The sequence below is a fragment of the Heterodontus francisci genome, chromosome 8 (genome assembly GCF_036365525.1).
Source record: "Heterodontus francisci isolate sHetFra1 chromosome 8, sHetFra1.hap1, whole genome shotgun sequence".
In the NCBI taxonomy this organism is placed as follows: Eukaryota; Metazoa; Chordata; class Chondrichthyes; order Heterodontiformes; family Heterodontidae; genus Heterodontus; species Heterodontus francisci.
The window spans coordinates 71,320,622-71,464,800 of record NC_090378.1 but is presented as its reverse complement, the minus strand read 5'-3'; the positions used below and the strand labels follow the sequence as shown (position 1 = coordinate 71,464,800).

At 45.7% G+C, this 144,179-nt stretch overlaps 2 protein-coding genes across 8 annotated transcripts; both read left to right on the top strand.

Moving 5' to 3' along the window:
- The first annotated feature begins 32,045 nt into the window (after positions 1–32,045).
- On the top strand, positions 32,046–124,608 carry LOC137372548 (ubiquitin-conjugating enzyme E2 U-like). Of its 7 annotated transcripts, none has more exons than XM_068036457.1 (11): positions 32,046–32,131; positions 35,556–35,639; positions 36,788–36,869; positions 60,421–60,513; positions 61,017–61,114; positions 85,699–85,828; positions 93,686–93,770; positions 106,549–106,634; positions 108,986–109,073; positions 117,069–117,187; positions 124,245–124,608. In XM_068036457.1, exons 2-11 carry the CDS (start codon positions 35,574–35,576, stop codon positions 124,397–124,399), a joined length of 1,002 nt encoding a protein of 333 aa, XP_067892558.1. In that variant the 5' UTR covers positions 32,046–32,131; positions 35,556–35,573; the 3' UTR covers positions 124,400–124,608. The 7 variants fall into 7 exon arrangements, with proteins under 7 accessions (XP_067892558.1, XP_067892554.1, XP_067892553.1 ...); XM_068036453.1 differs by having other exon boundaries at positions 35,533–35,639; XM_068036452.1 differs by having other exon boundaries at positions 35,488–35,639.
- Positions 41,115–41,951, top strand: LOC137372547 (uncharacterized; the record flags this gene model as incomplete). The annotated part of the gene is made up of 1 exon (XM_068036451.1): positions 41,115–41,951. A coding segment is annotated over one exon (837 nt), but the record flags the coding sequence as incomplete, so codon positions are not given.
- Positions 124,609–144,179: the final 19,571 nt, after the last annotated feature.

Genomic DNA, 144,179 nt, shown 5'->3' with positions numbered 1-144,179 from the left:
AGGCCATCCTAGACTGGGTATTGTGTAATGAGAGAGCAATAATTGACAATCTAGTTGTGCGAGACCCCTTGGGGATGAGCGACCATAATATGATAGAATTGTTCATCAAGATAGAGAGTGACATAGTTGATTCTGAGACTAGGGTCTTGAATCTTAGTAAAGGAAACTATGAAGGTATGAGGCACGAGTTGGGAAACGTTATTTAAAGGGATGACGGTGGAAAGGCAATGGCAAACATTCAAAGAGCACATGGATGAACTGCAACAATTGTTTATTCCTGTCTGGTGCAAAGGTAAATTGGGAAAGGTAGCCAAACCATGGCTTACAAGGGAAATGAGAGATAGCAATAGATCCAAGGAAGAAACATATAAATTCGCAAGAAAAAACAACAGACCTGAGGATCGGGAGCAGTTTAGAATTCAGCAAAGGAAGGCCAAGGGATTGATTAAGAAGGGGAAAATAGAGTATGAGAGCAAGATTGTGGAGAACATAAAAACTGACTATAAAAGTTTCTAAAGGTATGTGAAGAGAAAAAGATTCGTGAAGATAAGTGTAAGTCCCTTACAGTCAGAAACAGGGGAATTTATTCTGGGGAACAAAGAAATGGCTGACCAACTAAATGCATACTTTGGTTCTGTCTTCACAAAGGAGGACACAAATATCATACTAGAAATGTTGGGGTACACAAGTGAGAGAGACGAACTGAAGGAAATCAGTATTAGTAGAGAAATGGTGTTGGGGAAATTGATGGGATTGAAGGCCGATAAATCCCCAGGGCCTGATGGTCTGCATCCCAGGGTGCTTAAGGAAGTGGCCCTGGAAATAGTGGATGCATTGGTGGTCATCTTCCAAGATTCTGTAGACTCTGGAACAGTTCCTACAGATTGGAGGATAGCTAATGTAATCCCACTATTTAAAAAGGGAGGTAGAGAGAATGCAGGGAATTATAGACCAGTCAGCCTGACGTCAGTAGTGAGGAAAATTCTAGAGTCCATTATCAAAGATCTTATAGCAGAGCACTTGGAGAACAGTAGGAGAATGAGGCAGAGTCAGCATGGATTTACGAAAGGGAAATCATACTTGACAAATCTACTAGAATTCTTCGAGGATGTAACTAGTAGAGTTGTCGAGGGGGAGCCAGTGGATGCAGTTTATTTGGACTTTCAGAAGGCTTTCGACAAAGTCCCACATAGAGATTAGCGTGTTAAATTATAGGGCATGGGATTGGGGGCAGTGTATTGCAATGGATAGAAAATTGGTTGGCGGACAGGAAACGAAGGGTAGGGATAAGTGAATCTTTTTCCAAATGGCAGGCAGTGACTAGTGGGGTACCGCAGGGATCGGTGCTAAGACCCCAGCTATTCACAATATATATTAATGATTTAGATGAGGGAACTAAATGTAATATGTCCAAATTTGCAGATGACACAAAACTGGGTGGGAGGGTGAGTTGTGAGGGGGATGCAGAGAGGCTTCAGGGTGATTTGGACAATTTAAGTGAGTGGGCTAATGCATGGCTGGTGCAGTATAATGTGGATAAATGTGAGGTTATCCACTTTGGTAGCAAAAACAGGAAGGCAGATTATTATCTGAATGGCTATAAACTGAGAGAGGGGAATATGCAGCGAGACCTGGGTGTTCTCGTACACCAGTTGCTGAAGGTAAGCATGCAGTTGCAACAGGCGGTAAAAAAGGCAAATGGTATGTTGGCCTTCATAGCGAGAGGATTCGAGTATAGGAGCAGGGATGTCTTGCTGCAATTATACAGGGCATTGGTGAGGCCACATCTGGAACATTGTGTGCAGTTTTGGCCTCCTTATCTGAGGAAGGATGTTCTTGCTGTAGAGAGAGTGCAGCGAAAGTTTACCAGACTGATTCCTGGGATGGCGGCACTGACATATGAGGAGAGATTGAATCGATTAGGATTATATTCACTGGAGTTCAGAAGAATGAGGGGGAATCTCATAGAAACCTATAAAATTCTAACAGGACTTGACAGGGTAGATGCAGGAAGGACGTTCCCGATGGCGGGGTGTCCAGAACCAGGGGTCATAGTCTAAGGATACGGGGTAAACCTTTCAGGACTGAGATGAGGAGAAATTTCTTCACCCAGAGAGTGGTGAACCTGTGGAATTCGCTACCATAGAAAGCAGTTGAGGCCAAAACATTGTATGTCTTCAAGAAGGAGTTAGATATAGCTCTTGGGTTTAAAGGGATCAAAGGATATGGGGTGAAAGCGGGAACACGTTACTGAATTGGATAATCAGCCATGATCATAGTGAATGGCGGAGCAGGCTCGAAGGGCCGAATGGTCTATTCCTGCTCCTATTTTCTATGTTATAATTGCAGTTCCCTGTTATATGTTAATAATTTCACTTTGGAGTTCATGCAACTTTTAAGTGACATTTCTTTCTGTTAGTATTTGCATGTTATTTTTAATGGTCATGCCACTCTTAAAATTTTTCCCTTGTCTTAACCTTCTGCAAATACAACACTCTTGCATAGTTATGTGTGCCAGCTTTGACATACCTTTCAATCTCATAAAAATGTTTTGATCATCATGTTTACATGGCATGTTTGGTCTAGTATCTTGTAATGATCAGGCCATTTCTGCAATCATTGCCTTCAATGTGGAAAGAGTGAAGGCTGAAGCAACAATTGATTCCTGCACAAGACTCTCGCAATGGAACGTTTGTACGTCAGTCAACAGTAGCTGCTTAAAGGGCTGCAGGTGGATGTAAGTGAGAGGGCTCTTTGTCCCTGGATTACAAGATCAGGGTTGTTCGTTGATCCATTTCAGAAAGTAACTTCAGAAGACTCATTTATCTGCAACTTATCTTTCCTCACTCAGTCTCACTCAATTTTTCATACCCATTGACCTTGACCTCAACATCTCTCCAATCTCTATTCCAACATTTTGATCACCAAGACTTTCGGCAGCTATTTCCTTGACTCCCTTGCCACCCATGTCTCCCTACCTTCCCCCAACCCCCTAAGCTAACTATCCATCCCCAGAAATTTCTTTTCCCTCAGCTCTCTTATTAATTATCTCTGAAACTGCCTGGTCCTCTGTCTCTGGCCCTCCAGCTCTGTCACTGTTGACCTGCTTAAACTTTTCCCTCACCTCTGAATTCAACACTCTCATTTGCATCCCTAATGTCGTCTCCACTTTCACTCCAGTAAGTCTGAGTGTTGCAAACTTAAATACACCTAATGCATGACTGGCAGGTAATTATTGTCAGATCTGGTTCTACCAGGTTACGCATTACCATGTTGCCTCTCTTCAGCCAAATGCTTCTACACTGTAGTACCATGGATTCAACCATTATATTCTCATTCAGAAAATCTCTGAAAGTACAACTCCTAGTATACATAGGATCCAACAATGATTACAGATACCTGCATGATATTCAGTGTTCCTCGAACCCCGGCTCTTGCTGTTTCCTGAGATCCATGCTGAAGACATATGCCACCACATATACACCCTTGACCTGTCTCTTCAGCAGCATTGATTCACTTTATCTCAGAGTCGTCCTGGTCCACAGTTCCATTTCATCCTTCACCTCAACTGATGTTTTAATTTAAAAAAATTTTTGTCCTCCTTTCAGATGTTGAGGATCACAAGCTTCAACAACTCCTGGATACTAATAATTCCCGGATCATTTTTCCTCTTCACTTTCCTCTGTCCGTATGGGTTCTAGATAATCCCTGTCTTTTTGTGGGATATGTCAAACATTCTTTGTTCCAGTGCTATTCGGGTCCCCTCCCTCACCTCTTTAATTCACTGCCACTTATCTTCCAGGAATGCCCACCATGAAGACATTCTGCACTGCTTCCTGACAGGATTTTGTCAATTTTACCTTGTTCACCTTCACTGTTTTCTGTTTCCTTTCTTGTGTTTGACCAGGTATCTACCAAAACACGTTCCACATCTCTTTCTTCAACTTCAACTTATTCCACATGGATTCCAACTGAAATTCCATCCTTTATGTTTCAAATCCACCTATGATTGCAGATACCTGCATGGTATTCAGCATTCATCAAACCACTGCTCTCGTTGTTTCCTGAGATCCATGCAAAAGGCCATATGCTGCCACATGCACGCTGTTGACCTCTTTTTCTTCAGAAGCACCAGCCCACTCTATCTCAGAGTTGCGTGGTCCGCAGTTCCATTTCATCCTTCATCTCATCTGACACATTAACAAAATTTATTTTCTTCCTTTCAGGTGTTGAGTATCGCAACCTTTAACAACTCCTGGATCCCTGGATCATTCTTCCCCTTCACTTTCCTCTGACCCCTTCCCTTCTTCCAATCTCACCTCTTGCCGTGTATTCACAATGCTGTCCAACCTTTCCAACTCTGGCCCTGAACAATCAATCCTCAGCAAAAGCATTGGCACCATGGCCTTGCACTATTAACTCAATGAATTTCCAGCTCGCCATGATGCGAAAATCTTCCCCCGTCACCTTCACCTCCATGCCCACCTCTTGGGCCAGGAATTTTTCCCCTGCACAGCAGACCCATTCTTCCTGTCTTCAAAATTCTTGTTTCAACTGGACGCCTCCCTCTGGCCTCTTCTCCTCTTTGGATCTTTTCATTGGGAACTGTCAGCATGACTTTGGCCGTCTCAATTTCTCTGCTGCCCTCACTCGCTCTAACCAATCTCCCTCTGAACTTGCAGTATCTGTCCTCTCAGGTCCAAACCGAACGTTGTCAACAAACCTGCTGAAAAGGGCAGCAGCATTGTTGTTTGGCAAACTGACCTTTACCTTGCAGAAGCAGATCGCTAACACTCTGATACCTCTTCCTACCTCCCCATAGACCATGACCCACCACTGAACATCAAGTCATTGTCTCCAGTTCTGTCACTGACCTCATCTTCTCTGGAGATCTTCCCTCCCTGGCCTTCAACTTCATAGCTCCCCAACCCTGAACAGCCTGCTTTTACCTCCTTCTCAAGATCCACAAACAGGACTGCCCTGGTAGACATCATTTCAGCCTGTTCCTGCCCCACTGAACAGATTTCTTCCTGTCTCAAATCTATTTTTCTCCCCTTGTCCAGTCTCTTCCCACCTACATCTCCAACTCTTCTGACATCCTCTGCCACTTTAACATTTTCCAGTTACCTGACCCTAATCATTTTCTTTTCTTTCTGGACGTCCAGTCCCTCTACACCTCCATTCCCACCAGTACTGCCAAGGGCCTTCCACTTCTTCCTTGAATGGAGACCCAATCACTCTCCATCCACTACCTCTCTTCTCTACCTGGTTGAACATCTTGCCACGTTAAACAACTTCTCCTTCGAATCCACTCACTTTCTTTAAATAAAAGGTGTTGCAATGGGTCCCAGCTATGCCTGTCTTTTCGTGGGATATGTGGAACATTCTTTGTTCCAGTCCTACTTGGGTCCCCTCCCTCACCTCTTTTTCTGGGATATTGATGACTGCATTGGTTCCGTTTTCTGCTCTCGTCCCAAACTAGAAAATTTCATCAACCTTGCTTCCAATTTCCACCCCTCCCTTGCCTTCATATCCATTTCCCTTCCCTTCTCTTCCTCGACTTCTCCGTTTCCAAGTCTGAGTATAGGCTGTTGACCAATATCAACTATAAGTCCATTGACACTCACAGGATTACATTTCTTCCCACCCTGCTTCAGGTAAGGACTCTATTCCATTCTTCCCATTTCTCTGTCTCTGTTGTATTTGTTCTGACAATGCCACATTCCATACCTGTACTTCTGATCTGTCTTCCTTTTTTCTCAATGGAGGATTCCTCTCCACCATGGTTGACAGGGCCCTTGAATGTGCCTGTCCCATTTCCCACACTTCTGCTCTCACCCCTTTCTATCCCTCCCAGAACCACAATAGGGTGCTTCTTGTCCTCACCTTCCACCTCACCAGCCTCCACATTGAATAGTGCCATTGTCACCACCTCCAAATATATATTTTCCTCCCCTCCCCTTTCAGAATTCTGAAGAGACCGTTCCTCAACACCCTGGTCCACCCTCAAAACCCCCACCTCATCCCACGGCATCTTCCCATGCAAGTGCAGGAGATGCAACACCTGCCCTTTTACCTCTTTCCTTCCCACATGCAAACAATCATTCCAGGTGAAACAGTGATTTATTTGTACTGCTTTCAATTTTGGTATGCTGTGTGTACTGCTCATGATGCAGTCTGCTCTACACTGGGGAGACCAAATGCAGATTGGCTGATTGCTTTGCAGAACACCTCTGTTCAGTTCCATGAGCTTCTGGTTGTGTGTCATTTTAATTCTCTGCTCCAGAGAAGAACATAAGAAATAAGAGCTGGAGTAGGTCATTTGGCCCTTGAAGCCTGCTCCACCATTCAACAAGATCATGGTTGATCTTCTTCCTAAACTTCACTTCTACACACTATCCCATAACCCTACGTATCCAAAAACCTATCGACCTCTGTCTTGAATCTATCAACGATTGAGCAGCCACAGCTGAATTGGGTAGAGAATTCCAAAGATTCACAACCCTTTGGATGAAGAAATTTCTCCTCTTCTCAGTCCTAAATGGCCGATCCCTTATTCTGAGACTGTGACCCCGTGTTCTAGATTCTCCAGTCAGGGGAAACATTTAGATTAGATTAGAGATACAGCACTGAAACAGGCCCTTCGGCCCACCGAGTCTGTGCCGAACATCAACCACCCATTTATACTAATCCTACACTAATCCCATATTCCTACCAAACATCCCCACCTGTCCCTATATTTCCCTACCACCTACCTATACTAGTGACAATTTATAATGGCCAATTTACCTATCAACCTGCAAGTCTTTTGGCTTGTGGGAGGAAACCGGAGCACCCGGAGAAAACCCACGCAGACACAGGGAGAACTTGCAAACTCCACACAGGCAGTACCCGGAATCGAACCCGGGTCCCTGGAGCTGTGAGGCTGCGGTGCTAACCACTGCGCCACTGTGCCTCTTCAGCCTCTACCCTGTCAAGCCCCTTAAGAATTTTATATGTTTCAATTAGATCACCTCTCATTCTTCTAAACTCCAGGGAATATAGGTTTAGTCTACTCAATCTCCCCTCATAGGACAATCCCCTCATCCCAGGAACAAGTCTAGTGAACCTTCATTGCATTCGCTCTAGGACAAGTGGTCCTTCCTTAGGTAAGTACACAGTACTCCAGGTGTGGCCCCATCAATGCCCTGTATAATTGTAGTAAGACTTCTTTACTCTTATACTCCAATCTCTTTGTAACAAAACCTAATGTACCATTTGCCTTCCTAATTGTTTACTGTACCTGCATGTTAACTTTCTGTGATTCATGTACAAGGACACCCAGCTCCCTCTGAATACAAGATTTCTCAGTCTCTCACCATTCAAAAAATATTCTGTTTTTTTATTTCTCCGACCAAAGTGAACAGCTTCACACTTTACCACATTGTATTCCATCTGCCATGTTCTTTCCCACTCACCCAACCTGTCTATATCCTTCTGCAGCCTCTTTGTATCCTCCTCACCACTGAGTTTCCCACCTTGTATCATCAGCAAACTTGGATACATTATACTTAGTCCTCTCATCTGAGTCATTAATATAGATTGTTAACAGCTGAGGATCAAGTACTGATCCTTGTGGCAGCTTGTTAGTTGCAGCCTGCCAACCCGAAAATGTCCCGTTTATTCCTACACTCTATTTTCTGTCCATTAACCAATCCTCAAATCATATTACCCACAATGCCATGAGTCCTAATTTTGTGTAATAACCTCTTGTGCGGCACCTTACTGAATGCTTTTTGAAAATAGAAATACACTATATCCACTTGTTTCCCCTTATCTGCCTTATTAGTTACATCCTCAAAAAATTCTAACAGATTTATCAAACACAACTTCCTATTCATAAATCCATGTTGACTCTGCTTAATCATATGATGATTTTCTAAATGACCTGTTACCATCTCCCTAATAATAGATTCTTGCATTTTGCCTATTACTGGTGTTAGGCTAACTGGCCTATAGATCTCCATTTTCTTTCTCTCACCTTTCTTAAATAGTGGGCTTATGTTTGCTACATTCCAATTCTTGGGATTTAAGGAATTCTGGAAGATCAAAACTAATGCATCACTATCTCTGTAGCTATATGTTTTAAAACCCTATAATGCAGGTTGTCAAGTTAAGGGATTTTTTGACACTCAGTCCCATTAATTTCCCCAGGACTATTTGCTTCTACTGATTTCTTTAAGTTCCTCGTTGTTGCTAGAACGTTGGTTCTCCATTATTTGCAGATTTTTTAAAATGTCTTCTCCCATGAATTATTTGTTCAATGTCTCTGCCATTTCCTTATTCCCCATTATAATTTCATCTGTCTCTGCCTCTAATGGTCCCATGTTCACTTACACTAATCTCTTCCTATTTACATACCTATAAAAATGTTTACAATCTACTTTTATGTCTCTTGCTAGTCTACTCTCATATTCTCTTTCCTTATCAATTTCTTTGTCCTCCTTTGCTGAATTCTAAAATACTCCCAATCCTCAGACTTATTCTTCTTTTTGGCAACATTATAAGCCTCTTCCTTTAATCTAATACTATTTTTAACTCCTCTTGTTAGCCACAGTTGGACCACTCTTTGTGTGATTTATGTGCCTGAAAGGAATATATATTTGTTGCAGATTATGTATTAATTCTTTAAATGCTAGCCCACTACCACTCTGACCTCTCTTTCTTCAGCCTCCTGCACTGTTCTAATGAAGCTCAACAGAAGCTCAAGGAACAGTACCTCATCTTTCAGTTAAGCACTTTATAACCTTCCGGAGTCAACACTGAGTTCAACAATTTCAGATCATAACCACTGCTCCCATTATTTCAGATAGCAGGTGCTGGTAATGACTCAGGTTTTGTCATTTTCAGCTCCTCTAGACCCATCTTTTGTCTCTTTACTTGTCCCATTACCACTCCCTTTTGCCTTGCACCATCATCCACCTTTCACCCTATCACAGACATTCCCTGCTGTTCTTTCCTCCCCTCCTACTTTCCCTGCCTCTACACTTGCTTAAAACCTGTTACATTACTAATTGTTTCTTGTGGTTCTGGATGAAATGTCAATGACCTGAAACATTGGGCTGGATTTAGTTGTGCCAGCAAAGCTCTCGGCGCTGGGCCGAAGAGGCGGGGGCAACACTGCCTCACCCTTTCAGAGCCCCCCCACTCCCCCGGCACAATTCAATGGCACTCAGGCACTTACGTGTCCAGTGCTGGGTTCCCCATCCCTTTAAAAACAGGGATCCGGCCTCCAAGAACTGCCAGCCAATCAGTGGGCCAGCAGCTCAGTAGTATCGGTAGCGCCACTGGGAGCGATGGCCACTGCCAGTACTACAGGAGTAATAAAAGCAAAATACTGCAGATGCTGGAAATATGAAATAAAAACAGAAATGCTGGAAATACTCATCAGGTCTGGCAGCATCTGTGGAGAGAGAAGCAGAGTTGATATTTCAGGTCTGTAGTACTATAGGAGGCCTGGGAGTAGATCCATCGCTGGAGATCTGGACCCAAGGTAAGTGAGGCAGTGTCGCTGGGGCCAATCTGGCAGACCCCGGCGATGGGGGGAGGGGTGGGGGGTGCGATGTGTTTGGGGGGTATTACGAGAGGTGGGATGTTTGCCAGTGGGGCCCTCCATGGGCCACAGATTGCCCACGGAGGAGGCCCTCCACAAGGCCGCATGGATGTTGCTTCATTTTGCTGGGTGATCTCCCTTTGTGGGGAAGGCTCCCCTCTCCCCGCCGCTGGCTTAATTTCAGTGGTGGCAGAAGGAGGCCCTTAAGTGGCTAATAATTGACTTGGCCTCTGGGCGGGAGAGGCTGTCTTCGGCTTTTCCCATCCCCTATTTATCATGGTGCGACGGGAATGCAACAGGCCCTCTGCAACCACCCCGCCGCCCCCCCCCCCCCCCGTTTCCTGTTACAATTGTATGGGCCCCCTGCCTCATAGCCTGTCTCCGGGGAGCCCATTAAATTCAGCCTGTTAACGCTGTTTCTCTCTCCACAGATGCTGCCTGACCAGCACTTTTTGTTTTTATTTCAGATTTCCAGCATCTGCAGTATTTTTGTTTTTGTGTTTCCATGGTCTATCAGCCCAATAAATGTTTTACACATGTACATACTTTTATAACCTACAATGCTGTTCCTCGCCAGATACCTATCTATTTTTAAATAAGAATTGCCATAATATTAACTACTTTAGCTGACAGTCTATTTCATATACTCTCCAATCCATGCAGGGAGAAACACCCTTCTCCTCCCAGTCTTACCTGTGTCCTATTAGTTTGAATGATGATTGCAGTAACCAAATTTAATTTCACGTTAATTGTTCAAGTATAGTATGCATCATCACACGAAGTGATGTCAACCAACATGTATGTTGGAGTAGTTAATCCATAGTCAGCATGTGTATTACAAAGCTCTCTTGTAAACCTGTTACTTTGCAATAAAGAACCCTTTAGCCAATTTACCATTCAGCCTAAGATTGTTTGGTACTTTATTGCTGAGAAAGCAATAACACAATATGGTGGCAGCGGTTTGTTTTTGAAGACCACAATATACTGGCAGCAGAACACATCAGAGTAACAAGAATGCAGACAGGCTCAGAGTGCCAATAACAGTGTTCATGCAGGACAGCGATCTCGAGCAAGACATCTGGAATGGCGATTTCTCCCCTGGTAACCATTAAGGTTCAGCTACCAATGCACATCATCAAAGGAAGTGGCAGCAGCACGACACTGTCAGATCTGACAACTGTCTGCAGAAATTGATGCTCAAGGAGGGGATTTTTTGTTTAGAGGGTGGCCAGCAGAAAAGGCAGTAATCAGGCAGGATTGGGCTTGTGAAACGTGAATAGAATTGGTTCAATTCAGGGCTGCGCTACAGCATTGACATTGTGCATCAAGGTTTTCCCGCCGGAAGAGCTTTGTGGGCGGAGTCTCTCCATCGCCAGCTGAAAGCCCACGCTGCAGGCACAGCAGACCTGCAATTTTTTTTCCTTTCAGGGAAAGTTTTAAAAATAAAAGGAGGTCATTAAAGGGGAGAGCTCCTGCAAAGATTCCTGGCAGACAAATCTGACACCATGACCACCAAATACCCATCAATGAACTGGAAAGGTCAAGATCTACTCTGTGAGTTCCAACTCTTCAAGCAGCGTATGGAGTTGTGCCTTTTGGACCTTGCTGTCACAAAGCTTGACAGGTTAAAAATTGTGATTGATAATGAATGGCTCTTTTGCATCAACACCTCTGGACTGTCTGAAGTGGACCGGAATGATCCAGCGAAACTTTGGACTACATTAGAAGACCAGCTGAAGGTCACAGTTAATTTTAGGATCCATCGTTTGGAAGTGATGACATTCAGACAGCAGTCCAAAGAGACCATCGATCAATTTGTTAGCAGATGCTGTGAGAAAGGAAACATCTGTGATTTTTTGGGGTGAAGAATTATCCGAAAGGATAATGGAGTTAGAAATTGCATCTATCCTGATAGAAGCATTTCAAAAAGACCTGCTGGACAAAGAAAAAGGAGACAACACCAAAAGTCTCCTGAGGGAAGACAGGAAGTACAAAGCCATTGCTGCAAGCAGGCAATGCATAGGATTGCTTGGAGCAACAACAATAGACAAGGTAACTAAGAACTTAACAGGGCAAGGTGTATGGCAAGTGCGGTCTGATGCACCAGCCAAGAAATTGTCCTGCGGGGCATGTGGTAAAAAAGGACACTGGGCAAGACTGTGCAGAAGGTCTGACAATGGAGAAGTAGCCAGAGGCCACAGCAACCACAGCTTGAGAAAAAACAGACACTGCCTAGTGGAGAAAAACAGGAATGAATTCCCTAAATGCCAGTTCAAACTTGAGCATGTTCAAGAGATAGACAAGGACTCTTACGAGAAAGAAGGCGTTGAAGGTGAACAAGCCTTCCACATGGTAACAATTGCGCACCAGATGGATGCAGTTACACAGCAGGAAGCATTCACTACAATCAACATCATATGTCCAGAAAAGACTGGCAAGCACAAGCTGCAATTAAAGGTCAATACGGGGCAAGTGCAAACATTCTGCCAATGAGAACACTGTTATGAAAGTGATTCTTTTTTTATTAAAATATTTTTTAGGAATTCATAGTCAAACAGAATAAATGTTGGACCAGTTTTTTTTTCAAGAGGGTTATCAAGAGGGCACTGCAAGAACTAGTTTGGCAACAACATATACTGGTTGTCACATGACTCAAGTTAAAAATAGAACAGAAATCCTAGTAACAGGGGAAGATGTGGGCAGAGAGGTCAGTCACACGCTTTGATAGGACAAGCCCGAGGGCAGCAGCGTGTACCTGGGAGGCAGCAAACTCACCAAGCCTTTGGTTGTAGAGTCAGTGTGTGTTTTACTTTCTGGAGTGAGCGGCTGATAAAGTTAGCCTGCTGCTGAATTCGTCAAGGAAGGAGAGAAGATCACAACCCTGTCTTTGAAGAAAGTCTGCTAAATTAGATCTCAACGCCGCCTGAAAAGAACTGCTCTAAAAGATACCTGTGACCTGTCTACGAGTACTCAGAGGCTAGACTATATGCCAGTTTTGGAACAACATATCTCATCTGCTCTTCTCTTCAAAAATGAACAAGTAATCAGCCCAAGTGTTTTCTTGTCTGTGACAGAGCTCTGAATTTTTTTTTAATCCCTTTTATTTTTCCAGTTGACCAGAGTACGTATGTATGTGTGTGAGTGTGAGGAGCTAAGGTAAAAAGGGGACTTTAAATTTTAAAATCTGTGTGTTTATGCTTTACTTAAGACTTAGGTAAGACTTGTTTTATAATAAACTGATAATTTTGTTGTTCACTAAAGAAACCTGATTTGTGTGTTCTATTCTGGGAAAAATAGAGTATATGATCAACTGTATCAGTAAGTGGGAAAATTTAAAAATATATGTTGTGACCTGTGAAGAAGTGGGACTAGATTAAACAGATTAAACGGGGAGGCGGTGGCGTAGTGGTATTGTCACTAGACTAGTAACCCAGAGACCCAGGGTATTGCTCTGGGGACATGGGTTCAAATCCCACCACAGCAGAAGGTGGAATTTGAATTCAATTAATAAATCTGGAATTCAGAAAAAGCTAGTCTAAGGATGTTCATGAAACCATTGTCGATTGCTGTAAAAATCCATCTGGTTCACTAATGTCCTTTAGGGAAGGAAATCTGCTGTCCCTACCTGGTCTGGCTAACATGTGACTCCAGACCCACAGCAATGTGGTTGACTCTTACATGCCCTCTGAAATGGCCTAGCAAGCCACTCAGTTGTACCTAACTGCTACGAAGTCAATAAAAAGGAATGAAACCGGACGGACCACCCGGCATCGACCTAGACACCGGAAACGACAACGGCAAACCCAGCCCTGTCACCCTGCAAAGTCCTCCTTACTAACATCTGGGGGCTTGTGCCAAAGTTGGGTGAGCTGTCCCACAGACTAGTCAAGCAACAGCCTGACATAGTCATACTCACGAAATCATACCTGACAGACAATGTCCCAGACACTGCCATCGCCATCCCCGGGTATGTCCTGTCCCACCGGCAGGACAGACCCAGCAGAGGTGGTGGCACAGTGGTATACAGTAGGGAGGGAGTTGCTATGGGAGTCATCAACATCGACTCTGGACCCCAAGAAGTCTCATGGCATCAGATCAAACATGAACAAGGAAACCTCCTGCTGATTACCACCTACCGCCCTCCCTCAGCTGATGTGTAGAACAGCACTTGGAGGAAGCACTGAGGGTGGCAAGGGCACAGTATGTACTCTGGCTGGGGGACTTCAATGTCCATCACCAAGAGTGGCTCGGTAGCACCACTACTCACCAAGCTGGCCGAGTCCTAAAGGACATATCTGCTGGACTGGGTATGCGGCAGGTGGTGAGTAAACCAACAAGAGGGGAAAACATACTTGACATCATCCTCACCAATCTGTCTGCCGCAGATGCATCTGTCCATGACAGTATTGGTAGGAGTGACCACCACACAGTCATTGTGGAGACGAAGTCCCGCCTTCACATTGAGTTCATCGTGTTGTGTGGCACTACCACCGTGCTAAATGGGATAGATTTTGAACAGATCTAGCAATGCAAAACTGGGCATCCATGAGGCGCTGTGGGCCATCAGCAGCAGCAGAACTGTACTCAACCACAATCTGTAACCTCATGGCCCGGCATATCCCCGACTCAACCATTACCATCAAGCCAGGAGAGCAACCCTGGTTCAATGAAGGGTGCAGGAGCGCATGCCAGGAGCAGCACCAGGCATACATCAAAATGAGGTGTCAACCTGGTGAAGCAGGACTATCTGTGTGCCAAACTGCGTAAGCAGCATGCGATAGACAGAGCTAAGCGATCCCATAACCAACGGATCAGATCTAAGCTCTGCAGTCCTGCCACATCCAGCCGTGAATGGTGGTGGACAATTAAACAACTAACTGGAGGAGCTGGCTCCACAGATATCCCCATCCTCAATGATGGGGGAGCCCAGCGCATCAGTGCGAAAGATAAGGCTGAAGTATTTGCAGCAATCTTCAGCCAGAAGTGCCAAGTTGATGATCCATCTTGGCCTCCTCCTGAAGTCCCCAGCATCACAGATGCCAGACTTCAGCCAATTTGATTCACTCTGCGTGATATCAAGAAACGACTGAAGGCACTGGATACTGCAAAGGCTATGGGCCCTGACAATATTCGAGTAATAGTACTGAAGACCTGTGCTCCAGAACTTGCCACGCCCCTAGCCAAGCTGTTCCAGTACAGCGACAACACTGGCGTCTACCCTGCGATGTGGAAAAAATCCTGGAACTCCCTTCCTAACAGCACTGTAGGTGTACCTACCCCACATGGACTGCAGCAGTTCAAGAAGGCAGCTCATCACCACCTTCTCAGGGGCAATTAGGGATGGGCAATAAATGCTGGCCTGGCCTGCAACACCCACATCCCATGAATGAATAAAAAAAAGTGCACTCCTCCTGCCTCAGTTGTAACAGATATAATTGGGGGCTCTCTTCCGGAATAAACCCAACGCTGAAGAAATACAATTGTAAGAGGGGTAAAAATAATTGAAAAAGGAAAAATTAAAAAAAACTGTTTCTTGTGTAATAGAATAAAGTTTACACCAACCAGGATGTTTTTAACACTTGCTGCAACTTTTTTGGGGAAGGAGGATGTCTCCTTGAGTGATTTGAAGAATTTAACCAAGGTTAAATTAAAGGATTTGGCAGAACTGTTGGTGTTAGAGTTAAAACCAGAAGTTCAGAAAGCAGACATAATTGAAGTAATAGCACACCATTTGAAATTGGAAGAGGAAGAAAGCAAACCAGAGGGTAGTGCAGTTGAATTAGCTAAAATTCGGTTACAGATGAGTTAGCTTGAAGGTGACAAAGAAAAATAAAAATAAGTAGAATTGAAAAAAACTTGAGCAGGAAAATGAATTGAAAAAAACCAGCTTGAAAAAGAATTGACAATGAAAAGACTTGAACTTGAGGAAAAGGAAAGGGAAAGAGAAAGGGAATACCAGATTAGAAAGCTGGAACTAAGTCAAAAGATTAGACTTGACTCCAGTGAAAACCCTGGTGGGAAAAGACCTGTCTCCAGCTCAGGACCCAGTGGACAGCTGTTTAAATTTGTACAAGCCTTCCCAAAATTTAAAGAAAGAGATGTAGAGGCATTTTTCATTTCTTTTGAAAACATAGCCCAACAGACGAAGTGGCCAAAGTAAAGCTGCACACTGCTTATGTAAAGCAGATTGATGGGCAGAGCTCATGAAGTTTATGCCATGCTTTCTGATAAGGCTTCTGCAGATTATGAGATGGCAAAAAAGGCTATTCTCGCTGCATATGAGTTAGCCCCTGAAGCTTACCGACAGAAATTTTGGAACCTCCGGAGATTGTCTGGGCAGACTTATATAGAACTTGAGAGGGAAAAGCAAACTAATTTTGTTCATTGGATGCAGGCACTAAAGATGGAAGCCACGTATGAGAACCTTAGGGAACTAATTCTCCTGGAAGAATTTAAAAATTCACTCCCTCCATTAGTATGAACCATATAGAGGACCAGAAAGTTTCAACAGCCAGACAGGCAACAGAAATTGTTGATGATTATGAGCTTCTGTATCAGCCCAAACCCTTTGTCTGTCACCCCCACAACCCGAGAAGGATAGAAGGTGGGTGGGTGAATGGAAGGCAAGTAGCCAGGGACAAGAAGGGATAGGTAGGAATGCCCTGGGATCTCCTCCTCAGGCCAGAAAGAAAGGTGGAGGTGAGGTCCGCAAGCCTAAATGTTACCATTGTCACAAGTTGGGACATCTTCATGCACAATGCTGGAAGTTGTGGGGTAAACCCATGGAACTTATTGGGGTACACAAGGCTAATGCAGTGAAAGGGGCCCTGACTGAGAGTACAACAGATCAGGCTGTTGCTCTGACTGCAGCTGTAAGGCCAAGTACAGAAACCACTGTGAGTGTAAGGGTTGTAAATAAGATACCTGAGGGTTATAGGGAATTCTTGTTGAAAGGAAAATTAACTCCTTATCTCTCAAGTGAGACAGGCAAACTATAATTACACTTAGGGATACAGGGGCCAGTCAAACTCTTTTCCTGGGGAAAGGCATAACATTTCACTGGCACAGTGGCGCAGTGGTTAGCACGCAGCCTCGCAGCTCCAGGGACCCGGGTTCAATTCTGGGTACTGCCTGTGCGGAGTTTGCAAGTTCTCCCTGTGAATGCGTGGGTTTTCGCTGTGTGCTCCGGTTTCCTCCCACCGCCAAAGACTTGCAGGTGATAGGTAAATTGGCCATTGTAAATTGCCCCTAGTGTAGGTAGGTAGTAGGGAATATGGGATTACTGTAGGGTTAGTATAAATGGGTGGTTGTTGGTCGGCACAGACTCGGTGGGCCGAAGGGCCTGTTTCAGTGCTGTATCTCTAAATGAAAAAATGAAATGAAAAATGAGAGTGCACAGAATGCTAAAGTTTACACCAACCAGAATAGTGAATGGTGTTGGTGGGCGTATATACCCATACCTTTATATCGGGTGCACCTAGAGTGTGACCTAATGTCTGGAACGGTAACTGTAGAAGTTGCCCATAGTTTGCCAGTAAATGGAGTTGACCTACTCCTGGGTAATGATTTGGCTGGAACGAAAGTAGTAGCTTCTCCAGTAGTCACAGAAAAAACAAATGAAGTTAAAGAGACAGAACAGTTACAGGAAAAGGGACCAGGAATTTTTCCTTCATGTGTAGTGTTACGACCACGGAGGGAGCAACACACTGTTAATTCAGTCCCTTCACTCCACAGGTCGCAGCATATTATTAAGCTTTCACCAAATAGAAAAAACAGCCAAATTAAAACACTTCAGTATCCCCAGAATGAAGCAGGCCAAACCAAGTATCTTTAGACAACACAAATTAACTATTTATTTAAAAAAATCTTAAACACTATTAAGATAAACCTATGTCTAAAAACCTTATAACTCCTTAATTTAATCTAACTCCCGCATTCACACTCATACATTCAAAAATAGCAGTGGTCCGGTTTTAGAAGTAGAGTTTTTAAAAATTAGCTGTCTCTTAAGAATAAAATAAATAAGTAAGTTTTTGCGTTTTATGTTCCTGGTGAATGAGGTCTTCTGATGTGAAGATAATCAAAGTTCACTCGAAATCTTCATCTGGATTTGATGAAAATATTCTGTTCTTGATAGGCATTCAAACAGTTCAGCTGCAGTAGCGTTCAACAGTTCTTTCAAAAATGAGCACAGCAGTACAAGTAATAATTTGAAAAAGAACATCTTTTCTTCCTTATTCAGGGAATTAACTTGGCTTGTACCTTTGTAGAATTTTTCTTGAGAGAGAATAAAACAGCACCCTTCTTCAGATCACCTTGCTGGAAAAGTCTCTCAGAATTCATTGGTTCAGACCAGTTTCTGCCAGCTCCACACACAGTCAAATGGACACATCATACGATGTGACCTCTGTACTGCTGTTGCTCAGAATAACTAAAAATGCAGCTGTGGTACACTGTGTCTCCAGATTTCTGGAATCTTCTCTCCCTTAAAGGTGCACTGTTTTTAACAGTCTTAAAGGCACAGAAGGTTTTTAATCCAAGGAGAAAAAAATAATCCAAGTCTGTGACAATGGTAACCCGGGCAATGGCTAAAGAAGTTCCATTGTTGGAGGTAAAATTGACACCACCATCACATAGTCGAATGTTTGAAATTTTCTTTGGGGATTTGGATAATCCAAAGGAAATATTTAATAAGTCTTCTCTGACCATGGCTCAGCAAGCTGATTTAGAGTTAAATAAAGTGGCACAATCAGCTCTAATAGAAGCTGAGGCAAAAGGAATTCTAGAAGGCTATTATAATAAAAGTGGGATCCTGATGAGGAAGTGGAGACCTCCTCACAGACCTCCGGACGAAGAATGGATGGTAGTTCATCAGATAGTGGTACAGTCAAAGGATTGCCGGGAACTATTAAAGATAGTGCATAAAATTCCTATGATGGGACATGTGGGGATCCAAAAGACCAAATCACATATAGGTCAACATTTTTTACTGGTCAGGTCTTTCCAAGAATGTGGTGCAGTTTTGTAATATGTGCCAGATTGTGAGAAAACCGCAACCTGCTATAAAACCAGCATCTCTAGTTCCCATAGCAGTTTTTGGGGAACCATTTAGTAGGGTTTTTTAAAATTCATTCAAGGGATGTAGGTGTCACTGGCTAGGACAGCAATTATTGCCCATCCCTAATTGCTCTTGAGAAGGCGGTGGTGAGCTGCCTTCTTGAACCGCCCATCTATATCGTCCTGTAATCTAAGGCTTTCCTGCTCACTATTTAAGGCACCACCAATTTTCGTGTCATCTGCGAACTTACTGATCATACCTCCTATATTCACGTCTAAATCATTAATGTACACTGCAAACAGCAAGGGTCCCAGCACCAATCCCTGTGGTACACACTGGTCACAGGTTCCACTTGTAAAAACAACCCTCGACCATCACCCTCTGCCTCCGGCCACTAAGCCAATTTTGGATCCAATTTGCCAAATTGTCCTGGATCCCATGGGCTCTTACCTTCTTAACCAATCTCCCAAGTGGGACCTTATAAAAAGCCTTACTGAAGTCCATGTAGACTACATCAACTGCTTTACCCTCATCTACACAGCTACTCACCACCTTGAAAAATTCAATCAAGTTAGTTTTTAAAAATTCATTCATGGGATGTGGGCGTCGCTGGCCAGGCCAGCATTTATTGCCCATCCCTAATTGCCCTTGAGAAGGGGGTGGTGAGCTGCCTTCTTGAACCGCCGCAGTCCATGTGGGGTAGGTACACCCACAGTGCTGTTAGGAAGGGAGTTCCAGGATTTTGACCCAGCGACAGTGAAGGAACGGTGATATAGTTCCAAGTCAGGATGGTGTGTGACTTGGAGGGGAACTTGCAGGTGGTGGTGTTCCCATGTATGTGCTGCCCTTGTCCTTCTAGTTGGTAGAGGTCGCGGGTTTGGAAGGTGCTGTCTAAGGAGACACGATCTCCCCCTGACAAAGCCATGCTGACTTTCCCTGATTAATCTCTGCCTCGCCAAGTGGAGATTAATCCTGTCCCTCAGAATTTTTTCCAATAGTTTCCCTACCACTGATGTTAGACTCACCGGCCTGTAATTACCTGGTTTATCCCTGCTACCCTTCTTAAACAATATGGTCAAATGCTGCCTTGATGTCAAGGGCAGTCACTCTCACCTCGCCTCTTGAATTCAGCTCTTTTGTCCATGTTTGAACCAATACTGTATTGAGGTAAGGAGCTGAGTGTCCCTGGTGGAACCCAAACTGAGTGTCAGTGAGCAGGTTATTGATAAGCAAGTGCCGCTTGATAGCACTGTCAACGACATCTTCCATCACTTTACTGATGATCGAGAGTAGACTGAGGGGGTGGTAATTGGCCGAGTTAGATTTGTCCTGCTTTTTATGTACAGGACACACCTGGGCAATTTTCCACATTGCCGGATAAATGCCAGCGTTGTAACTGTACTGGAACAGTAGACTGTTGGTAGACAGTGTAGGACCCTTACCGAAAACAAAACCGGGACACTAATATATACTCACTGTTATGGATATGGCTACTAGGTGTTCAGAGGCCATTCCCTTGAGAACAATTTCTGCTAAGGTGGTGGTAAAGAAGTTAATCCAGTTCTTCACTCAATATGGATTAGCGATTGAGGTTCAGTCGGATCAAGGTTCCAATTTTATGTCTGAAACCTCTCAGGCTGTTATGGATAACTTAGGTATACCCACAGCTAAAGTCTTCAACATTTCACCCATGGACACAAGGAGCTTTAGAAAGGTACCATCAGACCCTCAAAACAATGATCAGGGCATACTGTCATGAATATCCCCATGATTGGGATAAAGGGCTGGAATTTCTTTTGTTTGCCACGAGGGATTCACCTAATAATTCTACCGGTTTTAGTCCTTTTGAATTAGTTTATGGACATGAGATAAGATGTCCTCTAAAACTAATTAAAGAAAGGTTTTTGGAATAGAGAGATGAATTTTTTGTGCTAGATTATGTATCTGTGTCCTGGGAACGGTTCATGTGAGCCTGCAAAGTGGTTCAGGAACACCTTAAAGCTTCCCAAATAACTATTAAAAAATGGGCAGACAAGCATGCTAAGACCCGAATATTTCAACCAGGGGATGAAGTGTTAGTATTACTGCAGTTACAGGGTGAATCACTGAAAGCATGGTTTAATGGTCCATATAAAGTGGTCAAGAGAATTGGTGAAGTAAATTATTTGATTGACAACCCAGATTGCCGGAAAAAGAATCAGCTGTGTCATATCAATATGTTAAAACAATATCATTGCCAGGAGGAGGATAAGCAAGCATAGGTATGTCAGGTGGTAGGGACAGTGAAGGATGAAAGGGATAGTGAGGGTGAGGCAGAAGGAGGCCTAGACAATTATCAAATCGAACCTCCTACTATCCGGTTAGCTAATACTGAATTGCTAGGGAGATTGGACACTAGACTTTCATATTTAGATGCAGAACAACAGGAATACCTAACGAGGCTACTCACAGCATTTAAAAGAGTCTGTAGGGATAAGCCAGGATGTACAACCATAGCCACAAATGATGGGCTGAATCTTCTCTGCCTGCCACTGCAATCTTCACTGTGGTGACCCATTTAAATACCGGGGCGTGGCCCCCCCCCCACCCACCGACCTCCGATCACATGAAGAGGGCTGGCTATCCATCCCCAGCAATGGGTCAGCTGCCTGTGCGCAGGCGCTGATGTCATTTTTAAAGGGCTTTGAGCTCTACCGGTAAATTTAAATATTTAAAGCTCAAGACAATAAAAATAAAGACATTTCTTCTGCCCCTCTCCCACCCCACAAAAAACAATTTAATTAATTATTTGCCCTTCCCACCCCAAAACACTTACATTGTCCCTCTGACCTTCCTCCACCACCTCCCAAACTGCATAAACTTTAACCTCGAACCCTCCCCACCATCCCCTACACTAATGATGTTACTTTGACCCTGTTCCCCCCAACCCCCACATTGATAAACCTACCTCCTCCCTCCTCCCCGCCAGTGTGGCGCATCGTTACCCCGGACAGGGATCCGAAGGCACAGGAGTGCCAACCACTGGGCCGAAGATCGCAGCCGGACATCTGGCGGCGGCGTAAGTATCATTAATTCATTAAATTTAATTAATTTAAATATTAAATTGGGGTCCCCTCACTGAGCAGCCGGGAGTTGGTGGGGGAGGGTTGGGAGAGTCACTGCAATGAGGCCTCGCCGCCACCGGTAATATCGGGCCGGGCCCTCCCGGCATCAGGGTGTGTGGCGGTCCTGTCCCGGAGACATCTTCAGACCCCCCTGCCACGGACCCTGACGTCTGGGAGAGAACAAATCCAGTCTTATGTGGAAGTAGGGGAATCCGTTCCTATAAAACAGCATCCTTACTTCTTAAGTCCAGAGAAACAGGCCCAGGTAAAAGCAGAAATCCAATACATGCTGGAGAACAACCTAATAGAACCCAGTCAAAGCAGCTGGAGTTCACCAGTGGTATTAGTGCCTAAACCTGACAATGTCAACTAGACTCTGTATAGACTACAGAAAAGTTAATGCAATAACAAAGAAAGACTCCTACCCAATTCCTCGCTTGGAAAAACTAAGGGTCTCAGTTTGGAAAATTGCAGTTGGTTGATTTGGTGATAAACTTTGTGGAAAATTTTAAAACCAGAATGACAGACTATTCCGATGAAGTTTACTGTTACAACTTTATCACTGAAAGATTATCCACATTGCAGGCAAAAATAATGTTATTGCAGATGCTTTATTAAGAATCTAACTTTGTTCGAGTTCTCTGAATGCAAGAGGGTACAGAGCAGAATTGAATTAACTACAAGATAAGAGTGAATGAGTATGAGTGTGAAAATGTTTATTCACATTTTTTATCTTCTTTTTTTCCCACAATTTGTAATGAAATGCATTTAAACATGGCATTCCATTCCTCCGAGGGTGGAGGCGTTATGAAAGTGATTCTGTTTTTTTTGTTAAAATATTTTTTAGGAATTCGTAGTCAAACTGAATAAATATTGATCCAGTTTTTTTTCTAGAGGGCAATCAAGAGGGCACTGAAAAAATTAGTTTGACACTAATGTATACTGGTTATCACATGACTCAAGTTAAAAATAGAACAGAAACCCTAGTAACAGGGGAAGATGTGGGCAGAGAAGTCAGTCACGTGCCCTGGTAGGACAAGCCCAGGGGCAGCAGCGCGTACCGGGGAAGGAACAAACTCACAAGCTTTTGGTTGTAGAGTCAGTGTGTGTTTTACATTCTGGAGTGAGAGGCTGATAAAGTTAGCCTGGAAATCAAGGAAGGAGAGAAGACCACAACACAGCCCGTTTTCCAGCATCTCTAAAAGATCCTGAGACGTCCGTTGTGTCAATTCATCTCATCTCCTGTCTTTGAAGAAAGCCTGTTAAATTAGTTAAATTAGAGTCAAGTTTTTAAATTGTTAAATTAGAGTCAAAAGTTGGCAGGAAAACCACTAGATGAACAATGGGCTACTTTCAAAGAAGAGATAGTTTGGGTACAGTCAAGGTATGTTCCCTCTAAGGGGAAAAGTAAGGGAAACAAATCCAGAACTCCCTGGATGACAAAAGAGGTGGAGATTAAGATAAAGAAGAAAAAGTGTGCTTATAACAGATGCCAGGTAGACAATACTATTGAGAACAAGGCTGAATATAGAAGGTCCAGAGGGGAAGTGAAAAAGCAAATAAGAGAAGAAAGAGAGAGCATGAAAAGAGACTGGTAGCTAGCATTAAAGGAATAATCCCCAAGTTTTCTATAGGCATATAAATAGTAAAATGGTGGTAAAAGGAGGAGTGGGGCCGATTAGGGATCAGAAAGGGAATTTACACATGGAGGCAGAGGGCATAGCTGAGGTATTAAATGAATACTTTGCATCTGTCTTTACCAAGAAAGAAGATGCAACCCAGGCAATGTTAAAATTGATAAAGAAGAAGTATTAGACAGGCTGTCTGTACTTAAAGTGAATAAAGCACCAGGGCTTGCTGAGATGTATCCAAGGATACTGAGGGAGATGAGGGTGGAAATCGCAGAGGCACTGGCCATAATTTTTCAGTCTTCCTTCGACTCGGAGATGGTGTCAGAGTACTGGAGAATTGCAACCATTACACCCTTGTTCAAAAAAGGGTGTAAAGATAAGCCCAACAACTACAGAACATCTCATTTAACTTCGGTGGTGGGAAAACGTCTAGAAAAAATAATTCGGGACAAAATCAATAGTCACACGGACAAATGCATGTTAATTAAGGAAAGCCAACATGGATTTCTTAAGGGAAAATCATGTTTAACTAACTTGCTGGACTTTTTTCAGGAGGTAACAGAGAGGATTGATGAGGGCAATGCTGATGATGTGGTGTACGTGGACTTTCAAAAGGTGTTTGATACAGTGCCACACAACAGACTTCTGAGTAATGTTATAGCTGGTGGAATAAAAGGGACGGTAGCAACATGGATATGAAATTGGCTGAGTGACAGGAAAAAAATAGTGGTTAATGGATATTTTTCGGGTTGGAGGAAGGTTTGTAGTGGAGTTCCCCAGGGATCAGTATTGGGACCCTTGCTTTTCCTGATATATATTAATGACCTAGACCTTGGTGTACAGGGCACAATTTCAAAGTTTGCAGATGATATGAAGCTTGGAAGCATTGTGAACTGTGAGGAAGATAGTGTAGAACTTCAAAAGGGCATAGACAAGTTGGTGGAATGGGCAGGCAGGTGGCAGATGAAGTTCAATGCAGAGAAACGTGAAGTGATTCATTTTGGTAGGAAGAACATGGAGAGACTATATAGAATGAAGTGTACAATTCTAAAGGGGGTGCCGGAGCAGAGGGACCTAGGTGTATATGTGCATAAGTCATTGAAGGTGCCAGGACAGGTTGAGAGAGCAGTTAATAAAGCATACAGTATCCTAGGCTTTATTAATAGGGGCATAGAGTACAAGAGAAAAGAAGTTATGTTGAACTTGTATAAGATACTAGTTCGGCCTCTGCTGGAGTATTGCGTCCAATTCTGGGCGCTGCACTTGAGGAAAGACGTGAGGGCATTGGAGAGAGTACAGAAAAGATTCACAAGAATGGTTCCAGGGATGAGGAATTTCAGTTATGAAGATAGACAGGAGAAGTTAGGACTATTTTCCTTGGAGAAGAGAAGGCTGAGAGGTGATTTGATAGAGGTATTCAAAATCATGATGGTCTGGACAGAGCAGATAGAGAGAAACTGTTCCCACTCGTGGAAGGATCAAGAACAAGAGGGCACAGAATTAGATAAGAGAAGCAAAAGTGACATGAAGAAAAACTTTTTCACACAGTGAGTGGTTAAGGTCTGGAATGCGCTGCCTGAGAACTTGGTGAAGACAGGTACAATTGAAGCATTCGAAAGGGAATTAGACAGTTGTATGAAAAGGAAAAATGTGCAGGGATATGGGGAGAAGGCAGGGGGTTGGAATTTAGGAAGTTGCTCTTTCAGAGAGCCAGTGCAGACACTATGGGCCGAATGGCCTCCTTCTGCGCTGTAACGATTCTGTGATTCTAGTTCTCAACGCTGGCTGAAAAGAACGGTCCTAAAAGATCCCAGTGATCTGTCTACGTGTACTCGGAGCCTAGAATGTATACCAGTTTTGGAACAACATATCTCATCTGCGGTTTTCTTCAAAAATGAGCAAGTAATCAGCCCAAGTGTTTTTTGTCTGCAACAGAGCTCTGAATTTTTTTAAAATCCCTTTTATTTTTCCTTTTAACCAGTGTATGTATGTGTGTGTGTGAGTGTGAGGGGATAAGGTAACAACGGGACTTTAAAATTTAAAATCTGTGCGTTTATGCTTTACTTCATTACTAGTTAAGACTTGTTTTGTAATAAACTGAGAATTTTGTTGTTCATTAAAGAAACCTGATATAGAGCTCTATTCTGGGAAAAATAGAGCATATGATTGACTGTAACTTCAGTGGGAACATTTAAAAATGTATGTTGTGACTTGTGGAGAAGTGGGACTAGATTAAACAGTACACTTTTCCCGCCTTGGTCATAACAATACTAAAGAATATGTACCCGACAAGATGGGAAGCCATGGTACAACATACAAGAGCCAGACTCACTGCATACAATGGTTTAACAATCAACTGGGTGGGAGTACTAACGTTGGATTGCAGTTATGGAAATTCTGCATGGTCACCACAAGTCTTCTACGTTGCTAACACCAATGACCCAGCCCTAGCAAGACTACCAGCATGTAATGTACTCCGGATTGTGGCAATGCACAAGGATACACAGTCAAGTTAGGTGTTGACCCCATTGAGTCCATTCAGGATTTGCAACAAAGGTACCCAGACAGATTTGATACCGTGGGCAGTTTCAAAGGAGATGCTGTTCTTCATTTAAGAAACGATGTAGTTCCTTCCATAAATCCACCAAGGAAATGCATTGTCCACGTCAAGGACAAGCTGAAAACTGAGCTGGATACAATGGAACGGCAAGGAATTATTCAGTGTGTTCAGCAACACGCGGATTGGTGCAACTGCATAACAGCAGTGACCAAAACAGACAACACAATCAGAGTATGTCTAGACTCTAGAACGTTAAACAGAGCATTAAAAAGATTTCTTCATAAAATCCCTACTTTGGAAGAGTTAAATGTTAAGTTTGCGAGAGCCAAATTTTTCTCGAAGCTGGATGCAAAACATGGATACTGGTCGGTCCATCTTTCTGAAGGTTCAGAAGGGCTAACAACTTTCAAAACTCCATATGAAAGATATCGTTTTTTGCGATTACCATTTGGCTTCTCAGTAAGCCAAGATCTATTTCAATAGCACATGGATCATATCATTGAAAATGTTCCTGGGTGTGTCTGCATTACAAATGACATAGCAGTCATGGGCAGCACTAAAGAGGAGCACATCAGGAATATTCATATCTGATTGAAAACAGCCAGAAAAGAAGACTTTGTATTCAACAGCAAGAGTGTGCCATTGATGTGAGTCACACAACTTTTTCGGCTCAATCTATTCTCATAACTGCATTAGAGCAGATCCCAGCAAAATAGAGGATATTCAGTCCATGTCTAGTCCATAAGACAAGGGAGATTTACATAGATGTTTAGGTTCATTCAACTTTTTGGCTCCATACCTCTGAATTTTTTCTGAGAAGGCATCATTTCCACATGAGCTCCTTAAGAAGGATACACCATTCTGTGGCATGTGGATTATCAGCATACATTCGATTTGCTGAAGCAGTCACTGTTGACAGAAGCATGTTTGCAGTCTTATGATCCAAAGAAAGACACCACACTTGAGATAGATGCTTTGCAAAAAGGTCTTGGAACATGCCTACTGCAAGATGGTAAACCAATAGTTTTTGGTTCCAAAAATGTGTCGCCCACACAGGCCAACTATTAGAATATAGAACGGGAGCCACTAGCGCAGTATTTGGTATTACAAGGTTTCACACATCTTTTTGGTAAACGTTTTCTAGTCAAGACAGATAACAAACCATTGGCGATGATTTGGCAAAAACCACTCACATGTTGCCACCTTGACTACAAAGGCTATTAATCAAGGTGCAAGGGTATGACTGTGAGGTTAGATATAAAGCTGGAAGCCTAATGGTTACATCTGACACACTAAGCAGATTACCCAACCCCAGGAAATGAGAAGATATACCACGAGACATCCAAGTAGATGAAATTGACGTAGAGTTGGAAGATGTATACCAGATAGACCTGGTGTGTTTGGGCAGACGAAACATGAAGAGCTGCAACAAGAGACTTTCAAAGATCCTGTTCTCACAGCATTATGGCAGCTTAACATCAAGGAATGCCTGACACAATGCACGAGCTTCCCACAGACCTCAGAGCCTTTTGGCCATATCGGTTAGGAATATCCAGTGGCGTTAGTTTTTAAAGGAAGACAAATGTTAATTCCACAAACACTTCATCTTGACATTCTTCCACAGTTGCATCAAGGTCACATGGGCATTGAGAAGTCCAGAAGACTTGTACATGAGACAGTCTATTGGCCAGGAATCAGCAGTGACATCGAGCGAGCAGTGAGGATATGTAATGCATGCAAGAGCATCAACCAAGCCAACACCAAGAACCACTACATCCTCACGATGTTCTGTCACATTCTTGATCAAGGATAGCCACTGACCTGTTCTCTGTTAGCTAACAACATCATGCCTCACAACCCTATTGTGTCGACAACATGTTCACATTTGAGTCCTAAGAATGTAACTAAGAAAAGTGACACGCACAACGCTCAAGGACCGGATGATTATCCGCTCATACATACAAGTCAAGAGAAAGATGTTGATAATTTTGGTTCCCAACAAAGCTGCACAGTTACAAGATCAGGTTGAGTCAGTAGACTGCCTGTACATTTCAGAGACACTTGATTAATGGGCGTGAGTCAATGCATATTGTTGACAACTATCCTGTTTTATAATGTACATCGTTTAAAGTTTGCAGCATTTCCATTAGAGGAAAGGAGGATTTTGTGATATCACTTTAACTGTTTGAGTATAATATGCATCATCAGAGTAGGTGATGCCAACCAACATGTGATTATAGCAGTTAGAGTAGTGTTAGTCTACAGTCAGCATGTGTATTATAGAGCTGTCTTGTAAATCTGTTACTTTGCAATAAAAGAACCCTTCATTCAATTTACCATTCAGCCTAAGATTGTTTGGTTCCATAACACAACGTAGGTGACAAAATTAAATGATTTGTGTTTAGAAACATAGAACTTAGAAAATAGGAGCAGGAGTAGGCCATTTGGCCCTTCGAGCCTGCTCCGCCATTCATTATGATCATGGCTGATCATCCAACTCAGTAACCTGTTCCTGCTTTCACCCCATACCCTTTGATCCCTTTAGACCCAAGAGCTATATCTAACTCTTTCTTGAAAACATACAATGTTTTGGCCTCAACTGCTTTCTATGGTAGCGAATTCCACAGGTTCATCACTCTCTGGGCGAAGAAATTTCTCCTCATCTCAGTCCTGAAAGGTTTACCCCTTATCCTTAGACTATGACCCCCGGTTTTGGACTCCCCCACCATCGGGAACATCCTTCCTGCATCTACCCTGTCAAGTCCTGTTAGAATTTTAAAGGTTTTTGTGAGATCCCCCCTCACTCTTCTGAACTCCAGCGAATATAATCCTAACCAACTCTATCTCTCCTCATACGTCAGTCCCGCCATCCCAGGAATCAATCTGGTAAACCTTCGCTGCACTCCCTCGACAGCAAGAATATCCTTCCTCAGATAAGGAGACCAAAACTGCACACAATATTCTAGGTGTGGCCTCGCCAAGGCCCTGTATAATTGCAGCAAGACATCCCTGCTCCTGTACTCGAATCCTCTCACTATGAAGGCCAACATACCATTTGCCTTTTTTACCGCCTGTTGCACCTGCATGCTTACCTTCAGCAAATGGTGTACGAGAACACCCCGGTCTCGCATATTCCATTCTCTCAGTTTATAGCCGTTCAGATAATAATCTGCCTTCCTGTTTTTGCTACCAAAGTGGATAGCCTCACATTTATCCACATTAAACTGCATCTGTCATGCGTTAGCCCATTCACTCAACTTGTCTAAATCACCCTGAAGCCTCTCTGCATCCTCCTCACAACTCACCCTCCCACCCACTTTTGTGTCATCTGCAAATCTGGAGATATTACATTTCGTTCCCTCATCTAAATCATTAATGTATATTGTGAATAGCTGGGGCCCTGGCACCAATCCCTGTGGTACCCCCCTAGTCACTGCCTGCCATTCGGAAAAAGACCCATTTATCGCTACTCTTTTTTTCCGGTCTGCCAACCAATTTTCTATCCATCGCAATACACTACCCCCAATCCCATGCGCTTTAATTTTACACGCTAATCTCTTATGTGGGACTTTGTCAAAAGCCTTCTGAAAGTCCAAATAAACCACATCCACTGGCTCCCCCTCATCAACTCTACTAGTTACATACTCGAAGAATTCTAGTAGATTTGTCATGCATGATTTCCCTTTCGTAAATCCATGCTGACTCTGCCCGATCCTACCACTGTTCTCTAAGTGCTCTGCTATAAAATCTTTGATAATGGACTCTAGAATTTTCCCCACTACCGACATCAGGCTGACTGGTCTATAATTCCCTGCTTTCTCTCTGCCTCCCTTTTTAAATAGTGAGGTTACATTAGCTACCCTCCAACCTGTAGGAACTGTTCCAGAGTCAATAGAATCTTGGAAGATGACCACCAATGCATCCACTATTTCTAGGGCCACTTCCTTAAGTACTCTGGGATGCATAACATCAGGCCTTGGGGATTTATCGACCTTCAATCTCATCAATTTCCCCAATACCATTTCTCGACGAATACTGATTTCCTTCAGTTCCTCTCTCTCACTAAGCCCTGTGTTCCCCAACATTTCTGATATGATATTTGTGTTCTCCTTTGTGAAGACAGAACCAAAGTATGCATTTAGTTGGTCAGTCATTTCTTTGTTCCCCATAATAAATTCCCCTGTTTCTGACTGTAAGGGACCTACATTTGTCTTCACCAATCTTTTTCTCTTCACATACCTATAGAAACTTTTACAGTCAGTTTTTATGTTCCCCGCAAGCTTGCTCTCATACTCTATTTTCCCCTTCTTAATCAATCCCTTGGTCCTCCTTTGCTGAATTCTAAACTGCTCCCAATCCTCAGGTCTGTTGTTTTTCCTGGCAAATTTATATGCCTCTTCCTTGGATCTAATGCAGTCTCTAATTTCCCTTTTAAGCCATGGTTTGGCTACCTTTCCCGTTTTACTTTTGCGCCAGACAGGGATAAACAATTGTTGCAGTTCATCCATGTGCTCTTCAAATGTTTACCATTGCCTATCCACCGTCATCCCTTTAAGTAACGTTTCCCAATCCATCATAGCCAACTTGCACCTCATACCTTTGTAGTTTCCTTTACTAAGATTCAGGACCCTAGTCTCAGAATCAACTATGTCACTCTCCATCTTGATGAACAATTCTATCATATTATGGTCGCTCATCCCCAAGGGGTCTCGCACCACTAGATTGTCAATTATTCCTCTCTCATTTCACAATACCCAGTCTAGGATAGCCTGTTCTCTAGTTGGTTCCTCAATGTATTGGTCCAGAAAACCATCCCGTATACTCTCCAAGAATTCCTCCTCTATGGTATTGTGATTAATTTGATTTGCCCAATCTATATGCAGATGAAAGTCACCATAATTACAGATGTTCCTTTATCGCATTCATCTCTAATTTCCTGTTTCATGCCATTCCCAACATCACCACTACAGTTTGGGGGTCTATATACAACCCCCACTAACATTTTTTGCCCCTTAGTGTTTCTCAGCTCTACCCATACAGATTCCACATCGTCAGAGCTAATACCTTTCCTCATTATTGCGTTAATTTCCTCTTTAACCAGCAATGCAACACCACCACCTTTTGCTTTTCGTCTGTCCTTCCTAAATACTGAATACCCCTGGATGTTCATTTCCCATCCCTGGTCATCTTGCAGCCATGTCTCCATAATCCCGACTATATCATACCCGTTTACATCTATTTGCGCGATTAATTCATGCACTTTATTGCGAATGCTCCGCGCGTTAATGCATAACGCCTTAAGGCTTATCTTTTTAACATTACTTGTCCCCTTGCCACTATTTTTCACTGTGGCCCTGTTTGATTCTGGCCCTTGATTTCAATGCCTATCACTTTTCTTATTCCCCTTACTGTCTTTTGTTCTTGTCTTTGATCCCCCCTCCTCTGACTCCTTGCAAAGGTTCCCATTCCCCTGCCATTTTAGTTTAAACTCCCGCCAACCACTCTAGCAAATACGGCCTAGGACATCAGGTGTAACCCATCCAGTTTGTACTGGTCCCACCTCCCCTGAACCGGTCCCAATGTTCCACGAATCTAAAGCCCTCCCCCTCACACCATCTCTTTAGCCACATATTCATCTGATATATTCTGCTATTTCTACTCTGACTAGCACGTGGCACTGGTTGTAATCCTGAGATCAAAACCTTTGAGGTCCTACTTTTCAACTTACTTCCTAGCTCCCTATATTCTGCTTTTAGGACCTCTTTTTTTTATCTATGCCGTTTGTACCAATGTGTACCGCGACCACTGGCCAGTTTACCACTGGAACCCTCAGGCTATAATAGTTCTGTTGGAGATGGGTTGGTGGGAGATTTTGCGTGGTGTTAATAATTGTTGTAGAGGAATTCAGAGCAAGGTTTAAGTGCAGTTCCAGACGAGATCAGAGGCAATTTCAGTTGTGGAGAGACTGCCCTTGATTTGCTATAAGCTCAGGTTCTCTGGGCCGCATTGAGCGCGTGTGACCAGCAGGGGGCAGCATCGCCTCCTCCCGCCGGAAACACCTGCTGGTCGTTACCCGGCAACCAACATAACACTTCCGGTTTCCAAACTTTGCTGCTTCAGACACGGAATTTCGGGCAGAAGGTACTTGGGAAACGAGTATCAGCGGATTGAGCGCCCGGCCTGAGGGTGAGCGGTCTGTGGGCCAGGCGAGGACTACTGTCGGTTTCCCAATATATTTAATGTGCTTCACCTTTAACGTATCATTTTTTTGTAAAATAAATGTGGATCCGCTCTAAAGAATCGTCTAGCACATTGTCGCTCTTGAAGGAAGCCGATCTCCTTAAATGTTGTTCTTTTATCAAGTGTTGATAAATGTATGAACACACTGGATTGGGACTGGAAATAGAAACTGCTCACCTGTCAGTCAGAAACTGGAAGTACCAGCGGCCCAGGACTGAATTACCCTCAATAGCCCCCTACACCCACCCTCAATAGCCCCCTACACCCATCCTCACTCCCCCCCCCCCCCCATTAACCCCTTACAACCACCCTCCATAACCCCTACACCCACTTGATAACTAACCCCTTACAACCACCCTCAATAACCACCCTCAATAACCCCTACAATCACTTAATAACTAACCCCTTACAACCACCCTCCATAACCCCGACAACCACTTAATAACTAACCCCTTACAACCACCCTCAATAACCCCTACAACCACTTAATACTCCCCTCCACCCCCCTCACTAACCCCCTACTCCCACCCTCACTAACCCCATACACCCACCCTCAAACTCCACTACCCCCAACTTCACTAACCACCCTTAATACACCCTATGCCCACCCTCTATATCAAACAACAACAAAGAACAGTACAAAACAGGAACAGGTCATTCGGCCCTCCAAGCCTGCGCCGATCTTGATGCCTGCCTAAACTAAAATCTTCTGCACTTCCGGGGACCGTATCCCTCTATTCCCATCCTATTCATATCCTCTATACCTGCCCTCTATACCCCCTACACCTGCCCTCTATACCCCCTACACCCACCCTCTATACTTCCTACACCTGTAATAATACTTGTTCCTTTGATATGTGAACTATTGTAAGACTCACGGGACTAAAAGTAATATCCAAGAAAATTTTTTTTTTTTATTATAACATAACTAGTATGTAGATATACACACAAACTGTTACTGCACGAGCCACATCTAAACACATCTCACTCTGTTAGGCTACACCCACAACCTTCTGGTCATGTGTAACGCTACATCGCTTCCTCCAGTGACCTTCACTTACAGCTCTTAAGGTCGTCCCACAACATTCCCCTTTTTTCCAAACATAAGAACATATGTATGATGTACAATGATGTTGTGGTTCAGACTGACTATACATGATCAAAACAAAATGTTATTACCAAGTGAGTAAGTTTAACACTCTCTAAAACATAGAGGAGGTTTTCTTATTTGTCCCGATCTTATTATCATAAACCTATAGCCAGAGCTCGTCTTGATGACTCCTCTGAGAGTCTGGTGCCTCAGAACTCTGGTTAGCATGTTCTTCCTCTGAGCTCGTAGCCTCTGTATATGCATCTTTATACTTTTGTCTTTGATTGTGTCCGCAATGCCACAGCATTGTCACGTATAGTGTTGTCGTACAGCTCTCTGAGTTGGCTTTGGTTCCATCTGAGAATCGCACCATTGGGTGTCTGGACCTCGTATGATCGGAGCTGGTCGCATATCCTCGCAACCTCTGCAGGATACCAAGTTCCTGAGGCATGATTGAGGACTATGACCTTCTATCCTACTCACAATCAAGCTAATTCTGGTCCTGCTCGCATGTTATATGATGCTTTCAGCTTCCCTTGTTTAGAAAGCTTAGAAAGTGATGACTGGCAAAAATCACCAATCACCAGCAATCCCTCTGGCCTCTGAGTAGTTGCTGCAACAAACTGAAGCCCAAGGAGAGACTCCCAGTCATATCGCCTCTTTGTGTCACGACTCCCAGCCTTTGTGTCATCCTTTTATATGGACCGACCTGATACACTTGACCTGGGTATTTCCTACCACCTTTGGTGTTACTGAATTCATGTATTGTGACAATTTGTAAATCTCGGCATCCTGTGACAGCTGGTCCAGTTGTGTCTACAATATAAAACATTTGTGGTAGCCATTCAGAGTTCCCAGAGCTGCACTGGAAGACTATTGTTCCAATCCACTTGATTGGAGAACCATTGTAGGCAGTCAGTTTAGCTGTGATAGGTTGTACCATAGATCCCATTTCTTTAAATAAATGTCTTTCAGTATACAGATGGGCAGAATATTTGCACTTCCTTCGGTGTCGATTTTCACTTTGAGCTTATGCTCGCCACTCTTCTGTGGACATATAATCCCGATCATGGCGAATATCTCAGATTGCATAATAGCATTGACATATTGATCCAAATTCACTATGTGAACTGCTTGCTCACTGTTCGCACAAGTGCATTCTTCATCCATGTCCTCCTGGCAATCTTTGTGTGTTGGCATACCTTTTGTAGGATTTGCTACCCTGTCTTGCAGGCATTCTCTCTACCTGTAATCTGCGACCATTCCTGTGTGCAGCATCTGAGCTTGGCCTTTTGCACTGCCTTGTCCAATGTTCCTGCATGTTACAAGCTTTGCACTGGTCCTGATACACCGGACAACTGCGAGTTGGGTGAGTCCAGCCGCATTTGCCACAAGACTTAGCAGACTTCTGAGCCTCGGTTGCCATCCCAGTTGTTGTAGTCGCCCCCAAGGCTTGTAACTGTTGACGCCCAGCCACGATGGCTTCATATTTCCTTCCATAATTGAGTACTGCCTCTATGGTGTGTCCTTTCATTTTTTCCAGCAGGTCTTTTTGAAAGGCTTCTAGTGGGGTGGACATGATTACTAGCTCTATAATCCAATCTAACAGTTCAATATCTGTGAAGTCGCATTCTTGAGCTTTGCAACAAATTGGTCAATAGACCCATCTTGTCTTTGCTGGTAGGTCATAAACTCAAGCCTATGTACTTGGAAAATTACCTTTACCTTTTTTTTATTTAAACAGAGTAGTTTTTTTCTCTCTGCAGCCAGCTGCAGCTTGCAGTACCAGCAGCTGCCACAACCAGCCTTTCTCTGTGCTAGGGAACACCAGTGGTGCCGTTGAGTTCTTCCCTCTCTTTTCGGCTTAGGCCCCTCCCCCCACATGAAACAAAACAAACAGGAAAACTAAAACAGTAATAGCTTCAGCTGCTGCTTTTCAAATGTTTCGACCCACTGCCAGATTAGTTGAAAGCTCTGATCTCCTGGCACATTGCCTACTATAGCTCTCAGTGCAAAGATATAAAACTGGGTAACTTCCTGTTGTTAGGTAAACAGATTTGTACAAAAGTCCAAATAGCATCTCTCTCTGTTCCACTCATTATAACCTACTAGCAATATTGTTTGGTTTTAGATATGACTTACATTTAGTTAATTTGATGATGTAACTATTGTAAAATATTAAACAATGCTTTATTTGTTTGACACTACAAAGGTGGAAAATGGATAAAATGTCTTATTTTACATTTATGTGATTAAGAAGATTTTTCATTTAATGAGTAGCCATCATCCTGCAAGGCCATGCAATCCAGAGCTTACTTATTACTGGAAAGGGAACATATTCAACTTCAAGAAGCTGGACTCTTTGTAAGTACTTCTTAATAATTTACTATATTGGTTGACTTTCTAGGTCAGGGAAATACTGCACTTTCAAACCGTCTGCTTTGCCTCATTTTTCTCCCTCAAAGTTGTCGCAAAATCTGGGGGTCAGAACAAAGTGATTTGACCCCATTTTGATTGATCTCATCTGTCACCTTACTACAATTTGGGTTCCCATATTTTGTCAACTTGATCTCCTGAAGCATTGTACATGGACAAAAAGCTTTATTTTCTCTTCCAGTAACTGTTTCTATTTGTCTTCCAGCCTTGAATTATTTTTGTTACCCACTCCATCTTTCAGTTTCTCTCCCTTTACCTCTTTCATAGTTTCTTTCATTGTTGTCTTTGTATTTCTGTTTATCTGTAATCTTGTTCCTATTCTTTACCTTATTCCCTCGGTCTTTCTTCCCTCTGCCACCCGATCATTAAGCCTTATACACTTTCTCTTTGTCTTTGTATCTCCCAACCTGTCTTCTACACACAATCTTTCATAGTTAGAATAAGGTAAATGAGTTGTTTGGTTTTGTTCTGGTTGATATTTTTTGAATTGGTTGCATTTTAGTGAATAATAATGTTTGAGCCAATTGTTGCAATATGGAAATAATTGTTTGACTGGCTCAGTGAAATTTAGGTCAGTGAGCATTATAGGTGTGAAATTTGAGCAATCAGATGCCTTCTGCCATAAAGACACAGAACTAATTTTCCCATGTTTTATAGATATGGACTGGACACAATGTTTAAAATATAGATGTACTAGTGCATAAATGTAACTGATAAACAGCAATGTAGATTTAACTGATGAACAGGAATTTCAAGTTTAAAAATGCTACTTTTTCCTCCCTTTAACATTGCATTCCTGAAGGCAGTGATTCATGCTGAGGTACAGTTGTGTGGGTGACAGCTCCCCTCGATCAACTTGTCTAAGTGCTGCTCAGGTGAGCCAGGACAGTAAATATTAGCAGCTTATTTTACACGGAGTGCATCACAACTGAGCCCGAATGTCCTCACTCACCATCCATGGAGATCATTGGATGTTGAGTGGAAATTGGAGTTGGGAGAGGGAATCCAAATAAATGCAGTATCTTTGAAGACACACAGGCATTTCAATAATACAGTATATTTTTATACAACTGTAGGGCATTACCGTGTCCCCAGTCAGAGAGGATCTGTTAGAGTGGGTGGCTACAGTGCAGGGATTGAAAGATTCCCTCTGGGAAGGTAAGTGATGAACTAAATAGCAATAATTTTTTATTTCTGAAAATTCATGTATGGTAGAGAGCAAAAATCATAATGTTTTCCGCATCAGCTGTTGTCAATTATTAATTTAAATGAAAAGTCCACAATGAAAAGCCTGGACGTCTGTTTCAGATTTTTGGCTGTTTCATAATTATTCAGCATTTCTTCCTGTCTGTGCAGAGTTTTCATTTCTAATAAATCTGAGCTTTTTCACATCCTCTGTTTTCTTTCATTTTTTGTAATTGATAAATGAGATGGTAAATTCACAAAGCAACATTTTGGAGCTAAATGGGTGGCAGATGGGTTTGAAATTAAGAAGGAAATTCCATTCTGAAGGAAACAATTTTAATAATTAATTTTAGGGTTTTTTTTTTTGTTTTCTGCACAAACCATCATTATCTGCCATTTTTTTCTTATTTTTCGACCAATTTTCTATCTTGCCGTTCTCCTGTTCTGAAGCCATTGGCTTCTTGCTGGAGTACAGTTTCGTAGGCAATGCTAATTACTTGCATCATCTTTCTAGACAGCGTTACCAAGCTATTCATCCAACGTGGCATCATTCCTGAGCCTGATCCTCCCCTATCATGATGTATCTCTCCCCCCCCTTCCCCTCCCTCTCTGTCTCTCTCTCCCCCCCTCCCTCTCTGTCTCTCTCTCCCCCCCCCCTCTCTGTCTCTCTCCCCCCTCCCTCTCTGTCTCTCTCTCTCCCCCCTCCCTCTCTGTCTCTCTCACCCCCTCCCTCTCTGTCTCTCTCTCCCCCCCCTCTCTGTCTCTCTCTCCCCCCCTCCCTCTCTGCCTCTCTCTTCCCCCCCTCCCTCTCTGCCTCTCTCTCCCCCCCTCCCTCTCTGCCTCTCTCTCCCCCCTCCCTCTCTGTCTCTCTCTCCCCCCCTCCCTCTCTGTCTCCCCCTCCCCCCCTCCCTCTCTGTCTCCCCCTCCCCCTCTCCCCCTCTCCCTCTCCATCTCCCCCTCCCCCTCTCCCTCTCTGTCTCTCCCTCTCTGTCTCCCGCCACTCCCTCTCTCTCCCCCCCCTCCCTCTCTGTCTCCCCCCCCTCTCTGTCTCCCCCCCCTCTCTGTCTCCCCCCCCTCTCTGTCTCCCCCCCCTCTCTGTCTCCCCCCCCCCTCTGTCTCCCCCCCCCTCTCTGTCTCCCCCCCCCTCTCTGTCTCCCCCCCCTCTCTGTCTCCCCCCCCTCTCTGTCTCCCCCCCCCTCTCTGTCTCCCCCCCCCTCTCTGTCTCCCCCCCCCTCTCTGTCTCCCCCCCCCTCTCTGTCTCCCCCCCCCCCTCTCTGTCTCCCCCCCCCCTCTCTGTCTCCCCCCCTCTCTCTGTCTCCCCCCCTCTCTCTGTCTCCCCCCCTCTCTCTGTCTCCCCCCCTCTCTCTGTCTCCCCCCCCCTCTCTGTCTCCCCCCCCCCTCTCTGTCTCCCCCCCCTCTCTGTCTCCCCCCCCCTCTCTGTCTCCCCCCCCTCTCTGTCTCTCTCCCTCCCCCTCCCTCCCTCTCTGTCTCTCTCCTCTCCCTCTCTATCTCTCTCCCCTCCCTCTCTGTCTCTCTCCCCTCCCTCTCTGTCTCTCTCCCCTCCCTCTCTGACTCTCTCTCCCCTCCCTCTCTGACTCTCTCTCCCCTCCCTCTCTGACTCTCTCTCCCTTAACTCTCTGTTTCCCTCTCCCTTAACTCTCTGTTTCCCTCTCCCTTCACTCTCTGTTTCCCTCTCCCTTCACTCTCTATTTCCCTCTCCCTTCACTATCACTTCTCTCCCCTCACTCTCTCTCTCTTCACTCTCTCTCTCCCCTCACACTCACTCTCTTCCTTCACACTGTCTTGCCCCCACTCTTTTCCCTCATACTGCCTTGCCCCCACTCTTTTCCCTCATACTGTCTTGCCCCAAGTTTTTTCCTTCTCTCTTGCCCCCACTCTTTTCCCTCTCTCTTGCCCCCACTCTTTTCCCTCTCTCTTACCCCCACTCTTTTCCCTCTCTCTTGCCCCATCTCTCTCATCCCTCATTCTCTCTTCCCCCACACTCTTTTTTCCCCCACAGTCACTGTCTCTCCCCCTCACTCTCTGTCTCTCTCCCCTCACTCTCTGTCTCTCTCCCCTCACTCTCTGTCTCTCTCCCCTCACTCTCTGTCTCTCTCCCCTCACTCTCTGTCTCTCTTCCCACACTCTCTGTCTCTCTCCCCTTACTCTCTGTCTCCCTCCCCTTACTCTGTCTCCCTCCCCTTACTCTCTGTCTCCCTCCCCTTACTCTCTGTCTCCCTCCCCTTACTCTCTGTCTCCCTCCCCTTACTCTCTGTCTCCCTCCCCCTACTCTCTGTCTCCCTCCCCCTACTCTCTGTCTCCCTCCCCCTACTCTCTGTCTCCCTCCCCCTACTCTCTCTCTCCCTCCCCCTCACTCTCTCTCTCCCTCCCCCTCACTCTCTCTCTCCCTCCCCCTCACTCTCTCTCTCCCTCCCCCTCACTCTCTCTCTCCCTCCCCCTCACTCTCTCTCTCCCTCCCCCTCACTCTCTCTCTCCCTCCCCCTCACTCTCTCTCTCCCTCCCCCTCACTTTCTCTCTCCCTCCCCCTCGCTCTCTCTCCCTCCCCCTCGCTGTCTCTCTCTCCTCGCGCGCTGTCTCTCTCTCCTCGCGCGCTGCCTCTCTCTCCTCGCGCGCTGTCTCTCTCTCCTCGCGCGCTGTCTCTCTCTCCTCGCGCGCTGTCTCTCTCTCCTCGCGCGCTGTCTCTCTCCTCGCGCGCCGTCTCCCTCTCCTCGCGCGCCGTCTCCCTCTCCTCGCGCGCCGTCTCCCTCTCCTCGCGCGCCGTCTCCCTCTCCTCGCGCGCCGTCTCCCTCTCCTCGCGCGCCGTCTCCCTCTCCTCGCGCGCCGTCTCCCTCTCCTCACGCGCCGTCTCCCTCTCCTCACGCGCCGTCTCCCTCTCCTCACGCGCCGTCTCCCTCTCCTCACGCGCCGTCTCCCTCTCCTCACGCGCCGTCTCCCTCTCCTCACGCGCCGTCTCCCTCTCCTCACGCGCCGTCTCCCTCTCCTCACGCGCCGTCTCCCTCTCCTCACGCGCCGTCTCCCTCTCCTCACGCGCCGTCTCCCTCTCCTCACGCGCCGTCTCCCTCTCCTCACGCGCCGTCTCCCTCTCCTCACGCGCCGTCTCCCTCTCCTCACGCGCCGTCTCCCTCTCCTCACGCACCGTCTCCCTCTCCTCACGCACCGTCTCCCTCTCCTCACGCACCGTCTCCCTCTCCTCACGCACCGTCTCCCTCTCCTCACGCACCGTCTCCCTCTCCTCACGCACCGTCTCCCTCTCCTCACGCACCGTCTCCCTCTCCTCACGCACCGTCTCCCTCTCCTCACGCACCGTCTCCCTCTCCTCACGCACCGTCTCCCTCTCCTCACGCACCGTCTCCCTCTCCTCACGCACCGTCTCCCTCTCCTCACGCACCGTCTCCCTCTCCTCACGCACCGTCTCCCTCTCCTCACGCACCGTCTCCCTCTCCTCACGCACCGTCTCCCTCTCCTCACGCACCGTCTCCCTCTCCTCACGCACCGTCTCCCTCTCCTCACGCACCGTCTCCCTCTCCTCACGCACCGTCTCCCTCTCCTCACGCACCGTCTCCCTCTCCTCACGCACCGTCTCCCTCTCCTCACGCACCGTCTCCCTCTCCTCACGCACCGTCTCCCTCTCCTCACGCACCGTCTCCCTCTCCTCACGCACCGTCTCCCTCTCCTCACGCACCGTCTCCCTCTCCTCACGCACCGTCTCCCTCTCCTCACGCACCGTCTCCCTCTCCTCACGCACCGTCTCCCTCTCCTCACGCACCGTCTCCCTCTCCTCACGCACCGTCTCCCTCTCCTCACGCACCGTCTCCCTCTCCTCACGCACCGTCTCCCTCTCCTCACGCACCGTCTCCCTCTCCTCACGCACCGTCTCCCTCTCCTCACGCACCGTCTCCCTCTCCTCACGCACCGTCTCCCTCTCCTCACGCACCGTCTCCCTCTCCTCACGCACCGTCTCCCTCTCCTCACGCACCGTCTCCCTCTCCTCACGCACCGTCTCCCTCTCCTCACGCACCGTCTCCCTCTCCTCACGCACCGTCTCCCTCTCCTCACGCACCGTCTCCCTCTCCTCACGCACCGTCTCCCTCTCCTCACGCACCGTCTCCCTCTCCTCACGCACCGTCTCCCTCTCCTCACGCACCGTCTCCCTCTCCTCACGCACCGTCTCCCTCTCCTCACGCACCGTCTCCCTCTCCTCACGCACCGTCTCCCTCTCCTCACGCACCGTCTCCCTCTCCTCACGCACCGTCTCCCTCTCCTCACGCACCGTCTCCCTCTCCTCACGCACCGTCTCCCTCTCCTCACGCACCGTCTCCCTCTCCTCACGCACCGTCTCCCTCTCCTCACGCACCGTCTCCCTCTCCTCACGCACCGTCTCCCTCTCCTCACGCACCGTCTCCCTCTCCTCACGCACCGTCTCCCTCTCCTCACGCACCGTCTCCCTCTCCTCACGCACCGTCTCCCTCTCCTCACGCACCGTCTCCCTCTCCTCACGCACCGTCTCCCTCTCCTCACGCACCGTCTCCCTCTCCTCACGCACCGTCTCCCTCTCCTCACGCACCGTCTCCCTCTCCTCACGCACCGTCTCCCTCTCCTCACGCACCGTCTCCCTCTCCTCACGCACCGTCTCCCTCTCCTCACGCACCGTCTCCCTCTCCTCACGCACCGTCTCCCTCTCCTCACGCACCGTCTCCCTCTCCTCACGCACCGTCTCCCTCTCCTCACGCACCGTCTCCCTCTCCTCACGCACCGTCTCCCTCTCCTCACGCACCGTCTCCCTCTCCTCACGCACCGTCTCCCTCTCCTCACGCACCGTCTCCCTCTCCTCACGCACCGTCTCCCTCTCCTCACGCACCGTCTCCCTCTCCTCACGCACCGTCTCCCTCTCCTCACGCACCGTCTCCCTCTCCTCACGCACCGTCTCCCTCTCCTCACGCACCGTCTCCCTCTCCTCACGCACCGTCTCCCTCTCCTCACGCACCGTCTCCCTCTCCTCACGCACCGTCTCCCTCTCCTCACGCACCGTCTCCCTCTCCTCACGCACCGTCTCCCTCTCCTCACGCACCGTCTCCCTCTCCTCACGCACCGTCTCCCTCTCCTCACGCACCGTCTCCCTCTCCTCACGCACCGTCTCCCTCTCCTCACGCACCGTCTCCCTCTCCTCACGCACCGTCTCCCTCTCCTCACGCACCGTCTCCCTCTCCTCACGCACCGTCTCCCTCTCCTCACGCACCGTCTCCCTCTCCTCACGCACCGTCTCCCTCTCCTCACGCACCGTCTCCCTCTCCTCACGCACCGTCTCCCTCTCCTCACGCACCGTCTCCCTCTCCTCACGCACCGTCTCCCTCTCCTCACGCACCGTCTCCCTCTCCTCACGCACCGTCTCCCTCTCCTCAAGCTCTGTCTCTCTCTCTCCTCAAGCTCTGTCTCTCTCTCTCCTCACGCACTGTCTCTCTCTCTCCTCACGCACTGTCTCTCTCTCTCCTCACGCACTGTCTCTCTCTCTCCTCACGCACTGTCTCTCTCTCCTCACGCACTGTCTCTCTCTCCTCACTCACTGTCTCTCTCTCCTCACTTTCTCTCTCTCCTGTTATGGTCAGGTGAGGAGGGGTCAATGGACTTCCTGCCTTCTTTTCCCTCTCCTTGTTTGACCACAACAGGTTTAATTTTTTAAAAGTGGATTCTGTGGGTCTCTTGGAGACAGCATTGCGGTGATTATCTCCAGAGGAGTCTCTGGTTGTATCCGGAGTATGCACAGGTGGTCAGTCAACAGGCAGGGTTTGTAGCTTGCAAGATGGAATATAGAGAGAGAGTGGGGGGAATCCCCCCTTGGATCTGCACAAGTCAGAATCCAGATGCTTCTCCTTGTTGCTGAAGAGAATCACCAGCTTAAAACCACAGTGGGGAGAGGGGGCCGGGGGGGGGGGATGTGGGGGGGACTTGTCACATGACAGTCACCCACTAATTCAAGCATGGTAGTTAATAGTGTATTGTTGCTCAAATGATCAGGCAGTTCCTTAAATTTCTTGGGCCTTTGTTCTTGCTGGGATGTGCAGGCATTTCGTCTCCAGCTCACAGGCCTTGCAGTGTAGGATCTTCTTCTTTGGCCTCCTTGTCTCCAGAGACAATAGGTAAGCGCCTAGAGTTGGTCAGTGGTTTGTGGAGCAGGATACAGTGTTGCAAATTAGCTGGCCATCCTAAGCTGCTAGCAAAGTCGTCTTTGATCCATTACTTTTTTAAATTTCTTGAAAAAAATATAAATTCAGATCTCCAGTCAGTGGATTAAAGAAAATTATCATTCAACAAAGCACGTTGGTGTGACAGCTCTTTAACACGCAAAATGAATTGTGATGACAGGAGCATTTCAATATGAGGTCAAAAATTACAAAGAAACTACACACACACACACACACCGTCACACCCTCACTCATCAGTCTCACATTGTCATAGCCAGGCTCTGGTTCAGTTTTTTTTTATCCGGCATGATTCTGTGCTGAGCTAGACTCTAGTAAAGTGTCAGCTATTACATTGTTCTGCTCTGCATTGTGATAATCTTTAGATTGGTATAAGCTACGGGTTCTCTATATTCATTTTGGACATATAACTCAATGTGTTTGAGAGCCAGTAAAAGTCCCAGGGCTCCCTTCTCCACAGTAGAGTATCTCCTTTGATTGTTTCATTTTTTGGAGAAGTACCCAACTGTTCTCTAAATGCCTAACTCATCATCTTGGAGCAGGAGGCATCTTCCCCGAGGTCATTAGAATCAACTGCCACTTTAAATGGTTTGTTAAAGTTTGGAGCTGCCAGTACTGGTTAAGATGGCTTTCAGCCTCTCGAAAGCTGTTTGGCACCTCCCTGACCACACCAGCTTTGCCTTTTTTCTGTAACAGATCTGTCAGTGGGGCGGCTACAATGCTGAAGTTTGGAACGAACTTGCGGTAAAGCCCACACATCCCCAAAACCCACATTATTTCCCGTTTAGTCGTGGGGATGGGAAAATCTATCAGCACCTGTACCTTTGCTTCTCTGGGCAGCATTTGCCCTTGACCCACAATATGCCCTAGGTAGGTTACCTGAATTTGAGCAAACTTGCTCTTTGCAAGGTTTACCACCAAGTCAGCCGACTGTAACCCTCAGAGGAGGGCTTCTTACTAGTCTAAGTGGTCCCCCCGGTGTCACTGTACACTAACAGATCATCTAGGTACACTACATGGTTGGGCAGACCAGCCACTACCTAGTTCATCAGCCTTTGGAAGGTGGCTCGGGCTTTTCTTAATCCAAAAGTCATCACCCGGCACTAGAATAAGCTGTCTGGGGTGACAAAAGCTGAAATCTCTTTAGCTCGGGTGGTTAAGGGAACCTGCCAGTACCCTTTCAACGAGTCTATTTTGAGTATTACTGAAAATAGAGACATTTTGTCAAAGCTTTTTGACTTGCACTCATCAGGACATGTCGCAAGAATACCAATGTAAGGGAAACGGCAAATTTATACTGTCTGATAAGAGAGTGCTGATTGATTGGCAAGTGGACTCTGATTGGTAGAGGCATTGCCATGGAAAATGCACCAGTTTATGGTGACTGATTGTTAACAGTTAGATTTCAAACAAAGCTTGGAAGTTAACAGTCAGTCACCATAAACTGGTGCATTTTCCATGGCAACGCCTCTACCAATCAGAGTCCACTTGCCAACCAATCAGCACTCTCTTCTCATACAGTATAAATTTGTTGTTTCCCTCATATTGGTATTCTTGCAAATTGTCCTGATGGGTGCAAGACGAAAAGCTTCGACAAAATGTCTCTATTTTCAGCAGTACTCAAGTTCTGTCATACCAAATGACTATAAGTCTATTTTGGTTACATAGGTGGCGTTTCCTACTCTATACAGTCTTCCATGCGGGGAATTGGGTAGGAATCAGCTCTAGTCACTGAATTAATCTGCCTGTAATCAATGTAGAGCCTTGTTGAGCCATCGGGTTTGAGCATCAGCACAACTGGGAACTCCAACTGCTCTGACTGGGCTCAATCAGCTTGTGCTCCAACATATACTGAATTTCCTCCTGAACTTTGGTCAGTTTCCTGGGACCTAGGTGATATAAATTTTGTTCTTTGGCAGGGGTCTCTCCTACATCCACATTGTGTTGGGTTAGAATTATGCACCCTGGTTTGTCCCTGGAGATCCCTTTAAATGCTGTGAGCAGCCTTGTTAGATCTCCTCTCTGTTCTGCGTTTAAGTAGAGTATGGTGCCTAATTTCCTTAACACATTTCAGTGTTAGCTAACTGTACGGTAGGGGATTCGATTTGGGAATCCTTCAGGCCTCCCTCTAACTCATCCTCATTATCACTTTCGCCCTCCTCTTTCCTGACTGCCAGACAGACCAGTGCTTGTTTGTCCCCTTCCTGGCTGTGACACCGTTTCAGCATATTGATGTGGCACAGCCTTTGCTTTTTCCTACGATCTGGAGTGTTAGTTATATAATTCACCTCGCTGATTCTCTTTACTACTGTGTACAGGCCACTGAACCGGGCTTTCAGTGGTTCACTCTGTATTGGTAGTAGCACTAATGCATGGTCTCTGCGCTGAAATGTTCTGGTCTTGGCATGTTTATCCACCTGCCTTTTCATAGTTGTCTGGGAGGTTTTTAAGTGTTCCTAAGCCACTGCACAGGCTTTCGTGAGCCGTTCTCAGAACATGGAGATGCAGTCTAACAGGGAAGATTTGTCCCTGTGTCCCAAGAACTTCTCCTTGATTAGTTTTAGAGGACTTTTCACCTCGTGTCCATAAACTAATCCAAAGGGACTAAAGCCAGTGGACTCATTGGGTGAGTCCCTGGGAGCAAACAGAAGAACTCCGAGCACTTTGTCCCACTCATGGGGGTACTCATAGCAGTATGTCCAGATCATTGTCTTTCAGGTTTGGTGGGACCGTTCCAAAGTCCCTGTGACTGTGGGTGGTAGGCTGAGGACTTTAGCTGGGTTATGCCCAGATTACTCATGACCTTTAGAAAAATACTGGACATAAAATTTGTGCCCCTGATCCAACTTGATCTCAGCAGGCAGCCCATATCGGGTGAAGAATTGGGTTAGCCCCTCTGCCACTACCTTTGCAGAAATAGTTCTTAGCGGGCTGGCCTCTGGAAATTGGGCAGCCATATCCATAATGGTGAGAAGATACTGGTAGCCCCCTTTTGTTTTCAGCAGGGGCCCCACACAATCCACCAGCACTCTGCTAAATGGTTCCCCAAAAGCCGGTATGGGAATTAGAGGCGCAGGTTTATTGCAGGTTGAGGCTTCCCCACAACCTAGCACATGTGGCAAGTCTTACAGAACTCCACCACATCCTTGTGGAGTTGTGGCCAGTGAAAATGCTGTCTTATGCGGGTTTGGGTTTTCGGATATCAACATGTCCAGCCATTGGAATCTCGTGGGCTATTCTCAATATTTCCTGACAGTACCTCGGCAGCGGTGCCACTACCTGGTGAACCACTGTCCACTCATCGTCTGCAGGTCTGTGAGGAGGTCTCCACTTCCTTATCAGCACCTCATTCTTTAAATAGTTGTACTCTGGAACTCCCTCTGCTTCAGCTTCAGTTTGGGCAGTCTGTGCTAACTTTTTTAAAACTGGGTCGGCTTGCTGAGCCTTCTCCAAGGAAGACCTGCTGAACACTTCCTTTGGTCTCTCTAAATTTTCGAAAAAGGTTTTGGATAACCATACAGCAGGGTCATCCATGTGCAGTGCCAGTTTAGCCTCCTCTGACGGAGCATGTTTGGCCATGGACCAGGTCACCACGCAGTCAGGGAAAATGCCAGGCACCTTTTCCTGTGTCTGCTCTGGCTCACTGACCTTGTTCGGTCTCTCTAAGATCACTGGGGAAGCTACCACCTTCGCCCCCGTCTGGTCATTACTAAGGAGCAGGTCGACCCCATCCACAGGTAAACTAGGGGCAATCCCCATGGTTATCTGTCCTGAAAAAAGGTCGCACTCCAGCTGCACCCAGTATAAAGGTATGGGCATGTACCTTCCCCTGATACCATTCACTAATACTTTGGCATTCAATGCACCCTCTGGGGGAAAGGTCATGCCTTTTCCCAGTAAAAGGGATTGGCGAGCCCGTCTCCCTAAGTATGACAATGGGTTAACTCGCTTCACTCGAGGAATATGAGGTCACTTTTCCTCTGGTCGCAAAATTCTGATAACTCTCAGGGATTTTGTGAAGTTCGCCTGCACTCTCAGTGGTATGTTTACTGGGTTTTACTGCTGCAGTTAAAGCCACAGCCTGGTCTGCTGAGCTTTCCATCCGGGCCCCTTTTCCTGCACTGGTCTGCTGTACCCTGACTAAACCTATGGGGTTTCCTCATAATTTCCAACAGTGAGCTCGAAGGTGATCTGCCTTGTTACAATGGAAACATACAGGCTTTTGGGCATCACTCCTATTCTCAGCACCTTCCTTTTTGGCCTGAGGAGGGCCCCCTGTGTTTCCAGCTCTCCCTTCTCGCCCATGGCTGTTCATCCTCCCATCACCCTCCCACCTTCTATCCTTGTCAGGTTTTTGGAGGTGACGAGGAATGGGTTTCCCTTGGGGCAAGGGCTTATGAACAAGTGTATAATCTTCAGCCAGGATTGCTGCCAGCCTGGCTCTTGGAACCTTTTGTTCCTCCACGTGGTTTCATATGAAAAGGGGAAGCGAGTTTTTGAACTCCTCGAGGAGGATCACTGCTATGATATTTTCATAGGTGGACTCTATCTTAAGTGCCCAAATCCATCGGTCGAAGGCGAGTTGCTTAACCCTTTCGAACTCTGTGCAAGTTTGTTCCGGCTGTTTTTGGAGAGTTTGGAACTTTTGGCTGTACGCCTCCGGTACTAGCTCTTATGCACTTCAGATTGCATTTTTAGTTTTCTCATAATCTGATGAACTCCCATCAGGCGTCAGTGAATAAATCTCATGGGCATTTCCTGTTAGTTTGTTCTGCAATAACAGTATCCAGCTGTCTACTGGCCACTTCAACTGTTTTGCACGCTTAAGAGATGAAAAATGCTTCTATATCCCCTTCATTGAACTTTGGTATTAACTGGGAGAACTTTAATAGCTCAGAACTTGGTCCTAAGCTCGGGGTCATTTCCTCACTGGTGTTGCCATCCCTGGTGCATTTAGATTTTCTCTCGTTAGTTCGAGCTGCCTTAACTCCCTTTGGAAAACTCTTTTTCCCTTTCCTGAGACTCTTTCTCCTCTTTCTCTCTCTGGAAAGCTCTTTCTTTCTCCCTTTCCTGGAATTCTCTCTTCTCCTTCTGGAATTCTAATTCTAGTCTCCTCTGTTCTAGCTGTATCTTAGCTAATGTTACTCTGTCTGCTTCCGACTCTAAGCCTGTCTCTGGCTCTTCAATGTCAATTTTTAAATGGTTGGCCACAAGTTTTAGGATTGCGGGTTTCCTAGTTTTTGTTTGTATATTTATCTGTAAGTGCCTAGCTGTACTCCTTAACTCTTCAACGGATAGGGCTTTTAAACGGGCCCAAGTTACTTCCCTCCCTCACTCTCTCTTCCCTCCCTCACTCTCTCTTCCCTCCCTCACTCTCTCTTCCCTCCCTCACTCTCTCTTCCCTCCCTCACTCTCTCTTCCCTCCCTCCCTCACTCTCTTCCCTCCCTCCCTCACTCTCTTCCCTCCCTCCCTCACTCTCTCTTCCCTCCCTCCCTCACCCCTCCCTCCCTCCCTCTTCCCTCCCTCCCTCCCTCTTCCCTCCCTCCCTCCCTCCTCCCTCCCTCCTCCCTCCTCCCTCCCTCCCTCTCTCTCTTCCCTCCCTCCCTCACTCTCTCTTCCCTCCCTCCCTCCCTCACTCTCTCTTCCCTCCCTCCCTCACTCTCTCTTCCCTCCCTCCCTCACTCTCTCTTCCCTCCCTCCCTCACTCTCTCTTCCCTCCCTCCCTCACTCTCTCTTCCCTCCCTCCCTCATTCTCTCTTCCCTCCCTCCCTCATTCTCTCTTCCCTCCCTCCCTCCCTCTCTCTCTTCCCTCCCTCCCTCACTCTCTTCCCTCCCTCCCTCACTCTCTCTTGCCTCCCTCCCTCACTCTCTCTTCCCTCCTTCCCTCACTCTCTCTTCCCTCCCTCCCTCCCACTCTCTTCCCTCCCTCCCACTCTCTTCCCTCCCTCCCACTCTCTTCCCTCCCTCCCACTCTCTTCCCTCCCTCCCACTCTCTTCCCTCCCTCCCACTCTCTTCCCTCCCTCCCACTCTCTTCCCTCCCTCCCACTCTCTTCCCTCCCTCCCTCTCTCTCTCTCTCTCTTCCCTCCCTCCCTCCCGCTCTCTCTCTCTTCCCTCCCTCCCGCTCTCTCTCTTCCCTCCCTCCCGCTCTCTCTCTTCCCTCCCTCCCGCTCTCTCTCTTCCCTCCCTCCCGCTCTCTCTCTTCCCTCCCTCCCGCTCTCTCTCTTCCCTCCCTCCCGCTCTCTCTCTTCCCTCCCTCCCGCTCTCTCTCTTCCCTCCCTCCTGCTCTCTCTCTGTACCCTCCCGCCCTCTCTCTCTCTCTTCCCTCCCGCACTCTCTCTCTCTCTTCCCTCCCGCACTCTCTCTCTCTCTTCCCTCCCGCACTCTCTCTCTCTCTTCCCTCCCGCACTCTTCCCTCCCTTCCCCCACTCTCTCTTCCCTCCCTTCCCCCACTCTCTCTTCCCTCCCTTCCCCCACTCTCTCTTCCCTCCCTTCCCCCACTCTCTCTTCCCTCCCTTCCCCCACTCTCTCTTCCCTCCCTTCCCCCACTCTCTCTTCCCTCCCTTCCCCCACTCTCTCTTCCCTCCCTTCCCCCACTCTCTCTTCCCTCCCTTCCCCCACTCTCTCTTCCCTCCCTTCCCCCACTCTCTCTTCCCTCCCTTCCCCCACTCTCTCTTCCCTCCCTTCCCTCCCTTCCCCCACTCTCTCTTCCCTCCCATCCCCCACTCTCTCTTCCCTCCCATCCCCCACTCTCTCTTCCCTCCCTTCCCCCACTCTCTCTTCCCTCCCTTCCCCCACTCTCTCTTCCCTCCCTTCCCCCACTCTCTCTTCCCTCCCTTCCCCCACTCTCTCTTCCCTCCCTTCCCCCACTCTCTCTTCCCTCCCTTCCCCCACTCTCTCTTCCCTCCCTTCCCCCACTCTCTCTTCCCTCCCTTCCCCCACTCTCTCTTCCCTCCCTTCCCCCACTCTCTCTTCCCTCCCTTCCCCCACTCTCTCTTCCCTCCCTTCCCCCACTCTCTCTTCCCTCCCTTCCCCCACTCTCTCTTCCCTCCCTTCCCCCACTCTCTCTTCCCTCCCTTCCCCCACTCTCTCTTCCCTCCCTTCCCCCACTCTCTCTCCGGATTGCATTTTTAGTTTTCTCATAATCTGATGAACTCCCATCAGGCGTCAGTGAATAAATCTCATGGGCATTTCCTGTTAGTTTGTTCTGCAATAACAGTATCCAGCTGTCTACTGGCCACTTCAACTGTTTTGCACGCTTAAGAGATGAAAAATGCTTCTATATCCCCTTCATTGAACTTTGGTATTAACTGGGAGAACTTTAATAGCTCAGAACTTGGTCCTAAGCTCGGGGTCATTTCCTCACTGGTGTTGCCATCCCTGGTGCATTTAGATTTTCTCTCGTTAGCTCGAACTGCCTTAACTCCCTTTGGAAAACTCTTTTTCCCTTTCCTGAGACTCTTTCTCCTCTTTCTCTCTCTGGAAAGCTCTTTATTTCTCCCTTTCCTGGAATTCTCTCTTCTCCTTCTAGAATTCTAATTCTAGTCTCCTCTGTTCTAGCTGTATCTTAGCTAATGTTACTCTGTCTGCTTCCGACTCTAAGCCTGTCTCTGGCTCTTCAATGTCAATTTTTAAATGGTTGGCCACAAGTTTTAGGATTTCGGGTTTCCTAGTTTTTGTTTGTATATTTATCTCTAAGTACCTAGCTGTACTCCTTAACTCTTAAACAGATAGGGCTTTTAAACGGGCCCAAGTTACTTCCCTCCCTCACTCTCTCTTCCCTCCCTCACTCTCTCTTCCCTCCCTCCCTCACTCTCTCTTCCCTCCCTCCCTCACTCTCTCTTCCCTCCCTCCCTCACTCTCTCTTCCCTCCCTCACTCTCTCTTCCCTCCCTCCCTCCCTCTCTCTTCCCTCCCTCCCTCCCTCACTCTTCCCTCCCTCCCTCACTCTTCCCTCCCTCCCTCCCTCCCTCACTCACTCTTCCCTCCCTCACTCTCTCTTCCCTCCCTCACTCTCTCTTCCCTCCCTCACTCTCTCTTCCCTCCCTCACTCTCTCTTCCCTCCCTCACTCTCTCTCCTCCTCTCTCCCTCACTCTCTCTTCCCTCCCTCACTCTCTCTTCCCTCCCTCACTCTCTCTTCCCTCCCTCACTCTCTTCCCTCCCTCACTCTCTTCCCTCCCTCACTCTCTTCCCTCCCTCACTCTCTTCCCTCCCTCACTCTCTTCCCTCCCTCACTCTCTCTTCTCTCCCTCACTCTCTCTTCTCTCCATCACTCTCTTCCCTCCCTCACTCACTCCCTCTTCCCTCCCTGACTCACTCCCTCTTCCCTCCCTCACTCACTCCCTCTTCCCTCCCTCCCTCCCTCTTCCCTCCCTCCCTCACTCTTCCCTCCCTCCCTCACTCTTCCCTCCCTCTTCCCTCCCTCCCTCACTCTTCCCTCCCTCCCTCACTCTTCCCTCCCTCCCTCACTCTTCCCTCCCTCCCTCACTCTTCCCTCCCTCACTCTTCCCTCACTCTTCCCTCCCTCCCTCACTCTTCCCTCCCTCCCTCACTCTTCCCTCCCTCCCTCACTCTTCCCTCCCACCCTCACTCTTCCCTCCCACCCTCACTCTTCCCACCCTCCCTCACTCACACCCCTCCCTCCCTCACTCCCTCCCTCCCTCCCTCACTCTTCCCTCCCTCCCTCACTCTTCCCACCCTCCCTCACTCTTCCCTCCCACCCTCACTCTCCCTTCCCTCCCTCACTCTCCCTTCCCTCCCTCCCTCACTCTCCCTTCCCTCCCTCCCTCACTCTCCCTTCCCTCCCTCCCTCACTCTCCCTTCCCTCCCAACCCTCCCTCACTCTCCTTCCCTCCCTCCCTCACTCTCCCTTCCCTCCCTCCCTCACTCTCCCTTCCCTCCCTCCTCACTCTCCCTTCCCTCCCTCCCTCACTCTCCCTTCCCTCCCTCCCTCACTCTCCCTTCCCTCCCTCCCTCACTCTCCCTTCCCTCCCTCCCTCACTCTCCCTTCCCTCCCCTCCCCACCCTCCCTCACTCTCCCTTCCCTCCTCCCTCACTCTCCTTCCCTCCCTCCCTCACCTCCCTTCCACCCTCCCTCACTCTCCCTTCCCTCCCTCCCTCACTCTCCCTTCCCTCCCTCCCTCACTCTCCCTTCCCTCCCTCCCTCACTCTCCCATCCCTCCCTCCTCTCCCTTCCCTCCCTCACTCACACCCCTTCCCTCCCTCCCTCCCTCACTCTCCCTTCCCTCCCTCACTCTCCCTTCCCTCCCTCCCTCACTCTCCCTTCCCTCCCTCCCTCCCTCACTCTCCCTTCCCTCCCTCACTCTCCCTTCCCTCCCTCCCTCCCTCCCTCCTCCCTTCCCTCCCTCCCTCTCCCTCCCTCCCTCCCTCCCTCCCTCTCCCTTCCCTCCCTCCCTCCCTCCCTCTCCCTTCCCTCCCTCCCTCTCCCTTCCCTCCCTCCCTCTCCCTTCCCTCCCTCCCTCACTCTCCCTTCCCTCCCTCACTCTCCCTTCCCTCCCTCCCTCACTCTCCCTTCCCTCCCTCCCTCCCTCCCTCACTCTCCCTTCCCTCCCTCCTCACTCTCCCTTCCCTCCCTCCCTCCTCACTCTCCCTTCCCTCCCTCCCTCTCCCTTCCCTCCCTCCCTCACTCTCTCTTCCCTCCCTCCCTCACTCTCTCTTCCCTCCCTCCCTCACTCTCTCTCTACCCGCCCTCCCTCACTCTCTTCCCTCCCTCCCACACTCACTCTCTTCCCTCCCTCCCACACTCTCTCTCTTCCCTCCCTCCCTCACTCTCTCTTCCCTCCCTCCCTCACTCTCTCTTCCCTCCCTCTCTCTCTCTCTTCTCTCCCCTCCCACTCTCTCTCTCTCTCCCCTCCCTCCCGCTCTCTCTCTCTCTCCCCTCCCTCCCGCTCTCTCTCTCTCTCCCCTCCCTCCCGCTCTCTCTCTCCTCCCTCCCGCTCTCTCTCTCTCTTCCCTCTCGCACTCTCTCTTCCCTCCCTCCCTCACTCTCCCTTCCTCCCTCCCTCACTCTCCCTTCCCTCCCTCCCTCACTCTCCCTTCCCTCCCTCACTCTCCCTTCCCTCCCTCACTCTCCCTTCCCTCCCTCACTTTCTCTTCCCTCCCTCCCTCACTCTCTCTTCCCTCCCTCCCTCCCTCCCTCCCTCACCCCTCCCTCCCTCCCTCCCTCACCCCTCCCTCCCACACTCTCTCTCTTCCCTCCCTCCCACACTCTCTCTCTTCCCTCCCTCCCACACTCTCTCTCTTCCCTCCCTCCCACACTCTCTCTCTTCCCTCCCTCCCTCACTCTCTCTTCCTTCCCTCCATCACTCTCTCTTCCCTCCCTCTCTCTCTCTCTTCCCTCCCTCCCTCCCACTTTCTCTCTCTCCCCTCCCTCCCGCTCTCTCTCTCTCTTCCCTCCCGCACTCTCTCTTCCTCCCTCCCTCCCTCCCACTTTCTCTCTCTCTCCCCTCCCTCCCGCTCTCTCTCTCTCTTCCCTCCCGCACTCTCTCCTCCCTCCCGCACTCTCTCCTCCCTCCCGCACTCTCTCCTCCCTCCCGCACTCTCTCCTCCCTCCCGCACTCTCTCCTCCCTCCCGCACTCTCTCCTCCCTCCCGCACTCTCTCCTCCCTCCCGCACTCTCTCCTCCCTCCCGCACTCTCTCCTCCCTCCCGCACTCTCTCCTCCCTCCCGCACTCTCTCCTCCCTCCCGCACTCTCTCCTCCCTCCCGCACTCTCTCCTCCCTCCCGCACTCTCTCCTCCCTCCCGCACTCTCTCCTCCCTCCCGCACTCTCTCCTCCCTCCGCACTCTCTCCTCCCTCCCGCATTCTCTCCTCCCTTCCCCCACTCTCCCTCTCTCTCTTCCCCCCCACTCTCTCTTCCCTCCCCCCACTCTCTCGTCCCTCCCTTCCCCCACTCTCTCGTCCCTCCCTTCCCCCACTCTCTCGTCCCTCCCTTCCCCCACTCTCTCGTCCCTCCCTTCCCCCACTCTCTCTTCCCTCCCTTCCCCCACTCTCTCCTCCCTCCCTCCCTCACTCTCCCTTCCCTCCCTCCCTCACTCTCCCTTCCCTCCCTCCCTCACTCTCCCTTCCCTCCCTCCCTCACTCTCCCTTCCCTCCCTCCCTCACTCTCCCTTCCCTCCCTCCCTCACTCTCCCTTCCCTCCCTCCCTCTCCCTTCCCTCCCTCCCTCCCTCCCTCACCCTTCCCTCCCTCCCTCCCTCCCTCCCTCCCTCACTCTCCCTTCCCTCCCTCCCTCACTCTCCCTTCCCTCCCTCCCTCACTCTCTCCTCCCTCCCTCCCTCACTCTCTCTCTCTCTTCCCGCCCTCCCTCACTCTCTTCCCTCCCTCCCACACTCACTCTCTTCCCTCCCTCCCACACTCTCTCTCTTCCCTCCCTCCCTCACTCTCTCTTCCCTCCCTCCCTCACTCTCTCTTCCCTCCCTCTCTCTCTCTCTTCTCTCCCTCCACTCTCTCTCTCTCTCTCCCCTCCCTCCCGCTCTCTCTCTCTCTCCCCTCCCTCCCGCTCTCTCTCTCTTCCCTCTCGCTCTCTCTCTCTCTTCCCTCTCGCACTCTCTCTTCCCTCCCTCCCTCACTCTCCCTTCCCTCCCTCACTCTCCCTTCCCTCCCTCACTCTCCCTTCCCTCCCTCACTTTCTCTTCCCTCCCTCCCTCACTCTCTCTTCCCTCCCTCACTCTCTCTTCCCTCCCTCCCTCACCCCTCCCTCCCTCCCTCACCCCTCCCCCCTCCCTCCCACACTCTCTCTCTTCCCTCCCTCCCACACTCTCTCTCTCTTCCCTCCCTCCCTCCCACACTCTCTCTCTTCCCTCCCTCCCTCACTCTCTCTCTTCCTCCCTCCCTCACTCTCTCTTCCTTCCCTCACTCTCTCTTCCTTCCCTCCATCACTCTCTCTTCCCTCCCTCTCTCTCTCTCTTCCCTCCCTCCCTCCCACTTTCTCTCTCTCTCCCCTCCCTCCCGCTCTCTCTCTCTCTTCCCTCCGCACTCTCTCTTCCCTCCCTCCCTCCCTCCCTCCCACTTTCTCTCTCTCTCCCCTCCCTCCCGCTCTCTCTCTCTCTTCCCTCCCGCACTCTCTCCTCCCTCCCGCACTCTCTCCTCCCTCCCGCACTCTCTCCTCCCTCCCGCACTCTCTCCTCCCTCCCGCACTCTCTCCTCCCTCCCGCACTCTCTCTTCCCTCCCCCCACTCTCTCTTCCCTCCCCCCACTCTCTCTTCCCTCCCCCCACTCTCTCTTCCCTCCCCCCACTCTCTCTTCCCTCCCCCCACTCTCTCTTCCCTCCCTTCCCCCACTCTCTCTCCCTCCCTTCCCCCACTCTCTCCTCCCTCCCTTCCCCCACTCTCTCCCCCTCCCTACCCCCACTCTCACCCCCCTCCCTCCCCCACTCACTCCCCCCTCCCTCCCCCACTCTCCCCCCTCCCTTCCCCCACTCTCTCCCCCCTCCCTTCCCCCACTCTCTCCCCCCTCCCTTCCCCCACTCTCTCCCCCCCTCCCTTCCCCACCTCTCCCCCCACCCTTCCCCCACTCTCTCCCCCCTCCCTTCCCCCACTCTCTCCCCCTCCCTTCCCCCACTCTCTCCCCCCACTCTCTCCCCCCACCCTTCCCCCACTCTCTCCCCCTCCCTTCCCCCACTCTCTCCCCCTCCCTTCCCCCACTCTCTCCCCCCTCCCTTCCCCCACTCTCTCCCCCCTCCCTTCCCCCACTCTCTCTCCCCTCCCTTCCCCCACTCTCTCTCCCCTCCCTTCCCCCACTCTCTCTCCCCTCCCTCCCCCACTCTCTCTCCCCTCCCTTCCCCCACCTCTCTCCCCTCCCTTCCCCCACTCTCTCACCCCTCCCTTCCCCCACTCACTCTCCCCTCCCTTCCCCACTCTCTCTCCCTCCCTTCCCCCACTCTCTCTCCCCTCCCTCCCCCCCACTCTCTCTCTCCCCTCCCTTCCCCACTCTCTCTCACCCTCCCTTCCCCCACTCTCTCTCTCCCCTCCCTTCCCCCACTCACTCTCTCCCCTCCCTTCCCCCACTCTCTCTCTCCCTCCCTTCCCCCACTCTCTCTCTCCCCCTCCCTTCCCCCCACTCTCTCTCTCCCCTCCCTTCCCCCACTCTCTCTCTCCCCTCCCTTCCCCCACTCTCTCTCTCCCCTCCCTTCCCCCACTCTCTCTCTCCCCTCCCTTCCCCCACTCTCTCTCTCCCCTCCCTTCCCCCACTCTCTCTCTCCCCTCCCTTCCCCCACTCTCTCTCTCCCCTCCCTTCCCCCACTCTCTCTCTCCCCTCCCTTCCCCCACTCTCTCTCTCCCCTCCCTTCCCCCACTCTCTCTCTCCCCTCCCTTCCCCCACTCTCTCTCTCCCCTCCCTTCCCCACTCTCTCTCTCCCCTCCCTTCCCCCACTCTCTCTCTCCCCCTCCCTTCCCCCCACTCTCTCTCTCCCCTCCCTTCCCCCACTCTCTCTCTCCCCTCCCTTCCCCCACTCTCTCTCTCCCCTCCCTTCCCCCACTCTCTCTCTCCCCTCCCTTCCCCCACTCTCTCTCTCCCCCCTCCTCCCCCACTCTCTCTCTCCCCTCCCTTCCCCCACTCTCTCTCTCCCCTCCCTTCCCCCACTCTCTCTCTCCCCTCCCTTCCCCCACTCTCTCTCTCCCCTCCCTTCCCCACTCTCTCTCTCCCCTCCCTTCCCCCACTCTCTCTCTCCCTCCCTTCCCCACTCTCTCTCTCCCCTCCCTTCCCCCACTCTCTCTCTCCCCTCCCTTCCCCCACTCTCTCTCTCCCCTCCCTTCCCCACTCTCTCTCTCCCCTCCCTTCCCCCACTCTCTCTCTCCCTCCCTTCCCCCACTCTCTCTCTCCCCTCCCTTCCCCACTCTCTCTCTCCCCTCCCTTCCCCCACTCTCTCTCTCCCCTCCCTTCCCCCACTCTCTCTCTCCCCTCCCTTCCCCCACTCTCTCTCTCCCCTCCCTTCCCCCACTCTCTCTCTCCCCTCCCTTCCCCCACTCTCTCTCTCCCCTCCCTTCCCCCACTCTCTCTCTCCCCTCCCTTCCCCCACTCTCTCTCTCCCCTCCCTTCCCCCACTCTCTCTCTCCCCTCCCTTCCCCCACTCTCTCTCTCCCCTCCCTTCCCCCACTCTCTCTCTCCCCTCCCTTCCCCCACTCTCTCTCTCCCCTCCCTTCCCCCACTCTCTCTCTCCCCTCCCTTCCCCCACTCTCTCTCTCCCCTCCCTTCCCCCACTCTCTCTCTCCCCCTCCCTTCCCCCACTCTCTCTCTCCCCTCCCTTCCCCCACTCTCTCTCTCCCCTCCCTTCCCCCACTCTCTCTCTCCCCTCCCTTCCCCACTCTCTCTCTCCCCTCCCTTCCCCCACTCTCTCTCTCCCCTCCCTTCCCCCACTCTCTCTCCCCTCCCTTCCCCCCACTCTCTCTCTCCCCTCCCTTCCCCCACTCTCTCTCTCCCCTCCCTTCCCCCACTCTCTCTCTCCCCTCCCTTCCCCACTCTCTCTCTCCCCTCCCTTCCCCCACTCTCTCTCTCCCCTCCCTTCCCCCACTCTCTCTCTCCCCTCCCTTCCCCACTCTCTCTCTCCCCTCCCTTCCCCCACTCTCTCTCTCCCCTCCCTTCCCCCACTCTCTCTCTCCCCTCCCTTCCCCCACTCTCTCTCTCCCCTCCCTTCCCCCACTCTCTCTCTCCCCTCCCTTCCCCCACTCTCTCTCTCCCCTCCCTTCCCCCACTCTCTCTCTCCCTCCCTTCCCCCACTCTCTCTCTCCCCTCCCTTCCCCCACTCTCTCTCTCCCCTCCCTTCCCCCACTCTCTCTCTCCCCTCCCTTCCCCCACTCTCTCTCTCCCCTCCCTTCCCCCACTCTCTCTCTCCCCTCCCTTCCCCCACTCTCTCTCTCCCCTCCCTTCCCCCACTCTCTCTCTCCCCTCCCTTCCCCCACTCTCTCTCTCCCCTCCCTTCCCCCACTCTCTCTCTCCCCTCCCTTCCCCCACTCTCTCTCTCCCCTCCCTTCCCCCACTCTCTCTCTCCCCTCCCTTCCCCCACTCTCTCTCTCCCCTCCCTTCCCCCACTCTCTCTCTCCCCTCCCTTCCCCCACACTCTCTCTCCCCTCCCTTCCCCCACTCTCTCTCTCCCCTCCCTTCCCCCACTCTCTCTCTCCCCTCCCTTCCCCCACTCTCTCTCTCCCCTCCCTTCCCCCACTCTCTCTCTCCCCTCCCTTCCCCCACTCTCTCTCTCCCCTCCCTTCCCCCACTCTCTCTCTCCCCTCCCTTCCCCCACTCTCTCTCTCCCCTCCCTTCCCCCACTCTCTCTCCCCTCCCTTCCCCCACTCACTCTTCTCTCTCTTCTATTTCTTCCCAACTCTCTTTCTTTCTTCTCCCACACTGCAACTCTTCCTCATCCATACCCCACCCAGTCACACTCTTTCTTGTTTTGTTCTCCCCCTCTTCTCTCAAGTAGTTATTGCCAGATATCTAATCTCGGACTGGTGAAATCAATTGTAGCTCTGCTTACAGCCATTCCAACTGCAATTAGCTAATTCAGCATAGATTGAACCTTAGACCTTAGTAGTTTCTATTGCTCAGCAATTTACTGCCTGAAACAGCTGGACCAACGCGAGAGCCTATCATTTGTTTATTAAATTATTTTTTTGAACTTTGTCAAAATTAAGTATAAAATTTAAATGTAGAAGTATGTTTGATTTACAAAATGTAGGCCTACTGAAGGCTCACTCATTGAAGTCCCTGTCCAGTGTGGAGGTAATCACTACAAACAAGAAGGTCTCAGGTAATCACAATTCGGGTGTCATTGAGGGCACTGCATTTGTCCTTGCTGCCTCCAAGCTAAGGAAAATCATCCCCAAGTTTCAGCTCCTGAACACTATCCACTGACCACTACTGGAAAATACATGTGGATGTCAGGTGAGAAGGATTGAATCATTACAGATTTTGCTTTGAAGTCATGCTAAAGTCAGATGGTCTGTCAACACTCGCAGTCCAGGCACACACATGAAAATTGGCCGAACTGTTTCCTGCAGGAGAAGAAAATGAATTGCAAAAAAGGGGTTAGGCTGCCATGGAGGCACGTGACATTACACACTCCACCTTCGAGTGGGTTAGGCTGCCATGGAGGCACGTGACATTACACACTCCACCTTCGAGTGGTCGGATATATAATTATACCTATGACCTACTGCACCAATAAATTGTTAATTTCTGCTTTCTGAGCTAGCAAGTCCTGGTGCTTCTGTGTATCAGGGAAGGGTAAAATCTGATGAAGTTGTATCTCTACCTCTTGTGTACCTCCTAAAGGCAGCATCAGAATTGTATTGTGGAGGACTGGAAGCAGGTCTGATTTTGCAGTTTTCATCAGTGAATGGCCCAAGTAATACCAACAAGCTAGGAGCAAATTTGTAATTTGTGTAAGAAGTGTAATTTGTAAAAGAGTGGCTCATGCCTTACAACAAAAATAAAATTACTGAAAGATTTTGGACCTGATTCATTTTGGACTGAACAGTTAAGCGCTGTCAGATATAATATGAAGTTAAATGAATTAAAACCATGATGTTGTGCTCTCTGCAGGTGTTTTGAATTAATGCTGACAGGAATAAATTTAATAAAAATTAGGTTCTTCAAGTACTTCTCAGAATGAAGTCACTCAGGCAGTGCTATTTGCAACATTGATTTACATTCTGTATTTTGTAACCCCGATTGAAAGATTTCTGAAATGTTGACTCTGTACAAGTGCAATGAAAAGGAACTTTGTTTTTTTAATGTGTACTGAATAAAAAAAAGTATTCAAAAATCTAATAATTCACCTTATGTAATTTAATTGAATTTAAACCTTTCCCAATGACTTCGCTGACAAAGAGTTCGACCTGTTTGGAAAATTCTAAAATGTGCTAATAGCTGATCTCAGCTGGTATGGCCTTATGGTTCCGACTCCTGATCACTGCCCAGTGAGCCCTGCCAGAAAGTGTGCATGATGGGCGATGACAGGACTGGGTTCAACTGTGATGCCTCCGCAGCTAAATAGCTAACTTGGGAAATTCTGATAGGGTGCCCTATCCATCACTTTATCTGTAAAAAGGAGGCATTAGTTGGACAGGTTTCCCTCAAGAACATGACAGTGAAGATGGCATCTAGGTTCCTTTATGTTAGCCCCATGGGCCTACATGAATGGAAAAGATTAGCACTCAAGTAATTTAGGTCACATCTAACCACAGAAACACAGCCCCACAATGCTTCAATCCTGTCCTTCAAACCTCTGCTCCCTTCCTCAGCACCAGAATTTCTTTATTAACTAAAATGTTTTTTTTTTACTTTATTGAGGTGCTGCCCTTCAGCTTTCACTGAAGTATACAGAAGATTACAACTCAGTCCCTCCAACTGTCACTTTCAATACCATTCCATTTCATCCCAATGGTAAGTAACAGTAAACATTCCCTTAAAGGATGGGTTTATCTGGGAACAACATAATCTCAGCAAGAACAATTCAGGCTATGTTCATTAATTCTTTCAAAAACAAAACTGGATAGATAATCTGTTTTAGGAATAGGATTAGAAGTTAAAGAGGTGGATGAAGAATGAGGTGATTAACTACTCCATAGGACACCATGGATCCCATGTTGTTGTGAAGAGGAGGGATGTTATTCATGCAGATGCAATGATAGATGACCAGTCTGGAGTTTTTGCCTCCATTGGAGATCAGGGAGTATTTATACAGCACATACTTATAGACTAAATGGATGTGGTAGAGTTTATATGAATGGGTAAATTGTACATGGGTCTGTGGAAAAGATGAGCTTGACTGCCAGATGGCCTGTTCTTGTGCCATGCTGTTTTTATGTCCTCCTTATGGTAAAAATGTCACCAGCTACTTGATAATTAAATCTACTTATTGTTTCGTACTTATCCTTTGCTCACAGTGGACACAATCACAGGCAAGCCATGTATAGACTTTCTTGATAATCCCAGGAAATGGGAAGAAGGCTTTTCCTTGACAACTATCCTGCTTACCGTTCAGGTAGGAAGACATTTATACAAAAGGGATTTATTAGCTCCCTGACCACTCAGTTAACAAATGCTTAGCATGAAATTGAACCATACAGGGCAGAAAGGTCTCAGTTTCCATTCCTGCTCTGTATTGATTATCTGATTCCAGCCAGGCTAAAATTAGTCTCAGTTTCTTGTGTTAGGGAGGGGAAAATTGGTGGGGTTTCTGCTCCTGATCAATAAGTAACATCTGGAGGTGCATGTATGCGGGTGTCCTGTGAGGACAGGATTGGGTTGCTTGCATGTGATCAGTGTCCACTTGGATGAAGTATTAGAGGCCAACTGTTTTCTTCCTCCTTTTGCTAATTCTCACCCTTACATAAGAGGAGGCATTGACTTCTTGCTGGACTATGGTCTTTGGTGTTGGTTGCCTCCATGGTACCTTTGTGTATGAGCCTAAATAATGAGAGTCGGTTGGGTATTTGACTGTAGAGACATCACCACTGAGCCCAACCATTTCCTCATCCAATGCCCATACAAGCACATTTATAGTAGGGCTTGCTGGATTGCTTTCAGAAGCAGCAAACCTGCGTTTCAACAAGGAAGACATGACAACTGAGCCCATCCTAGTCTCATTTGAAGCCTGCAACACATGAATTTCAGAGCTGTGGAATTACTGGATAGTGATCAGAAGCAGGAGCTGAATTTCCTATCCCCCAAGTTATGGGGAACTGAGGTCAATTATAACAGCCAGATGCTGGTTCAGCTCAGATCAGCTAACATAAACTAGAGATCAAAGTATAATGTGACTGGTTCCAGGCTTACCCATTAACAAATTACGTCCTTCCTAGTCAGGCAAACTCAGTTATTTAACTATCAGTTACACACACCATTATAGATTGTTCTTCTGATCGGAACTGATGGCTAGGTACCTTTACATTAATAGCATGCTAGTGTCCAAAGCTGTCAGTGCACAATAATTTAAATGAGTTGAACTCTGAGCATTCAGTAGCATGTGTTTTTGGAAGTCCTGAGGGCAGAGGCTTGCAGTACAGATTTGTGGTGATTTTTTGTGGTCCTGTAGTAGGAACCAGTGACACTTTGGCCTGGATTTTATCTCCGTTCTGTGCAGGGGCTGTTTTGAGGTCAGGAAACCAAGAAATATGGGTTTCCTGAACAAAACTACGAAATATCTTTAATTGTTTTTCCTGCACATTTCGCCCCCACAGCCAGTCTGATTGAAAGGCTGGAGGCCTGCTCAGCGAGAACTCCTACAGCACAGCACAACACTGCAGCCAAGCTGGGCTGACAGCAAGTAGGTCTAGTGGGGGAGGTGAGGGAGATTGTTGGGGGTGGGGGCATTGGATAGTGTGGGGGGTTTCCGATCACTGGGATAGATTCCGATTGCGGGAGCGAGGCAGATGATGGTTGGGGTGAATAAATTGATTTCAGGGGGTGGCAGGGGTTTACTGGGTAGTTGGTTGGGCCCAGAGGGAACACTCCTGCTCTTCCTGGCCCAGAAGCAGTGCTGTAAAGTCACTTAACTCATGGAGTCAGTTGTTCTGTGCCTAGGAAACCCAGCCAGTCCCCTGTGATTAAAAATAGATTCACTGCTGAAATAAAGATATGCAGCCTCATTAAAATATTTAAATGATCAACCTGCTTCCTGCGAGCAAATTGGTCACCCACCCCTCAGCCTGTCTCTGTTAAAACCAGAAGTGGGCGGGTTGAGTTCCTGTTAAAGATTTTTTGAGTTTTAACCTCCAACCCTACTCCAACCCACTCGTTATTAGGAGTTTCAATTCAGCTGATAGTTTTGACATGCTCTGCTATTGCTTTCATGACTGGTAGTCTAGCCAAGGATCTCCATGGACTGAGGCAAGGTTCACACAAGCCAGTATTGAGGAAAGCACTTTCTAAAGCTGTGTCGGTGGATTGACAGCTTAGGCCATCCTTGGCCAGACCCTAAAATAGCACACCTGAGCTAAGTGATGCCAGTATGTCCTGGTTATCTTTGCTATCAGAGGCACCAAGTGTAAACCCTATTCCTGGAAGCTTTTTGCTGTAGTCAGTGGCAATTGCATTTGATCTTTTATTCAACTGGGCTGTCAGAGGCTACCGTGTCACATTAAGAAGGCATATGAGGGGCTGTTTACTGAGCTAGTTAGGTAGAGTCATAGTGTCGTACAGCATAGAAACAGGCCCTTTGGCCCACCGTGTCCATGCCAACCATAGTGCCTATCTATACTAATCCCACCTGCCTGCATTAATTCCATATCCCTCTATGCCTTGCTCATTCAAGTACCTGTCCAGATGCCTCTTAAATGTTGCTACTGTTCCTGCCTCCACCACCTCCTCTGGCAGCTCATTCCAGAAACCCACTATTCTTTGTGTGAAAAATGTACCCCTTTGATCCCCTTTAAACCTCCTCCCTCTCACATTAAATCTATGCCCTCTAGTTTTCGTCACCCCTTCCATGGGAAACAGACTCTGGCGATCTACCCTATCCATGCCTCTCATAATTTTATATACCTCTATCATGTCTCCTCTCAGCCTCCTTTGCTCCAGGGAAAACAGACCCAGCCTATCCAGTCTCTCTTTATAACTCAAGCCCTCCATACCAGGCAACATCCTTGTGAATCTTTTCTGCACCCTCTCTAGCTTAATCACATCTTTCCTGTAGTGCGGCGACCAGAACTGCACACAGTACTCCAAATGGGGCCTAACAAACGTTATGTACAACTGTAACATGACGTCCCAACTCTTGTACTCAATGCCTCGGCCGATGAAGGCAAGCATGCTATACGTCTTCTTCACCGCCTGTCTACCTGTGTTGCCACTTTCAGGGAACTATGTACTTGCACCCCCAGGTCTCTCGACTCAACAACACTCCCCGGGGCCCTGCCATTCACTGTATATGTCCTGCCCTGGTTTAACTTCCCAAAATGCATCACTTCACACTTGTCTGCGTTAAATTCCATTTGCCAATCCCTTGCCCACTTTCCCAGTTTATCTATATCCTGTTATACCACCAATTTTGCTGTCATCTGCAGACTTACTAATCATGCCCCCTACATTCACATCCAAGTCATTAATATATATGACAAACAACAGAGGGCCCAGCACCGATCCCTGCGGCACACCACCGGTCACCGGCCTCCAATCTGAAAAACAACCCTCCACTACCACCCTCTGCCTCCTATCACCAAGCCAATTTTGTATCCAATTGGCTAGCTCACCCTGGATCCCATGTGTTCAAACCTTCTGGACCAGCCTACCATGCGGGACCTTGTCAAAGGCCTTGCTAAAGTCCATGTAGACAACGTCCATCGCCCTGCCCTCGTCAATCCTCTTGGTCACCTCCTCGAAAAACTCAATCAGATTCGTGAGACATGATTTCCCACGCACAAAGCCATGCTGACTATCCCTAATCAGACCATGCCTTTCCAAATGCATATAAATCCTGTCTCTCAGAATCCCTTCCAATAACTTTCCCACCACTGATGTAAGGCTCACCGGCCTGTAGTTCCCTGGCTTATCCCTGCTGCCCTTCTTAAATAGAGGCACAACATTAGCTATCCTCCAGTCTTTTGGTACCTCACCTGTGGCTAACGATGATACAAAAATCTCTGCCAGGGCCCCAACAATCTCCTCCCTCGCTTTCCATAGCATCCTAGGATTCACCTGGTCAAGCCCTGGGGATTTATCCACCTTAATGTGCTTCAAAACCTCCAACACCTCCTCCTTTGTAACGTTGGTCCATGATTCTGCCACTAAGATAAGAGAGCTGAATGTAGCAGCATATATGCTGGGAGCCACTCATGGATGCCGGTTTTATAGAATCCAAACTCAAACAGCACCAGTATAAAAGCCATTCTGAACAGCAGATGGCCAGAAGGAAACAGGCTAATGAGAATAGCCAGAAGGAAAAATGTCAGTGAGAAAATCGGACAAGATGGCTCATGAAAATATTTCTCATTTTTTCTGTTTAAATCAATGCTCCTCCTTCCTGTCAGTCTCAAACAGCATGATCATCTATGTGCGTTATGCTTTCTATAAATACAACTAACTCATTAAAAAATCAAAAATAAAAGCAAAATACTGCGGATGCTGGAAATCTGAAATAAAAACAAGAAATGCTGGAAATACTCAGCAGGTCTGGCAGCATCTGTGGAGAGAGAAGCAGAGTTAATGTTTCAGGTCAGTGACCCTTCTTCAGAACTAGCAAATATTAGAAATGTAAAAGGTTATAAGCAAGTAAAGCGGGAGTGGGGCAAGAGATAACAAAGGAGAAGGTGTAAATCGGGCAAGGTCACAGAATAGCTGACCAGAAGGTCATGGAGCAAAGGCAAACAATATGTTAATGGAGTGTTGAAAGACAAAGCATTAGTACAGATAGGGTGTTCATGGACTGAAAGTTGAACAGCCGCAAGTACAAACATGAAAAAAAGAACAGTGGGTAAGCAAACTGAACAAACTGAGATGAAATAAAATAAAATAAACACACAAAAAAAATTTTTTTAAAGGAAAAAGAAAAAAATAACAAAATAGAAGTCAAATGGGGGGCCCATCATGCTCTGAAATTATTGAACTCAATGTTCAGTCCGGCAGGCTGTAGCATGCCTAATCGGTAAATGAGATGCTGTTCCTCGAGCTTGTGTTGATGTTCACTGGAACACTGCAGCAATCCCAGGACAGAGATGTGAGCATGAGAGCAGGGGGGAGTGTTGAAATGGCAAGCAACCGGAAGCTCTGGGTCCTGCTTGCGGACTGAGCGGAGGTATTCCGCAAAGCGGTCACCCAGTCTGCGTTTGGTCTCCCCAATATAGAGGAGACCACATTGTGAGCAGCGAATACAATATACTACATTGAAAGAAGTACAAGTAAATCGCTGCTTCACCTGAAAGGAGTGTTTGGAGCCTGGGATAGTGAGGAGAGAGGAGGTAAATGGGCAGGTATTACACCTCCTGCGATTGCAGGGGAAGGTGACGAGGTGGTGGGGGTAATGGAGGAGTGGAGCAGGGTGTCACGGAGGGAATGATCCCTTTGGAATGCTGACAGGGGAAGGGAGGGGAAGATGAGTTTGGTAGTGGCATCACGCTGGAGGCGGCGGAAATGGCGGAGGATGATCCTTTGGATATGGAGGCTCACGGGGTGTAAAGTGAGGCCAAGGGGAACCCTGTCACGGTTCTGGGAGGGAGGGGAAGGGGGGGGGAATCCTCGGTTGAGGAAAAAGGAAGACATATCAGAAGCGCTGTCATGGAAGACATCATCAGAGCAGATGCGTCGGAGACGGAGAAACTGTGATAATGGAATGTTCATTAAAAAATCAAACTGTGTATTTAGTATGTCACACTAATCAATAATTTACAAATCTTCCATTTCACATAAGATGTGTGAAATCCAGTTTTCACAGAATTGTTTAATGCGTTCTCAACCTCTGGACTTCAACTTTGTTTTTCTTGGAGGGGGTTTTTGTTCCTGAACTATTTCAGAAAAGCCCAACCCCAGGGTAGTGTCCTGGGCCCGACCATCCTCAGCTGCTTCATCAATGACTTCGTTCAATCATAAGGTCAGATGTGGGGATGTTCGCTGATGATTGCACAATGTTCAGCACCATTCATAACTCCTCAGATACTGACACAGTCAGTGTAGCAATGCAGCAAGACTTGGACAATATCCAGGCTTGGGCTGATAAGTGGCAAGTAACATTCGCGCCACACAAGTGCCAGGCAATGACCATCTCCAACAAGTGAGAAACTAGCCATCTCCCCTTGATATTCAATGGCATTGTCATCACTGAATCCCCCACTATCAACATCCTAGGGGCTACCATTGACCAGAAACTGAACTGGAGTAGCCATATAAATACTGTGGCTACAAGAGCAGGTCAGAGGCTAGGAATCCTGCGATGAGTAACTTACCTCCTGACTCCCCAAAGCCTGTCCGCCATCGACAAGGCACAAATCAGGAGTGTGATGGAATACTGTCCACTTGCCTGGATGGGTGCAGCTCCAACAACACTCAAGAAGCTCAACACCATCTAGGACAAAGCAGCCCGCTTGATTGGCACCCCATCTACAAACATTCACTCCCTCCACCACCGACGCACAGTGGCAGCAGTGTGTACCATCTACAGGATGCACTGCAGCAAGCACCAAGACTCCTTGGACAGCACCTTCCAAACCCGCGACCTCTACCAACTAGAAGGACAAGGGCAGCAAATGCATGGGAACACCACCACCTGCAAGTTCCCCTCCAAGTCACGCACCATACTGACCTGGAACTATATCGCCGTTCCTTCACTATCGCTAGGTTAAATCCTGGAACTCCCTTCCTAACAGCACTGTGGGTGTACCTACCCCACATGAACTGCAGCGGTTCAAGAAGGCAGCTCACCACCACCTTCTCAAGGGCAATTAGGGATGGGCAATAAAGGCTGGCCTGGCCAGCAACACCCACGTCCCATGAATGAATTAAAAAAAAGTTGGGAGAGCTGTCCCACAGTCTAGTCAAGCAACAGCCTGACATAGTCATACTCACGGAATCATACCTTACAGACAATGTCCCAGACAACACGATCACTATCGCCGGGTATGTCCTGTCCCACCGTCAGGACAGATCGAGCAGAGGTGGCGGTACAGTGGTATACACTAGGGAGGAAGTTGCCCCGGGTGCCCTCAACATTGACTCCGGACCCCATGAAGTCTCATGGTATCAGGTCAAACATGGCCAAGGAAACCTCCTGCTGATTATCACCTACCGCCCTCCCTCAGCTGATGAGTCAGTACTCCTCCATGTTGAACATGCCTTAGAGGAAGCACTGAGGGTGGAAAGGGCGCAGAATGTACTCTGGGTGGGGGACTTCAATGTCCATCACCAAGAGTGCCTCGGTAGCACCACTACTCACCAAGCTGGCCGAGTCCTAAAGGACATAGCTACTAGACTGGGTCTGCGGCAGGTGGTGAGGGAACCAACAAGAGGGAAAAACATACTTGACATCGTCCTCACCAATCTGCGTGCCACAGATGCATCTGTCCATGACAGTATTGGTAGGAGTGATCACCGCACAGTCCTTGTGGAGGCGAAGTCCTGCCTTCACATTGAGGATACCGTCCATCGTGTTGTGTGGCACTACCACCGTGCTAAATGGGATAGATTTTGAACAGATCTAGCAATGCAAAACTGGGCATCCATGAGGCGCTGTGGGCCAGCAGCAGCAGCAGAATTGTACTCAACCACAATCTTTGACCTCATGGCCCAGCATGTCCCCCACTCTACCATTGCCATCAAGCCAGGAGGCCAACCCTGGTTCAATGAAGAGTGCAGGAGGGCATGCCAGGAGCAGCACCAGGCATGCCTCAAAATGAGATGTCAACCTGGTGAAGCTACTACACAGGACTATCTGTGTGCCAAACTGCGTAAGCAGCATGCGATAGACAGAGCTAAGCGATCCCATGACCAACGGATCAGATCTAAGCTCTGTAGTCCTGCCACATCCAGCCGTGAATGGTGGTGGAGAATTAAACAACTAACTGGAGGAGGTGGCTCCACAAATATCCCTATCCTCAATGATGGGGGAACCCAGCACATCATTGCGAAAGATAAGGCAGAAGCATTTGCAACAATCTTCAGCCAGAAGTGCCGAGTTGATGATCCATCTCTGTCTCCTCCTGATGTCCCCAGCATCGCAGGTGCCAGACTTCAGCCAATTTGATTCACTCCGCGTGATATCAAGAAACGACTGAAGGCACTTGGATACTGCAAAGGCTATGGGCCCTCACTCTTTTCCGGCAATAGTCCTGAAGGCCTGTGCTCCAGAAATTTCCCCGCCCCTAGCCAAGCTGTTCCAGTACAACTACAACTCTGGCATCTACCCGGCAATGTGGAAAATTGCCCAGGTATGTCCTCTACATAAAAAGCAGGACAAGTCCGACCCGGCCAATTACCGCCCCATCAGTCTACTCTCAATCATCAGTAAAGTGATGGAAGGTGTCATCAACAGTGCCATCAAGCAGCACTTGCTTATCAATAACCTGCTCAGTGATGCTCAGTTTGGGTTCCGCCAGGACCACTCAGCTCCTGACCTCATTACAGCCTTGGTTCAAACATGGACAAAAGAGCTGAACTCGAGAGATGAGGTGCGAGTGACTGCCCTTGACATCAAGGCAGCATTTGACCGAGTATGGCATCAAGGAGCCCTAGCAAAACTGAAGTCAATGGGAATCAGGAGGAAAACCCTCCGCTGGTTGGAGTCATACCTAGCACAAAGGAAGATGGTTGTGGTTGTTGGAGATCAACCTTCTGAGCTCCAGGACATCGCTGCAGTAGTTCCTCAGGGTAGTGTCCTAGGCCCAACCATCTTCAGCTGTTTCATCAATTACCTTCCTTCAATCATTAGGTCAGAAGTGGGGATGTTCGCTGATGATTGTACAATGTTCAGCACCATTCGCGACTCCTCAAATACTGAAGCAGTCTGTGTAGAAATGCAGCAAACCTGGACAATATCCAGGCTTGGGCTGATAAGTGGCAAGTAACATTCGCGCCACACAAGTGCCAGGCAATGACCATCTCCAACAAGAGAGAATCTAGCCATCTACTCTTGACATTCCGTGATATTACCATCGCTGAATCCCCCACTATCAACATCCTTGGGGCTACCATTGACCAGAAACTGAAATGGAGTAACCATATAAATACCGTGGCTACAAGAGCAGGTCAGAGGCTAGGAATCCTGTGGCGAGTAACTCATCTCCTGACTCCCCAAAGCCTGTCCACCATCTACAAGGCACAAGTCAGGAGTGTGATGGAGTACTCTCCACTTGCCTGGATGGGTGCAGCTCCAACAACACTCAAGAAGCTCAGCACCATCCAGGACAAAGCAGCCCATCCACCACCTTCAGCATTCACTCCCTCCACCACCGACGCACTGTGGCAGCAGTGTATACCATCTACATGATGCACTGCAGCAACTTACCAAGGCTCCTTAGACAGCACCTTCCAAACCCGCGACCTCTACGAACTGGAAGGAAAGGGCAGCAAATGCATGGGAACACCACCACCTGCAAGTTCCCCTCCAAGTCTCACACCATCCTGACTTGGAACTATATCGCCGTCCCTTCACTGTCACTGGGTCAAAATCCTGGAACTCCCTTCCTAACAGCACTGTGGGTGTTACTGCCCCACATGGACTGCAGCGGTTCAAGAAGGCAGCTCACCACCACCTTCTCGAGGGCAATTAGGGATGGGCAATAAATGCTGGCCTCGTCACCAACGTCCACATCCCATGAATGAGTAAAAAAAAATACGGTTCACAGTATTCTGGATGTGGTCTCATGTGGCATAGAGTACAAAAGCAAGGAAGTTACATTAAACTTGTGTAAAACACTGGTTCGGCCTCAACAGGAGTATTGCGTCCAGTTCTGGGCACCGCACTATAGCAAAGATGTGAAGGCATTTGAGAGAGTACAGAAAAGATTCACGAGAATGATTCCAGGGATGAGGAACTTCAGTTACGTAGATATATTGGAGAAGTTGTTTTCCTTGGAGAAGAGAATGTTTAGAGGAGATTTGATAGAGGTATTCAAAATTCAAAATAGAGGGGTCTGAACAGATGGGGAAAATCTGCTCCCACTGATGGAAGGATCAAGAACAAAGGGTGCAGATTTAGGGTAATTGGCAAAAAAAAGCAATGGAGCCATGAGGAAAAACCTTTTCATGCATCGAGTGGTTGGGATCTGGAATGCACTGCCTGAGAGGATGGTGGAGGCAGGTTCATGAGGGAATTGGATTATTATCTGAAAAGGAAGAATGTGTAGGGCTACAGTGAGAAGGCGGGGGAATGGCATTAGGTGCATTGCTCCTTTGGAGAGCAAGTGCAGACAGGACAGGCCAAATGGTGCTTCCTGCGCTGTAACAATTCTGTGATTCTGTGATTTGGGTTTTCAAAAGACCAACCAGGCAATTGCTTCTCCCGAGGTGCTCCACCTCCTCCAGTCTCTGTTCACAAAAGACATTTGCCTCCTTCAATTCTTCACCCAATTAATAGGTGCACTTTTCTCTTCCAAACTGCTCAGTTAATGCTGCTATTTTTCTCCATCTTCCTCTCAGTTGAAGCTCGTAGTCCTCCTGTTGCAACCCAGTTCATGCTGCACTCCTGGCCTTCATTCTCATCCCCCTCCTACAGCACTAAGATGGTGATAGCCAAAGTCACAAATGACAGCCTGTGTAACTGTGTCTACAGTGTGTTATCCCTCCTAGTCTACCTCAACCTCTCTGCAGCATTTGATATGGTTGACTACATGATCCTTCTACATCATCTTTCCATGGGATTGCTCTTGCATGGTTCTTTCTTTCTTTCTTTTGGGCCTCCTTATCTCGAGAGACAATGGATACGCGCCTGGAGGTGGTCAGTGGTTTGTGAAGCAGCGCCTGGAGTGGCTATAAAGGCCAATTCTGGAGTGACAGGCTCTTCCACAGGTGCTGCAGAGAAATTTGTTTGTTGGGGCTGTTGCACAGTTGGCTCTCCCCTTGCGCCTCTGTCTTTTTTCCTGCCAACTACTAAGTCTCTTCGACTCGCCACAATTTAGCCCTGTCTTTATGGCTGCCCGCCAGCTCTGGCGAATGCTGGCAACTGACTCCCACGACTTGTGATCAATGTCACACGATTTCATGTCGCGTTTGCAGACGTCTTTATAACGGAGACATGGACGGCCGGTGGGTCTGATACCAGTGGCGAGCTCGCTGTACAATGTGTCTTTGGGGATCCTGCCATCTTCCATGCGGCTCACATGGCCAAGCCTGGTTACACATGGTTGCATGGTTACACACTTAAAAACCCATACGCAGCCGGTGCATCTCTGCCAATGGCTTAGTTTCCCACCCCTATACCATGCACAGTAAATATCAAAGTCCCCCTAAGATCAATCCTTGGTGCTCTCATCTTGTTCATCTATATGCTGCCTCTTGACATCATCCAAATGTATGAGATTAGTTTCATACACTGGTGACACTCAACTCTACCTCTCCACCATGCTGCTCATCCAACATAAGTTGTACAAGAGTCAAAATTGCCTGCAGCATAGAAAAAAACTGAAGCTGTCCCCTGTCCACTCTAATTCCTGCTCTGACTTCACCCCCATTTGCACTGACCTACATTGGTTCCCTTCCTCCAAACCTCCTGTCTTCATCTTCAGATTCCTCTATATCTCACCCCATCCTATCCCTTTTATCCTCCTCCATCCTTATATTCCCTCCAATGCCCATTTGTCCTTTAAGTCTGGCCTTTCATGCATCCCCTCCTTTCCATTCCTACAGCATGGGCAACAAAATTCTTCAGTCTACTCCATTCTACTCTCTGGAGCTCCCTTCCTAAAGCTTTCTGCCTCCCCACTTCTCTCTCCTCCATTAAAACCTTTCAAATCCCATTATTTCAAGTGAACTTTCTCCCAACTCCCACGCGCTTGCCATTCATTCCATTCATCGTTTTATTTCTCTCTTCCCCCTCACCTTCCCCCGACCACCACCAACCCCCGGAGAAGATTTTTGAAGCAGTCACCAGGTTAGTGTATGAAAATATCCCAGGGGGCCCCAAAGTGCTTTACAGCTATGGAAGAACCTTTAAAGTGCAGACACTGTTGTAATGTAGGAAACATGGCAGCTGATTTGCACACAGCAAGCTCTCACAAACAACAATGTGATAATGACCAGATAACCTGTTTTTAATGATATCAATTGAGGGATAAATATTGGCCAGTATAGTGGGGAGAAATCCACTGCTGTTCTTTAAATAGAGCCATGGGATTGTCTATGTCCACTTGAGAGGGCAGTAGGGGCTTCGGTTTAACGTCTCATCCTAAAAATAACTTTCAATCGGTTGCTAAATTTGAAACTTATGTGAAGTCTTCATGCCTCACATGAAATTGTAAATTGTTGCCAGATTTGGAGATTTTTTAAAGCTATTTGGCCCTGAGGGGATTTTTGATTAATTTAGATTATCGAGAGGAAATAGGGTTGTCAATCCTCCAGGATTCTCCTGGAGTCTCCAGCAATTAATCACCAGGATACTCCTCAGAGCAAATCCAGGAGAAAAATCAAAGGGCATGAAAACAATGTTAATTTATTTTTCTTTGAACACTTTTGTTTATGAGGTAAATAAATATTGGAAATGGAAAAAAAATGCTGTTTGACCAGCCAGAGCAGTTGGAGGCAAGAGGTCTTGTGATCAAATCTCCAGGTATTTGTCCAACCAGAGTTGGTGAACCTAAAGAGCGAGGGGAGGTGGGTGGAGGGGGGGCGGGTGGTGTTGTCTGTGAGAGAGGGAGAGAGACAGAGATGGGGAATGAGGGAGGGGAGAAAGGGAGCTGGGAGGGCAGGGGAGGGGATTGGGACAACACTGCTCAGGTGTGTCCATGGACTAACAGTGCACCAAGCACCTCTTCAACTTCCAGCTCAATCTTTTCTTTGACGAGCAAGCTCCAGATTTTCTTCAGTTTTTCCACCACTTTGAACAGCTCTTGCTCCTGAAGTCTTACTCTCTGTTTCTCTGCCATCTGATTGACCCATTCCATCACATCCAGTAGATGATTGCGATACTTCCTGAGGTCCATGGCTCCTGTTAGCTCCTGCTCCAGGTGAACGTGAGAGAACTTGGTAGACATTGTCTACCTGGACTTTCAGAAAGCTTGTGATAAGGCACTTCAGAAGATAACATTTTGTGAAATTAGCAACAATCTGCTGCATTGGATTGAGAATTGGCTGAATACCAGTAGGCAAAAAGTTTTAGTCAGTGGATTTGGATCTGCTTGGAGACGGTCGCCAGTGGTATCCCACAGGGATCTGTGTTAGGATCCTTGCTATTTACTATTTTGATTAATTATTTGGATGTAGGTATTGGGGTACTGATCCGAAAATTTGTGGATGAGAAGATATGCACAAGTGCTAAGGCTAGAATATTCTCAACAACTGCAAGCAGATCTTGATGTGTTACAAGAACATAAGCAATAGGGGCAGGAGTGGGCCATTCGGCCTCTCTACCCTGTTCCGCTGTTCAATAAGATCGTGGCTGATCTGATTGTGGTCTTAACTCCATATTTCTGTCAGCCCCCATAAGCCTTCACTCGCTTGTCAAATTACCTCCCAAAGTGTTGGGAAAGGGTTCAGTGAGAAGGAGGAACTGTATGAAATCAGTATTAGTAGGGAAATGGTGTTAGGGAAATTGATGGGATTGAAGGCCGATAAATCCCCAGGGCCTGATAATCTACATCTCAGAGTACTTAAGGAAGTGGCCCTAGAAATAGTAGATGCATTTCTGGTCATTTTTCAAAATTCTATAGACTCTGCAACAGTTCCAACGGATTGGAGGGTAGCTAATGTAACCCCACTATTGAAAAAAGGAGGTAGAGAGTAAACAGGGAATTATTGACCAGTTAGCCTGACATCAGTGGTGGGGAAAATGCTAGAGTCCATTGTAAAAGATGTAATAGCAGAGCACTTGGAAAACAATGACAGGAACGGACAAAGTCAACATGAATTTACGAAAGGGAAATCATGCTTGACAAATCTACTGGAATTATTTGAGGATGTAACTAGCAGAATAGACAAGGGAGAACCAGTGGATGTGGTGTATTTGGATTTTCAGAAGGTTTTCGAAAAGGTCCCACATAAGAGATTAGCATGCATAATTAACGCACATGGGATTGGGGGTAAGGTACTGACATGGATAGAGAACTGGTTGGCAGACAGGAAACAAAGAGTAGGAATAAACGGGTGTTTTTCTGAGTGGCAGGCAGTGATTAGTGGGGTATCGCAGGGATCAGTGCTAGGACCCCAGCTATTCACAATATATATTAATGATTTAGATGAGGGAACTAAGTGTAATATCTCCAAATTTGCAGATGACACAAAACTGGGTGGGAGGGTGAGTTGTGAGGAGGATGCAGAGAGGCTTCAGGGTGATTTGGACAACTTGAGTGGTGGGCTAATGCAGGGCAGATGCAGTATAATGTGGATAAATGTGAGGTTATCCACTTTGGTAGCAAAAACAGGAAGGCAGATTATTAACTGGCTATAAACTGAGAGAGGGGAATATGCAGCGAGACCTGGGTGTTCTCGTATACCAGTCGCTGAAGGTAAGCATGCAGATCCAATAGGCGGTAAAAAAGGCAAATGGTATGTTGGCCTTCATAGTGAGAGGATTCGAGTACAAGAGCAGGGATATCTTGCTGCAACTATACAGGGCCTTAGTGAGGCCACACCTGGAATATTGTGAGCAGTTTTGGTCTCCTTATCTGAGGAAGGATGTTCTTGCTCTAGAGGGAGTGCAGCGAAGGTTTACCAGACTGATTCCTGGAATGGCGTGACTGACGTATGAGGAGAGATTGAGTTGGTTAGGATTATATTCGCTGGAGCTCAGAAGAGTGAGGGGGGATCTCATAGAAACCTATAAAATTCTAACAGGACTTGACAGGGTAGATGCAGGAAGGATGTTCCTGATGGTGGGGGAGTCCAGAACCAGGGGTCATAGTCTAAGGATACGGGGTAAACCTTTCAGGACTGAGATGAGGAGAAATTTCTTCACCCAGAGTGGTGAACCTTTGGAATTCGCTACCACAGAAAGCAGTTGAGGCCAAAACATTGTATGTTTTCAAGAAGGAGTTAGATATAGCTCTTGGATCTAAAGGGATCAAAGGGTATGGGGTGAAAGCGGGAACAGGTTACTGAGTTGGATGATCAGCCATGATCATAATGAATGGCAGAGCAGGCGCGAAGGGCCGAATTGCCTACTCCTGCTCCTATTTTCTATGTATTCGCTAGAGTTTCGAAGAATGAGAGAGGATCTCATAGAAACCTACAAAATTCTAACAGGACTGGACAGACTAGATGCAGGAACGATGTTCCCGATGGCGGGGGAATCCAGGACCAGGGGTCACAGTCTAAGGATAAGGGGAAAGCCATTTAGGACTGAGATGAGGAGCGATTTCTTCACCCAGAGTGGTGAGCCTGTGGAATTCTCTACCATTGAAAGCAGTTGAGGCCAAATCATTAAATATATTCAAGAAAGAGTTAGATATAGTTCTTAGAGCTTAAGGGATACGGGGAGAAAGTGGGAACAGGTTACTGAGTTCGGATGCTCAGTCATGATTGTATTGAATGGTGGTGCAGGCTTGAAGGGCCGATTGGCCTACTCCTGCTCCTATTTTTCTATGTTTTCTAAAAATCTGTCTAACTCAGCCTTGAATATATTCAATGACCCAGACTCCACTGAGAATTCCAAAGATTAATGATCCTCTGAGAGAAGAAATACTTCCGCATCTCCATCTTAAATGGACACCCCCTTAATTTGAAACTATGCCCCTTAGTTCTAAATTCCCCCACAAGGGGAAATATCCTCTCAGCATCTGTCCTGTCAAGCCCCCTCAGAATCTTATACGTTTCAATAAGATCACCCCTCAATCTTCTAAACTCCAAGAAATTTTATAGTTACATAAAGGGAAAACGGGTGGTCAAGAGCAATGTAGGCCCACTAAAAGCTGAAACTGGAGATATTATCATTGGTAATGGGGAAATGGCAGACATGTTGAACAATTACTTTGCCTCAGTATTTACAATTGAAAAGGAGGATAACTTGCCGGAAGTCCCGAAAAAATTAATAGCCGATAGGCGACAGGGACTTAATACAATTAATGTAAGTAAATCATCAGTAACAAGGAAATTAATGGAACTACAGAGTGAGAAATCCCCAGGACCTGACGGTTTCCATCCGAGGGTGTTAAAGGAAGTAGGGGAGTACATTGTAGATGCCCTAACTATAGTCTTTCAGAGTTCCCTAGATTCAGGAGTGGTCCCCCTGGATTGGAAAGTTGCACATGTCACTCCACTTTTTAAGAAGGGTGAAAGGGGGAACCAAGGAAATTACAGACCAGTTAGCCTGACATCTGTGGTGGGCAAGTTGCTGGAGTCTATAATCAAGGATAGGGTGACTGAACACCTAGGAAAATCTCAGTTAATCAGTGACAGCCAGCATGGATTCATGACGGGAAGGTCATGCCTGACAAATCTCATTGAATTATTTGAAGAGGTGACTCAGGTAGTGGACAGGGGATGTTATTTATATGGACTTCCAGAAGACATTTGATAAAGCTCCACATAAGAGACTGTTAACTAAGGTAGAAGCCCATGGAGTTGAGGGCAAATTATTGACATGGTTAGAAAGCTGATTGAGTGGTGGGCGACAGGGAGTGGGGATAATGGGTAAATACTCCGATTGGCAGGATGTAGTGGTGTCCCACAGGGATCTGTGTTGGGGCCTCAATTATTCACATTCATTAATGACTTGGATGATGGCATAGTAAGTCATCTCTCCAAATTTGCTGATGATACAAAGTTAGGCGGCATTGTAGACAGTCTGGATGATAGCGTAAAATTGCAAAGAGATATGGACAGACTAGGTGAGTGCGCAAAACAGTGGCACATGGATTTCAATGCGGGCAAGTGTGAGGTTGTCCATTTTAGACCCAAAAGGGATAGAGCAGGGTACTTTCTAAATGGGAAGAGGTTAAGTCCAGTGGCTGTCCAAAGAGACTTGGGGGTTCAGGTGCATAGATCTTCAAAATGCCACGAGCAAGTGCAGAAAACAATCAAAAAGGCTAATGGAATGCTCACCTTTATATCTAGAGGATTGGAGTATAAAGACACAGAGGTTATGCTGCAGCTGTACAAAACCCTGGTTAGACCCCATTTGGAGTACCTTGAGCAGTCTGGGCACCACACCTCAGGAAGGATATATTGGCCTTGGAGGGAGTGCAACGTAGGTTTACAAGAATGATACCTGGACTACAGGGGTTAAGTTACAAGGAGAGATTACACAAATTAGGCCTGTTTTCGCTAGAATTTAGAGGGTTAAGGGGTGATCTGATTGAAGCCTTCAAGATATTAACAAGAAAAGACAGGCTAGGTAAAGATAAACTATTTCCACTGGTTGGAGATTCTAAAACGAGGGGGCATAGTCTAAAAATTAGGACCAGACCGTTCAGGAGAGATGTTAGGAAGCACTTCTTCACGCAAAGAGTGGTAGAGGTTTGGAACTCTCTCCCACAAACAACAGTTGAAGCTAGAACAGTTGTTAATTTTAAATTTGAGATAGATAGATTTTTGTTAAGCAAAGATATTAAGGGATATGGGCCAAAGGCAGGTATATGGAGTTAAGCCGCGGTTCAGCCATGATCTCATTGAATGGCAGGACAGGCTCGAGGGGCTGAATGGCCTACTCCTGTTCCTATCTTCCTATGTTCCAATGAGTATAGGCCTAATCTGCTCAATCTTTCCTCATAAGACAACCCCTTCATTCCAGGAATCAGTCTAGTGAACTTACTCTGAACTGCTTCCAATGGGAGTCCATCCCTCCTTAAATAAGATGACCAAAACTGTACATAGAAACATAGAAAATAGGAGTAGGAGTAGGCCATTCGGCCCTTCGGGCCTGCTTCATCATTCAAAAAAGATCATGGCTGATCGTCTAATTCAGTACCCTGTTCTCGCTTTCTCTCCATATCCCTTGATCCCTTTGGCATTAAGATTCTCTAGGTGCGGTCTCACCAATGCCCTGTACAGTTTTGGCAAGACTTCCCTACTTTTATACTCCATCCCCCTTGCAATAAAGGCCAACATTCCATTTGTCTTCCTAATTACTTGCTGTAGCTGCATGCTGACTTTTTATGATTCATGTACAAGGACACCCAGGTCCCTCTGTACCACATCATTCTGCAGTCTCCCTCCATTTAAATAATATTCTGCTTTTCTATTCTTCCTGCCAAAGTGGACAACCTCACATTTTCCCACATTATGCTCCAGCTGCCAAATTTTTGCCCACTCACTTAACCTATCTGTATCCCTTTGCATACTCTTTGTATCCTCTTCACAACGGGTCCACGTTTGACAAATCATGTTTAACTTTGAAAAGTATAGTGTTGTTCCTATTGTGTGGGCAGATCAAATGCTGATTATGCATACACCCTACAGGGAATGGAACTAAAACCAGTGGTGAGAGAAAGAGATCTGGGTGTTTTAGTGCATCACTCTCTAAGGGTTCATGACCAGTGCCATGAAGCAATAGCTAAAGCAAACAAGGATTTAAGTTGCATTCACAGGACAATTCACTCTAAAACAAAGCATACTCTTTTGTTCTTGTACAAGAGCTTGGTTTGGCCTAGATTAGAATATTGTGTTCTGTTTTGATCTCATGTGGTGGGGGATATTGAAGCTCTGAAAAGGGTGCAGAGGAGGGCCACAAGTTTGATTCCCAGTTGACAGCACCTGAATCACCCAGACTGAAAGAGCTGAATCTGTTTACTTCAGAAAAGTATACCCTCAGTGGTGATTTGATTGAGGTTTATAAAGTAATGAAAGGACCAATTATTTCAGCTAAACGAGGATCACATTTACAAGTTATGCAAGGGCAGAACCAGGAGGGATGTTGGGTAGTTCTTCTTTCCCAGAGAATAGTGAACCTATGAAACAGGTTGCCAGCATGAGTGGCGAGCACTGATTTGCTATATTCTTTTAAAAGGGAGCTGAAACTGCTGGGTGGAGATTACTTCACCAAGAGGTAGAAATCCTGTAATATAAATCAGGATCAGTATGATCTCCTGGATTAGTTTGATTGCCCAAAAGGGTTTAGAGAGGAATTTTCCAAATTGATTATCCAAATTGGCTTGGCTTTTTATCTTTTTTTGCCTCTCCCAGGATATTACATGGCTCCGCTCATGTGGCAAGTATAAGTATCGTAACTATGTGGGACAGGCTAGATGAACCAATGTGTCTTTTCCTGTCCATCATTTTGGTATGTTCGTATGTATATTTTCTATATTTGGAGATGCCATATAAGCGTAACAGGTCAATGAAAGAGCAACCATTGGACAGTGCAAAACACAACACCAGGGTTCCAGTCCCTGCTTTACCACCTAATGCTGATTTACAGGTCAATGTGTCTTGAGCATCTGGTGCTGCAACCCAAATTCTCATAGAAACATTGGAGGAAAGGTTATGGCTAGCAGAAATTGGAAAGCTGGCATTATACTCATGACATATTAGACGATAATACAGTTCACACTTTAAAAGCAAAGTTTTGAAAAAGGGAATTAGTAGAAATAGCACCTCTATGATAAGAATGAAGAAGTGAAATCTTCATGAATATTGGATTTTAGCAACAAGAAAAAAATGCAGAAGCCATTGGATTCCTTCTCAACCCATACATATTAAATCTAGATGTAATTGACAGTCAAATATTTGTTGCAGATTTCTCCCGACCCATTGGTCACCATAGTAACCTGCTATGGCCCAAACCAACATAAGTCATAGATGCAAAAAGACTCAAGTTTTGTGAAGAATTATGCAGAACAAAGGAATCCATTCCACCCTGTAACTTCCTGTTTGTTGGAGGTGATTGGAATGCAAGGCTGAGTAAAGAAATAGTTCACTACTCATTTCATGATGATACAAATGGAAATGGAGAATTACTTCTTGATTGCACCATAGAATTCAACCGCTGGAATGCAAATAATAACTTGCAAAGAAAAGAGGAAAATTTTAGATATATAAATCCCCAAATATAAGAAAACCCAGCTGGATTGCATCTTAGTATGGAAAAAGCAGAAAAACACCATCTGGAACGTTGAAGCTTACAATTCATTTAATACCATTGCATCAAATCATGGAATTATGACAACAAACATTACTCTTCGTTTAAGGGCTTCAAGAAAAAGTGAGAGAGTTCCAGGCAGAAATCTATGCTGGAGTACATTGAATAAGGATAGTAACATGATGAACCAATTTATGATCAAAGTCTCAAATGGATTTGCAGACCTTTGCAATGAAAAAGAGAAAGCACCCATCAGAAGAATCTTTGCCCCTGGTATTATCAGTAGCTGAAACAGCACGAAAAAATAATCCCCAAGAAAGCACATCACTTGAAGAAACCTGATATCAAAAATCATCCACTTGTTATGGAAAGGAGACAACACTTGAAACAGTCATATGACAAAGATAATGATAAAACAGACCAAGCAAGAAAATATTTGAAAAAGGTCTATGGCCAAGCTGAAGCTACCGACTACTACTATGACAAGTTCAATAGCTATAAAGACAAAATGAGGATCACAGTCGGTAGAAATGTTTGGATACTAGCCAATCATGTAACCCGATGCAAGAAGACCCTAAAAGGAAAATTAAAAGGAAAGAATGCAGAAACGAGGAAGCAAGAAAGATCACTTTGAAAAGCTGTTAGGCCAAGAACTGGCCTTAATAGATGAAAATATGCCATTGAACATGTCAGAAAAAGAACTTGACATTAGCACCAAGCCATTTACTCATGAAAATCAAGTAAAACCAATTGCACAAGCCAGTTCAGGAAAAGGCCCTGGACTGGATATGATTTTGGAAATTGCATGACATTTAAGATTATGTTCAATAGCTCAGTGACCATGCTTCCACCAACTACGGGAAGCCAGAAGAACACTCAAAAGTTGCACCATTCCTTGGCTAAGAAAGGAAATTTAAACCTCTCAATCAACTACAGGAGAATCTCACTTACACCAACAGTGGCATAAATTTACAACAGACTACTATAAATACAACACTCAACTTATATGGGATACAGAAATTCCTATAGATAAATTAATATCATGCATGTTGAATAAAGAGGTGTGAGGACAGTTATAGGAGCTTTGATGATATTCGATTGATGATATCAATGAAAGTTGTTGCTGAGTGAAAGTGATCTATTCACTTTAGTTATGCTAAGAATGCAGGGACACCCCAGTGACCCATATTTCTAAGGGTAAGAGGAAAGGGGGACAGTTGGGGAGGGCATTGTAGTAGACAGGTAGTGGTACAGGGGAGCTTTCCCCTATCGCCTAGTTCTTGTGTTGTTGAATACTACAGACCAGAAGGTCCCGGATTCAGTCTGGTTCATGTTGAGCTCGCTGATCAGAGTTGGGCAGCACTGGAGTATGCAAATAGCTTCAGTGCTCATTAATTAGGGAGGTGAAAAATCAGCCTGGATTTCCTCTCCAGTTTACTAGCCAGTAGACTTTGGCTGAGCAAAGAATCAGGCTCTGTGTGATGCCCTCCACAGTCAGTATCTTGTTGAGACTTAAAGGCTGTGCCACGAGTGCATCGCAGACACAGAGACTGAGGTTCCCCACAAAATTGCCCGGTCATTAATTTAACCTCCACTGACCTCTGTGCCCAAATTCTCAATATGTGTTGCTAGCATGCAAAGCCCAGCACTGGGAGTGTGTGTAAAATCTGCTTTTATAGTCCAGGCTTGCGTACTCTGCATGCTATCAGAAGGCAGCTGCTGCATTTTGAGGCATTCTGCAATATGAATTAGTGTTCAGGAGAGGATGGGGACAAAATTGGAGGGAAAAAATGGAGATGGTTTGGACAGAATTGTGAGTCATTCAAGAGTAACCGATTCCTCTTGGCATGTATACAGTGCATAAATGTTGCGTTACAATACATAGTGGTAACAGTTTACTGAATTTCTTGAAGTGGTCTACAGGCTTTCTTCAGATCACGAACACCAGAAGGCAATGAACAGAGCTTTTCCCGATGTCTCAGTCAGTAAGTGCACCATAAGATGCTCCCAGGTACAATTCTCAGTCTGCATTAAGTCAGCTAATCTCAATGAGGGTGAAGGTGCAATCGGCCTCAGTCTCTGGTTGACGCTAGGGAGTTAAGGTTCTCATTCCTGATAGAAACCCTGTGACCACTGCTGAAACTGCATATGTGTGCAGGGGAGAATATAAAACAGTGCACTCACAGGAAATAGGAAGAAGAATCAACTCACATTTGAAATTGAAATAGAAATAAGGTTTAAAGTAAAAGTCACCCCCCTTTTAAGTTCATTAACAACATTCTACACATATGTAATTTAACTGGTATTTTTATTTAGTTGAGTGTTAGATACATGGACATGTGGTAAGATTTGGGAAAATCATAACTGAGGGACATAGTGCTGACTGTCTGCTTATGATATCCAGACTAAAGGCAAAATGTTTGTTTTTTTCATTCCTGGGATGTGGGCATCGCTGGCTAGGCCAGCATTTATTACTCATCCTTAATTGCTTTTGAGAAAGTGGTGGTGAGCTGCCTTCTTGAACTGCTGCAGTCCATGTGGGGTAGGTACACCTACAGTGCTGTTCGGAAGAGAGCTCCAGGATTTTGACCTAGCGACAGTGAAGGAATCACGATATAGTTCCAAGTCAGGATGGTGTGTGGCTTGGAGGGGAACTTGCAGGTGGTGGTGTTCCCATGCACCTGCTGCCATTGTCCTTCTAGGTGGTAGAGGTCGCGGGTTTGGAAGGTGCTGTCTAAGGAGCCTTGGTGCATTGCCACAGTGCATCTTCTAGATGGTACACACTGCTGCCACTGTGCATCGGTGGTGGAGGGAGTGAATGTTTGTGGATGGGATGCCAATCAAGTGGGCTGCTTTGTCCTGGATGGTGTCGAGCTTCTTGAGTGTTGTTGGAGCTGCACCCATCCAGGCAAGCGGAGAGTATTCCATCACACTCCTGACTTGTGCCTTGTAGATGATGGACAGGCTTTGGGAAATCAGGAGGTGAGTTCCTCGTCACAGAATTCCTAGCCTCTGACCTGCTCTTGTAGCCACGGTATTTGTATGGCCACTCCAGTTCAGTTTCTAGTCAATGGTAACCCCCAGGATGTTGATAGTTGGGGATTCAGTGGTTGTAATACCATTGAATGTCAAGGAGAGATGGTTAGATTCTCTCTTGTTGGAGATGGTCATTGCCTGGCACTTGTGTGGCGCAAATGTTACTTGCCACTTATCAGCCCAAGCCTGAATATTGTCCAGATTTTGCTGCATTTCTACACTGACTGCTTCAGTATCTGAGGAGTCATGAATGGTGCTGAACATTGTGCAATCATCAGTGAACATCCCCACTTCTGACCTTATGATTAAAGGAAGGTCATTGATGAAGCAGCTGAAGATGGTTGGACCTAGGACACTACCCTGAGTAACTCCTGCAGTGATGTCCTGGAGCTGTGATGATTGACCTCCAACAACCACAACCATCTTCCTTTGCATTAGGTACGACTCTAACCAGCGGAGGGTTTTCCCCCCGATTCCCATTAACTGTAGTTTTGCTAGGGCTTCTTGATGCTATACTTGGTCAAATGCTGCCTTGATGTCAAGGGCAGTCACTCTCACCTCACCTCTTGAGTTCAGCTATTTTGTCCATGTTTGAACCAAGGCTTTAATGAGGTCTGGAGCTGAGTTGCCTTTGCAGAACCCAAACTTGAGCGTCACTGAGCAGGTTATTGCTAAGCAATTGCCACTTGATACCACTGTCAATGACACTTTCCATCACTTTACTGATGATTGAGAGTAGATTGATGGGGCGGTGATTCGTCGGTTTGGACTTGTCCTGCTTTTTGTGTACAGGACATACCTGGGCAATTTTCCACATTGCCGGGTAGATGCCAGTGTTGTTGCTGTACTGGAACAGCTTGGCTAGGGGCGTGGCAAGTTCTAGAGCACAGGTCTTCAGTACTGTTGCCGGAATATTGTCAGGGCCCATAGCCTTTGCTATATCCAGTGCTTTCAGTCGTTTCTTGATGTCACGTGGAGTGAATCTTCATTATGAATTAAGATAATGTAGAATTATTAAACTGCAGCCAGAGCAGGAGTAAGCTTTTCAGCATTTTATGATCTTGTTTAAAATTTACTGCCTCTGTAGTATGTATTTTGCCTTTTATTTCTGTATTGTCACTCCATTTAATTTAATTCCAGCAGAGGGAGCCATTGTCTGCAATTTATGTGAGAATTAACCAGTGCATTCACCTTCACAGAATTATAGAATTTTACATTGCAAAAGATCATTCGGCCCACACACCTGTGCCAGCTCCCTAAAAGAACCATCTGCTCAGTCCCTTTCCTTGCTCCTTCCTCCTACCCTATTGTGGTATCTCAGAATTTCAGAACTATATCCTTGGTTAATTACATTTTGAGATGTCACACATAATTAATTGAATCTTATCTTCTTTCAGCCCTGCTTTCCTTCCTCACTCCTTGCCCAGTCTCTGCCCTTCTCCCCTAACAGCAGGAATCAATCCCAGGATACAGTTCCAGAAGTGCTATATGTCTTGTGGTACCTTGCCAGAGTGGCCATTTCTCATTTCTGTGCGTAGGCACTGCGCAGAATTCACCTATCGGTGCTGAGTTCTGTCTTCAAACAACATCCACACATGCACTTTCCAGAAGGGATCGCTGAAAGTGACCAGGAGCAAAATCCTGTCAGATTTTCTTCCGACTTTCTTGCCAAAGGACGATGAGGCCAATTGGAGTTTTTGGGTGGTTGAAGGGGTTTGATTTTGCAACACAGCCATTAAATGGTCTATTGGGAAGATCTGAAGTCAACTAACAGCAAGCAGAGTTAGATTGGGTTGGAAGCTGAAATCCAGATGTGACAGGATGATATTTAAACAATCAATCCACCACTTAGTCCCTTCCTGTTGTTATTATAATTGGTTCTGTTTGTTTTTGAAACTTAATTATGGAAAGCCTGATTCAGCGTTGCTATAATCTCCAACTAGGTGATGTTGTCCAACCCAGTGCTGGAAAATGCAGTCAATGTGGAAGCCATTGAAATGTTGAGGGAGAACCCATCACGCTATCGAGAAATGGTTTTGGAATGTGTCAGAACCAGCAGACAGATTAAAGAAAGTAAGATCTTTGGTATCATAAGCCTCTGTAATATTCTTAGTGAAAATGTAAGGCATGTAACTGCCTGGCTGCCAGGTTTTTATATAGAGCTGATTTAAGGGAAGAATGATAATTTCTGAATTTAGGATTAGGGACTTTCTTTTTTCAAAAATGCAAAAGAGCAGCTCAGTGACTCAAAATGTAATTAAAATCACTGCACCAAGGATATAGTTATGAAATTCTGTGATGCTACAAAAGGGTATGAGGAAGGAGAAAGGAAAGGGACTGGTGTGAAACTGATCTATATTGGCCAGCAAGGTCCCAGGATTAATCTTCAGCATACACTGACTTCACTTATATTTGCTGGGGCTCTGATGGTGGATCTGAGTAGCTCCAGGTTAAAAAGGGGAGAAATGAATCAGAGTTTCTGCTGCTGATCACTGTTAGGTACCCCTAATGGTGTAGACAGTTTGGACTTGGGTATGATGTCCCCAAGGGCGCATACTATTGATATTCATCATGAAGAGTTGCCAGTTGGGAGAGGTAATGGAGTGTCTTCAGGAGAGGAAAGAAAATTGTCAAGGAAAAAAAAAATTCTCACAAGCATTAATATATAAAAACAAATGGGATCTCTGATTCAAATATATGAGTATATCAGCATTGCTTCTTTACATGGTTCTTCTCTGACTCTTCTGTTCCCTGCTTTTGCTGGAATTCTCTCTCTTTCTCTACATTTAAGGATGTTCTTTCCATTAATATCTATACAAGCCAACCGACTCCAACAGCTACCTGGTTAGACTTCTTCCCAGCCTATTTCCAAAGAGGGCTCCATTCCTTTCTCCCAATTTCTCCTTGTCCAAGTGTTGTGATTAAGCCACCTTTCACACCAGATTTTCAGAAGGGTCCTCCTTGTTCCTCTGTCAAGGATTCCTTTTTAAATTGTAGAAAGGGTCCTCAATCACTTCCATCCCATTTCCCATGGTGTCTGCCCTTTACCACCCCATCCCCTTTGTTCTTACCTTACACCCCACCAGCCTCCACATTCGAACATAAGAATTAGGAGCAGAAGTAGGCCATTCAGCCCCTCGAGCCTGCTCCGCCATTCAATAAGATCATGGCTGATCTGTTTGTGTTTCGAATTCCACACTCCCATCTACTCCCAAATAATCTTTGATTCCCTTGCCTAACAAGAATCTATCTACCCCCACCTTAAAAATATTCAATGACCCCGCCTCCACCACCTACTGAGGCAGAGAGTTCCAAAGTCGCACAACTCTCAGAGAAAAAGTTTCTACTCATTTCTGTCCTAAAAGGGAGACCCCTAATTTTTGAAACAGTGCCCCCTAGTTCTGGACTCACCTACGAGAGGAAACATCCTTTCCACATCCACCTTGTCAAGACCATTCTGGGTCTTATAAACTTCAAACCATTCTCCCCTCACTCTTCTAAACTCCAGTGAAAACAAGCCTAGTCTGTCCAACCTTTCTTCGTAAGACAACCCGCTCATTCCAGGTATCAATCTAGTTAAGCTTCTCTGAACCGCCTCCAACGCATTCACATCCTTCCTTAAATAAGGAGACCATAACTGCACTCAGTATTCAAGATGTGGTGTCATCAATGCCCTGTATAACTGAAGCATAACATCCTTACTTTTATTTCCAATTCCTCTCGTAATAAAGGATAGCATTCCATTAGCCTTCTTTATTACTTGCTGTACCTACATACTAACGTTTTGTGACTCCTGCATGAGAACACCCACATCCCTCTCCACCTCAGAATTCTACAGTCGTTCTCCATTTAAGTAATTCTGTGCTTTTTTATTCTTCCCTTTCAAAGTGAACAACTTCACATTTTTCCGCATTATACTCCATCTGCCAGATTTTTGCCCACTCACTCAACCTATCTATATTGGTCTGCAACCTCCTTATCATCTTCACAACATACTTTCCTACCTATCTTTGTGTCATCTGCAAATTTAGCTACCATGCCACTGCTCCCCTCATCTAAGTCATTGATATAAATTGTAAAAGGTTGAGGCCCCAGCACAGACCCCTGCTGGACTCCACTCATCACACCCTGCCAATCAGAAAAGGACCCATTTATGCATACTCTCTGTTTTCTGCCAGCCAGCCAATCTTCTCTCCATGCTAATATGTTACCCTCTACACCATGAGCTCCTACTTTGTGCAATAAACTTTTATGTGGCACCTTGTCAAATGCTTTCTGGAAATCCAGGTACAGAATGTCAATGCGCTCCCCTTTATCCACAGCACATGTTACTCCTTCAAAGAACTCTAAAATTGGTTAAACATAATTCCCCTTTCACAAAACCATGCTGACTATTCCTAATTACCTTGGGTTTTTCTAAGTGCCCAGCTACAACCTCCTTAACAATCAATTCGAACACCTTCCCCACGACAGACGTCAAGATAACTGGCCTATAGTTACCTGTTTTCTGCCTCTCCCCCTTCTTGAATAGAGGGGTTATATTTGCCACTTTCCTGTCTGATGGAACCTTTCCAGAATCTAGTGAATTTTGTAAAATTAACACCAACGCATCTACTACCTCGTTAGCCTCCTTTTTTAAGACCCTAGGATGAAGTCCATCAGGACCCGGGGGCTTGTCAGCCCGTAGATCCATTAGTTTGCTCGGTACTGCTTCCCTGGTGATTGTAATTTCAGCAAGTTCCTCTCTTCCTTCCACCTCCTGATTTATAGCTATTATAGGAATGTTTTTTTGTATCCTCTATAGTGAAGACAGAAGCAAAATATTTGTTCATTTCATCTGTCATTTCCTTATTATCTACTAAAACTCCCCATTCTCACTCTCTAGAGGACCAACACTCACTTTACTAACTCTTTTCCTTTTTAAATACCTGGAGAAACTCTTGCTATCTGTTTTTACATTTCTAGCTAGCTTCCTCTCATACTCTGATTTTTTTTTCTCCTGATTAACCTTTCAGTCATTCTCTGCCGTTCTTTATATATTCTGACCAATCATCTGAACTGTCACGCATCTTTGCACAACTATATGCCTTTTCCTTAAGTTTGATGATTTCCTTAACTACTTTAGCTAATCACGAATGGTGGGTCCTCCCCTTAGAATTTTTCTTTATAGTAGGAATATAATTATTCTGAGTATTCTGAAATATCTCCTTAAATGTCTGCCACTGCTCTATTGATCTATCTCCAAGCCTAGTAACCCCATTCACTTCAGCTAGCTCAGCTATCCTGCCCACATAGTTGCGCTTATTTAAGTTTAAAATACTAGTCTTAGTCCCACTCTTGTCTCTTTCAAACTGGATGTAAAATTCAATCATATTGTGGTCGCTGTTACCTAGAGGTGCCTTTACTCTGAGGTCATTAATTAATCCTGTCACATTACTCAATACCAAGTCTAATATAACTTGCTGTCTGGTTGGTTCCAGAACTTGCTGCTCTAAGAAATTATCAACAGAGATAGATTGTCTTTTCGCCACATCCAGCATGATCCCATCATCAAACACATGAGATGAGCTTGAAGACAGGAAAGGGTAGATGGGGAGAGCATACGAACATATGAATTAGAGCAGGAGTAGGCCACTCCGCCCCTCGAGCCGGCTCTGCCATTTAACAAGATCATGGCTGATCTGACTGTAACCTCAACTCCACAATCCCACCTACCCCTGATAACCTTTCACCCCCTTGCTTATCAAGAATCTATCTATCTCTGCCTTAAAAATATGCAAAGACTCTGCTTCCACCGCCTTTCGAGGAAGAGAGTTCCAAAGACTCACTACCCTCTGAGAGAAAAAAATACTTCTCATCTCTGTCTTAAATGGGCGACCCCTTATTTTTAAACAGTGACCCCTAGTTCCAGATTCTCCCACAAGAGGAAACAGAATGGCCTACTCTTGCTCCTATTTCCTATGATCCTTTCCACATCCACCCTGTCAAGACCCCTCAGGATCTTATATGTTTCAATCAAGTCACCTCTTACTCTTCTAAACTCTTGCGGATACAAGTCAAGCCTGTTCAACCTTTCCTCATAAGACAATCCACCCATTCCAGGTATTAGTCTAGTAAACCTTCGCTGAACAGCTTCCAACGCATTTACATCCTTCCTTAAATAAGGAGGCCAATACTGTACACAGTACTCCAGATGTGGTCTCACCAATGCCCTTTATAACTAAAGCATAACCTCCCTACTTTTGTATTCAAGTCCCCTTGCAATAAACGGTAACATTCTATTAGGTTTTCTAATTGCTTGCTGAACATTCATACTAACATTTGCGATTCATGCACTAGGACACCCAGATCCCTCTGCATCTCAGAGCTCTGCAATCTCTCACCATTTAGATAATATGCTTTTTTATTCTTCCTGCCAAAATGGACAATTTCACATTTTTCCACATTATACTCAATTTGCCAGATCTTTGCCCACTCACTTAACCTATCTATATCCCTTTGTAGTCTCCTTATGTCCTCTTCTCAACTTACTTTCCTACCTATCTTTGTGCCATCAGTAAATTTAGCAACCATACCTTTGGTCCTTTCATCCAAGTCATTTATGTAAATTGTTAAAAGTTGAGGCCCCAGCACTGATCCCTGTGACACACCACTCGTTACATCTTGCCAACCAGAAAATGACCCATTTATGTCTACTCTCTGTTTCCTGCTAGCTAGCCAATCTTCTATCCACGTCAATATGCTACCCCTACACCATGAGTTTTCATTTTCCGCAATAACCTTTGATGTGGCACCTTATCAAATGCCTTCTGAAAATCTAAGTACAGTACATCCATGGGTTCCCCTTTATCCTTAGCACAAAGAATGCCAATAAATTGGTTAGATAAACATGATTTCCCTTTCACAAAACCATGTTGCCTGATTACCCTGAATTTTTTGAAGTGCCCTGCTATAACGTCTTTAATAATAGCTTCTAACATTTTCCTTATGACAGATGTTAAGCTAACTGGCCTGTAGTTTCCTGCTATCTGTCTTCCTTTTTGAATAAAGAAGTTATATTTGCTATTTTCCAATCTAATGGAACCTTCCCCGAATCCAGGGAATTTTGGAAAATTAAAACCAATGCATCAACTATCCCACTTGTCACTTCTTCTAAGACTCTAGGAAGAAGTCCATCAGGACCCGGGGACTTGTGAGCCCGCAGCTCCAACAATTTGTTCAGTACCACTACCCTGGTGATTGTAATTTTCTTGAATTCCTCCCTCCCTTCCATTTCCTGATTTACAGCTATTTCTGGAGTGTTAATTGTATCCTCTATAGTGAAGACCGATGCAAAATATCTGTTCAATTCATCAGCGATCTCCTTATTTTCCATTATTAATTCCCCAGATTCACTTTCTATAGGACCAACGCTCACTTTGTCAACTCTTTTCTTTTTAAAATATCTATAGAAACTCTTACTATCTATTTTTATATTTCTAGCTAACTTTCTATCGTACTCTAATTTTTCCCTCCTTATTAATCTTTTAGCCATCCTTTGCTATTTTTTGTATTCTGTCCAATCTTCTGACCTGTCACCCACCTTTGCACAATTATATGCTTTTTCTTTGAGTTTGATACTATCTTTAACTGTTTTAGTTAACCATGGATGGTGGGTCCTCCCCTTGGAATTTTTCATTGGAATGTATCTATTCTTTGCATTCTGAAATATCCCCTTAAATGTCTACCACCGCATCTCAATTGACCTATCCCTTAACCTACTTTGCCAGTTCACTTTAGCTAGGTCTGCTTTCATGCCCTCATAATTGTCCTTATTTAAGTTTAAAATGCTAGTCTTAGACCACTCTTCGCTCCCTCAGACTGAATGTAAAATTCAATCATATTATGATCGCTGCTGCCTGGGGCACCTTCACTATGAGGTCATTAATTAATCCTATCTCATTGCACAATACCAGGTCTAGTATAGCCTGCTCTCTGACTGGCTTCAGAATGGGCTGTTCTAAGAAACTGTCCCGAAAACATTCTATGAACTCATCTAGGCTACGTTTGCCCATCTGATTTTTCCAGTTTATATGTAGATTAAAATCCTCCATGAATATAGCCGTACCTTTCTGACAAGCTCCCATTATTTTTTCCTTTATACCCTGTCCTAATGTGTGGTTAATGTTAGGTGGCCTGTACACCACTCCCACAAGTGACTTCTTACCTTTATCACTTCTCGTCTCTACCCAAACCTCTTCTACATCATGGTTTCCTGAACTTAGGTCATCCCTCTATTGAGCTAATGCCATCATTGATTAACAGAGCCACTCCTCTACCTTTTCCTAGCTTCCTGTCCTTCCTAAATGTCATGTACCCTTCAGTATTCAGGTCCCAATCTATGCCATCCTGCAGCCATGTCTCTATAATGGCTATGAGATCATACTTATTTATTTCTATTTGCACTATCAGTTCATCTGTTTTGTTTCGAATGCTACGTGCATTCAGATACAGAGCCTTTAGTTTTGTCCTTTTATTATTTTTGTAACCTCTAGCCTTATCTGATGATTTACTCTTAGATTTGTACTCTCTATCCCTTCCTGTTACAGTCTGTTTATCATTTCCCATATTATTATATTTCTCTCTTTCCTTCTTTCTACTCTTTGATTTACCACATCTTCCCAAATTTGATCCCTTGCCCCCACTATTTCGTTTAAAACCCTCTCTACTTCTCTAGTTATGCGGCACACTGGTCCCAGCACGGTTCAGGTGTAGACCGTCCCAAAGGTATAGCCCCTACTTTCCCAAGTACTGGTGCCCGTGCTCAACGAACCGGAACCCACTCTACCACAGCAGTCTTTGAGCCACACATTCATTTCTCTAATTTGATTTGCCCTATGCCAATTTGCATGTGGCTCAGGTAATAATCCAGAGATTATTACCTTTGAGGTTCTGCTTCCAGGGAGCTAGGGAGCATTGGGCTTTCAAGGCTAGAGTGAGACGAGGACTAGGATAAGTTTGGTTGAGAAGACAAGGGGAAGGGGAAAGTAGCACAAGTAGCTGAATAGATGGTTGTTACCTTGGTAACAAAGAAATTCATGAGTTCCTCGCACTTGATGTTGGCAGACAAGGCAGTAGAGAAGTGTTTAAGGAAGAGGTTGGTGTCCAAGGCAGACCTGGCAATGGATGGCTATGCCAGCTATGTTGAAGTTTCTGACCATTGGACCTGGGACAGAAAACATTGGAACATTATGAGGGGGAAGGGAATGGATGGTAGACACTAATGGTCTCTGGTTTGATGCAAACTGAATTAGTTGCTCTCCGCTGGGGCAGCAGTTAGTTTCAACAATGTTGGGCTTGGGAGGAAGGAAAATGCGCCCTCGTCCAGGGTTTTTCACCCTTGAATGCTATCCACTGGCTCCTGGAAAGTGCACATGTGCGGACATGATTGGGCTCAGTTGTGATTCCACCCACCCACCACCACCACCCCCCCACCCTCCCCAAACAGGAAAATTGCTCTCTGACGTTCATTGTCAAGGCTCATGCTTGAAGAATGGTCTTGTCGGGAGGTATTGGAGAACTGCTGGTGATGTGAAAGAATAGCCCAGCAACATCTGAGAAGAAAACGAGAGGAAAATGCAGAGGTTGGGGATGGGAGCTGCAAAGAGCCATAAATTATATGAAAGGAATTTGAGTATGACTTGGGAGAAATTCATATACATCAGAGATAACATTCTGATATAAAGTATGTATACAACATCTGGCTATCTTAGGCCTACCCTTCCGTAGTGTCACAGGCTTCACAGTTGGAGTGCTGAAAGAAGGAATAACCTGGCAGCTCAATTTAGCAATGTAAAGTGGAGATTCGGGGAAATGAGAAATACAATGTGACATTGTTGATTCTTTATATGGTTATTGGAGTCTCTCAGGTTTGCCTTTGCCCCTCAACAGCTGGAATCATGTTAGCGGTTAAGAGCTTTTCCATGGTCCACTTTCAAGACCAAATTTGTGCACTACCTCAAGGCAAACCACTGAGGTGAGTAGATAAATAGAATCCAGATGTCATTCATCAACATTTGGATATTCTAGACACACACAACTCAGTTCTTCTCTTGTAAATATAATAAATTTGATGAAATGAGAACACTGGTGGATAGTATATTTTCTTGTAACCACCAAGACCTTCTGGATCTTCCTCCCTCAGCAACTCCATCTCGTCGTCATCTCTCAGATTTTAACACTTTCCTAAAGATCATTCTCTTCAGTCAAGATTTCTTCCCTTATTAACCCCTCTCTACCCTTCCTCTACATCACCCTTTCTTGACATCTATTATTAAGGAGTTTTAAAGTCAATTTTTGTGAGGATTTTAATACCTGCATTTTAAAGTGTTTTTCAGTTTTTTTTTTAACATCAGAAACTAGAGGGAAAATGGAGCCCAAAAAAAAGTCAATTCGAAAAAACCAGTAGAAACATCAGTAAGCATCAAGAAAACATGAGGGAACCAATGGACACTGAGGTAGTACCAAGACACAGGCCTATATTTCAAGAAGGAAGATAAAATAGATACAGGCAACAACAGACTTGTGTAAAATAATGGAATTGATTATCGGGAGTAAACTGAAGCATCATCTCTGCAACAATAACCTGGTTAACAGCAGTCGGCATGCATTCAAAAAGGGAAGATCCTTCATGTCCAATCTCCTTGTTTTCTTTGTGGAAGTGACAATCCAAGTGAAATGTGATAATCTCTATGATTTAATGCATCCTTACTTCCAAAGGACTTTTGATAAAGTTCCATACAAAAGACTATCAATTCAATGGAGATCTGTGGGATTCATGGTAAACGCTGGGAATGGGTAAGACATTGGCGGAAGTATAGGAAAAATTCAGTACTAGTTAGAGGAGTTATGCCAGAGTTGGGGGAAATAGTGAGGTATCCCAGGGTTCAGTGTTGGGTTCACTATTTTTTCTAATTTCCATAAATGAACTATATTCAGAAACTCGATGCACAGTGGTCAAATTTACAGTTGATACTAGCAGGTACAGTGAAATCACCGAATGTACTGGACAAGATATGTAAGTGGGCATAGCACTGGCAGATGAAACTTAATGTAGACATGTAAAAGATGCTGCACATAGGAAGACAACATGCATCCTTGATGAACAGTATTGAAATAGCCAGGGATGAAGTTGAAACAGACCTAGGAGACTTGGTGGACATGATGCCAAACTTGTCCTACCTTCAGCAATCAGCAAAATACTGTAATACATAGCCAAAACAATAGAATACAAGACAGAGGAAGCCATGATCAAACTATATAGTCTTCTAATTAGGCCACAGCTTGAGCACTGCATCCATTTCTGGTTGTTGAGGTGCAATGGGGACATTCAGGCAGTGCAGGGAAGGATCATGAGGCTAATTCCCAGTGTTGGGTGTTTGGGTTATGAGGAAAAACTGGAGAAAGTTGTCCTTTTCAGCTTAGAAAGGAGACATATAAGAGGCAATCTTATAGGTATATATGATTGTTCAGGATACAGGAAACATAACTCTGAATTTGTCTTTAAATTAAGGGAGTAGAACCAAGAGTTACAGGTTCAAATGACTAAAATAAGTAATTTTAGGATTGATATTAGGAATGTTTTTTACACAAAGGGTGATCAACAGTTGGAATGTGTTGGCATCCTTCCATCTATGTGAGATGATGGACACACCGCAAACAATCCATTCATGTGGGGTGTTTCTCTTGGTGCACCTGTCCTGATGGCTGTGAAGGCCAATTCTTGAGAGGCAGTTTCTGCCAGAAGAGCCAAGTGATGGTTTGTGTTGTTACTTTCGGCGTTGGCACCTGTTGCCAAGCTGCTGTAGGCGCTGATCGTGGTGGTGGTGCACGCCAGCCCACATTTCCTCCTTTCATCGGCTAGTGACTCCCAGATGCGATAGTCGATATTTAGGGCCTTCATGTCACACTTGCAGGCATCCTTGAAGCGGAGCTATGAGCTCCCCACTGGTCATCTGGCCCTGGCTACCTCACCATACAGAAGATCCTTGTGTATACAACTGCCTTCCATCCTGCAGACATGCCCAATCCACCAAAGCCACCTCTGTTTGATTAGTGCTGACACACTTGGGAGCTCTGCCTTTGCGGTTCATGATTTTATCCTGCCAGGATATACCCATAATGTACCACAGACTGCGAAGATGGAAGTTGCTCAGCTTCTTTTCCTGGTAACTGTAAGTCACCCATGTTTCACAGCCATACAGCAAGGTGCTGAGAACACAGGCCTTATATCAGTTTGACCCTAAGGGTCAGCTTGGTATTATTCCAGGCGCATTTCGGGAGTCAGCCAAAGGTGGTAGCTGCTTTCCCTATGCGTGTATCGAGCTCTGCATCAAAGGACAGAGTGTGTTTCACCGTGGGACCCGAGGTATTGGAATAAACTTGCAGATAGAGCAACGGAAGTAGAAACTCTGGAATCATTTAAGAAACAATTGGATCCATAATATGTAATGGGTATGGGAGCCTAGTAATACTGTTATCCATTTGCAAGTATGTTATAATAACAAAGCTTTTATAGAATTGACCATTTGCTCAATATCAAATATTTTGATAAAATTAAGAAAGCAATCTTTCCATTCACAATTGCCACTGAGCAGTCAGGGATGGAAATTAGACTGAGATCCATATTGCTGGATCTCTTCAGCTTTTGCACTGGGAGAGATCTAAGCCATCTTAAAGTACTCTCATTCTGCAACCTGGAGTGAGCCTTAAGGAATTTCAATGAACAATGAAATTTTAAAGGGCAGGAACTTTTGATCCATGTTTTAAATCTCCAATTTTGCAGTATGATTTTTATCATTTTTTTTGTCTTCCACATTAAAAAAAAAATACATTTTAAATGTTCTTGAATTTGTTTAGCATACAATAAGTAATGCTTATATGGAAACTATAATAGCTGAACAATGCTAATTCAGTGAAAAGCTGGCTGTAATTGAAGTACTTACATGGTGTCAGCAAAAGAGGAAGAGCTAAAAAAGGGAAATAAATAGGAGCTCTTACAATATAAACTTTGATGGGAACAACAGTGGAAGCTACAGAGTCCTGTGGTGTTTGGAAGTCAAGTTCATATTAATGGTGCAAGTGGATTTTGAAGTGCCCTAAGTACATGATTTCATGGTTGAATTGGAACAAGATGAAAGAAGATCTGCCAAGGAGATCAGTAGACACCGAGGTGGATTGCCTACATCTGCTGCTATGTCACCAACTGTGTGCAAGCTCTGCCACACCTACCTGGTGGTGATCAAGGGGAACTGGTTTTGTTCAAGGCCATCAGAAAGCCAGTTACAGAGCTGTGACAATGGAAGCAGCTGGTTCCCTCAAGTGCCAAAATCTTGAAAATCATCAATAAGCCACATGTAAATAACTGGACCAACTTGACAACATGCCATGGATAAGCAAACAATTAATTGGTGTTGGTGGTCATTCGGCACATCAAGACTATTCCTTCCAACAAATCATGGCTAATTTGAACTTCATGAATTGCCTTGATGTATTCCATCCCCTGAAACAGATGCGTAACCATAGGTTAAACTTCTAAGAAAATAAATTTATGTGAAATTTCTGAGCCTTAAAAGTAATAGGACAAAAACATGATATCAATCTAGCACAAGACATTTTGATTGTTGCAAGACTGGAGCCGAAGAGTTCATTTGGCATTTGATCATCTCTGTCACATCCTCACCTTATAGCCTTCAATCCTGTTGTTTTGTCTAATTTTCTCACCTTTGCTGTCATCTCCTGAAGGCACTGACTCATGATCCATTCTCTTGCCTCACCCAGGTAGTTATTCTTCATGTGTTGAGTCTACTCAATGAATGTCGTCATGCTATTTGACTGTGAAAGACATTACAGTCAACTTAGATCTTATTGTCAACTGATGTTCAAATATCTGCCCTATTTAGCACAGATTTCTGGATAGCAATTATTATAGGAGTAGGGTTTACTCCTTCCTAGTACAGGGTCAACAGTAGCACCCCATCTGCCCAATCAACTACAATCAGCTAGATTTTGCAGTAGGTGGCGAAGGAATGGCAGCAGCCATTCATTACACTTGCATTGTCCACAGAGTTTCTATGAGATTTTGTACTGGAACTTTCTGTGATTACAAAGCGATTTCAGCGCAGCACCCTCTATAGGGGATCTGGGACCCGTGTGAACATGGCAAGCAATTGTGGATTTCCTTAAACAATCAGTTTGAAGGATCGTTAATGAGGAGTGCAGAGTCTGCACCAGGAAGTATAAGTTAGAATATTTAATTCCATGTCAAATCAGGTACAGAAAGTGAAATAAAGAGAGGGAAAGAAATATGTGATTGAGAGACAGATTAAAGGGACAGAAAGAAAAAGTATAAAAAGTTATTTTTTTCAAATCTCCAACATTAATTAAAATCTGAAGGAAGGAGACTTCACACTTACAAAAGTAATTTTTTAGTGCCGGAGAGGTTGTTTGGCAGTAGTTAAGGCATATCATGCTGTTAAAAATTTGGAATGGACAATGCCCAACTTTTTCTGTCACCTTTAGTGGGTATCTAACATGTAAGTACTGTAGCTTCACGTCCTTGCATGTATTTCAATGTCGAGTCTCTCAGCAAGTGTTTGAAAGCATGGGGCAACTTAGGCATCAACTTCCTGATTATTGTGTTTAACTGCACATATGTGGACACCAGAAGTTGCTGTCCAATTTACACTTCAATAACAATGAGCGTTTTTAACCTCACCATTATTTCTACAGCAAAATACAGCCCATTCTTAATCTAATATTCATCTACTTCACTTTAGAAAGGAATGAATGCAATATCCTGAAACTTTCCTCATTTGACTGTCAGGGAGATTGACGAAACTTTGTTTAGTTAAAATAGAGTCTGGTATTTATTTAAACTTTGTTTGATTTCAGTATCAGTTCCTCAATAGTCTTTTCAGAACTACACACCTATGTGATCTGTATACTGTTATCTTAACATATGATCTCATTTTTAAAAGCCCCTGAAGAGCATCTCCATGTGTTTGTTATAACTAATGCTCAATGGCTTTTCCTTAAATATCTCAAATTTCAGCCAATGCTGAGGGTTAGCAGGCCTTTCAGGCTCTTTTTGCATTCTGCTCTTCCATATAAATTGTTGCTTGGGGTTAGTTATGATCTGTAGGAAATAGAATAATCTTTGGAAAATGCTGTTTGGAATGTGTGTGTGTGTGTGTTAACCCTTTAAGCACAAAAAATTTAGTGCAGTTTCAATAGCCGGAGTTTTACTTGTCCCTGTGGGTCCGCGGTCCGGGAGGCGGTCGTGGGTGCCGAAGTCACTCCCGCTCCGCGCTAAACTGCCGCCCCGATCGAGCGCGAACAGTCCAATTAGTGTCTCGGCGGCGGATTACTGGTTGAAAAAGGCGCGCTCGGCAAGAAGGTGCTGAAAGCCATTTAAAAGGGCTCTCAACACCTTCAATGGCTCTGAAAGGGCTGCTTCCATCACTGAGGACAGTGGGAGGAGCAAGAGCTTAACACTAGGCAGATACCTGGCTGAGGGGGAAAGAAGTTGTCATTTCAATTAAAGGGGTGACCCAGTCAATTTGCAGAAATCTATCAGACCCTGGAGGACCAGAACCCGCTTGCGGCAATATCAGAGAGAGCCAACCACATGGCCCCAAAGTTCACCGAAGACTACATGCATGTACTCCTCCAGGCGGCTGAGGCAAGGCGGGAGATCCCCTTCCCAGCAGACAGAAGGAAGAGGTCTCCCCAGGTCACCAAGAAGGCATGATAGAAGGTTGCGGAGGAGATCAGCAGCCACAGGGTTGTGAGGAGGACATGGCTCCAGTGCTGCAAGTGGGTCAATGACCTCCGCTGTGCCAGGGTAAGGGGCATGTCTCAGCCATTGTTGCTTTGTACTTATACAAGAGGGTTACCAGCTGTTGATGCAGCAATGTCGAAGCCATCCATCTGGAGTGAATGGCTACAGCCCTGTCATGGGCACATCTGAGATGCAGATCCAGAAGTGTGCCAACCGTACACTTCAATGGCAATGGTCCCAGAGGCAGCATGCAGCACAAAGGATGAGCGGGCGCTCCTTCAAGTCAAGTAACTGAACTGATTGCCATGTGTTTCCACAGAAGAGGGCCCAGAAGGCAAGGACCGGTGGCGGTGTTGCCAATATTGCAATTCTCACGAGTGTGGCGGAGGAGGCATTGTTGCTTGCTGGGGAGGACGGAAACAGGTGAAATAGCAGCGGCCAGGCAACGTCTCCAGGGCACATCCATCCACCTCTGAGGAGGAGGAAGGGATTTCAGAGGGTGCAGCGTCACATCCTTTCCCGCACCAAGCACCAGCTCAGAAGCAGTCACATCGGTGGGCTGTTAGCGCTCTCGGATTTGTGGCCACAACTTGGTGCCATCACCACAAAAGTGCCGGACCCGCTACCAGAGGCAGTATCGGCCGAAGCCTCTGACACTCAGAGGATTGTGGGAGGCCAAGCCAGTGCAGAGCCCCATGCTGATGATGAACCTCTGAGGACATCCATTCGCAGGAAATGCTGTAGGTGTAGCGTGAGGTGCGTAGAGATCTGGCGGAATTACCAGAGACAATGTATGCTCTGGCTCGGACTATGGAGGCTTCCATCCAGGCCTTGAGTACCGCACAGTCCCTGACATCTGAGTGACTGACTTCCTCCATTGGCAGATTGGCAGCTGCAGTGGAGGGACCACTCCAGCAGGCCCTGCAAACCCTTTCAGAGACAGTGAACTCTAAGCAGCAATGCCTCAGTGAACTGTCGACGAGACTCCTGTGACATTCTCAGGGCGCTGCTGATGTGTACAGTGGCTCTTTGTCCCCTCTGCCAGTGACATCAGCACCTCAGAACCCCAGGCTGTCGGAGGGTGGTCCTGAGACTGCTCAGCTTTACCTCATGCATGCCAGGGCCCTCATGGCCTCGGGCAGTCAGAGGCCGCCTGCCAAGGTCATCCCAAGCCACGGGGCATCCTGAACAGCCACCTGCCTCTGCCTTGGCTGGCGGCGAGGGGTCGTCAACACACGTGAGCACTCGCAAACATTTTAAGAAATCACATTAACTGCACTTAGAGTCACTGGTGCGATTTTGAGTTATTTATTTGTTGTTCAACTGTACACAAAACTTATTAAATTTCTCACTTGGTTTTTTTCATCTGTCTCAAGTAGTGATGTATTATGCGATCTTTTTGTTCTGAATGAGATGAAGATTTGGGGGAGGTGCCACATTGGGCCATGTTGTGTTTGAGGGAAAGGTGGACTGTTGCAGCTGAGATTAATGCCTGCAGGTGAGTGCTTTTGCACTTCCAGATGATGTGAATGCCTAAATTCAGATTGACATGTCCGTCGCTGGCATACTAGATGGGTCATGAGCCTCTGATCAGGAGAAAAGTCAGAGTATCAGAGCTTCCCGAGCCTCCCTTGTACTCAACTCCTGCAAACCCCCAACTCCTTCCCCCCGACGTTCTTGTGTCTGTGCCCTCTCCTCCTGCTCCTCCTCCTCAACCCTTTCATCCTTCTTGTTTAAGGATGCCTCGTGCTGAACAATGTCCTCATCATCCAGGGCCTCCCCTCTCTGCAGTGCCAGGTTATGTAAAGCACAGCAGATGACAGCAATGTGAGATACCCTTGCTGGCGAGTACTGAAGGGCACCACCTGAGTGATCCAGGCACCTAAATCTCATCTTCAGAAGACCTATGGTCTGCTCAATGATGACTCTGATGGTCGCATGGCTCGCATTGTAACATTCCTCTGCTTCATTCCGTGGGTTCCTCACAGGTGTCATCGGCCATCTCTTCAGTGGGTAACCCCGTCGCCAAGTATCTATCCTTGCAGGCACTCAGGCGGGCTGAATAGTGCTGGCACCTGGGAGTTCCGGAGAATGAATGCGTCGTGACTGCTTCCAGGATAAGGAGCACACACCTGCAATATACTCTTGCGGTAGTCGCAGATTAGTTGCACATTCATTGAGTGAATCCCTTTCGATTAATGAAGGCCCCATGACAGACCTGCAGGTGCTCTAAGGGCCACATGTGTACAGTCAATTATGCCGTGGACCATGGGGAACCCGGCGATGGCGCTGAAGCCTCTGGCTCTCTCGGCCTGACTGGCGGAGTCTGTCTGGAACTCGATGAACCGGTTGGCATGCCTGAATATGGCATCAGTTACCACCTTTATGCAGTGATGTGCTGATGATTGTGAGATTCTGCACATGCCTCCTGTGGAAACCTGGAAGGAGCCTGATGTGTAGAAGTTCAGAGTGACTATGATCTTTAGTGCGACCGACATTGGATGGCCACCCACGCAATTGGAGCTGACTTCCACTGCCATCATCTCACACAGAGATGTGGCATTCTGTCTGGACAGGCGCTGTCTTCTACGGCACTGGCGCTCCAACATCTGTGGAAAGCTCAACCGCGGCTTGTAGACCCTGCCTACTGGATAGATTTGTCTCCTCACAGGTGCACTCTGTGGCTTTCTGCCCCTCTCCCATTACCAGGCTGCATTTGGCCACCAGGTCATTGATTTCCCTGGCCACTTGGCCTCCTATCCCTCCTTGTGGTGATCTCTTCCTCACTAGAGGAGCCGTCTTCAGAGTGGACAATGTCATGGTTGCAGTGTCCCAAAGATGTAATGAGGACAGATATTTGCTGCCTGCTGCAAGGACAGGCACTTGCAACCCCCTCCCCTGCACAGAATAAATCACTGATGCTGTGGCCCTACCAGGAGTTTACCTCACTCAGGTGAACTCTGGAGAGCCAGCAATATCAGCCCCTATCTTGCAATTAACTCAGAAATCAAACAGAAAGAAATGAAAAATCCAGTACCTCCAACTGCTTCACAGACACACGGGTTGCCACTCTTTTAAAGCTGCCGGGTACACAACCCCTCCACTTTGACCCGTTTGCCAAACATAAAATTTAACAGCCGACGTAAAATGGCTGTCAGTTGGCTTTTCATGTACTTCAATTGGCCCTTAATTTATGTAAATTGGACGGTGAGTGGTGTCTCCATCTTGCCCGCCATCCAACCTGGCGATTGGGCGTCACGATGTCTGGGACACTACCCAACGTCATCGCCCGCTATTTTTCGGTTTGGCCGCCTCAGAGAACGTCTCATTTCAGCAGGTAAAATTCCAGCCAATTATTCAATTCCCAGGTGACCTGGGACTTTCCTTGTCTGTATGGTTTAGTACCACACCAAGTGGCGCATTTAACTATTAAGCCATCAGGAAAATCTATTTTTTGAGATGATGGTGGATCCATTTCTTTTAACCTCCCACTGGCAAATCTATGACTTCCTGCACTTGTGCCTTTCCCCAACCAAGAAGACAATGAACCATCCAGCCTAATCTAATGCCTCTCTAAATACAACTCTAAAACAGGCCACTAAAGGGTACAAGAGAGCTGTCTAAACTGACCCTTCTTATTTCTGTTTCCTTCCTCTTGCTGAAACTTTACCAGACTACCATCTAAAATTGAGAACCCAATTGTGTGCAGAATCAATTTCCCAACGTCTTATTGCGACATAACTTAGCTAATCCATGGCTGTAAAGAAGCAACTGAAAGCAATTAATTTCACCCATGCTTGCATTTTCTGTTTTTGGTTAAAAAAACATCTCAGTAGAAGCTCCTCTGGTAACTCCATGGATAAATAGTGTAGTGTGGAACAGAGGCATACACACCAACAAGTTCAAACCATGTTTGTTATGATTTTGGTGATCTCAGAAGGGATAGGGTGAAATTGCTCTTTTTCCAAGCCGACCCCACTTGTATTCCAGCTGTCTTTTCTTCTGGGACCATGGGCTGGATTTTATAAGCTTGCTGCCAAAGAACTGGCACAACCTCAAGCGGGTGGCTCATTTAAATAGCCGGGGCAGGCCGCCCCCCCTCTCCCCCTGATCACTTGGAGGGGCTGGGCTGTCTGTCCCCGGCAATGGCATCGGCTGCCTGTGTGCAGGCGCTAACGCCATTTTTAAAGGGCTGTTAGCCCTATCGGTTTATTTAAATATTTAAAGATAGATTGAATTAAATTCAATAAATACATTTCTTTTGCCCCTCTCCCACCCCCAATAAGAATTAAATTAATTATTTGCCCTTCCCTCCCCGCCAAAACACTTACCTTTACAATAAAAACAAGAAATGCTGGAACCACTCAGCAGGTCTGGCAGCATCTGTGGAAAGAGAAGCAGTGTTAACGTTTCGGGTCAGTGACCCTTCTTCGGAACGGACAAATATTAAAAATGTCACAGGTTATAAGCAAGTGAGGTGGGGATGGGGCAAGAGATAACAAAGGAGAAGGTGTAGATTGGACAAGGCCACATAGCTGACCAAAAGGTCATGGAGCAAAGGCAAACAATATGTTAATGGTGTGTTGAAAGACAAAGCATTAGTACAGAAAAGGTGTTAACGGACTGAATATTGAACAGCAGCAAGTGCAAACATGAAAAAAACAGTGGGTAAGCAAACTGAACAAACTAAGATGAAATGAAATAAATGCAAAAAAAAAGGTTGTAAAAAAGGAAAAAAATAACTAAAAATGAAAGTAAAATGGGGGGCTGTTATGCTCTGAAATTATTGAACTCAATGTTCAGTCCGGCAGGCTGTAGTGTGCCTAATTGGTAGATGAGATGCTGTTCCTCGAGCATCTCATCTACCAATTAGGCACACTACAGCCTGCTGGACTAAACATGGAGTTCAATAATTTCAGAGCATGACAGCCCCCCATTTTACTTTCATTTTTAGTTGTTTTTTTCTTTTTTCATTTTTTACAACCTTTTTTTTGCATTTATTTCATTTCATCTTAGTTTGTTCAGTTTGCTTACCCACTGTTTTTTTCATGTTTGCACTTGCTGCTGTTCAATATTCAGTCCGTTAACACCTTTTCTGTACTAATGCTTTGGCTTTCTACACACCATTAACATATTGTTTGCCTTTGCTCCATGACCTTTTGGTCAGCTATGTGGCCTTGTCCAATCTACACCTTCTCCTTTGTTATTTCTTGCCCCACCCCCACCTCACTTGCTTATAACCTGTGACATTTTTAATATTTGTCAGTTCCGAAGAAGGGTCACTGACCCGAAACGTTAACTCTGCTTCTCTTTCCACAGATGCTGCCAGACCTGCTGAGTGGTTCCAGCATTTCTTGTTTTTATTTCAGATTTCCAGCATCCGCAGTATTTTGCTTTTAACTTACCTTTACAATCTGACCTTCCCCCACAAACTTTAAACTACAAGCCGGCACAGTGGTTAGCACCGCAGCCTCACAGCTCCAGCGACCCGGGTTCAATTCTGGGTACTGCCTGTGCGGAGTTTGCAAGTTCTCCCTGTGACCGCGTGGGTTTTCGCTGGGTCCTCCGGTTTTCAACCCACAGCCAAAGGCTTGCAGGTTGATAGGTAAATTGGCCATTATAAATTGCCCCGAGTATAGGTAGGTGATAGGGGAATATAGGTGGGGATGTGGTAGGAATATGGGATTAGTGTAGGATTACTATAAATGGGTGGTTGATGGTCGGCACAGACTCTGTGGGCTGAAGGCCCTGTTTCAGTGCTGTATCTCTAAATAAAATAAAAAAATAAAATAAAAGCCTTCCCAACATCCCCTACCCATGACATTAATTTGACCCCATTCCTCCCCCTCCCACACTGATAAACTTACCTCGTCCCCCCTCCCCACCAGTGTTGAGCCTTGTTTCCCCGACGGGGATCTGAAGGCGTGGGAGTACCGGCCGCTGAGCCGAAGATTGCGGCAGGCCATCGAGAGGAGACATGAGTACATTTAAATTAGTTATTTTAATTGATTTGACCATTCAAATTGTGGTCCCGTCGCCCAGCGGCGTGGAGTCCGCCACGGTGCCTTGTCGCTGCTGGGAGGTTAGGGTCGGGTCCTGCCGGAGTTGAGGTCCGTGATGGGCCTCATCCAGGGCCATCTTCAGGCCTTCTCCAACCGCAACCTCCACCACAGATCCCGACATCGAGGGCTCCTTAAAATCCAGCCCATGTTTCTTTCTGCAAAGTTCTGTATACTCATCGCCTCTGCCAAGCTCCTGTGCCCCAGCAAGTCAATTTGAAGACCTTGGTTCTCGCCTTCAGATCTCTTCATTGTTTCACACCACCCTCTCCAGCCATACTTCTTTACACTCCTCTGAGTCTGTATGATTATTTGTTCCTCACTCCCTCTGTTTCTTCATTGGAGGCTGATCATTCAGTCATTATGTCTCTATCCTCTAAAATTCTCTCCCAAAAGCACTGCTTCTCTCCCTGCCTTCAAAGGTCTCCTGGAACTCCTCCTCTTTAACTGTGCCTGTGGACTCAACCACTCCCTCCCACCACCCACCCACCCCCAACCCAAATGAAAGTCTGCTGTTCATTGTCAAGGGTCACACTTGAAGAATGGCTACTTGGCTGGGTTCCTGGAGTGCTACTGGTGATTATAGAACATATCTCTAACATGAATCAGTGTCTTCAGGAGGGAAGAGGAAAAATGAGAAAATCAAAGGAAACAGGAGATTTGTGTTATCCAGTAACTTCTGTAAACCCATCAGGTTCCCATTTTTTGATTAATTCCTTTGGACCTCTTTTTTACAGAGGGATTTCCATGACCATTGCTCACTTTTTGATCGATGATAAAAGCAGTACCAAGCTAGATTTTCATCCTCATCTATTACCCTTTGCATGCTAAATGCACCATTTTAACAATGTGTGTACATGTAGAGGAATGGGTAAGCTCTTAAAATTAACATGAATAATTATGCCTCACTGCAGAATTAAAAGGATCGCTTTTGATGATTATCACAAGGCCTGGAGTGAAATTGCCACATCGAAAGCAACTCCAAGCTGCAAAGATCAAAGTACGGTAATACACCCATTAAGGTGCCTCCTTCTACTCACCTTAAAAAAAAAAGTATCATGGGACTGAGTGGTGTAGTGGATTAATTATGCTTCATTTATACATCAAGGGCCTGCACTTGAATTCAGCCAAGACTTTGCCTGCTGCTTATAAGGGTTCATAATGAGTTCGGGACAGGTCCAAATCAAGTTTCTAATTGATGTGGGTACACAGTGTAAAACTAAGTTCCAGTTAAGTTCTGGAAGGGGAGGTTAGAATTAGCTATGAAGGGAAAGGGTTATTGTGAAGCCTGTGGAGTCAGAGGAGCATGCCTGATCCTCTTGGATCTGCAGGAATGGTTTTTTAAAAAGTTGGAGCTTATCTTTCATTGAAGAATCCTGCCAACACCTGTCCTGCTCCTGGCTGCTTCATTTTGAAATTTTCAACAGCCATTACATAATTACATACTCATCAAGTGCGGAACACCTGGTTTAGGCATTTTGCCAGGAAGCCTAAAAACAGGCCCCATGCATTTAACAGTGGGATCATTCCCAATGCAGATTGGACATAGACCATCTCACTGCTAAATTGTTATGTGTTGCACCCCTTTCTCGGGCTTAATTCCAGCATTTTCAGTTTTTATTTCAGATTTTCAGCATCCGCAGTATTTTGCTTTTGCAAAACTTTGTTGTTGCTGCCAGGCCTATCAGTTTGTTTTCATTTGTGCCTGTTCCGTTTAAATTGTTGATAATCCATATACCAATGAGCTCCTGTGACCTATTGCAAGGAATTAATATACTGTGAATAAATCACTGTCAGAATAGATCCCAACTGATATGATTTTTTTTGGATTTTTGGTTGGTCTAGATTTTCTTTTATAGGACAAGACACAAAAAAGATTTGTATGTGTAAAATAATCCCATTTCAAAATTTTGCTGGTAAGCAATATCACCTCTCACTTACCTCCTCCCTCCCCACAGTCCAAGGCCCCAAACACTCCTTCTAAGTGAAACAGCGATTTACGTGTACTTCATTCAATATAGTATACTGTATTCACTGCTCACAATATGGTCTACTCTACAGTGGAGAGACCAAACATAGATTGGTGACTGTTTTGTGGAACACCTCTGTTCAGTCCGCAAGCGTGACCCTGAGCATCCAGTCACCAGTCATTTTAAGTCTCTCTACCTTGCCCTTGTGCTGACGTCTCCGTCCTCTGCCTCCTGCAGTGTTCCAGTGAAGCTCAAGGAACAACACCTCATCTTTCAATTAAACATTTTACAGCAACATTTATATTGAGTACATCAATTTCAAACTGTAACCTCTGCCCCCATTTTGTATCTTTTTTTGGCTGGTTTTGGTTTTACTCTCTTGCTTTTCTCTTTTTTTTTGCTTTCAAACTGCAGCTGTCCATTATTCTGCCATTTGCACCTGCTCCACATGCATCTTTACTTTCTTCACTTTTCCCATTACCACTCCCTTTGGCCTTGCACTACCAGCTCTTTTGTCATTCAATCTTTCCTGTCTTCCACCTTATCACTGACCTTACTCTTTGTTCATTTTTCCACTCACCCCACTTTCACTTACTTAAAACCAGTACCTTTCTAACTTTTCCCAGTTCTGATGAAAGGTCATCAATCTGAAATGTTAAATCTTTTTCTCTCTCCACAGATGCTGCCTGGCCTGCTGAGTATTTCCAGCATTTTCTGTTTTTACAACAGAATTTTGTACTGGAGCGGGAAGGCAGGCAAAGAAGTTATGTTATACAATTTTAATTTATTGAATATTGAAAGGTCTTACCAAGTCTCCGCAATAACATAAAAACATAGGCACATACAGTAAATTTTAAGCTCTTGTGTACCCATTGGGGAAGCTATTCTTCAAGAGAAATGGCTTTGGCATTATAGCTCTGAATCTCCAATTTGTGATACCTACAACTCTGGCTCCTCGCTGTAGTCCCCACAAGGTAGAATGTAGAGTTCAGTACACAGCATGATGTGGAACTGACCCATACTGATCAGGGTTCAAGGTTCCAACCTCAGTCAGTGCTGAGCAAAATCTCAGTCAGTGCTTTGAAGGGGCCTATAATTGCCTCACTCTCTTCAGCCATTACCTATTTTACTTCACATAGTATAGTGGAGGGGAAAATTCTGGAATCATTTAAAAAACAATTAGATGCTGTAATGGTTTATGGTTTTTCTGGAGTGATGAATTATGATGGGCTGAATGGTCTTCCTCATCTGTAATTATCTTGTGATCATATGACATCCAGTGAGCAAAGATATTGGAGATATTCTATTATATGTTAAAATATTACAGTAAAACCTGTACTGAAGAAACAAATCAGTGATTTTATTTACACCTTTGTTTCAGTGCTAGTGCCCTATCCTAATCTTCAAGTGCTATGTAATGAACTGGGAAAAGAGGAGTTGCAGAAAGAAATTGAAGCACAGAATAAAGCGTGCGTATTCATCTGAGTTCAATGACTAAACACCTGACTGTACAGGTACACACTTGTAGGAGGTTATTTAGACTGTCACTATTATAAAGTCAGGGGTATTATGGGATTAATGATGCTGCTGAAGCACTGTTGTATTTCAGTCGCAGGGGCCCCATGCCATTGAGAATGCTGGCCTGAATGAGTGTGGGGTAGTGAAAGCAGGAAGTGCCAAAAACACTAGACGCCTGTGCAACAACTGTCTGAAGTCACATTAAAAACTCGAATCATATGCAAGTTTCTTATAATCTGGTTGAAATTACTGAACAGCATTCCAGTTGCTCAGCATCTACTTGGAATAGATGCTTCAAAGAAGGCCCAACTCAAAAGGGAACAAAAAGTGCTGCTGCGTAGTTCTCCTCTTCAGATAGGGCCGTCTTTCCTTCCTGCTCCGGTGTTTTTTTTTAACCTCCAACAACCAAACCCAGAGTTCTCCATTGTCTTTAGGGAAAAGAAAACAGCATTACTGGTAGGGCATCTAACAGCCCTTCACTGGTCGCTGCTAATGGTCATTCTGTCCCTGATTCACATGGCACACTCAGCGCATCATGCAGGAGAATGCCAAAAATATTTAAGTAATCTAATCTCATGTTATTGTGTGAGTTCAGTTCGTTGGGTACAGGGGCACGCAGAGCTTCAGGAGCTTCGATTCCTGTGGTACTGCACCAAGACCACATTATGTGCCCTCATATGCTAGTATTTATATGAAGTCTTCTACATAGTACATAAACCACAACAAACCAACCAGTCAAACCATTTTTAAAAATTCTTCAAACCACTTTTCATTTTCCTGCCTCATTTAGATCAGTATTTACAGCTGAAGATAACACTTAAAGAAAAAAAGGAAAGAGTTGCATTTATATAGCACCTAATCTGTTCCCTTTCCATACCAATCATCTCCTCCACTCACCATCCATTGCTCAAAGGGCTGATTAAAAAATCCTGGAATCGATGGAGTCCCAGTACAATCAATTCCCTTTGTCTTCTGGTAGAATCCTCTGGAATTGTGGCAAGGGTCTAGCAGAACCTCTTATTTCATCATGTCTCTCCTAAGTCCAATCAAAAACTACCATCTCTTACCTTTGATGGCTTCAATCTGAGTTGACCTTCTTGGACTCACTATCTCTTATAATCAAAAGAACTTTATTGCTAAAGCTGCCTCCAAGAAGCTCAATTTCTTCTTTCATGACAAACATTTTCTTTCTTCATTCACATTACTGGACAGGGTAAAAAAAGAAGCTTCTTGTCTGATAGATGATTCCTTTATCCCTTCTGGCTTGTAATTTCTGTCTCTATCACAACCTTTCTCATCTCTGTCTCTCTATCACTTCTATTATGGGTGGTGCCTCTATACGTTTTCCGGACTTCTTTGTCCCAAGCAGTAATTACACCAATTTAAGTTTACTTCCTCCTACCGGGAACTTCACAGTTTTGAAATTAAAATTCGGTGTGTTAATTCCAGGACTTTAAAAGCTCCTTACTCCTTCAGTCTTTTCTTCTTGCATTCCCCAGGCTCTTAAAACCCAAACTTAGCCTTCCGCAGTCAATACTTTCTGATTTATCTCATCTCTTTGTTCAACCTAGTTGGTGTCCTTTACTGAGGGCCATGGACCAAGAAAACTGCCATCAAGCAATTGCTAATTAGGCACAAGACTTCCATTAGTATTATATTAAGACTGGTACTACCATTCAAAGGCACAGTGGAGACTACGATAGGCATGTTGAAGCAGTGCTTCCGCTTTTTATCGCTGCATAATTAAGCAATAGATTGAGGAATCAAAATAAAAGTGCAAGATCATGGGGCAGGAGAGCGACAGGAAGACAGTGAGGAAAAAAATAGAAGCAACAATGGAACTCATCAACATGTATGTGGGACAAATGCCCTAAACCACTGTAATCAACAACTATTTCCACTAATATCACCATGCTCCCACAGTCCAGCTTTCTTTGCGCTCTTATTTGCTATGGAGTAGCTACTTTACCAATAGTACAATCCTTGTTACAGCCATCTGGCAATGAGGCTGCCTTTTTTGACGATTCCCCCACTCTCCCAGCTGACATTCAGAGACCAAAGCAGTGTTTCATTGCAAAATATATACGGTAGTCTTCCTGCCTATTTAGTGCACCCATGCTTTCCCTTAGTAACGATGTAAGCAGTGTTTCTTCAATTTCTACTTCGAAGACTTTGCTGTAGTGCTCCCCTTCATGGGAGGAGCAATATTAGGGAACAGGTTAAAGGGGCTGCTGCTAGCCTCCATGGATAGTAGTAGTCATTTATCTCTTGAGTGCAGGGCCCAGATTTCACTTTACACTTCTCTGCATTACATTTTATCTGTCATGTGTTTGCCCATTTCACCAGTCTGTCTGTGTCCTCCTTTCTGTTTATTACATTTCCAAGTTTTTTGTCATTTGCTAAATTTGAAATTATGCCCTGTATTCCCAAGTCCAGGCCATTCATTTATATCAAAAAGAGCAGTGATCCAACACTGATCCTTGGAGTACACCACTACACACTTTCCTCCAGTCTGGAGTTTAGAAAAATGAGAGGCAATCTCATTGAAACATACAAGATTCTGAAGGGACTGGATAGGGCAGACACTGAGAGGTTGTTTCTGTTGGTCGGGGAATCTAAAACACAGCAGCACAGTCTCAGGATAAGAGGCCGATCATTTAGGACTGAGATGAGGAGAAATTACTTCACTCAAAGGGTTATGAATCTTTGGAATTCTCTACCCCAGAGGGTTGTGGATGCTCCATCGTTGAATACATTTAAGGCTGGGATAGACAGATTTTTGGTCTCTCGGGGAATAAAGGGATATGGCGAGCAGGCGGGAAAGTAGAGTTGAAGCCTAAGATCAGCCATAATCGTTTTTAATGGTAGAGCAAGCTCGACGGGCCATATGGTCTACTCCTACTACTATTTCTTGTATTCTTGTGAAAGGCAACTGCTCACCACTGTTCTCCGCTTTCAGTCCCTTAGCCAGTTACACATCCACACATCCTCTGCCCTTTTAAATCCCTTTAAATGTGGTACTTTATCAAACATTTTTCAAAGTTCATATACACATCAACCACACTTCCCTCACCAACTTTCTCAGGTACTTCATGAACGAACTCAATCAAATTAGTCAAACACAATTTACATTTAACAAATCTGTACCAGCTTTCGTTTATTAACCCATATTTTTCCAAGTGCCAATTAACTTTGTCCCAGATTATTGTTTCTAAAAGTTTCCCCACCACCAACATTAAGCTGACTCAACTGTGGTTGCCAGGCTTATCCTTCTCCCCTTTTTTGAACAGGGGTGTAACATTTGCAAACCTCCAGTTCTCTGGCACCACTCCCATATCTAGGGAGGAATGGAAGATTGTTTCCAGAGCCTTCCCAATTTCCACCCTCACTTCCCTCAGCAACCTAGGATGCATCCCATGCAGACAAACCAACACTTCTACTTTGAGCACTGCCAACTTTCTAAATGCTTCCTCTTTATCTATTTTGATCTCATCCAGTTTCTTTACTTCCATTTGCCTTTACTGTGACATTTGTAACATCATCTTCATTAGTGAAGACAGATGAAAAGTTCTCATCTAGTACCTCAGCCACACCTTCTGCCTCCACAAGAAGATCTCCCTTTTGGTCCTTAATCAGTCGCACCCCCCTTTGACTACCCTATTATTATTTATACGTTTATAAAAGATTATTTTTTATGTCACTCACTAATCTATTCTCATACATTCTTTTGTCCCCCTTATTTCCTTTTTCAGTTATCTTCTGTGCCTTGTGCTTTCAGCTTGGTTCTGTACTGAATTATGAGCCTGCACATGATCTAATATTTCATCACAGTATCAAATACCACAGATCAAACCTCCAGGAATACATTCAACCTAATTAATGGTTGTAATCATTATGATATAAACTGGCAAATGGAAGATACAGTAAGGAAGTAAAAAAAACCCATAGGGATCAGTACCCTTGGCTGAAACTAATAACATCAAGAGATATGGGGATAGCGCAGGAAAGTGGCATTGAGGTAGATGATCAGCCATGATCTAATTGAATGGTGGAGCAGGCTTGACTGAATGGCCTATTCCCGCTCCTATGTGCCTATGTTGAATAGATGAGATGGCAGTTCAGACAGTTTATCATATAGAAACAAGCAAGGGCACTTCCTTTCCCATAGAGGAGCAAAATAAAACTGCATGATCCTTGAGAGCTGAGTTGGAAGGAGGCTCCCCAGCGTGAGAAAAATTAGTTGTGGAAAATAGAGCAAAAATGAAAAGAGGACAAAATAATTGACCTTGCTGACCTGCATTGACTCCCAGTCCATTAATGCCATGATTTTAAAATTTTCATCCTTGTGTTCAAATCCCTTCATGCCGTCACCTCTCCCTATCTCTGTAATCTCCTCCAGCCCTATAAACCCTTGAGAGCTCTGTGTTCCTCTAACTCTGACCTCTTACACATCTGCCATTGCATTTACACCACCATTGGCAGCTAGGTCTTCAGCTGGCTAGGCCTTAACCTCTGCAGTTGCCTCTGTAAATCTCTCCCCCTTCTCTCTTCCTTTAAGGCACTTCTTAAAATCTGCCACTTGGACCAAATTTTTGATGACCTGATCTAATGACTCCATTTTTGGCTCAGTGTCAATTTCTGTCTAATTACACTCTTGTGAAGTGCTTTGGGACATTTTACTATGCTAAAGGTGCCATAGAAATGCAAATTGTTATGGAAATCGGAAAGAATTAGAGTGGGAAGCAATCAGAGAAATCCTAGATGGAGAAAGAAGCACATATTTTGAGTAAAACCATGGAAGATTGACTGGTTGGATAATTGCTAGTATGTATTAAATCATAGTCAATACATTAAATAATACAGTCGGATAGCATTAGATAGCAACTCGGTCGATATATGTTATATATATTATATAAAACATTCAGTATATTTTATAACGCAATTATTGTGCAATAGATGAAAATAAAAAGCTTCAGATCTGGTAAATAATAAGATCTTCAACCACACATTGAATTGATGAGGTTTCAGACCAGCAACTTGTACTTCTGTATCAGACTTGAAAGAAACTCAAACCAAAATAGTACTTAAGGGCAAATTTCAAATATCTCCTTTTGTAGATATTGTAAGGACCTTTTAAATAAGGAAACAGTGGTAAATTTCTTTATGAAGAGGATATTAAGTCAATGACTGGCTGTGAATGAATTTAATTGGAAAGCTCTGGTTTACAGCCAACACCCACTTAGAAAATTAGTATATGGAAAGGGATGATGAGTTTACAATAATACTGTAATACTACATAATGTCATACTATTGGATTTTAAATAAGCCTTCTCTAGAACTAAAAATAAATGCATCTCTATATAAAACAAGTGGGACTGCGAAATAATGATATAGCCTCCAATCTGTGTCTGAGGAGAGACTGAACATAGTAACCAATTAGAAAGTCTAAACAAATCCATTAGAAGAAGTAGCTGAAAATGAATGAAAGCATATATTCCTTGTGTCTTACTTGCTGTAGAACCTATGTAGGGTGAAGCTTGCAAGGCTAAGAAAGAGCCTAAAGGGCCAGGCTTACTTGCACAGCACAGCAAACTGTTGAGTCACTTCTGCTTCCCCATACTCTGGATTTTCACTAGGGTAATTGGAGGTAAAGAGAATCAAAAAATGTGTTATTTTGGGTCTTCTTCCAGGATTCCCTAATGGTCAGTTCATTAGCCCAGTGAACAGAAAATTCAGATAATAACTCGGGCGATATATACATATTAAATAAAACATTCAATATTTTTATAATACAATCATTATGGACAGGAGTCAGGAACGTTGGTTCTCCTCACCTCCTCGATAGGTAATGGTACGTGTTAAATGTAAAGTGGAAAGCAAGTAATTAAGGAGGAAGAAATATTTTACTTGTTTATTTTTTAGAAAATATTATCAAGTTTTATATGTGGCGATAAGTGTAGTTGGCCACTCAGCCATGGGAAGCAACATCGCCAAGCCCGATGCTATCTTCAGTTTCAACCATATGTATTTCCAGCAGGAATTGCTGGCTAATAATCAGGAACAAGAACCATGGCTGTTTTTTCCCTGTGTAACACAAATCATTAGTCAAGCCTGGAGCTTCCTGGCCTGTACAACTTAGTAACACAATACAGAGACCTGAAATTCCAGAAGTCCCACTCAGATGGTAGTACTGTGGTGGAGCAGAACACTCAGCCACCCATGAGGATGGATCTACATAGGTACAGATCATGTCCCAAATCTCAGAGACAGGATCCTCAACATAATTGGGTTGAGTGACCCATGCACTTCAGAATCACCCATCTAACAGCCAGGAAGAAAATAAAAGCAGTGAGAAGGGACATCATTTAAATTATCAAATTATCCTAATATTTAAAACGGTAAGCAACACCCTCTGGCAAGATTTCTATTGAGTACAATGGATGTAATTGTTGTGTACTCCCTCAACATGCCTCCTTGACATAGAGGGCGGGCAGAAGAATTGCCCAGAACTTGGTGTGCCTTCTGCCCCCACTGGCAGGCAATCCTCCCTCTTTCCACTCTCCTCAATCCCCAGAATTGTAGGGCCATTTACCCTCTGAGGCAATAAAATGGAAAAGAAATTAGTATTTTCGTGCAGCTGATGTTCTGTTATCAGTCCACAAGAAATGGTTACACTATTATCAGCAGACATTATGCACTAGAAACTTACTTAGAAGAAACAGGATTTTCAAATTCAAATGTTAATATTACAAATAAATAAAAAAGAGTACTGAAAATTTTTTATATATATTGCATTGGCATATGGATTTCTTCTGTTTCCTCAGTTACTGTGGTAACTGTTTTAAGAAGATGTTTTGTCGTCTGCTATTCAAAAGTTCCCAGATTTTAATATTGCTATATCTGCTACCAATACTGAAGTTGCTTTGAGGGACGGCAAAGAATGTGTATAAGCAGCTAGAACCGCAGAGCAGCTCTTTGCTATAGTTCTGTATTTTCTTACTCTGTCTAACTTACTCTCTATCCTCTCTCTCCCTTGCCTTCCCTCCTGTGTATCTATCTTTCACAGTTCCTTCTCTTCATTTGCATCTGTAGCAATTTGCATCTGTAGTATGTTTCTTTGCCCTTTTTCTGACTGTGTCTAGCTGTGTGCGCCTTTCAGTTTCTCGATCCTCTCCACACTCTGTCCTCTATTACTCTACCTCTTGGTTGTGTGTGTGTGTGTGTGTTTTTCTTGCTTTCTGCTCCCATCTCTCTTCAGGCACAACCACCTGTGATGCCTCATTTATGTTGCTGAACCACTTGTGTTTTAAATTTGCACTGTTTTACCCTGCAGGAAGGGATGAGGAGAATTCAGAGTCTAGCAGCAACATTAAAAAATTCCACAAGTTCAAGATTTGCATATGCACAGTTTTTCTAAGGTTACATTTGTGGTTTTACCATTATGCCTGCAAATTTCCTCCAGTGTCAAGAGGATAGTTTGTACAAGACAACAATGTGAAAATCACATGGCAACTAGACCAAAACAATATTCGTCCCAGAAGCAGAGAACATGGCCTTTTTGGAGGTGGTGTTTTCTGTCTCCCAGCAGTATGTATATAGTGTCATCTATATTACAGTGTTGCTTCTAAACACATAAGTGCAGGCCAAATAGTTCTAAGACAAGCTTGAGTAAATACTGAATGGTATTATTGCAAGGTACCAATCAAGACAACTGGGACAGACCTGCCAGATATGTTACCCAAGTCTATCTCTTCCAGCCAGGTGCCTTAATACGGCACTGTGCAGTTGTCCCTGTGGCTGGCTTTTCACTGACAAAGTAGAGAATGTTTCCTCTGAGGATATATTTGAACTTAGATACCAGTAATTTATAATCACAGTGAACAATTTGAGTTATATGCTAACTGCGAGATATCAGACTGAATGCTTTTGTGTCATGTTATGTACAGGTTCAGTGATGTGATGTACGGAACATTTGGGAAAGGAAGGAAGACTCGAGTGACAATGGATCAGAAACTGGCCCGAATCGAGCACATGAAGCAGAACTACATTATGGATAGATCCTTAGGTGAGTTTGTCAGAAAATATTGTCTATCAGTGATGGTATGAATTTCCTACCCATTCCACAAGGTCCACCCCATCTCTTTTGAAGACACTGATTCATGCTGTAGAATCTTTCCACAGGACCTGGCAGTCCTTCAGTATTTTGTCCAATCGTATTTATTTACTTCAATGTGCACTATCAGTTCTTTGTTATCTGCTTTGTTATGAATGCTACATGCATTCAAATACAGAGCCTTTAGTTTTGACTTTTTGTTATCTTTGTAACATCTAGTCTTGACTGTTGGTGTTTTCTTAGGTTTTTTCTCTCTGTCCCTTCCTGCCATTCTCTGACCTTCATTTCCCATATTACTATTCTGCTCTCCTGCCTTGACTGTACCCCTTGATTTGCTACATCTACCCAAACTTGATCCCTCTCCCCCCTTGTTTAGTTTAAATCCCTTTCTACTTCCCTAGTTATACGGTTTGCTAGAAAACTGGTCCCAGCATGCTTCAGGTGCAGACCCTCCCAATGGTACAGCCCCCACTTTCCCCAGTACTGGTGCCAGTGCCCCATGAACCGAAACCCACTTCTCCAACACCAGTCTTTGAGCCACATATTCATTTCAGTAATCTCTTGTGCCCTCTGCCAATTGGCACGTGGCTCAGGTAATAATCCAGAGATTATTACCCTTGAGGTTCTGCTCTCCAATTTGTTGCCTAACTCCTCAATCCCTTTCCTAGTCCTATCTATGTCATTGGTACCTACATGGACCATGACAACTGGATCCTCCCCTTCCCCAGAGTACTTAAGGAAATGGCCCTAGAAATAGTAGATGCATCGCTGGTCATTTTTCAAAATTCTATCGACTCTGGAACAGTTCCAACGAATTGGAGGGTAGCTAATGTAACCCCACTGTTTAAAAAAGGAGGTAGAGAGAAAACAGGGAATTATGACTGGTTATCCTGACATCAGTAGTGGGGAAAATGCTAGAGTCCATTACGAAAGATGTAATAGCAGAGCACTTGGAAAACAATGACAGGATCGGACAAAGTCAACATGGATTTACAAAAGGGAAATCATGCTTGACAAATCTACTGGAATTTTTTGAGGATGTAACTAGTAGAATAGATAAGGGAGAACCAGTGGATGTGGTGTATTTGGACTTTAAGAAGGCTTTCGATGAGGTCCCACATAAGAGATTAGTGTGCAAAATTAAAGCACATAGGATTGGTAGTTAGTACTGACATGGATAGAGAACTGGCTGGCAGACAGGAAACCAAGAGTAGGAATAAACGGGTCTTTTTCCGAGTGGCGGGCAGGGATCAGTGCTAGGACCCCAGCTATTCACAATATTTATGAATGATATAGATGAGGGAATTAAATGTAATATATCCAAGTTTGCAAACAACACAAAGCTGGGTGGGAGTGTGAGCTGTGAGGAGGATGCAGAGAAGCTCCAGTGTGATTTGGACAGGTTGAGTGAATGGGAAAATACATTGCAGATGTAGTATAATGTGGATAAATGTGATGTTATCCACTTTGGTGGCAAAAACAGAATGGCAGATTATTATCTGAACAGCAATAGATTGGGAAAGGGGGAGGCGCAGCGAGACCTGGGTGTCCTTGTGCACCAGTCGCTGAAAGTAAGCATGCAGGCGCAGCAGGCAGTTAAGAAGGCAAATGGTATGTTGGCCTTCATAGCGAGAGGATTCGAGTACAAGAGCAAAGATATCTTGCTGCATTTATACAAGGCCTTGGTGAGACCACATCTGGAGTTATTGTGTGCAGTTTTGGTCTCCTTATCTGAGAAAGGATGTTCTTGCTATGGAGGGATTGCAGCGAAGGTTCACCAGACTGATTCCTGGGATGGCAGGATTGACGTATGAAGAGAGATTGGGTCGATTAGGCTTGTATTCACTAGAGTTTAGAAGAATGAGAGGGGATCTCATAGAAACCTGCAAAATTCTAACAGGACTTGATAGACTAGATGCAGGAAGGATGTTAGATTAGTTAGAGATGCAGCACTGAAACAGGCCCTTCGGCCCACCGAGTCTGAGCCGACCATCAACCACCCAATTATACTAATCCTACACTAATTCCATATTTCTACCACATCCCCACCTATCCCTATATTTCCCTACCACCTACCTATACTAGGGGCAATTTATAATGGCCAATTTACCTATCAACTTGCAAGTCTTTGGCATGTGGGAGGAAACCGGAGCACCCGGAGGAAACCCACGCAGACACAGGGAGAACTTGCAAACTCCACACAGGCTGTACCCAGAATTGAACCCGGGTCGCTGGAGCTGTGAGGCTGCGGTGCTAACCACTGCGCCACTGTGCCGCCCAATGGCGGGGGCGTCCAGGACCAGGGGTCACAGTCTAAGGATAAGGGGTAAGCCATTTAGGACTAAGATGAGGAAAGATTTCTTCACCCAGAGAGTGGTGAACCTGTGGAATTCTCTACCACAAAAGCTGTTGAGGCCAAATAAATAAATATATTCAAGAAAGAGTTAGATATAGTCCTTGGGGCTAATGGGATCAAGGGATACAAGGAGAAAGCGGGAACAGGTTACTGAGTTTGGATGATCAGCCATGATCATATTGAATGGCAGAGCAGGCTTGAAGGGCCCAATGGCCTACACCTGCTGCTACTTTTCTATGTTTCCCACTCCAAGTTCCTGTCCAGCCCTGAGCAGATGTCCCGAACCCTGGCACCGGGCAGGCAACACAGCCTTCTGGACTCTCACTCTTGGCTGCACAGAAGTGTCAAACCCCCTCACTATACTATCCCTACTACACTACATTCCTTTTTGCACCCCCCACTTGAATGGCTTCCTGTACCACAGTGCCATGGCCAGTCTGCTCATCCACCTTGCAGACCTCGCTTTCCTCCACACATATTGAGAGTACCTCAAACCTGTTTGACAATTGCAAAGCCTGAGGCTCCTCCACTGCTGTCTGCTCGGTCTCTTTACCTGCCTCACTGACAGTCACATCCACCTGTTCCTCTCTGCAGACTAAAACAGATGACCCTGTTCTAAGAGGTGTGACCGACCTCCAGAACAAAGTGCCCAGGTATTTCTCCCCCTCCCTTATGTTGCACAGTGTTTGCAGTTCGTCTTCCAGATCAATAATACTGATCTGAAATTCCTTGCGGGGTGGGGGTGAGGTGGGGAGGATCCAGTGGCCGAGGTCCATGTAGGTACCAACGACATAGATACGACAAGGAAAGAGGTTCTGCTTAGGAAGCACGAGGAGCTGGGAATTAAATTAAAAAGCAGAACCTCGAAGGTAATAATCTCTGGATTATTACCTGAGCCACGTGCAAATTGGCATAGTGTCAATAAGACTAGAGAGATGAATAAATGGTTCAAAGACTGGTGTGGGAGAAGTGGGTTCCAGTTCGTGGAGCACTGGCACCAGTACTGAGGAAAGTGGGGACTGGACCATTGGAACGGACTTCACCCGAACCATGCAAGGACCAGTGTTCGAGTGAGTCGTATAACTAGGAAAGTAGAGGGGGCTTTAAACTAAATAGAGGGGGATAGGGATCATGTAGGGGAAGATTGAGTAAATTAAAGGCAATAAATCAAGGTAGCAATAAAGGTAATGATAATCAGAGTTTGGCGTGAAGGGACAGTGATTGCAAACTTGAGTGTGCCAGCAGATAGGACCAGAGTTTACAAAAACAGTAAAAAAAAACTGAATTAAGGGCTCTGTATCTGAATGCCTGCAGCATTCGCAATAAAACAGATGAATTGTCAGCTCCAGTAGAAATTCATATGTATGACCTGATAGCCATTACAGAGACGTGGCCACAAATAAACCAAAGCTGTGACCTGAATATCCAAGAGTACGTGACATTCAGGATGGACAGGAAGCTGGTAAAAGATGGTGGGTAGCTCTGTTAATTAAAGAGGGCATTAGTACTGTAGTGAGAGATGACCTTAGTTCTAAAGATCAAGGCGTAGAATCAGTTTGGGTGGAACTAAGAAACAGCAAGGGGCAGAAAACATTGGTGGGAGTTGTTTATAGCCACCAAACAGCAGTGGTGATGTAAATCACAGTATAAATTGGGAAATTAGAGATGTGTAACAAGGGTAATACAGTAACCATGTGGGATTTCAATCTACATATAAACTGGGTAAACCTAATTAGTACTAATGGTGTGGAGGTCGAATTCTTGGAATGGATGCAAGGTGGTTTTCTAGAGCAGTACATTGAGGAACCAACTAGGGAACAGGCTATTTTAGATCTAGTATTGTGCAATGAAAAAGGGCTAATTAATATCCTTGTTGTAAAGGAGCCTTTAGGAAAGAGTGACGATAATATAATAGAATTTTACATTAAATTTGAAAGTGATGTAGTTCAATCAGAAACTAAGGTCTTAAATCTAAGCAAAGGAAACTATGAAGGTATGAGGGGCAAATTGGCTATGGTGGATTGGGAAACTACGTTAAAAGGTATGACAGTAGACAGGCAATGGCTTATATTTAAAGAACTCATACATAGTTTACAACAAAAAACATTCCTTTAATGCACTAAAACCCAGCAAGAAAGTGTTCCAACCTTGGCTAAAGAAAGAAATCAAGGATTATATTAGATCAAAGGAAAAGACATATAAAGTTGCCAAAAAATGGTAAACCTGAGGATTGGGAGCATTTTAGAATTCTGCAAAGGAGGACCAAGAAAAAAAATTAAGAAAAGAAAAATAGAATACGAGTGTAAACTAACAAGAAACATAAAAACGGACTGTCAAAGCTTCTATAGGGATGTAAAAAGGAAAAGATGAGCAAAAACAAATGTGGGTCCATTACAAGCATAGTCAGGAGAATTTATAATGGGGGAATAAAGAAATGGTGGAGAAACTAAACAAATGTTTTGCGTCTGTCTTCACGGAGGAATATACTAAAATAATGGAGAATCTAGGGACTCGTGTAAATGAGGAACTGCAAGATATTAATATTAGTTAAAAAAAATGTACCAGAGAAATTAATGGGGCTTAAAGTAGATAAATCCCCTGGACCTGATGATCTACATCCCAGAGTGTTGAAAGAGGTGGCTATAGATAGTAGATGCATTGGTGATCATCTCAAAATTCTACAAACTCTGGAATGCATCCTGCAGATTGGAAGATGGCAATTTAAGAAAGGAGGTAGAGAGAAAATGGGGAACTGTAGACCTGTGACTCATGGAGTACTGCAGGATCAGTGCTTGGGCCCAGCTTTTCACCATCTATATCAATGATTTGGATAGGGGGATTAAATGTAATATTTCCAAGTTTGCAGATGACACAAAACTAGGTGGTAGTGTGCGTTGTGAGGAGGATGCAAAAGACACTTCAAGGAGATTTGGAGAGGCTAAGAAAGTGGACAAAAATTTTGCAGCTGGAATACAATGTGGAGAAATGTGAGGTTATTCACTTTGGTAGGAAAAACAGTAATACAGAATATTTCTTAAATAGTAAGAGGCTGGGAAGTGTTGAACCTCAAAGGGACTAGGGTGTCCTTGTTCATGAATCACTGACATGCAGGTACAGCAAGCAATTAAGAAGGCAAATGGTATATTGGCTTTTATTACAAGAGGGTTTGAGTATAGGAGTAAAGATGTCTTACTGCAATTATATAGAGCCTTGGTGAGGCTGCACCTGGAGTATTGTGTGCAGTTTTGACCTCCTTACCTAAGGAAGGATATACGTTTACTGTAGTCCATTGATTCTCCATTATTTTAGTATATTCCTCCATGAAGACAGACACAACGAAGGTTCACCAGACTAATTCCTGGGATGGAGGGATTGTCCTATGAGGAAAGATTAAATAGACTTGGCCTTTATTCTATGGAGTTTAGAAGAGGTGATCTCGTGCAAACATACAAAATTCTTACAGGTAGATGCATGAAGGATGTTCCCTCTGGCTGGGGAGTCTAGAACCAGGAACAGAGTCACAGAATAAGGGGCAGGTCATTTAGGACTGAGATGAGGAAGAATTTCTTCACTCAGAGGGTGGTGAATCTTTGGAATTCTCTGCATCAGAGGGCTATGGAAGCTCAGTCGTTGAGTATGTTCATGATTGAGATCGACAGATTTCTACATATTAAAAACATAAGGGATACAGGGATAGTGCAGGAAAATGGTGTTGAAGTAGAAGATCAGCCATGATCTCGTTGAATGGCGGAGCGGGCTCAAAGGGCTGTATAGCCTACTCCTGCTAATATTTCTTTCGTTCTTATGTTCTAAGTATGGATGTTGAGTGGAGATGAGGTCTGCTTCCATTTTGTGATACCCTACACAGTCAATTAGCCTGCTGACAGTTCACTGTCTATGTTCAAGAAAACTGGCCACTTAGGTGAGAGCAACCAGCACCCATGGGCAGTGCCCTATTAGTAGTCAAATCTTCAGAAAAGGAGGAGATAAATGGGATGGAATATATAAATAGCCATTGCCTTTATGATCAAGTGTTTTGAATTTTTTTTTTAAAAAGCTGCCCCTTTTCGGAAGATGTCATGTATTGCTCCATGTGTTTTGACACCATATAATTTGCTGCTTTTGCCAAGCACATTTTTGTAATGATAGTGCTTCTTTAATCTCATAAGGGAAATTAGTAAAGCTAACAGCATGGAGGGCTAGTAGGCAATTTATCCGTGTAGTGCTGAACAGACCAGAATCTGTATCTGATTCAATTCCCAGTTTATGTTGAATTAGTTGCTATCAGCCAGAGCAGCAGTAAGGACACTTCAGTTAAACCTAGTATTCCTACTGGAAAGTACATGTGCGTGAGCATCAAGTGAGACAGGATCAGGTTTGATTCTGATGCTCTCCAAGGTTGGCTACGCTGTTTCAGTTCACATATGAAAATAAGGACGCCTTGCTCATGTATTGCTGTTGCCCAATGAGAACTCAAGCTTTCAAGAGAGGAGGGAAAAGAATTAGAAGGAAAAACTAAAACAGGAACACCAAAATTTATTCAGACTCTCGAAGATAATCAAGTGTAAAGCTTTGGAGTGTCAGATTATTCAACTCTGGATGGTTATATTTCATACATACATTAATACATTGTTTTATTTTGTTTCACTGTAGAAGCTTCAACTTCAGCAAGCCTGAATCTGCCAAGCAACATCAAGACAAAGCGACCCAACACCAGTATACAAGAGGAGGAACCATGGGACAAGGAAGTAGACAGTTTAGTTAACTGGACAACTGGACTCAATTTAGATGAGCTGGAAGATGATTAAGGGAAAAGATCCCAACAAGCAACTCCTTCATGGCCCCCAACCTGTCATTAAATTAATTTGGAAGATATGAAGTCCGCTTCAATGCCTAACTGAGTTCCTAGAATAATACTCAAAAGTCACTATCCTGGAATATATCTTTATTTCCAGGTTGTGAAATAAATGTCATTAATATGTTTGCATATTTTTAAAGTGAGGATGCTAAATATTGCTAAATATATTTTCTGCTTTCTTTTGTTTTCACTACTATTGGCACGTTCTCATCCGAAGTTGCTCAAAGCAACTCCAGGTCATACAACACCAAGAAAAATGATGGCATGAGAGAGACCAGGCTCATACATCATCTCAATCTTCATTTTCTCCAGTGAAAGTATTCCAGTTCATAATTCTCTGGGGCCACAACTTGTACAGTCAGTATGTAACTCAGTCATGAAGTCCAGAAGGTTTCACATTCAATTTCTGGCATCTGCAAAGCTACCAGATCTTGGTAGCTTGGTAACCACGGCGGCTATATGGCTACAACACTTAGGGCAAGATTTTGCCGGCAATGACCATGTCCCGACATCAGGACATAAAATGGGTGGCATGGCTGCGCGGGCAGGGCAGACTGAGACACCAATATTGTCAGGGCCGTCCAATTAACAAACAGCAGGTGTGGGAGCCGGCCAGTTAGGTGGCGTGGGCGGGTGGAAGCGCTGGGTCATGTCAGGCAGGTGTCACATTTAAAAGGCAGCCAGCAATCAATTGCAAGGCAGGAGCACTGGAGGGCATAGAGAAGGAGATGGCAGCAGCCAGAACAAGGGTAGTGCCCAGGTTTTCAGATGCCTGCCTGAAGGTGCACCTCCAGACGGCAAGGGCACAGAGGGAAGCCCTTTTTCCTTGGGATGGGAGAAGGAGGCTGGCTAGCCAGACGAAGAGGGCATAGCGGAGGAGGTGAGCAGCTGTGGGGTGCCCCCGCCTCACATACGTGGCTGCAATGTAGAAAGAGGACCAATTGACCTGATGTGGCCTGTCAAGCTGAATGTAGTGCATAACATTAAGCTCACAGCCTTAACTGTCACAAAAGATGAATGTGAAATTGGAGAATGGAGTGCTCACCCAGTCGGCAGCAATGCCCAGGCTAGAGCATAACTACCTGACCCGAACCCGACGGGACCCGATGACATGTGCCAGGTTTGGGTCGGGTTGCTCTTCTGGATCCGGCATTCGGGCTCGGGCAGGTCGGACACACTCTGTCACCACCTCCGGTACGTGGCTCCAATGTTCATGTACTTTTTGGACTTGAAAGGTTGTTTAGTTACAGTTTTTTTTAAGCTTGTGCAGATAAGCAACAAAGTGAAAAACGGAAGCTAGGTTAACTGATGGCCGGGTCTGTTCAGGTCAGGTATGGGAAAATATGAAAGGGCTCGGGTCGGATGTGGTTCCGTCGGGCTCGGGTCAGGTTTCATTTGCAGACCCAAGCCGGCCTTTAGCCGCATTGGATGCCAGATTGCATGGTAGCCTCTCTGTGGAGGACACTGGTCAGCCAGAGTTGACCCCTGTGGCGCCATGATGAACAGTTAGGTTGCCACCAACATAGACACGGTGCGTGTTTATGATAGGTGAGTGACAATGTTAATTTATATGCTTGCAGGAGAAGAGCGTTCACAATGCACGTGAGAGAGGAAAAGTGCCATATGTGGCAGTCCTGACACCAATGGAAGAGGAGGCCTTGAACCTAGAATGCCTGGAGGCGGGACAGTCTATCGCTGATGGTGAAACGGGTGAGGAGTCACCAGACAGTGAGTGCCATAATGGATGGGAGCAAAGACCCTCTGGCAAGCAATAAGCATAGCATTTATATGGCCACCACTGGTCACATGGAACTCCAGATGATGAGCAGGATGTGTTGGAACACGCAGTGCTCTCTCATCACTCCTCCCTCTTTCACAGGTCATGTCGAAGAAGAGGCAGCTGCCAAGCCTGCGGGACAGCCTTCCACCTCTGAGGAGGAGGAGACCTCAGAGGATGTAGCGTCATATCATTCCCCTGCACCCTCCACCAGCACAGATACTCACGTCGGTGTGCAGTAACGTGTGTTTAGCAACAGGGGTACAATCTGGTGAGCACAACACAGACAAACCCGAGCAGCTGATGGAAGCAGTGACAGTTGTGGCCTCTCAGTCGGAGGATTGTGGGAGGGCATGACGATGCTCAGCTTCAGGCTGATGACATTGAATCAACAACAAGGCGGCAGATGCTGCAGCTGCAGCAGGAGGCGCGTGAACATCTAGCAAAGCTTCCAGAGACCTTGTACAACGATGCACAAACAATGGAGGAGTCCATCCAGGCCATGAGTGCAGTCATGTCTCCAGCGTGTGCGCGCATGGCTTCTTCCATTGAGCAAGTGGCAACCCTCATGGAGAGCCATATCCAGTAAACCACACCGTGGATGCCAGAGATGGACGTGGACTTGCGTGCCATCTCCTCCTCCATGACCTATATGGAGCAAGGGGTGGGCGAGAGGGAAATGAGACACCTGGAGTCATCACCAGGTGCTCAAACTCCTCAGGTGAGCATGGAGAGACAAATGAAGAGTGAAGGAGTGGCTGCCTGAAGCACCAGGGGATGGGGGGGGAGGCTCCTCTCACAGTGCTGCTGGCATGGAGGCTGGTCCCCGTTCCCTCTGACAGTGACACCAATGCCTCATGAAGCCGCGAAGATAGAGGAGGCTCCTGCACGGCTGCAGGAGGCCCCACATATGACAGGGCCCTCTAGGCCTCAGGCAGCCAGAGGACGACTGTAAAAGCCATTGAAAGCCACAGAACAGAAAAGTCAGCAGCCTACCTCCACCTCTACTGACAGAACAAGGGAGCACTATGTAGGAGCACCCGCAATTATGTGAGAAAGCCCACCTAGCTGCACTTGAGTTTCACTGCGTGATAGTGTGTAAGTCAATGTCACCTTGCTTAATTATGATTAACGAAATCTGATATGCTGCACCACAAAAAGAATCCTTTACTCATTTATGCACTATTGGACCCTGAATAGTTTGATTCCTCTTGCAAAGAGTGTGATGGGAAGGACCTGACCACAACAGGTCAATCCCATTATCCATGCTGTGGCTTGATGTCATGATGAGTCCTGTGAGATAGTTAGGGCATTCAAAGAAGGGCAATAGGGCTATACAAGGTACAAGATTTATTTGTTTACATGGGCATCTTAGGAAGACTCATGAGAAAAGTGTCTGTATTAGTGAGTCCTCCCTTGCACTTATTTCATTGTGCCTTGCCTGCAGTCCCTTGGATTCATCGCCATGATCGACCTGGTCAGCAGGCCCCTCCATGTATTCATCTTTGGAGGAGGCATCATGCTCTAGGATGTCCTCGTTGTTCAAAGCTTCTCCCCTCTGTAGCGCCAGGTTGTGCAGAGCACAGCATACCACCGTGATACACAAGACCCATGCTGGGGTGTATTGAAGGGCTGCACCAGATCTATCAAGGCATCTGAATTGTAGCTTCAATAGTCCTATGACCTACTCAGTGGTCATTTGAGTTGTCACATGGCAGTTGTTGTATGTCTCCTCTGCATCTGTGCTGGGGTTCTCCACAGGCATAAGGAGCCATGTCTTCAGTGGGTAGCTCTTGTCACCCAGTATCCATCCTTGAAGGCGTGCCGGGGGAGGAGTGGGGTTGGGGGGTGCTCTGAGGAGCTCGGGCATCTGGAACTGATTTAGTATCTAGTTGCCGTGGCAGCTTCCCGGGAACCTTGCACAGACCTGAAGGACGCATTTATGATGGTCGCAAACCAGTTGTACATTGAGTGACTCGAAGCCCTTCCTGTTGATGAAAGCTGCTGCTGGTCTGTGGTAGCCTTGATGGCTACACCCTACACTTGGGGAAACCCAACGATGTCCCAGAATCCCTCAGCCCCCTCAGCCTGATTTTCAGGATCGATGCAAAAGCACACACATTGGCTGGCCCTCTTGAACATTTGTGACTATCTTGATGGAGCCATGAGTCACAGACTGGGAAATCCCAGAGATGTCTCCAGTGGATCCCTGGAATGCTCCTGAGGTGTAAAAATTCAGTGCTGCAGTGACCTTCACCGCCACAAGCAATGGGTGCCCACCACTTCTCATTGGGCTCAGATCCTTCTCAATCTTGGCACACAGCTCGGTGACCACCTCCCTGGAGAGGTACCACCTCCTTTGGAGACATGATGCACCAACATTTAGCAGAGTCTCTGACGGTAAACAGTCTGGTGGGTAGAGTCTTCTGCGCACAAGAGGCTGGTTGCATGCCCTCTGCACCCTCCTCTTCCGTGCCCCTTTCAGCCTCATGATCCCCCTTCACCATTGCCAGTGGCTGCAGCTCTCTCCCTCTCTGATACCCCTCCTCATTGGAGGTCTCAAAGCCGGAGTGAATGAGACCCATTGCAAATTGATGCACTCACTTCTCAAGACCTTTCACCCGCCTTACCCTGTACACACAAGTGGCAAGTCAGAGAGGACATTCACTCTGAATGCTTCTGCTGTGCTCACAAAGCTTGGCTAGCCTCCAGATTGCCACTGCTGCAGTTTTCTCTTTCTCTCTCTCTACAATGCCACGCTACTTCTCACAATGGCTGCCAACTGCAGCCAAGACCGACGTTCCACTGAGCTTCCGCCTCCTTACAGATGGCCAGACTCTGAAGCTCAGTTGTTCTTTTGTGACCCTCACAAAATTGTGAATACCTCGTAAAATCACCATTAATTGCATGTTTAAACATGTTCAATTGCCTTCCCAAGAAGTAAAATATGCAACAGCTGCCTCATGACAACTCAAGCGACCACTGAGCTGCCTCCATCCGCCAGCCTGGTTGCCTCCGGGAATATCCCCTACTGACGTAAAGTCGTCGGGCTTCCATTCCTATGCTAATCACTGGTATTTTGCTGCCCCACCCGCCTCCCAGCCTGTCACCATTGCTGTGACAAAATGCCGCCCTTAACAAGGGAGTGGAAATCTCCCAGTGTCACACTGTTGGTTGGTATCTAGTGACTCCTTCTGGAAAGTGGATATTGGGTGAAGATGGGACTGGGCTTAGAAATAGAAGTTTCCACACAGAAACAGGCCATTTGTCCAAACAAGCCTGTGCTAGCATTTAATCTCCATGTAAATAGTTCTAATCACATTAGCCACCACCCCCCACCCCACTCCCGGTTCCCAAATCCCTTCAAGCCTTTTTCCTTCATTCACGGACCCGATCTAATCTTTGTTTCTGCTTCAACCACTGACTCTGGAAATGAATTCCCAGCTTCAAAGCTCTCTGTAAAGAAGTTTCTCCTGAATTCTGTCCTAAATCTCATACATTTAATCTTGTATCTTGGCACCTTGTTTTCGACCTCTCAACTACTGGAAACAATCTGTTTCTGTCTTCCTGTCCAATCCTTTTATCATAAAGGCAAATGTGAAAATTTACTCATATGTGCCTTTCAGCCTGGATTTTCCTTAATGAAGCCAACATTTTTGGATGGCGAGAAGGTGGTCTAGCAAGGAAAATGAGATAGAGAGGCCTTCCACTGAAACATCAGTTCAAAAAATATCTACCGAAGTTTTCCTCCACTGCATTCAGTTTTTTGCACCAAACCTCAGGGGAGATATGTTCACTTGTAAGGTTTACATCACAGATTCACCAGAATGATATCAGGGCTTAAAAGGTTAAATCGTATGGTCAGTTTGTCTAAACTTGGTTTATATTTCCTTGAGTTTAGATGGTTGAAGGGTAATCTCACTAAGGTGTTTAAAATGATGGAAGGTGTCGTCAACAGTGCTATCAAGCGCCAGTTACACAGCAATAACCTGCTCATCAATGCTCAGTTTGGGTTCCACCTGTGTCACTTGCTCCAGACCTCATTAAAGCCTTGGTCCAAACATGGACAAAAGAGCTGAATTCAAGAGGTGAGGTGAGAATGACTGCCCTTGACATCAAGGCAGCATTTGACCGGGTGTGGCATCAAGGAGCCCTAGCCAAATTGAAGTTAATGGGAATCAGGGGGAAAACTCTCCATTGGTTGGAGTCATACTGAGCATAAAGGAAGATGGTTATGGTTGTTGGAGGCCAAACATCTAAGCCCCAGGACATTGCTGCAGGAGTTGCACAGGATAGTGTCCTCTGCCTAACCATCTTCAGCTGCTTCATCAATGACCGTCCCTCCATCATTAGGTAAGATGTTCGCTGATGATTGTACGATGTTCAGTAGCATTCGCGACTCCTCAGATACTGGATACTCGTGTCCATGTGCAGCAAGACCTGGACCCCATTCAGGCTTCGGTTGATAAGTGGCAAGTAACATTCGCGCTACACAAGTGTCAGACAATGACCATCTCCAACAAGAGCGAATCTAACTATCTCCCCTGGACATTCAATGGCATTACCATTGCTGAATTCTGGCTATCAACATCCTGGGGGTTACCATTGACCAGAAACTTAACTGGACTAACCATATAAATACTGTGGCTACAAGAGCAGGTCAGAGGCTGGGAATTCTGTGGCAAGGAACTCACCTCCTGACTCCCCAAATCCTGTCCGACATCTACAAGGCACAAGTTGGGAGCATGATGGAATACTGTCCACTTCCCTGGATGAGTGTAACTCCAAGAACTTGACACCATCCAGGCCAAAGCAGTCTGCTTGATCGGCACCCCACTCACCTTCAACATTCACTCCCTTCAGCACCAACACACAAGATGCACTGCAGCAACTCGCCAAGCCTCCTTCAACAGAACCTCCCAAACCCGTGAACTCTACGAACTAGAATGACAAGCGCAGCAGAGATGTGGGAACACCATCTGCAAGTTCCCTTCCAAGCTGCACACTATCCTGACTTGGGAACATATCACCTACAGTTCCTTCACCGTCGATGTGTCAAAAACCTGGAACTCCCTTCCCAACAGCAGTGTGGATGTTCCTACACCAGATGGACTACAGCAGTTCATGAAGGCAGCTCACCGCCACCTTCTCAAGGGCGATAAGGGATGGGAAAATGCTGGCCTTGCCAATGACACTTACATCCTATGAAAGAATTTTTAAAAAGTAATAAAGGGATTCGATAGGATAGGTACAAATAAACTATTTCCTCGAGTGGGAAACCATAACAAAGGGCATAATCTGAAAATGAGATCCAGAGAATTTAGGAGTGTATTCAGGAAGAATTTTTCACACATGAAAATTTGGATCTCTTGCCCCAAAAAGGCTATTGAAGCTGAGTCAATTGAAAATGTTAAAAAACTAAGATTGATGGATTTTTGTTGGATAAGGGTATGAAGGTATATGGAACACATGTGCATGAATGAATTGGGCCATGATTGATTTGAATGACAGAACAGGCTCAAGGGATTGAATGATCTTTTTTTACTGTGTTTCTATGAGCCAGCCATAACCCTGATCTGCCTGCCTGCCTGCCCTAAGTCTGCACTGATGCACACAGGTGAAGATGGCAGATACTGATTTCACTCCAAGATTTCTCTACCTGATCATGATAAAGATGCCTAAGTGCCAGAGGAGGTAACACAGGACAACCTGATGCTGGGAGCATGCTCCATCAGGCAGGAAATCATCACCAACCTTTTCAAGTAGAAAGGATACACTTCATCTGCATAAAACAAAAAGCCATTGATCATCCTTTCAGATTACCAATATCCAAATCTGATATCTCTAATATTCTCAAACTTGCAAACATTAATCACGATATCAAAAGAAAGAACTTAGATTGCTGAGAGTGCCTTTCCTGACCTCAGGCCAACCCAAAGCACTTCACAGCCATTGAAGTACTTTTAACATGCAATTACTTGTTATGTAGGAACAGGTTCAAATCCCACCACCGCAGAAGGTGGAATTTGAATTCAATTAATAAATCTGGAATTAAAAGCTAGTCTAATGATAGCTGTAAAACCATTGTCGATTGTTGTAAAAACCCATCTGGTTCACTAATGACCTTTAGGGAAGGAAATCTGCTGTCCTTATCTGGTCTGGCCTACATGTGACTCCAGACCCACAGCAATGTGGTTGACTCTTACATGCCCTCTGAAATGGCTTAGCAAGCCACTCAGTTGTATCTAACTGCTACAAAGTCAATAAAAAGGAATGAAACCGGACGGACCACCCGGCATCGACCTAGGCACCGGAAACGACAACAGCAAACCCAGCCCTGTCGACCCTGCAAAGTCCTCCTTACTAACATCTGGGGGCTTGTGCCAAAATTGGGAGAGCTGTCCCACACTAGTCAAGCAACAGCCTGACATAGTCATACTCACGGAATCGTACCTGACAAACAATGTCCCGGACTCTGCCATCACCATTCCGGGGTGTGTCCTATCCCATCGGCAGGACAGACCCAGTAGAAGTGGCGGCACAGTGGTATACAGTAGGGACGGAGTTGTCCTGGGAGTCCTCAACATCGACTCTGGACCCCATGAAGTCTCATGGCATCAGGTCAAACATGGACAAGGAAACCTCCTGCTGATTACCACCTACCACATGTTGAACAGCACTTGGAGGAAGCACTGAGGATGGCAGTACAGAATGTACTCTGGGTGGGAGACTTCAATGTCCATCACCAAGAGTGGCTCGGTAGCACCACTACTGACCGAACTGGCCGAGTCCTAAAGGACTTTGGTTCGGCCACATTTGGAATACTGCGTACAGTTCTGGTCGCCACATTATCAAAAGGATGTGGATGCTTTGGAAAGGGTGCAGAGGAGGTTCACCAGGATGTTGCCTGGTATGGAGGGCGCTAGCTATGAAGAGAGGTTGAGTAGATTAGGATTATTTTCATTAGAAAGACGGAGGTTGAGGGGGGACCTGATTGAGGTGTACAAAATCATGAGAGGTATAGACAGGGTGGATAGCAAGAAGCTTTTTCCCAGAGTGGGGGTTTCAATTACTAGAGGACACGAGTTCAAAGTGAAAGGGGAAAAGTTTAGGGGGGATATGCGTGGAAAGTTCTTTACGCAGAGGGTGGTGGGCACCTGGAACGCATTGCCAGCGGAGGTGGTAGATGCGGGCACGATGGAGTCTTTTAAGATGTATCTAGACAGATACATGAATGGGCAGGAAGAAAAGAGATACAGAAGCTTAGAAAATAGGCGACATGTTTAGAGAGAGGATCTGGATCGGCGCAGGCTTGGAGGGCCGAAGGGCCTGTTCCTGTGCTGTAATTATCTTTGTTCTTTGTTCTTGTTTGACATATCTGCTAGACAAATCTGGGTATGCGGCAGGTGGTGAGGGAACCAACAAGACATACTTGACCTCGTCCTCACCAATCTGCCTGCCGCAGATGCATCTGTCCATCTCAGAGTTGGTAGGAGTGACCACCGCGCAGTCCTTGTGGAGACAAAGTCCCACCTTCACATTGAGGATACCCTCCTTCGTGTTGTGTGGCACTACCACCATGCTAAATGGGATAGATTTTGAACAGATCTAGCGATGCAAAACTGGACATCCATGAGGCGCTGTGGGCCATCAGCAGCAGCAGAATTGTACTCAATCACAATCTGTAACCTCATGGCCCGGCATATCCCCCACTCTACCATTACCATCAAGCCAGGAGAGCAACCCTGGTTCAATGAAGAGTGCAGGAGAGCATGCCCGGAGCAGCACCAGGCATACCTCAAAATGAGGTGTCAACATGGTGAAGCTACAACACAGGACTATCTGCGTGCCAAACTGCATAAGCAGCATGCAATAGACAGAGCTAAGCAATCCCATAACCAACGGATCAGATCTGAGCTCTACAGTCCTGCCACATCCAGCCGTGAATGGTGGTGGACAATTAAACAACTAACTGGAGGAGGTGGCTCCACAAATATCCGCATCCTCAATGATGGGGGAGCCCAGCACATCAGTGCGAAAGATAAGGCAGAAGCATTTGCAACAATCTTCAGCCAGAAGTGCCAAGTTGATGATCCATCTCGGCCTCCTCCTGAAGTTCCCAGCATCACAGATGCCAGACTTCAGCTGATTCGATTCACTCCATGCGTGATATCAAGAAACGACTGAAGGCACTGGATACTGCAAAGGCTATGGGCCCTGACAATATTCCGGCAATAGTACCAAAGACCTGTGCTCCAGAACTTGCCGCGCCCCTAGCCAAGCTGTTCCAGTACAGCGACAACACTGGCATCTATCCTGCAATATGGAAAATTTCCCAGGTATGTCCTGTACACAAATAGCAGGACAAGTCCAACCCGGCCAATTACCGCCCCATCAGCCTACTCTCAATCATCAGTAAAGTGATGGAAGGTATCATCAACAGTGCCATCAAGCGGCACTTACTTAGCAATAACCTGCTCAGTGACGCTCAGTTTGGGTTCCGCCAGGGCAACTCAGCTCCTGACCCCATTACAGCCTTAGTTCAAACATGGACAAAAAGGCTGAACTCAAGAAGTGAAGTGAGAGTGACTGTCGTTGACATCAAGGCAGCATTTGACCGAGTATGGCATCAAGGAGCCCTAGCAAAACTGAGGTCAATGGGAATCAGGGGGAAAACCCTCTGCTGGCTGGAGTCATACCTAGCACAAAGGAAGATGGTTGTGATTGTTGGAGGTCAATCATCTGAGCTCCAGGACATCAATGCAGGAGTTCCTCAGGGTAGTGTCGTAGGCCCAAGCATCTTCTGCTGCTTCATCAATGATGTTCCTTCAATCATAAGATCAGAAGTGGGGATGTTCGCTGATGATTGCACAATGTTCAGCACCATTCGTGACTCCTCAGATACTGAAGCAGTCCATGTAGAAATGCAGGAAGACTTGGACAATATCCAGGCTTGGGCTGATAAGTGGCAAGTAACATTCGCGCCACACAAATGCCAGGCAATGACTATCTCCAACATGAGAGAATCTAACCGTCTCCCCTCGACATTCAATGGCATTACCATCACTGATTCCCCACTATCAACATCCTAGGGGCTACCATTGACCAGAAACTGAACTGGAGTAGTCATATAAATACCGTGGCTACAAGAGCAGGTCAGAGTCTAGGAATCCTGCAGCGAGTAACTCATCTCCTGACTCCCAAAAGCCTATCCACCATCTACAAGCACAAGTCAGGAGTGTGATGGAATACTCTCCACTTGCCTGGATGGGTGCAGCTCCAACAACACTCAAGAAGCTCGACACCATCCAGGTCAAAGCAGCCCGTTTGATTGGCACCCCATCTACAAACATTCACTCCCTCCACCACTGACACACAGTGGCAGCAGTGTGTACCATCTACAAGATGCACTGCAGCAACGCACCAAGGCTCCTTAGACAGCACCTTCCAAACCTGCGACCTCTACCAACTAGAAGGACAAGGGCAGCAAATGCATAGGAACACCACCACCTGCAAGTTCCCCTCCAAGTCACACACCATCCTGACCTGGAACTATATCGCCGTTCCTTCACTATCGCCGGGTCAAAATCCTGAAACTCCCTTCCTAACAGCACTGTGGGTGTATTTACCCCACATGGACTGCAGCGGTTCAAGAAGGCAGCTCATCACCACCTTCTCAAGAGCAATTTGGGATGGGCAATAAATGCTGGCCTGGCCAGCGTCACCTACATCCCATGAATTAATAAAAAAAAGGTAGCCAGTTTGCATACAAGGTCCTACAAACAACAATCAGATATGTTTTGTTTAGTGATGTTAGTTGAGGGATAATTGTTAGGCAGGACACAGGGAAAACTTTGCATGTCTTTGAATAGTGCTATGGGATCTTCTACATCCATCTATGAGTGCAAATGGCTGCTCAGTTTAACATCTCATCTGAAAGAAAGCACCTTTGACAGTGCAGTGTTCCCTCAATATTCAATGAATGTGTTGGCCTAGATTATGTGCTCACGCCTCTGCAATGGCGTTGATGATCTTTTGACTCAGGCAGGAGTGCTACCACAATAAGGTAACAGAGGGCCTCCATTTAAATGATATGCACACTGAATTACCAAAGATTTATATGTTCACTTCCAAATTGCCCTTGTTATTCCCTGGAGTTTAGAAGAATGAGAGGTGATCTCATTCAAATATATAAAATTCTTAGAAGGCTTGACAGGGTAGATGCTGAGAGACTATTTCCCCTGGCTGGGGAGTCTAGAACTAGGGGTCATAGTCTCAGCGGGCTAGCGAATTAGGACTGAGGTGAGGAGAAATTTCTTCATTCAGAGGGTTGTGAATCTTTAGAATTCTCTGCCCCTAGAAAGTTATAGATGCCAGTCGTTGAGTATATACAAGAATGAGATCATTAGATTTTGAACACTGGGAGAATGAAGTGATAGGGCGGGAAAGTGGAGTTGATGTAGAAGATCAGCCATGATCTTATTGAATGACGGAGAAGGTTCAAAGAACCATATGGCCTATTCCTGCTCCTATTAAGTTCTGAAAATATACTCTACCACTTCAACATTTGTCACTGTGATTACTCCTTGTGTCTAAAACTTTTTGCATGTAGTCCTATGCGGTGCTACCTCAGTGTCAGGATCTTGTACCGATGGAGCGCTGAAGAATAGTGGTGTCATTTGTCTCAGCAATGCTGACATCTTTGCAGGATCTGCTTCCATTTCATGTCACTTGCACATATGGCTCTAGACCAGAAACTCCATCCTGCGCTGGCCCTGATACAGCCACATTGTTATAAGAAGCAGTAACATCTGACCGTCCTTTGTAGCCCACTAATGCTTGGCTAATGATCCATCTAACAACAGACCAAATAGTCTCAATTAAGTCCTAATATCCATGAGTTAGGTGCTCTTGAGGGAATCTGTGGAAGCAGTCCTTGCTGCCACTCCAGAAGCAACATTTGCCCTTAGGACCTCCATCTGACGTCTTGATGCTGTAGAAATCTCTTGGACTGCCACACTGGAATGTTCCTCATGCCATGCTATATTGCCTTACTTCTATGGAAATGGACTCACTGCCCTAGATCTACTTGTACAACAGCATAAATAAGGCATGGAATGATAGGATTTACTTTTGATCTGTACTCGTGTCTTTCATTTGTATTTTTTTCTATACCTTTGACAGTTACCATTAAGAGATGAGAGGTTTGATACTAATCATTAAACTACTTTATTCCACAGTATGCTGAAGATACAGCAAAACAATTATGACCAGTTTTACTCATGTCCAACAATATAATTTGCTTTGTGTAATAATATAAACATAACATATCTATGCTAGTCAACCTCAGTGACTTCTTATGCCTTAAATAAAGCTAATTTCCATCTCCGCTGTCCTGTGTTTTATCCTCTTTCCAGCACTTCATTGTCTCACTGTCCCTCATCTTTTGCTACTCTCTTCTAAAAGCCAGACTTCAATGTCAGATTTTTATTGAACTGACAACTCTGCCTCCACCCAGAGTAGATTTCACCAGCCTAACTTGACCGTGGCCTCTGCTGAGTTGAAATGAATAAATTTGTAAAGAATAATGTGTGTGAATGTTCACTGAAATGTCAAACCATTTTTCAGGACACTGGTCCTGCCATCCCATTTGTAATCTAGTCTCGACCTGAAAGCCCTGCTGTCCTGTGAATTTAATTCCTTGAGTGATAAATTTAGCTCAATTGCAGCATTTTAACATAACACACCGCAGTCTGAAATTCCAAAACCTGATAGTCATACTTTTTTTATTTTATTTAGAGATACAGCACTGAAACAGGCCCTTCAGCCCACTGAGTCTGTGCCGACCATCAACCACCCATTTATACTAATCCTACACTAATCCCATATTCCTACCACATCCCCACCTGTCCCTATATTCCCCTACCACCACATACTAGGGGCAATTTATAATGATCAATTTACCTATCGACCTGCAAGTCTTTGGTGGTGGGAGGAAACCAGAGGACCCAGCAAAAACCCATGCAGACACGGGGAGAACTTGCAAACTCCACACAGGCAGTACCCAGAATTGAACCCGGGTCACTGGAGCTGTGAGGCTGCGGTGCTAACCACTGTGCCGCCCGTGCTGGTGTAATAGGAATGGCGTTGGGGTTAATGAACTTTGCTGAGGTAGTATAGATAGATTTCTATAATAATCTGTAATATCCTTGAAATTGAGCAATTGATGAGTTAGACTACAGAGTGTTTTACTTTACTCCTGCCCTATGCTGGGCCTTACCTAATGTCCTTCATGCTGGAAAGTGGCATATGTCTGTAGAACTGTAGCCTAACAAGTCACTACCTTCATGAGAGGAGGGGAGCAGAATTGAAGTGTAGGGGTGGTTAACCAAATACTGATGAAGTGTTTGGCGCAAGACACCCCTCCAATTCCAGGGCAGCAGTGCTGAAAATTAGGTGCATCAATTCACGGAGTTTGACTTCCAAATACTTCATTGGGAGTAGCTGTGGATGGTGTAAGAATAAAGTAAACCCTTCATCAGGCCGGAGCGAGATACAGTCTGTTATAGCCTGCAGCACGGCACTACAACATTGAGCTAATGACCCCTTTCGCTTCACTTTCTGACAGATTTTGTGAATTCTGTAATTATATCAACTTCTTGTGTCTGGATATAGATGCACTTCAAGAAATAAGCCAGGCAGTCAGTTAAATGGGAGATGGTGCTGTATTACATGTGCTGAATATGGATGTAGAACAGTGAATAAATAACAAGCAAGAAATATGTGAGTCCCTCCTCATGAAAGCCAGATATTCTCTATTCAATATATAAAAAGGAAAGGCTTTCATTCATACGGCACCTTATCACATCTTGTAATAATGTTTCAAAACCTTCACACACAAATTATTTGAAGTACAGTAAGAGCGTGTTGTAATGTATTAAATTTTGCACCCATGAATGACCAATAAGGTTAATGACCAGTTGATCAACACAAAAACTAATAATGTGAATTTAGTGTACGATACCATATAATTATGTCGAGATTTTATTATTTTTTTGTTCTTGTCGAAATAAGAGATATCACTTGAGAAGAGCAATAACTTTCCTCTTTATGCACCAAATGTCAGCACAAGATAAAATGTGTTTAATGTGGAAGAACACTTTATGTGTTCTATCCGAACAATTAGCCCATTCGAGCTTCAGAAAAACACCTCCAACTGTACTAGTAACAGTTTCCATTTCCAGTTTTGGCTTCTCTGAATAAAATAGCCAATTTGTGTTGATGTGTCACAAAGTTTAAGGCTGATGCCTTAAGCCTGGTGTTGCTCTCCCTTTGATTAGTCTCCATTCTTCTCTATGCTATTGGTTCAGCATTTCTAAATGGAGAGGAAAAGCAAATACAAAAAGATGAGCAATCATCTCCTCCTGCTGTTGTGTACCTGGAATGAGAAAAGGCCAATCTTCCACAGACAATGTACAATTTTCCCTATCACAGATTTTATCCAACTCATAATGAGCAAAATTCCAAATGACTTATCTAATCTTACCATGTACATTAATTATTCTTGGCCAGTTGTTTTCCTTCCATGATTCCAAAAGATCAGGAACTATCAAATTCCATACAATATTCTATTTGTACTATAAAAAACACACACTCCTCCACTTCTTATGTTGTCTAAACACTTGTCCAATATCCAGTGTGTTGCAATTTCCTCCAGTTAATCTTACCAGCCAAAGACAAGAGTTTAGTCTTTTCATCACAAGCTTCATACCCTCATCTCCAATTCCATTCCCTTCCCAAAACCCTGACAACAGTTACAAAAATTAATGATCTTAGAGGCTAGAAATTCTGTGGACCTATTTAAGAAGGTGGACATACGACAGGGAGGGACTACTGCATGCTTTTTTCTTTCATGCCATTGACATTATTCAACATTACAGGGAAAGGGTCATTTCAGTACTCAGGTGGAACATGCAACAGAGGCACTTGCCCTCGTGGAGGTGAAAGTCAGAGTAACAGCTCTTTTTCTCCAACAGGGCACATCCAAGGTTCAGAAAGGGTCAATGAGAATTGAGTGAAAATATTTTTAATGTTCCTGGGAAACAAATGAGCAACATTCTGGGGTTATTACCATTCTATTCTTCCATATTGGGGTCTTCTTCAGGCCCAGAATCCCCATCAGCATTGGCCCCAGTGGAGTATACAGGGTGGGGAAGGGTGTATAATTAACATAGGGCTGACGGGTGCCCTTACTACTCGGTTGCATCTTGGGTGTCCACCATTTCATACAAACCAAAAACACTGAAAATAATCTTACACTTCTCACCAAAATTGAGGTGGAGAGGGGGGCAGTGCCTGGTGCTCCATTCCCCCCAGAAACAGAATTTTGCAGCCTATTAAGTCCTCCTTTGCAAAGGTGCTCATAATGTCAGTAATTTAAAAAGTTAACTCGCTTTGCCTTTCTTGGCTTGGACCCTTCCAGCGCGGGACACTTGTGTCTGTTGGTAGTCCAGTAAATCTCATCTCACTGGGTGTACTGGGCTTCAAAGTTACACTGGGCCCCTTTGAGGTTAAAAAAGCAGGAACTCCCAGTTCATGGAGTTCTTACCCTAAGCCCCCTCCCCACCACATCAGTGACCTTATTTAGATCTGGTGAAGGCTCCTGAGCAAGGCCACTGAAAACTCAATGACGGTCCAGGGACCAACATTACTGGGTTTGAGTGGTGTCTGTAGCCATTCCACAAGACTTCCAGTAGAGTTATGGCAGGTGTCCACCGGAGCAGCTGAGAAATTTCAGGGCCTAATAAACTACAATTAATGACTAAGCAGGAAGTCCTAGACAGGCTGAAAGGACTTAAAACAAATAAATCCTAAGTACCAAGAGAGATAGCGCATGAGGTTATGAGGCAATGACAGTTTTATGAGGGAGTCAGTGAACAATGGGGGCTTTCCAGGAGATTGGGAACAGGCCAACATTATGACATTTTTAGAAAGAATGCCAAACAGATCCAGGCAACTATAGATCCATTAATGTTTCATCCATACCAGATGAAATACTAGTATTTGTTACATGGAATAAACTGCAGAATTAGTTGTAAGGTGGTAACCTAGTAAATAGTATTTAATGTGGATTCAGGAGAGAAAGATCCTTCCTGATCAATCTTCTTGATTTTTATGACAAAGTGACATCCCAAGTGGACTATGGAAAGTTCTACAACATTTTATACTTAGACTTCCGAAAAGCATTTAACAAAGTTTCACACTGAAGTTAACTGAAGTCTGAAGTGGTGGAGATTCATGGTAGAACTTGGAAAGGGTAAGAAATTAGCTGAAGAACAGAGAACAACTATCAGCAGCTCTGACAGGAATTGTACCAGAGTTGGGGAAACTGCAGGGCGGGGATACCCCAGGAATTGATGCTGGGAGCACCATTATTTATCATTTGTGTTAATGATTTTCATCCTGGAGCTTAATTAAAAATTGACAAATTTGCAGCCAATACCAAACTAGGAAGGTTAGTTAAATATGAAGAAGCAGCTCAGGAACTACAAAATGAGTTAGACAAAATAGTTCTGATTTTTCAAGACTCCATTGACTGCGTGAAGCCTCGACAAGGAAGGGGCATGAAATTGGGCATGCAAGTGTGAAGAAATTTGTTGGTAAAAGAAGGCTGCATTGGTGCTAGCTCAAGTGTAATATGTGTACTATGGCAATCACATCCCACACCAAATTTCTGGTGTTCTGGTGACCTCTTTCTCTGATGGTCATTTCAACCATATAAAGTGGGGACATGAAAAGTACACTGGCCAAGTCTGCTGAAATTAGATTCTTAAAGGTAGATTGTTGTGGAAAGGTAGCTATTAAATCTATATTGAATTTTGAAGAAGCACTGATGTTTCTTTACTTTTGCTCCCTGTATTAGTTTCTGTTACAATGGAGGGTGTCATTTTTGCATATTTAACAATTATTTTTTGCAAGGCTTCTTTCAGTATTGTTGCTTGCTGATAGAACTGAAGTTGCACCAAATACAATTTTGAGTTTGAGAATTTTTGGGGGGAGTTTCTATAGCATTCTAGTGATCTAAATGAGGAAGACAAGTTCATCAGAGAACAACACATGCAGGTGTAACAAAGCCTGAGGCATTTTGTTGATGCACATCAACACATCAGTACCCCAGCACCCACATTTATGGTTCAGACCCAGATCAATTCACCTAATGCCATTCCCTCACCTTCACTCTATAACCTGTACATTCTTTCTTTTCAGGTAACAGTCTAATTTCCTTTTGAATGCCTTGATTGAACCTGCCTCCAATACACTCTCAGACATTGCATTCCACATCCGAATCACTCGATGTGTGAAGATTTTCCTCATGTCACCATTGCTTCTTTTGCCAATTACTTTAAATCTGTGCCCTCTCATTCTTGATCCTTTCTAAAGAAGAATGGAAAATTATGGACAGTGCCTCTGCAATTTCCACTCTCATTTTCCTCAGTATCCTTGGATGCATCTCATCCAGTCCTTGGGCCTTATCAACTTCAAGTATAGACAGCCTATCTAATACCTCCTCCTTATCAATTTTAAATCCTTCTAGTGTATTAACTACCTCCTCTTTCACTGTGGCCAGGTCAGCATCTTCTTCCTTGGTAAAGACAGATGCAAATTATTCATTTAATACCTCAGTTATTCCCCCTGCCTCCATGCATAAATCCCCCTTTTGGTCCCTAATCAGCCCTACTCCACTTTTTACCACCCTTTAACTATTTATATGCCGATAGAAGACTTTGGTATTCCCTTTTACCTTAGCTACCAGTCTCTTTTCATACTCTCTCTTTGTTTCTCTTTTTGCCTTTTCACTTAGTTAGAGGGGTGAAGTGCTTCACCTGTGAGATGTGGGAGGTCTGTGACGCCTCCAGCGTTGTGGACGACTACATCTGCAGGAAGTGTACCCAGTTGCAGCTCCTCACAGACCGCATGGATCGGTTGGAGCGCCAACTGGATGCACTTAGGAGCATGCAGGTGGCGGAAAGCATCATAGACAGGAGTTTTAAAGAAGTGGTTACACCCAAGGTGCAGGCAGATAGATGGGTGACCGCTAGAAGGGGCAGGCAGTCAGTGCAGGAATCCCCTGTGGCTATCCCCCTCTCGAACAAGTATACCATTTTGGATACTGTTGGGGGGGGTGGCCTATCAGGGGAAAACAGCAGCAGCCAGAGCAGTGGCACCACGGCTGGCACTGTTGTTCAGCAGGGAGGGGCAAAGCGCAGAAGAGCAATAGTTATAGGGGACTGTATAGTCAGAGGCACAGATAGGCGCTTCTGTGGACGTGAAAGAGACTCCAGGATGGTATGTTGCCTCCCTGGTTCCAGGGTCAAGGATGTCTCTGAACGGACAGGAGGCATTCTGAAGGGGGAGGGTGAACAGCCAGAGGTTGTGGTACACATCGGTACCAATGACATAGGCAGGAAGAGCGATGAGGTCCTGCGGGGGAGTTTAGGGAGTTAGGTAGTAAGTTAAAAAACAGGACCTCTTGGGTTGTAATCTCTGGATTACTCCCTGTGCCACGTGCCAGTGAGGCTAGAAATAGGAAGATAGTGCAGCTAAACACGTGGCTGAGCAGCTGGTGTAGAAGGGAGGGTTTCAGATATCTGGACCATTAGGATCTCTTCAGGGACAGATGGGACCTGTACAAGAAGGACGGGTTGCATCTAAACTGGAGGGGCACTAATATCCTGGCTGCAAGGTTTGCTAGCGTCACTCGGGAGGGTTTAAACTAGTGTGGCAGGGGGGTGGGAACCAGAGCAGTAGGAGAACCAGTGAAATAAATGAGGAGGACATAGTAAATAAGGCCAGTAGGACTAAGAGGAAGAGCAGGCAGGGAGATGTTGCTGAGCACAGCGGGACTGGTGGTCTGAAGTGCATTTGTTTCAATGCGAGAAGTATAACAGGTAAG

Excerpts from the sequence above, each read along its gene's own strand:
- LOC137372548 (XM_068036457.1), top strand. The coding sequence starts at position 35,574 with ATGCAATCCAGAGCTTACTTATTACTGGAAAGGGAACATATTCAACTT. Across the intron at positions 35,640-36,787 it reads TTCAAGAAGCTGGACTCTTT|GGCATTACCGTGTCCCCAGT; the intron begins GTAAGTACTTCT and ends ATACAACTGTAG. Across the intron at positions 60,514-61,016 it reads CATTCCATTTCATCCCAATG|TGGACACAATCACAGGCAAG; the intron begins GTAAGTAACAGT and ends CTTTGCTCACAG.